A 144179-nucleotide genomic window follows, 5' to 3' on the forward strand; every position below is an offset into this window, starting at 1 on the left:
TTGTACTAACAGTAATAATAGCAGTTGTACTAACAGTTGCACTAACAGTTGTACTAACAGTTGTACTAACAGTTGTACTACAGTTGTACTAGCAGTTGTACTAACAGTTGTACTAGCAGTTGTACTAACAGTAATAATAGCAGTTGTAGTAACAGTTGTAGTGACTCATCTACGCTCTCTTTGGTCGACCAGGTGCTGACTCACCTGAGGATCTCCTCTCACATCGGGATCGGCGTCCTGATTGGTCTGTTGTACCTGGGCATCGGGAATGAGGCCAAGAAGGTTCTCAGTAACTCAGGGTTCCTCTTCTTCTCCATGTTGTTCCTCATGTTCGCTGCTCTGATGCCCACAGTGCTCACATGTAAGTCACAGCCTGAACGTCAGATCATATGAGTACATTTACTCAAGTACTGTGATTCTGTACAAGTTTGAGGTACTTGTAGCCTTCTTCACTTGAGCATTATCTTCTCATGATGTTTTTTACTTCACTGCTCTACCTTTATAGAAGTACAAGTTTAAATCTCTTTTCCTGTAAAATGTTTCTAATGTTGATGTTTTAATAATAATGTTAATAAAGTTAATGTGTCTGTAATAATGTTAATAATGTTAATGTTTTAATAATAATGTTCATGATGTGTATGTGTTAGTAATAATATTAATAATGTTCATGTTATAGTATTAATGTTGAATTACATTTCATTTTATTTGAAGTATTTAACGTTGAGTTGTGTGTTCTTTGTGTTTGTGCTTCAGTTCCTCTGGAGATGGGAGTTTTTCTGAGGGAACACCTGAACTACTGGTACAGTCTGAAGGCTTATTACCTGGCCAAAACTATGGCTGACGTCCCCTTCCAGGTAAGGTGGTATGATACACACACATATATATATGTGTGTGTGTACTTCACTGACCACTGTCTTGTACTATCGACCCTGTGCTGTCCAGGTAGTATTCCCGGTGGTGTACTGTAGTATTGTGTACTGGATGACGGCTCAGCCTTCGGACGCTGGTCGGTTCTTCCTCTTCCTGTCTCTGGGGGTCCTGACCTCTCTGGTGGCTCAGAGTCTGGGTCTACTGATCGGAGCCGCATCCACCTCTCTGCAGGTCGGTGTACCTGGACTCACCTGTGTGACCTCGCTGACGGCTGCTGACGTCACTCCTTTGTCTCCTGCAGGTGGCGACGTTCGTGGGTCCGGTCACAGCGATCCCCGTCCTCTTGTTCTCGGGGTTCTTCGTCAGCTTCGACACCATCCCCTGGTACCTGCAGTGGATGTCCTACATCTCCTACGTCAGGTGGGGGCGCCGTGGTGACACAACTACTGAGATCAGACAGAAGAAGAGTCTCATATTTACCCTTTACCTCATCACTACAGTGTCACTCATCACATTAATTAAGAGTGTTATATTTTACGATACGTGTATGAATATATCTATCTATCTATTATATATATATATTATATATTATCGCGTTAACGCATTCATTAATTAACGCCGACAATTATTTTATCGCACGTTAACGCAATTTTTTATTTATTATTAAGCAGACATTTTTAACACAAGAACCGGCAGCAAGCGGTGAACAGCTGTTTGTGTGGCGTCTCTTCCGTCTCTTCCTGTTTCCTTCACCTACATTCCCCTGGGTCCTAAGTCCCTCCATGTACAGCTTCTTATCACCCTCTATGTACCAACGTACATTTATAACAAATACCACACATATTACGGTAATCAGCGTTACATATGTGTCTGACCTAAATACCACAAAAAGTAAAAAATAAATGATTCATTTAAATTATTGTTTTAGAGTTTTTAAAGTGTTTTGTTTGTAATATGTATAATAAGCATCATTTAGTATCACTACTGAGAATTTAACAAACATAAAAACATGACGTAGATAGGTTTGCAGTTTTCAAGAAGTATATTTAAATATCATCTCTTACACACATGAAGATAAAGTTATGAACACCGGCTGAATATCTATGATCAGAATCATTATAACTGTGTTATAACTGCTGCTGTGTAAAGGGAATACTGCTGCTAACAAGAACCTGATGTGTTTAAAGTGTTTGCAAACCAAATGTTATTGACTTTTTGTTCATATAGCAGTACTTTAAAATAAAAGTGCACAATACACTACTTTTGAATTAATTATTGAACTTTGCCATAACAATGAGATTAATCGCAAAAAACTCATGCGATTAAAAATTGTAATCGTTGCCCAGCACTAATATATATATATATACATTTTCTAATTCCGGTGAAACTTCAGGAAAGAGTTTTTATTTCCTTCTAAAAACCTTCGATCCATGAAGTAAACTTACTTAATTGGAACAAAATAATTGATCATTAATTAACCTCGTGACCTTTAGCAGATCACAAAGATTCTAATCAGAACATAATAATCCTTAAAATCTTTACAAAACTTAAACATTCTTGAGCTTCCTGTTTGATCTCCATCACTGTGCCGCTCAAGTAAAAGTACACAAGTATTATACGTTTTAACTAAAGTATCAGAAGTACTCCGATGGTGGATTATATTATTATTAGCTGCTCCAGGAGACTCTTTACTTTATACTCAGTCAGCTGGTTTAGTCCAGTGGGTCCAACATAGGGGTCGGGCCCCTCCAGAGGGTCACCAGATCAAAGTGAGGGGCCCTGATATGATTAATGGCAGAGACACAAATCAATAATCTGTTTCTCTCATCTTAGTTATTGATGTTAAATATGTGTGAAGCTTCAGAGACGTCAAGAGATTCTAGCTCATGAACGTCTCCCATGTTGTGTTCAGGTACGGCTTCGAGGGCGTCATCCTGTCCATCTACAGTCTGGACCGGGACGATCTGCACTGCGACCCGGAAGAGACGTGTCACTTCCAGAAGTCCCAGGCCATCCTGAAGGAGCTGGACATGCTGGACGCCAAACTCTACCAGGACTTTATCGTCCTCGCCATCTTCTTCTTCTCTCTGAGGCTCCTCGCTTACTTCGTCCTCCGGTACAAGATCAGCGCTGAGAGGTAGACCAGGACCAGGAGGACCGGGAGGACCGGGAGCACCAGGAGGACCAGGTGGACATTTAGGACAAATCCTTTAGGCCAAAGTTAGCATGTAGCTGTGGGGTTTGTCTCCATGAGAAGGACAAAGTGGGGACACGTCCGGGCCTTCAGGACTCAGGAGCTGGTCTCCTGAGTCCTGAACTGTGGGACCACGACAAACTGGAGAAGACCTGGTTCTGACTGATTGGTGGTCCCAATAGAAGCAGATCAGGACTCTGGACTGATTTTGTTCTAACGTAGTTTTTTAATCACCGTTGATCAATAAAGTTTAGTCTGGATGAAAACTTTATCGACTCCGTCGTGACTGACAGATTCCATAACACCATTAGCCTGTTAGCATGTTGCTAATATCAGTAAAGTCCAGCTGATGGAGGATCAATAAAGTTATTATTATTATAATAGTTCCACCAAACAGCCAACACATTCTGTCTGTTGGTGTTTTAAACAAAATACTGCCGCTCAAGTACTTAAGTACAACGTAGAGGTACTTGTACTTTACAGAGTATTTCCATTTTACTACATCTCAGAGTAAATATTGTACTTTTACTGCTTTAATCTGACAGCTTTAGTCTCTTTACAGATTCATTCATGAAGTATTATTATATTATATAGTTTTATTATAGATTATATACATTTGTTTTTCAAAAAATTATGTTTTCTTATCTCCTTTAGAAAAAGGATACTTCCTTATCTCCTTTTCCCAAGGAAAGGATATATCGCCGTCCCACAATGCCTTGCGACAGCAACATTTAAAGCCGTTCATGAAAACAAACCAACCGTCATTAAACAAAGTCACATAAACAACATACGTAGTCAACATAAATAAATATAAATACGAGTATATATTAGTGCTGGGCAAGTTAACGCGTTATTATCGCGTTAACGCAGTTTTTTTGTTTACTATTAAGCGGACATTTTTAACACAAGAACCGGGCAGCGAGCGGTGAACAGCTGTTTATGTGGCGTCTCTTCCTGCTGCTGCTGCCCCCCCACCGGGTGACACGCCCGGTCTGGAACCCCCCTTCACTCCGTCACCGTCGGTCCCTCCTGTCTCACACACACACACACACGATCGTCTCGTTACAGGATCAAACGTGACAATATCAAAATATATATTGTGGTGTTTTTAAATGAACACATAAGCACGAGAGAACAAACTGCTCTTAACTCAACTCTTTATTAGCATAACTTCCTCATGCAGGTTACTGCCACGGTACAGACTACAGGTTCCATGCTCCACCTACATTCCCCTGGGTCCTAAGTCCCTCCAAGTACAGCTTCTTATCACCCTCTATGTACCAACGTACATTTATAACAAATACCACACATATTACGGTAATCAGCGTTGCATATGTGTCTGACCTAAATACCAAAAAAAGCAAAAAATAAATGATTCATTTAAATTATTTTTTTAGAGTTTTTAAAGTGTTTTGTTTGTAATATGTATAATAATCATCATTTAGTTATCACTACTGAGAATTTAACAAACACCGTCTGAATATCTATGATCAGAATCATTATAACTGTGTTATAACTGCTACTGTGTAAAGGGAATACTGCTGCTAACAAGAACCTGATGTGTTTAAAGTGTTTAAACCAAATGTTATTGACCTTTTGTTCATATAGCAGCACTTTCAAAATAAAAGTGCACAATACACTACTTTTAAATTCATTATTGAACTTTGCGCATAACAATGAGATTAATCGCGATTACAAATTTTTGTCGTTGCCCAGCACTAATATAAATATATAAACATATACTTATTCTCCATGAGTCAAACAATAAACTTGATCAAATACACCTTTGTGACTGATCATTTATTCCGTTTTTAATTTTAAATCCATCCTAAAGTTTTAATTAATGAGATAAAATAATCCTTCATTAAAGTATTAGTTAATTTACATAAGATCATCCTTTATTTAAAAGTGAATTAATTAAGAAAAATAATCCTTTATTTAAGTATTAATTTATTCAGATAATAAAGGACAAGTGGTTAGGAAAGGAGACCACACCCCTCTGTGTCACGTTCATGACGCGTGACGTCATATAAGCCCCGCCCCCTTCCCCTCAGATGAGCGCTGTCGATCATTTAAGTGGCTAACGTCGACACGATCAGTCACGGGATCAAGATGGCGGAGGTGTGCTGGAACACGTGGGTCTGGTTGTTTATCTTCTGAACTTCATCACATCTGATCAGCTGATCCATTATTGATCTGCTGGTCACACCTTTAGAGGTAAATATTCCTCATTAATATCGAAACGATGAGGCGATTGTGATTAATATCTACTTTTGTTTTGTGTCACCAATAAATCAAAGTAAAAAAAGTAGCAGCAGAAGTACGAATACCTCAGTACTGTTACAAGTAAAAGTATATTCTGCATAATAAAACACACTAGAAAATTTCGCAAGAAATTTTGACAGTGTGGCTTCTACTGCCCGAAGACGTCGCAATAAATAGCTACACACGCTGATGTTACCGGTGGTATCGTTCAGGTTCGATTGAGATATCGCTTCTCTATTTTCTGCATTTTAGATTCATACTCTTGGATTGAATCTTGTATTCGTGATGGACAGTCCACAGATGGCCCCCGTCATTTCTGTACTGGACATGTACATCTTTGTTTGAGAAGCCTTTGGAAATGATGGGAGCGTCAGCTCCCATCATTTCTGTACAAACCTCATTCTGAGCTTCATGTTAAGATACAGTTACTCTATGGGGCTTTTATTTTGAAAGGATGGGACTGGGTGGGTGAGAGGAGACATATTCATAATGTTTGACACACAAACACAGAGGTTATTAAATGACAGGCTTCAGCACAAGCATTCCAGTTAGAATTCACTCTCTGGAGCTTTTATTTTGAAATGGGAGGGGGGGGGGGGGGTTCTCTAAAAATATCTAAAACCTGAATGACTGTATGAGAGAGAGAGAGAGAGAGAGAGAGAGAGAGACTGCCTGCGTGCGTGCGTGCGTGTAACTGGTTGCCATGGTGAGGACGCACCTGGTGTTAGAGGCAGATTGATTAAGAAACATTACAGTAAACAGTGATTTTGAACAAAACCTCCTTTTAACAAATTAGCAGGAGTCTGAGTGCCAGAATATGGATACCGTGAGAAAGATAAGACTCTGTCGAACGCGCTGATGTGTTTTTTATGTTTGTGGTGTTAATAATGTGAGCTCCAGAGCAATAGACAAAACTGGTACCGTCTGCTTTCTTTGAGAAATGAGTGGTCAGATTTAACATGGAGTCTAATGGAGCAGTTGGTTGGAGTTCATGTCGCTCTGCGGCTCTTTGAGCCAAATGTGTAAATCTGTTGGATTCCATAGACACTTTACTGCAACCAGCACAACATTTCCAAGCTTTTGGGCCAAAAATGGTGTATAAAGAGTAAAAATTGTGGGAGCTTTCCTGCTCCGCTCCACTCTGACAGTTATGCTCTCACTCTAGCTCTAACTTTGGGCTCTCTCTCTCTCTCTCTCTCTCTCTCTCTCTCTCCCTCCTACAGTCATTCAGGTCTTTTATAGAACCCCCCCCCCCTCCCATTTCAAAATAAAAGCCCCAGAGAGTGAATTCTAACTGGAATGCTTGTGATGAAGCCTGTCATTTAATAACCTCTGTTTGTGTGTCAAACATTATGAATATGTCTCCTCTCCCCCTCTCTCACCCACCCAGTCCCACCCTTTCAAAATAAAAGCCCCATAGAGTAACTGTATCTTAACATGAAGCTCAGAATGAGGTTTGTACAGAAATGATGGGAGCGTTAGTGCCCATCATTTCCAAAGGCTTCTCAAACAAAGATGTACATGTCCAGTACAGAAATGACGGGAGCCATCTGTGGACTGTCCATCACGAATACAAGATTCAATCCAAGAGTATGAATCTAAAATGCAGAAAAGCGATATATCAATCGAACCTGAACGACACTACTGGTAACATTAGCGTGTGTATATATTGCGACGTCTTCGGGCAGTAGAAGCCACACTGTCAAAATTTTGTTGCGAAATTTTCTAGTTATTATTATGATTAAGCCTGATGGATAATATACAGTGTGCTTTGGCACAGGCAGTTTTACTGCCTTTGTGCTATAAAGCCACACTGAACTAAACATCAGAATCAGCTTTATTGGTCATGTATGTGAACATGGAATCTGACTCTGGTTTCTACTTTGCTCTCAATAAACACGAAAAAAAACATATAAAAAATAAAACAAGAGCAACAAAAAAAGTAGAATAGATGTAGGTATAAACATTTAACAACTATGTACAACAAGTATAAATATACAGTGGGTACGGAAAGTATTCAGACCCCTTTAAATTTTTCACTCTTTGTTTCATTGCAGCCATTTGCCAAAATCCAAAAAGTTAATTTTATTTTCAGCACCCCATCTTGACAGAAAACCAGAAATTTTTGCAAATTTATTAAAAAAGAAACTGAAATATCACATGGTCATAAGTATTCAGACCCTTTGCTCAGTATTGAGTAGAAGCACCCTTTTGAGCTAGTACAGCCATGAGTCTTCTTGGGAATGATGCAACAAGTTTTTCACACCTGGATTTGGGGATCCTCTGCCATTCTTCCTTGCAGATCCTCTCCAGTTCCGTCAGGTTGGATGGTGAACGTTGGTGGACAGCCATTTTCAGGTCTCTCCAGAGATGCTCAATTGGGTTTAGGTCAGGGCTCTGGCTGGGCCAGTCAAGAATGGTCACAGAGTTGTTCCGAAGCCACTCCTTTGTTATTTTAGCTGTGTGCTTAGGGTCATTGTCTTGTTGGAAGGTGAACCTTCGGCCCAGTCTGAGGTCCAGAGCACTCTGGAAGAGGTTTTCTTCCAGGATATCTCTGTACTTGGCCGCATTCATCTTTCCTTCAATTGCAACCAGTCGTCCTGTCCCTGCAGCTGAAAAACACCCCCATAGCATGATGCTGCCACCACCATGTTTCACTGTTGGGATTGTATTGGGCAGGTGATGAGCAGTGCCTGGTTTTCTCCACACATACCGCTTAGAATTAACGCCAAAAAGTTCAATCTTGGTCTCATCAGACCAGAGAATCTTATTTCTCATAGTCTGGGAGTCCTTCATGTGTTTTTTGGCAAACTCTATGCGGGCTTTCATATGTCTTGCACTGAGGAGAGGCTTCCGTCGGGCCACTCTGCCATAAAGCCCCGACTGGTGGAGGGCTGCAGTGATAGTTGACTTTGTGGAACTTTCTCCCATCTCCCTACTGCATCTCTGGAGCTCAGCCACAGTGATCTTTGGGTTCTTCTTTACCTCTCACCAAGGCTCTTCTTCCACGATTGCTCAGTTTGGCTGGACGGCCAGGTCTAGGAAGAGTTCTGGTCGTCCCAAACTTCTTCCATTTAAGGATTATGGAGGCCACTGTGCTCTTAGGAACCTTGAGTGCTGCAGAAATTCTTTTGTAACCTTGGCCAGATCTGTGCCTTGCCACAATTCTGTCTCTGAGCTCCTTGGGCAGTTTCAGCCCGTTTCCTGACTCTGGAGGTGAACAAGTCCAGGATGAAGGGAAGGCTGGAACCAATGATCCTCTCTGCAGACCTGACAGTCCGTTGTAGTCTGTTTCTGTCCTGTTTGGTGGTCGATCCAAACCACACAGTGATAGAGGAGCAGAGAACAGACTGGATGATGGCTGAGTAGAACAGGATCAGCAGCTCCTGAGGCAGGTTAAAGTACAACCTCTGCTGGGCCTTTTTCCTGATGGTGTTGATGTTGGGGGCCCACTTCAAGTCCTGGGAAATTGTGGATCCCAGAAACCTGAAGGTCTCCACAGCAGACAGTGTTGTTGAGTATGCTGAGGGGGGGCAGTGTTGGGGGGCTCCTCCTGAAGTCCACTGTCATCTCCACAGTGTTGAGCTTGTTCAGCTCCAGGCTGTTCTGACCACACCAGAGGACCAGCTGTTCAACCTCCCGTCTGTACGCGGACTCATCACCGTCCCTGATGAGGCCGATGACCGTTGTGTCGTCTGTGAACTTCAGGAGTTTAACAGACGGGTCCTCTGAGGTGCAGTCGTTGGTGTAGAGGGAGAAGAGCAGTGGGGAGAGCACACACCCCTGGGGGGTGCCAGTGCTGATAGTCCGGGTGCTAGACCACATCCCTGGGGGGGTCCAGTGCTGATAGTCAGGGTGCTGGACCACATCCCTGGGGGGGGTCCAGTGCTGATAGTCCGGGTGCTAGACCACATCCCTGGGGGGCGCCAGTGCTGATGGTCCGGGTGCTGGATGTAGTTTTTCCCAGCCTCCCCTGCTGCGTCCTGTCAGTCAGGAGGTTAGTGATCCACTGACAGGTGGAGGCTGCACAGTGAGCTGGGAGAGTTTGGGTTGGAGTATCTCCGGGATGATGGTGTTGAACACTAAGCTGAAGTCCACAAACAGAACCCTTCGTATGACCCTGGGGAGTCGAGGTGTTGCACCATGTAGTGCAGTCCCATGCTGACTGCATCATCCACCGACCTGTTTGCACGGTAGGCAAACTGCAGGGGGTCCAGCAGGGCCCCTGTGATGTTCTTCAGGTGGGTCAACACCAGTCTCTCAAAGGATTTCATGACCACAGAAGTCAGGGCGACGGGCCTGTAGTCATTTAATCCTGTGATGGAGGATTTCTTGGGGACTGGGATGATCGTGGAGTGTTTGAAGCAGGACTTCACACAGCTCCAGTGATCGGTTGAAGATCTGTGTGAAGATGGGGGATCTTCTGTCTGTGGAAGAGCCGACTCACATCCTCTTCACAGATCCTCAGTGCCGGTGGGGGGTCGGTTGGGAGAGGTGAGGAGGAGGCAGGGGGTGTAGGTGGTTGTTTGATGATGGGGCAGTTGGGGGTCGTTGAAGTGGGCTTATCAAACCTGCAGTAGAAGACATTCAGGTCGTCAGCCAGTTGGTGATTGGCCTCAGTGGGGGGGTCTCCTGTAGTTGTAGTGGTGAGGACTTCCAGGCCTCTCACACTGACGAGGGGTCGTTGGCTGAAAACGTTTTTCCAGTTTTTCAGTGTAGCTCCTCTTTGCTACCCTGATCTCCCTCGTCAGTGTGTTCCTGGTCTGGTTGTACAGGATCCTGTCCCCACTTCTGTAGGCCTCCTCCTTAGCCCGATGAAGCTGCCTGAGTGTTGCAGTAAACCAGGTTTATTGTTGTTATATGTGCAGATGGTTTTAGTCGGCAAACATGTTTATATATAATATATATATATATATATTCATGATTAGAGACTGAGCTCAGATCAGAATATTCTCTGCTGTTGATTGACTTAGATGTAAACAGGAACAGCTTCCTGTTTCAGGGTCAAGAGTTTCACAATAAAAGCCTCCTAGAACAAGCTGGAGTTAACTTGATCAAAGTAGAAACAGAAGGTTAGAGTTACTGTTGAACATTACATTACAGTCATTTAGCAGACGCTTTTATCCAAAGCGACTTACAATTCAGATTCTATCACACCGTAGGCTCAGCTACAGGAGCACTTTGGGGTTATGTGTCTTTGCTCATCGACATGCGACTAGTGGAGCCGGAGCCGGGCATCGAACCTCCGATCCCCTGACTGAAGGATGGCCCTGCTCGCCACTTAGCCACAGTCGCCCCCATTAGCTAATTTAATCAGTTTAAACCTCTTCTATCAATATTTACTGATCAATAATCAAACTCATTCTACATCCAGTTCAAAAGGATTCAGTCATGTGACTCTGTGAGGAAGTTTGAATCATTTCATTCAGATTGTTTTACATAAACAATAAAACATAATCATTTTGTTTTTATCAGTTATAAGGGTTATTATTGAAGATCAATATAAAAGTTGATTAATATCTTTTCAACAGTAGTGAACTCATCGATGTTGATCAATGTGTCTGAGACTTGATCAGTTTTTTATTTAAGTTATTAATTTGGTTTGATCAGTAAGAAAATGTTCAGTGATTTCAGAATCAGACTGAAATCATTGTCTGATAAAGTATTAACATGAAGCTTTTATGTGTCAATCTTCACATGAATCATTTTGTGTTCTGCATCATATTATCAGATAAACCAGTCGAATTGTCAACATGGAAGTGGAACCCAACAGAACCACACAGAACCAGACTGAACCAAACAGAACCCAACTGGACCAAGCAGAAACAAACAGACCAAGCAGAACCAAGCAAGACCAACATCAGGTGAGTTTATTTTCTGCTGCAGTTAAAATCCTCTTCAACAGTAAACGGCTGGTTGTTTAAATGGAGGAATTCCTCTATCCTGATTCCTCTATCTTCACTTTGTTTCTGAGGTGTGTTTGTTGTTCACGAGGTTCTGAAAGGTTCTAAAAGGTTCTAAAAGGACAGACCAGCAGGCTACTTATGGAAACTCGCTGACTCACTGAGGTTTTACATTAACGACTGAAACAATCGGTGACGTTAACGTTATGAAAACTCTTGTCGCAGTGCAGGAAAGCACTCGCTCAATGCACATTTTTTGTAACCAGTGTAGCATTAAAGCACAGTGTAATTAGCTAGCTAGCTAACTCAGAGTTTGTTTTCCTCTCGTGAGGTCTTTAAGATTGTGGTAGTTAATCTCATTTTAAAATCCCAGAGTCACAGATTTGTCCTTGAAACAGTCTTCAGGTCAGATTGGATTTCAGGTCTTATTGTAGCTGATTGTCCATGAGAAGCTCATCTCTTACTGATAAAATCCCACATTAGTTGAGAGCATATTAGCACGAGCATGTTGTCCAATATCTCTACAAACAGCGGCAGCTAAAGTTAAGTTATTTAATTGTGTGCCTTATGTGATTATTTCCCAGAAAAATCCCATTAAGGTATTTTCCACATTTCTGACAGCTTTGACGTCTCCAGCAGCTGTTTGATGAGACATGAGCCGACTGCTGATCAATAGAAATATTCAGTTAAACCAAAACAGGAGCTATAAGATCCTTAAAAGCTGCAGCATTGGTCAGAATTATCTCAGAGTTTTAAACATTTCATTAGTTAATATGAAAACATTTGCTTATTGGAGCTTTAAAGTTATTTCATCTGATGTAACCCTCACACAAGTGTTGAGGGAAGTTACATCATGATGCTCATTGATGAAGTCCCTCAGGTGAAAGGTCACTTCAGCCTGTCAACATGTTTGTCTCTGAGGCTTCTTCACAGTAGCCACAGTCTCCACTAATTCCCTCTGAAGCAAATTAGTCAGAGCTGTTAACCAGTAAGACCTCAGCACTGGCTTCACTGGTCCTCAGGGCTCCGATAATGACCTCCCCTCAGACCGCTGAGAAAACCTCAGGATGGACAGACAAACATTAGAAAATATTAGTTCTGCTGGTCAGAAAATGTTGGATATGAATTGTAGTATTCAGATTCTTTAAAGTGTAGAGTCTGAGGTCAATGCTGTGCTGGGGTCACCTATGGCTCAGTGGTAGAGTGGGTCGTCCTTCAATCGGAGGGTCGACGGTTTCCACCCCCGGCTTCGGTAGTCCATGTTGATGTCCTTGGACAAATTGCCCCACATTGCTCCTGTAAACTGTACCTGCGGTGTATGAATGGGTATGAATGAATAGTTAGAGTCCTAAAAGAGAAATGCAAGTACAGTCCATTTACCATTTGAAAACACAAAGACTTTCTAGAATCAGTGACTTTACGTTACGCTCTCAAGCTCCCTTCTCATCTACCTCATTTGGTCTCGACTTTCGGCCTTTACAGGTCAAAATTACAGGTTTGAAACTAGAGATGCACAAATCTGACTTTTATCAGTCCCGATACTGAAATCTGGGCTTTGGGTATCGTCCGATACCGAGTATTGTCATGCTATGTTCACACTACCAGAGACAAAAGGGGGGAAGTAAAGTAGGGGATAACGATGGAACTTATTTGACAATGACAAGATGTAAGTGACAATGAAGGGACAAAGGAGGTGACAACAACACGATGATGATGGAATGACACCTGGATGATGATGGGACGTAGGGGATGACGATGGGACAAAGGTTATGGCGACGACGGACATAGGTTACAACGCAAAGATGACAATGAGACGTAGTAGAGGAAAACAGGATGACAACCGGACGCATATGATGACAACATGACGATGGGACGTAGGTGACAAGTAGGAAGGTGACGAGGACGAGACGTAGGGGAAGAGGACGAGACGTAGGTGACAACGACAGGATGGTGAGGGGATGGCAATGAGGCGATGACGGGACGGTGATGAGACGATGACAATGACAATGACAATTGGATGTTCTTGACCATGACGATGGGACAAAGGTTATGGCGACGACGGGACGATGACGGGACGATGACGATAGGATGTTCTTGACCGTGACCATGGGACAAAGGTTACAACGACAAAATGACGATGGGACGTAGCAGAGGAAAACAGGATGACAGCCGGACGCAGATGATGACAACAACATGACGATGAGACATAGGTGACAAGTACATACATGACGACGGGACATTGTTGAAAACAACGGGACATGGGTGAGGACAATGTGACTTCAGTACGGCTGATGGGAAGTTGGGGATGACGGGATGTAGGTTACTACAGCAACAAGGACTGACGGTGACAAGTGACTAGGAATTACGTCAGGGTGTGGGTGACACCGTTGGACCTGAATGTGATCCGATAGGCTGGTGTGGGACCTGATAAAAAAGTGTTAGTGGCCTGTTAGAATCTTCACCTCTGAAAAGGTACAAAGGTGTCTGCAGCCGATGTTAGTGACTGCAGCAGTCTGCAGCACAACAGGTGAACCATGTGTGATGTGATCCTGTTTCATTTACAGATACTTGTACTTTTTGTGCCATAAAGAATGTTGAATTCAACTTTATCTTACTTTATTCTTGGAGCTTATGTGCATGTAGGAAATGTGAAGTACCTGTACTTTATGTTAACTGCAATGTTATACATTGTTATAGTTATTGTCAACATTTCTCTGATTGTGGTTATCTGTATGAACAGAAGCTTACATGAACCTATGTACCTTTTTCTCTGCAGCCTGTTTGTAAATGAACTGTATGGTAGTACAGGGTTGTTTCCATTCCTTCTGGTTCAGATCCTCTCTGACATTCACACTGTTTCTGCTCCACTTTGTTTCCTGCAGATCTTCTGTTTGCATTCGTATGTAAATATAGAGTTTTGTAATTTAGCCGTCATGTCTTATGACAGATATCTCGCTATCTGTTGTCCTCTACAATATAACACACGTATGACATTTAACAAGGCTGTTACCTTTATTGGTATACTTTGGTTGCAGTGCTGTGTGAAAGTCTTAATTACTTTATCCTTAAACATCCGTTTGACATTTTGTGGAAACATCATAAACAGTTTGTATTGCCGTAACTACCTTGTTGTTAAGTTGGCGTGTTCTGACACTGAAGTGAATAACATTTATGGATTGTTTATAACTGCTGTCTCCATGTTAGTCCCTCTGCTTCCAATCCTTTTCTCTTACGTGAGGATTCTTAGAGTTTGTTTCTCTGGGTGTAAACAGACCAGACAGAGAGCTGTCAGTACCTGCACACCTCACCTCGCTTCTCTGCTCAACTTCTCTTTTGGCTGCTGCTTTGAAATAGTTCAGAGTAGACTTGATATGACCAGTGTACCCAGAGTGCTGCGTATCTCCCTCTCACTCTATTTTCTCATCATACAACCTCTTTTGAATCCCATCATGTTTGGATTGCAAATGTCTAAGATACGGAATACATGTAAACGTTCCTTTTGTTTTAAAATGTTGACAAAGATACAATATAGATGAAATAACAAGTCAGTAAATATTTATTCAAAGTGGTAACACTTGTGGTCACTGATTAATGTGGGATTTGATGAACTGAAATAATGTTGAGTGGTTGATTTTATTTCTTATATTGTTGTATTGATAACACAAATCATGAGTCCAGTGTGTAATTCACAGGAGTTTTGCTTTTTTTTTTGCGGGCTTTGCTTTTGACCATCCGCTCATCAATGGACACATTCTGACGCGGCTGGAAATGGGCTTTGCAGGCGTTCACCATGTCTGTGTAGAGCGGCCGATCTTGAACAGTCTGTCATGCTCAGCAGTGTTCCTTTTTTTCTCGTTTTCCTCGTCCTCTTCTGGGTCGCTGAGGTGAAGGGAGCACATAATGGCCACAAAGCGGTCCCGTGTCATGTGGTCACCGGGGAACTGGAAGCTGTATGGCCATTTTCCTCCAGTAGTCAGACCTTTGGTGGACCGTCACAAGTCCAGTGAAAAGGATGACGGCGAGGAATGTCTAAAAGTCCTTCACCGTGAGCACGTCCCAGGTGAATTTCATCCCAGCTAGCTTTCTTTTGGCAGCGTTGGCATTTGTGTTGTCGATGACTTTTCGGACAACAGCTGTAGAAAAAAAAAGCTGGAAGAGGCTGATGGGAGACCATGGTATGGTGGTGTTGAATGTGGGGCCTGGGGTCCTGGCCGGCGTGAACCTGAGAGGGGCAGGTTTGATGCACTCCTCCTCTCTGTCATGCCACCTGTCCTCCTCACTCTCTGGAGACGCCAACCTACTCTTCCCACGCTTGGTAGCTGGAGCAGAAGTACTCAGAGAGGCGCGTCCTCTCTTCCGCTGAGTGGTGGGGAGAGGTGCTGCTGGGCTTGGCTGAGGAACTGCCTTTCGACGTGTTGAGGGACCTGGGACACTGGGAAGAGGTGGCTCATATTCTTTGTCACTGTAGAAGAAATATAAATAAATGCATTCAGTGGTCTGGTTCTGATATTGTAATACATGTAAACAGAAAAGCAATAAACTTGGTACACTCCCCCCCTTACTTAGAGCTGCTAGCTCTAGATAGATAAAAAATTTGACACTAATAAATATAAGACAATCCATACCTTTCCGACGGAAGACAGTAATCCGAGTCCGTGGGGGAGGAGTTGCTTGTCTTGGAGCCGATTGTCGAACTGCCGTTCGATGTGTTGGCAGTGGGGCAGTTGAAGGGGCAGTTGATGGACCAGGGACGCTGGCAAGGGCTGGGTCATATTCTTCGTCACTGTAGAAGAAAAATAAATAAATGCATTCAGTGGTCTGGTGTTGATATTGTATTACATGTAAACAGAAAAGCAATAAACTTTTTTTTTTTCTCGCCCCCCCCCCCCCCCCCCCCTCCGAGTGATGGGGGTCGCTCATCACCAGAAGTTAAAGGAAGTGTGAGAGGTTTCTATGAAACTGTCCCTGAGCCTGGTGCTGCGGTACTATCTGCCAGACGGCACCGGGTGATCGCCACACTTAACCACACTAGGAAAGTGAATCATGGGAGGGCCTTACATAGTCAGGGTGGAATTACTGTTCTCTTTTCCTTACTGTAAGCACCTCTAGATGACAGTGGTGTAAATCATTTACAAGCATTAAAAAGAGTCCATTAGAGCACTGATTCTAAGAAAGTTAGTAACTGTCAGTGCAGCACTTGGCCGAGTATAAATTGTAGTATTATTGTAGACCATAAGCCCTGAAACACTGAGCCGTAAAAGACTTGTGATTAGTGGTGTGAATCTCTAGTCACAGAGCAGTACGATGTGATTATAAAACCATCATCCATTCTTCTTGATGCATCAACATTTTTCCAGACATGATTCATTATTTAAATATGAGTAACAAATAGAAGAGATGAGTCAACTGGTGGGTTACATGTCAGCACCACAAAGAGAACCAACAGTAAACTGAATAAAATGTTTCCTGTGATAACAACACAGAACTTATCATGTTCTGAGTCATGTGACATAACAAGCTGCTGTTATTCACTAATAAATAATAAAGACGTCTCTTCTAACCAATGAGCATTCAGCTCTCATACAGAAATAACTCTTCATGGAACATGTGGTTAAACTCTACATGTTTCTACCATCCTCCCTCTTTCCTCACTGACTCCATGGCTTTAGCTTTAGTTTAGTTCTAGAGTCTCTCTGAGTCCATAAAACATAGAGATCAATGTTGTATCTCGGTTCAGAGAGTTCAACATATAAAACTCTGGTTCTCAATGACTGAGTCGGGGAGTAAATCCTTGACCCAAAAAGTGTGAATCTACTTCTTGGTTCACTTCACTCTTTCCCAGTTGGACGGAGGAAGAAGACGTTTTTAATAGTATTGCACCGGTCAGAGTGTTGATTCCCGTGATACGTGAACCCTAAAATTCCTCTGTGGCATTTTAACTTCAGCCATTTACCCTTCATTTGAAGTATAGAACATTTTCCATCCATCCATCCACCCACCCACCCACCCATCCATCCATCCATCCATCTACCCATCCATCCATCCATCTACCCATCCATCCATCCATCTACCCATTCATCCATCCATCCACAAATAACCTCTGGCCAGATCATCCTCCACATAACTACACACCACTGCACTGTTGTTGTTTGCTGGTGGTTGATCTTTGCACTACTGTTTAGTTCACCTAGTTAGTTAATTTAACACTATTCTATTTCATTGTATATACTGTGCATTTATGTTATTTTATCTTCTTATATTCTTATATGTAATATGTCCTACTCTGTTATTTTAGTGTATATATTGTGCATTTTTTAATACTTAATATTTGTATTTACTCTGTTACTTCGTTGGCAGAATTATATCCTTGCTGCTGTAACATACAAATGTCCCCATGGGGAAGAATAAAGTATCTATCTATCCATCGATTTACTATACGCTTATCCAGGGACGAGTAGCTGGGGCATTATTTCACAGAAAAATCACAGTAATGTATTTTCCACATTTCTGACAGCTTTGATGTCTCCAGCAGCTGTTTGATGAGACATCATGAGCCGACTGCTGATCAATAGAAATATTCAGTTAAACCAAAACAGGAGCTATAAGATCCTCAAAAGCTGCAGAATTGGTCTGAATTCTCTCAAAGTTTTAAACATTTCATTAGTTAATATGAAAACATTTGCTTATTGGAGCTTTAAAGTTATTTCATCTGATGTAACCCTCACACAAGTGTTGAGGGAAGTTACATCATGATGCTCATTGATGAAGTCCCTCAGGTGAAAGGTCACTTCAGCCCAGCATCAGAAATACATGAGGACAAAGGGCAAAACTGCCCCTGAGTTTGTTTACGTTGAAAGCATTTTTTGGGACATTATTATTTTGTAATTTATGTAATTTGCCCACATTTATGTACTTTCTTATGTTTTTTTCTCTCATCTCAAAAGGCTCAGGCATACACACACACACATGCACCGTTCTCCCATACACTGACTATAGGATGTTTGCTGGCTTGTATTTCACTGTTCTTGTCGTCCTCTTGTTATATCTATGTATTGTCTCTTGTGAAAAGATGACAATGAGACGTAGTAGAGGAAGACAGGATGACAACCGGACGCAGATGATGACAACTTGACGACGGTAGGTAGGTGACAAGTACATAGGTGACAAGTGAATAGGTGACAAGGAAGAGACGTAGGTGACGACGACAGGATGATGATGCGACTGACTGGATGATGACGGAACGAGGACGGGACAATGGCGGGGACGATGACGGGACGATGATGGGACGATGATGGGACAATGGGGATGAAGATGGGACAAAGGTTATGGCGGCGACGGCCAGAGGTTACAACAAAAAGATGACAATGAGACGTAGTAGAGGAAGACAGGATGACAACCGGACGCAGATGATGACAACAACATGATGAAGGGTACGTACCTGACAATGACGGAACATTGTTGAAACAACGGGACATGGGTGAGGACAATGTGACTTCAGTACGGCTGATGGGAAGCTGGGGACGACGGGATGTAGATAGATAGATAGATAGATATGTACTTTATTCATCCCCAGGGGGAAATTTGTACGTTACAGCAGCAAGACACACCAAGTAAGCAAAGTAACAGAGTAACCAAAAATATTAGGTATTAAAAAAAATGCACAATATATACATGTAGGTAGCTACAGCAACAAGAAGATGACCGGATTTAGGTGACAAGGACGGGATGTAGGGAATTACGTCAGGGTGTGGGTGACACCGTTGGACCTGAATGTGATCCGATAGGCTGGTATGAGACCTGATAAAAAAGTGTTAGTGGCCTGTTAGAATCTTCACCTCTGAAAAGGTACAAAGGTGTCTGCAGCCGATGTTAGTGACTGCAGCAGTCTGCAGCACAACAGGTGAACCATGTGTGATGTGATCCTGTTTCATTTACAGATACTTGTACTTTTTGTGCCATAAAGAATGTTGAATTCAACTTTATCTTACTTCATTCTTGGAGCTTATGTGCATGTAGGAAATGTGAAGTACTTGTACTTTATGTTAACTGCAATGTTATACATTGTTATAGTTATTGTCAACATTTCTCTGATTGTGGTTATCTGTATGAACAGAAGCTTACATGAACCTATGTACCTTTTTCTCTGCAGCCTGTTTGTAAATGAACTGTATGGTAGTACAGGGTTGTTTCCATTCCTTCTGGTTCAGATCCTCTCTGACATTCACACTGTTTCTGCTCCACTTTGTTTCCTGCAGATCTTCTGTTTGTATACGTATGTACATGTAGAGTTTTGTAATTTAGCCGTCATGTCTTATGACAGATATCTTGCTATCTGTTGTCCTCTAGAATACAACACACGTATGACATTTAATAAGGCTGTTATCTTTATCGCTGTATTATGGTTTTATTCTTTTGTGAAATTCTTAATTACTTTATCCTTAAACATCCGTTTGACATTTTGTGGAAACATCATAAACAGTTTGTATTGTCATAACTACCTTGTTGTTAAGTTGGCGTGTTCTGACACTGAAGTGAATAACGTTTATGGATTGTTTGGTACTGTTCTCACCATCTTAGTCCCTCTGCTACCAATCCTTTACTCTTACATGAAAATTCTTAAAGTTTGTTTCTCTGGTTGTAAACAGACCAGACAGAGAGCTGTCAGTACCTGCACACCTCACCTCACTTCTCTGCTCAACTTCTCTTTTGGCTGCTGCTTTGAAATAGTTCAGAGTAGATTTGATATGACCAGTGTACCCAGAGTGCTGCGTATCTCCCTCTCACTCTATTTTCTCATCATACAACCACTTTTGAATCCCATCATGTTTGGATTGCAAATGTCCAAAATACGGAATACATGTAAACATATCCTCTGTTATAAAATGTTGACCTCTCGCTAGATACTCTATGGATGAAATAACAAAAGTGTCAGTAAATGATTCATGATATCTTTATTTGAAATGCGCTGTTTAATGCATTCAACTGATTGGAACAATTGTAGCATTGTTCATGGTGGTGATTTTAATGTTTTCTACATCCAAATGCTTCCGAACATTTATGAATCCAGAGACAAAAAGACACGGAGCAATGCATATCTATTATATTGACAAAGGCAATCCCCTTTGAAAACAACTAAAGAAAATGCATTAAAGTGGCACAACCACTCTTCCTCCGCCCTCTTACAGGGGTAGATTTTATGTAGCTGGAGGTTACTTAGGGTTTTTATAATCATTTTCATTTTGCCTTGTTATGAATTCAATTAATTTGTGATTTGTGACAGTAAGCTGCTTAAATAAAATTGAATTGAATTGAAAGTTGGTGTGTAAGTTGATAGTATATTTGATATATTTATGACGTTAAATAAACAGACGGAAGATAACTTCTCTTAGTGCATAACGTTAGTCCTAAATGTTTAGATGTGTGAGCAGAGCCAGGTAGTAAGTTGATGACTTTGTACAGTTTCTATTGGATATAGTGCACAGCAGTGTGAGGCAATGAAAAACTTGAGTTATGGCATTTGGTGGAACAGAAGTGACCAAGGACAGGTTCATGATGTAACAGCTTCAGTATAGTTTACCGTTGCAATACTCCAGGGGTCGGGGGACTCGCAACGTATGAACTGTAGACTGGATGGGCCAGAATCAGAACCACCACCCATTCTGCCAGTCCACTGTCCCAGACCTCTCTGTCAGTGTTTTTCAACCTTTTCTGAGCCGCTGTACATTTTTTACATTAAAAATATCCCACGGAACACCAACAACCAAAAAAGTTACAAAATGACACATTGTAGCATAATACAACAAGTCTCTCAATTTGTTGATCCTTACTCAGTTTGAAACCTGGGCCTGTTTGGATGAAAGTGAAAGTAAATCCAAACGAAAGATAACTTTTGCTGTATTGCCTCGAGCTCACCGTCTTTTCTTTCTTTTGACCACCACTCATTCACTAACAAGGACCACACCAATAACAGTATGAGTTTCGAGAGGTGTATTGCATAGTGGAATGATTGTTAGATTCGAGAAGCGGAAGGGGTCGAGGGATGAATATATGTAGGGTAGAGGGATGAAGGGGAGTAGGGTAGAGGGATGATGGGATGTGGGGTAGGGATGAAGAGATGAAGGAATGAGGGGTCGAGGTAGAGGGATGTAGGGTAGGGGTTGAGGAATGAAGGGATGTAGGGTAGAGGGATGAAGGGATGTAGGGTAGGGATGAAGAGATGAAGGGATGTAAGGAAGAAGAAACGAGGAGGGTTAGTAGGAACGTGGTTAGGCAATCGAAGGGGGACCATTGATGTCCGGCGGCTGGCGGGAACAGAGACTGTAGGGTGGGGTTGTCTCTTCAGAAGCTCTGGCAGTGCAGAGTCCCCAAAGATAGCTCCATAAAGACTGGTGCCGATGGTGTTTCTGGTGTCGTTCGGGTTGGAATGAACTTGTGAGAGGTACGTGGGGGAAGGCCAACAATCACGTATCTTGAGGATGTGGTCGGAAATTCCTTGGCTTGAAGCGGTGGAGGCGGCGCTGAGTAAACTCGGGGGGTATTATGGATCGGCCCAAGATATGGCGAAAGTGGTGGTGAGCCCGAGACCGCAACAGGGGATCTTGCGGGGAGTTCGGCTGGCTGAACTTGAGTTTAAGTAGTCGCGGATGGGTTCGTACAGACTTGAGTACGAGTCTGGTCGGAAAAGATAGATGGGTTGAGGTGGACCGTATTGGTTGGTCTTGCGGCATTGAGGTAATAGACGACTGTGTCGGGAGGATGGATGTGATGTCTGACGCGGTGGCATCTCGGGACAGATGGAGTTCAAGGCGGTGAACTCGGAGTAGCGAAAGAATCTGGCAAGAACGTGGACTTTAATGCTTTCTCCATGAAGGGTGACGGATGACCTGAGCTGAGGGTGAGGATGCCGCAGGTGAGGAGGTCCGAAGTGAGGGGTAGCCGTTTAGGCGTAGTTTGGCTTTAGGGACCTTCGAGTAGCATGGCGACGTGTGAGTGGGTAGGCTGGGCACGGAGCCCTGAGGACAGTTTGTGTAAAAGTTAATTCCGCTTATGTAAACCTGTACGGTGGAGGGCTTGAACTTAAGGAGGGAAATGGATAAGTGACTGAAGGTCGTGGGGGTAAGGATCTCGAGTGAAGGAATGGAAGGCTGAAGGAGTTGCGAAAGCTTGGAAGCAGTTTCGTCCAGTGAGGTACGATGAGAGCTTGGGGGCGACGTTGTTGAGGATGCCATCTGCGCTATATTCTGAGTGGATGGCAATGGTCTTTAATGGACCGTTCATGCCCCAAAAGAATGGCTACTATGACTATGGGATGCGTTTCGTAGATCGCGGAGGAAGGTGTGGGGGATGAGAATTCACGCGGCCAAGGACTGATTGTCACTGTAGAGGCCGTCAAAGCTGATCGAGGTTGTGGCGTCTGTGAAAAGCTGGATGTCTTCCGGCTTGGTGATGTGTTCGTCGTGGAAGAAGGAGATGCCGTTCCGGGAGGAGAGGAACTGGTGTCAGTTTAGCTCGGTTTACGTGTCATGTAGGTCAACTGTGGTCATGTAGGTTTGTAACGGCGGCGGCGACTAACGGGATGTGTGGCAAGGAGGATTTTGTTTAATCTATTGATTCTATTTATTTATTTTATCTGGTGGAGGAAAGCCCAGTGTTTAGACCGTGTGCTGGGTTTGAAGAAGGTAGCGTGACAGTGAGGAAGTCGTCTAGGTCGGTGATTTTCACCCCTGAGCCGTAGACCGCCGGTGTGCTGTGAGAGATTGTCAGGTAGGACGTGGGAAAAATATCCGGATTTGCTTAAATCGGTCCAGAAATAATATATTTTAATTGGTTGCTTCGAATAATTTGCCATGGTTGAGCATCTAGCCCTGTAACATAGTAGCTGGCTACGTAATTAAATACTCTTCCGTGCCAGTGGGTGGCAGTAGGTAGCATGATAATGACCGTGGTGATTAAGACAGTAGAATTAAGTGATGCACCGAGAGGTTGCGGTGACAAGACGTTTGTCCGGATTCAGGTAAGCTAATTTTCCGGCTGCTCTTGGACGGACGCATGGCGGAGTAATACGCGTCCTTCCGAAGGAAAATGAAAAGGTACCGGTAGTCGGGATCAGTGGTAAGGACTTGGAGGTGCTGGTGATGTCTGCCTTAGATGACCGGCTTCTTCGCCTGCGAGGCGGATGGGGAACGTGGCGTGATCGATTCTTATGTACTTTGTGGAGTAGTCCAGGCTGGGAATTAGGTGGAGCCTGGTGATGTCTGCGCAGGTGGGGAGTGGCTGTTTGAGTGCAACGACTGAGCTTGGTTAGCAATTCCCAGGAGATGTGGGGATTGTGTGTGGATGGCTCGATAATTGGGCGACATGTGGTTACCAGTGATCGATAGCCCGATTGTGTTGAACGGAAAGGCAGGAGCGAGGGAAGAGGAAAAGATGCTGGGATGGAGGGATGCATGTGCGTGGGTTGGAAGTGCAGATTGGGGAAAAGAGGCTGCAGGGTGAGATATCCCTGATGCAGAGAGAGTAAGGAGGGGGTGCGATACGAACTGGCCCTCTAGAGGGGCTGGTGTGAGTGACTGGGCTTGTCTGGGCGTGTTGTGCGTTGTGACGTCGTCGACGTAGCGCCTGATGCTGGTGATTCAGCGATCGAGGGAGGTGTAGTGCTGAGCGTCCGTAACCAGTTTGAGGAGTTTGCTTTTCTGTCAGACTGGTGGAAATGGATGTTGAGCTGGGTGAGTGCATGCTTCAGTCGAGAGACTGTCCACTCGGAATTGCGGGATGTATGGGGCCATCGGAGCATTGGCGTTGGGGAGAAGGGTCGCTGTGGTTTTGGCCATTGTTCGAGCGGCTGGATCTCGAGGGGGTGGAAGAGCGGCGTTGTGGAGGGACGATGTCCCTCGGGGATCTCCTCCTGGGGTTGTTGGAAGGCAAAGGACCGACGACTTCGGAATTGTCCGAGGATGGGGTTAGCTGTGGCTAAAAGTGGAACTGGTGGGGGGGGGGGGAGAGTCAGAAGACACTGGAATTGTCTGCTGGCGGAGCTGTGGAAATGAGGAGGCGCGTTAAAGATGGGATGGCAATGCTAGTGGGGGTAGGGGTGGAGGAAGAGAAGGGGGGGGGGGGGGGGGGGCATGGGCAGGAAGAAACAACTGTTGCGTCCCTGGCAAGAAAACCAACCCCGAGCTGCTCCCTTAGCTATGCCATATACCTACCTGTTCTGTTGTTTGAGCGGTCTATGCAGCTGGGGTAGCCGGTAGACGTGGGAGGAGTTAACCGAAGTTGGCCGAGGTGGGTGGAACGTGGAAGGTAGAAGTAACAGAACATGAAAGGATGGCAGGATGGAGGGATGGATGTGCCTGGGTTAATCGTGAAGTTAGGGGGAAAAACATTGCGAGGAGATGTCTCTGGCACGGGGGGAGCTTGACGGCCAGAGTCAGTATGGCATGGGACAACTTAAGGCAGGACGCAGTCGACTGCCCTCCTCTAAACACATTTAGGTTAAAGATTCACGATCAGAGTATACGACCTGGCCCTCTGGAGGGACTGATGTCGATGGATGGGCTTCTTCCACCGTGTGATGCGTCATGACGTCATCGGCGCGCTCCTGACGTGGCGCCGGGAACCCGGAAGTGCTCTGAAGGCTCGGAGAGCGAGAGCGGTGTTGTGCCACGGGTGCTTGAATAGTTTGGAAAGTTGTGCTTTTAACAGACTGATGTAAAGGACTGTTGTTTGGAGCTACGCTACGCTAACCTGAGGACACCATAGCATGGCAGGACACAAGCTACGGTGCTTTTGAAAACTTTTGGAGAGAGTCAAGTGGATCTACAACTCAACGAACACGTTTGCAGGGAAACAGCTCCACAATCGCGGCCCGGCGTGTGGCCTGCGTCGGCCGGCGGGCGCCCCGGCGGAGGTGGGATCCCGGCCCCGCTGTGAACCGGCCGCAGCAGACCGGCGAAATACAACTGGGGAGACTCGACTGTCATCACTGGCGTCCATGAATCGAGAAGGACTTCTTACTGGAACTGAGACGATGCACTGGGATTAAATTCTTTAAGTTTCGGTAAGTGACAAACTCCGTTTGTTTTTTTACATAGTAACGTTACGACTGTTCATTTGTCTATCGTGTCGTTTTCATGAATAATATTTGAATGGCTCGTGCTCTTGTGTGGTGGAATGCGTGGATCCGCTGCAGGTTTGCTGGATTGATGCACTGAAGGCCCAGGTATAAAATCCACAGCCCGCCACTGATAAGACCTAATTTAAAAATTTTAAATATGCAATTTTACAATAAGATATAGTAAACAAACAGATAATAGTATATCAAAAAAGTATGTTATTAAAGTGTCATGTGTATATTAATTGAGAAAAGTTGTCTAAGAGTGTGTAACAGTAGGAAATTGTCCTGGGGATGTCAGAGTCAGTGGGGGCCCTGGGCTTATTTGCAAGGCAGTCCTTCTTCTCTGACATCATAACCAAAAACAATAACAATACACGCGCCTTATTTGCGACCGTCGACAGACTAACAAACCCTCCAGTGTCGGTAACTGCTGAGCTCCAATCCACCTGGCATGCAATCAAGCAGTCAGTGCCTCCACACCAACCACAGGATATGTGTTGTCCCCTTCTCTAAATAACATCCATTCAAATATCATGACACAATTTCATTCAATCGACCGTAGAAGCCTCGAAGACATTATACAACATCTGAAGTCATCCTCCTGCTGCTTGGATATTCTACCAACACACTTTTTATAAAATGTTTCAAACTAGATGACCACTGATCTTTTACACATTGTAAAGACATCCCTTCTCTCAGGTGTCTTCCCACAAGCCCTAAAAACTGCAGTTATTAAACCGCTCCTAAAGAAGGCTAGTTTAGACTCCGCAACAATGAACAATGATAGGCCAATATCACACCTCCCATTGTTAAGTAAAATAACTGAAAAAGCGTTTTTCCAACAGCTGAACAACTTCTTGGCCGTAAATAACTGCTTTGATGTCTTCCAGTCAGGCTTTCGACAGCACCACAGTACTGAAACTGCTCTTGTTAAGGTTTTCAACAACATCCACTTAAAACCTCTTTAGCCCTAACCCTATTTTTAGGCCTCTGCTCGAAAATTGCATACCCATACTAAAGAGAGTGTAGATCTCTAACTACAAGGTCTATTTTAATAATTTTGATGGTATAATACAGGTAAAACTTGTGATATACTTGTTCAGATGCGTACATATTGTGTATATGTTACTGGTTAATAGTGAATGAAGATGGAACGAAGCTCAAATTGAAAAGTTTCAGGTTCGCCTGAAAAAAAAGCACTTTTATTTAATTTGAAATAATGCAGATCCAAGCCTAAAAATACGCCACTGTCATAGCACAACATCTTTTACAGTCCCCACAAACAAATTTTACTTCGATTGAGTGAAGCAGGCCAACGTAATAGAGGTCTGAGTACGGACAGTCAAGCCAAATTCTCATTTTTGGAACCAGCTGTTGTTGTACCACTAATAATGTTCAATAGATCCTAATAAAGCAGTTTGGCATCATTTTGAGCCATTTTGAGCTCTCATATCTCTCCTCCATGGAATGTTCTCGTCTCTGTCTGAGTCGATGGAGACCTTTCTAAGCCTGTGATTGGCGGATTTCATCATGTGACACCTCGTTGGACCCGGATGAGTCTCAGGAAAGCAGTAGGTGGTTCTTGAGTAGATTGACAGATTTTTTAGCTACTAAAAATCCCAATCCCTGCCACGCAACCCCCATGCGTAAAATGATTCACTGAACAGGAAAATGCCGACCATTTCGTCATAGTTTCGCCCAGGACCTCCATTTTGTCACACACACACACACACACACACACAGAGACACGGAGAGAACACGTCTGAAACGGATTACCGTCAATTTCCGGCATTTTTCTTCACGGAAATCACCTCAAGGTACGATGCGTTTACATTTATTTTGCTGGGGGACGGTTTGTTGTTTGTTGGCTTTCTGGATGTAACTTTTGAATGGCTTCACGGAGAGGAATTTAGAAGCTACGGGTCGACTCGCGGTCGAATCCTCGTGCTTTCTCATGTATCCATCCGCCATGATAGCAAACAGCGTTGTGTTGGGAGATGCAAACGGAGTGCATAGGTCGCCGATTCGTGGCCAAAAATACGTGATATTGTGGTAAATCTTCTAGTTTATATTATTTTGTGTATAACTGTGTATAACTGTGTTTTGAGTGAGTAAAATGGCTCCCATGGTTATTTCGCCCAGAATCTCTTTGTTACATAGATATACGATATGTCATAAAATGTAATTTTATTCGTTTCGCAAAAGTGAATTTTCCACACGTGTGTACTCTGTCGCCCCCCATCTAGCCCCCTTTAAAGGGGACTCTCGGGACCAAGAGGTTTTAAACACAGTGACAATGACAGAATCTCAGTCTTAGTATTACTGGATCTCAGTGCTGCATTCAACATGGTCGACCATCACATACTACTAGAAAGACTAAAGATCTGGGTGGGACTCTCTGGCACAGCACTCAACTGGTTTGAATCCTACTTGAAGGACCGAGAATACTTGTAGTTAATTACACCTAGATTTCTGGCTTGTTTGTGGGTTTTAACATCAGATTGAAGCTGAGCGCTGACTTTCAATCGTTCGTCCTTGGTACCAAAAACAATTACTTCTGTTTTATCTTTGTTTAATTGAAGAACATTCTGGCACATCCAGTTGTTGATTAGTTCAATGCAGTTACCCAGCCCTTATATGGGATTATAGTCCCCTGGTGACATAGTTATGTAGAATTGTGTGTCGTCTGCATAATTATGATAACACACTTTGTTGTTTTCCATAATCTGAGCTAGTGGAAGCAAGTAGATGTTGAACAGAAGAGGCCCCAGTATTGAACCTTGGGGAACACCACATGTTCTTTTAGTCAGCTCTGATGTGTAGTTATGGATTCAGACCTCAACCTGAACAGCCTCATCAAGACAATCACATAATCAGCCTCCTATCACCTGAAGAATATATCAAGGATTAGAGGATTTATGTCTCAACAGGATTTGGAAAAACTTGTCCATGCATTTATCTTCAGTAGACTGGACTACTGTAACGGTGTGTTCACAGGTCTCTGTAAAAAGTAAATCAGAAAGCTGCAGCTGATTCAGAACGCTGCAGCTCGAGTCCTCACTAAGACCAGGAGGGTGGATCACATCACTCCAGTTCTGAGGTCTTTGCACTGGCTTCCTGTCAAACAAAGACTTGACTTTAAAGTCCTGCTGTTGGTTTATAAAGCACTGTGAACCATCCCGACCCCTTAGGTCGTCTGGGACCGGTCTACTTTCTGTTCCCAGAGTCAGAACTAAACATGGAGAAGCAGTGTTCAGTTGTTCTGCTCCACATATCTGGAACAAAGTCCCAGAAAGCTGCAGGTCTGCTGAGACCCTCAGCTCCTTTAAATCAGGACTGAATACTTTTCTGTTTGCTGCCTTTAATTGAACCACATTCAAGGATATTAATACATTTCTGCATTTCTGCATTTTACTAGTGTATTTTATTTCTCAAACTGCTTTTTGGTGTTTTAATGAATGTTTTTAATGTTTCAATGAATGTTTTGCCTTATGTTTTGATGCTTTTAATGGTTTTATGTGAAGCACTTTGAATTGCCTTGTTGTTGAAATGTGCTGTACAAATTGCCTTGCCTTGATTAGTCCTGGTATCAATGGGGATTTCCCACTTGCCCCAGTGACTGACAGGATGAGCATGTGTACAAATCCTTCCGTTCTTTTGCCACACTTGAATAGCACTTTTCATCTTTTTTGACTCCAGTCTGTCCCACACATTTATCTCCTCACAATACTTTTAGCACCTCAATCGAACAACATTTTTTTATTTTTTGTGTGTACTCTTATATGTAGAATTTTTAAACTTATCTATTGTGTCTTGTGACAGATATCTTGTTATCTGCTAATCTCTACAACAGTACACACATGTGACATATGAAGAGGTTTTTATTGCTTCCCACTGGTTAACACAAATCCACAAAGTGGCTTTGGACAAATTGTTTTAAATTAATTCAAATTGGCAAATTCTTGGCACAGGAAGATTTTTGTTTTCAAGCAAAACACGTCACACACAGTGTACACATAGCGGTGTCAGTGGGGATTTGTATGTTGGTGGTGATTGTGGCTTGTTTACATATTTGTGCTTTTTTCCCCTATTAAATAACAAAGACACTGTTTTCAGATGAACTCAAATGATTCATTGGCATTTGCAACTGACATACGCTGAGACACACTTGTGATTGTTGAATATCTGCCAATGATAGGGGCCATGCCAGTATATCGCTTTATAATAGCTTATAATAAGTCTTCATAATACATTTTTTATAATGTGAATAATTATGCGTATTGTTATAACGCATTATCAATATTTTTCAGTGCTTAAACTATAAGTATACAATGTTATAAGTATCTTTAATGCTTTTTAGACATGGGCATAATAAAAAGTGTTACCACAACAAGTTAATGTTTATTGGACTATTTGCACAACATCATTTAACAAGAAGGCAATTACAAATTGCTCGACATACTAGAGTAAGGGAATAAGAAAATACATAAAATAAACACAAATACAAAAGGTAATATAAGGCTTCAAAGGCTTCTTGGCATACGGACTGATGATGTCATTGTCCTACTGGTCCAGCTGTCTACAATGTGAGACACCTTTACATGTCAGTAACTGGAAGTTGTTCAGCACAAGACTTTAAATACTGTGTATTTCTACTACCACTACTACCACGGAGAAAGCAGCAACTGCATCATTTCTATAATTGTAAAAGTAAAAATACATTGCTGATTTTAATTTGCTGCCTTGTGTGAAAAACTTAATAAATAAATATAATGCACAATTCATCTTGCATCTCAAGATACATCCTTTTTGCAAACTCACCAAATTACAAACTTGACAAAGATTCAAGCTTTTGTTTAAATATTGCTACTGACAAGGCGTACACATGTTACTAGAGCTGAGGAGATAAACTACACGGCCTTCAACACTAACTTACATTTTACCAAAGACAAGACTTTTACATATGATGCGAATTTTTGTCAAATTCAGTCCGTACATTAAAGGGTTGAAGAGCGGTTGGCAAGTGAGAAAGTATAAAGATAAAAAGATGCGCAGCAGAATGGGTGCTCTGTTCATATCAAACCTGCTCTGCACTATTTCAAAGAAAACCCCAAAAGAGAAGTTGAGCAGAGAAGCGAGGTGAGGTGTGCAGGTACTGACAGCTTTCTGTCTGGTCTGTTTACAACCAGAGAAACAAACTCTAAAGATCCTCACGTACGAGTAAGAGATTAGTATTGCAAGACCAAATAATACAATGAAAGTGTACATGAGTCCATAGATGTTGTTGACTGTCGTGTCATAACAGGCCAGTTTTACAACAGAGTAGTTGTTACAGAATAATCTGTCAATGATGTTCCCACACAGCTGTAAAGATGCACTCAAAGATATCATGACTACGATATTAAGAAGAGGGATTAACCACGTTACAGCAATAAGCATGGTAACCTTGTTAAATACCATACGTGTGTTATATTGTAGAGGACAACAGATAGCAAGATATCGGTCATAAGACAGGACGGCTAAGTTATAAAACTGTACATTTCCATAAGTGTACAAACAGAAGATCTGCAGGAAACAAAGTGGAGCAGAAACAGTGTGAATGTCAGAGAGGATCTGAACCAGAAGGAATGGAAACAACCCTGTACTACCAAACAGTTCATTTACAAACAGGCTGCAGAGAAAAAGGTACATAGGTTCATGTAAGCTTCTGTTCATACAGATAACCACAATCAGCAGAAGGTTGGTGCAAACAATTACAACATAAATACACATAATAATCATGAACAATAAGTATTTAAAAAGCCCGAGATCAAAGTAAGCACTAAAAGTGAAATATGAAACCTGAGTGGAGTTCATCATCATCATCATCATCTGTTTGAACAACACTGTTACATGTTGTAGATTTACTGAATCTAGTTCAGATGTTAAATCGACGCTTTTTTCTGGACCCACAACATAAACACACACACACACACACATACACAGTATTCACTCTTCAAACAGTAAAGATGTCAATTCTGACAAAGACACATGTGACAGATTCTCCAAACATATCATTTAGCTCATTTATATTCCATCAAATGTTATTAATGACAGAACCGTTTGTGACATTGTGTGAATCCTAACATGACTGCTGCTGGAGCGCTGCCTCTTTAAGCTCTTCAGCTCAGATGATGTTGCATCATCATCATCACAGAAGACATCTCACCAGCTGATGTCACCAGCTATCATCAACGCATTGATTCTTTCTCTCCCGTTACATATAGCTGCAGTCATCGATCACTGAACTGATTAGTCAATCAATACAAAATAGATTTTGATAACCGAGTAAACATCATGCGTCTGTAGATGAAGTAATAGGTGTAGCAGGTGTGTTGTTTACCGGAACCCTCACACAGTCGTTGACCGTCAGGTGTATGATAAGCGATTGTTTGCATATGTAAGTTCTTCATTGATATAAGTTCATGTGGATCACAGTTAACAATGTGGACTGACTTCATTTGACTTCAGGTTACTTCACCTGAACTCCAGGAAGGAAGACGTCTACTTTTCTTTACTTTACCAGACTAGAGTTCAACCTTGCTTATCTTGACTTAATTTCCCTTCAGTTTAACTCTAAGACTGCTCGGTCCACTTCACTCCTCTTACTTTACTTACCTTCGCTTCATCTTACTTTGTTTTAGTTTACTTCACTTAAACCACAGGAATCTTAAATATGTCTACTTCACTTCAGTTTACTTCAATACACTACGCTACAATTTACTTTACTTCACTTTAGTTTAAAATTCCAGTTTAAGTCTGACTCCTAAAGATGCCCACTTTACTTTACTGCACTATACTTGAACTGACTTCATTAAACTTTACATAATGTTCCTTTAACTGCAGAACCCCTAAAGATGTACACTTTACTTTCTTTATTTTAGTTCATTTCAGTTTAATTCATTCGCGACTCGGAGCTAAATCGAAAGGTGGAGGAATCTGTTTCTACTCCAACAGTGGCTGGTGCAACTATGTGACAGTGGTTCTACAGCACTGTTCTCCTGATCTGGAATCTTTTATCATAAACTATAAACCCTTCTACTCCTGTGAGTTCGCTTCATTCCTACTGGTCGGTGTTTACATGCCGCCGCAGGGCAACGTGCAGGAGACACAGCGGACACTCACCGACCAGATACGGTGTGTGGAGCGGACCAACCCGGACTCTCTAGTTATTGTCCTTGGTGACTTTAACAAAGGAAACCTCAGCCATGAACTCCCCAAATACAGACAGTTCATTAAATGCTCAACCAGAGAGGAGAACATTCTAGATCACTGTTACACCACAATCAGCGGGGCCTATCACGCCGTCCCTCGTGCTGCACTGGGACTCTCTGAGCACGTCATGGTCCATCTGATTCCTGCTTACAGGCAGAAACTAAAGCTGTAAACCTGTGGTGAGGAAACTCAAGCAGTGGACCAGTGAAGCTCTGGAGGATCTTCAGGCGTGCTTGGACTGTACAGACTGGGATGTCTTCAGGACTGCTACCAACAGTCTGGATGAGTACACAGAGGCTGTGACGTCATACATCAGCTTCTGTGAGGACAGCTGTGTTCCATCAAGCACCAGGGTGAGTTACAACAACGACAAACCCTGGTTTACAGCAGAACTCAGACAGCTAAGGCTGCAGAAAGATCAGGCTTTTAGGAGTGGGGACAAGGACTTGTACAAAGAGTCAAAGTACAGGTTTAGTAAGGCGGTGAGAGATGCTAAACGACTGTACTCTGAGAAACTGCAACATCAGCTCTCAGCCAATGACTCTGCTTCTGTCTGGAGAGACCTCAGACAGATTACCAACTACAAGCCAAAAACCCCCCACTCCATGAACGACCTCCGCCTGGCAGACGAGCTGAATGAGTTCTACTGCACATTCGAAAGACAATGGGACAGTCCTGACTCCATCCCCCACAGCCCCATCAACCAGCCCCAGACCACCAGCCCCCCCCCCCCCCCCCCCCCCACCCCCCTCCCCAGTGACGACTCTCTCTATTCTGGAGAGTGACATCAACAGGCTTTTTAAAAAACAGAACCCCCGCAAAGCAGCCGGCCCAGACTTGGTCTCCCCCTCCACCCTGAAGCATTGTGCTGATCAGCTGTCTCCGGTGTTCACAGACATCTTTAACACCTCCCTAGAGACATGCCACGTACCAGCCTGCTTCAAGGCCTCCACCATCATCCTTGTCCCTAAAAAACCAAGGATCACAGGACTCAATGACTACAGGCCCGTCGCCCTGACCTCTGTGGTCATGAAGTCTTTTGAGCGCCTTGTCCTGTCCCATCTAAAAACCCTCACCGACCCACTCCTGGACCCCCTGCAGTTCGCCTACAGAGCCAACAGATCTGTAGATGACGCAGTCAACATGGCCCTTCATTTCATCCTCCAGCATCTGGACTCCCCAGGAACCTACGCCAGGATCCTGTTTGTGGACTTCAGCTCTGCTTTCAACACCATCATCCCGTCTCTGCTGCATAGCAAGCTCTCCCAGCTGCACGTGCCCGACTCCACCTGCAAGTGGATCACAGACTTCCTGTCTGACAGGAAGCAGCACGTGAAGCTGGGAAAGCACGTCTCAGCCTCCAGGACCATCAGCACCGGTTCCCCCCAAGGCTGCGTTCTTTCCCCTCTGCTCTTCTCCCTGTACACCAACAGCTGCACCTCCACTCACCAGTCCGTCAAGCTCCTGAAGTTCGCGGATGACACCACCCTCATTGGACTCATCTCTGGTGGGGATGAGTCCGCCTACAGGTGGGAGACTGACCATCTGGTGACCTGGTGCGGTCTGAACAACTTAGAGCTCAACGCTCTAAAGACAGTGGAGATGGTTGTGGATTTCAGGAAGAACGCAGCCCCACCAGCCCCTATCACTGTGTGTGACTCCCCCGTCAACGTGGTGGAGTCCTTCCTCTTCCTGGGCTCCATCATATCCCAGGACCTCAAGTGGGAGCTGAACATCAGCTCCATCACCAAGAAGGCTCAGCAGAGGATGTACTTCCTGAGGCAGCTGAAGACGTTCAACCTGCCAAAGTCAATGATGGTGCATTTCTACACAGCCATCATTGAGTCCATCCTCTGCTCCTCCATCACGGTCTGGTACGCTGCAGCCACAGCCAAGGACAAGGGCAGACTGCAGCGCATCATTCGCTCTGCTGAGAGGGTGATTGGTTGCAATCTGCCATCCCTCCAGGACCTGTTCGCTTCAAGGACCCTGAAGCGAGCACGAAAGATTGTAGCCGACCCCTCTCACCCTGGACATGATCTGTTTGTGCCCTTCCATCTGGCAGGAGGCTGCGGTCCATCAGAACCAAGACCTCACGCCATACAAACAGTTTCTTCCCGTCCGCAGTCGGGCTCATTAACAAAGCCCGGGTCCCCCACTGACTCTGTCATCCCTAGGACATTTCCTTCTGGGCTCTCCCCTGCACATCCCTGTTTCTTTATTTAAACACTCGTCACTTTTAACATTTCACTTACACTTCACTTGTTTTACAGTCCTGTTATCTGTTTTGTTGTGCACTTTATTTTATATTTTATATTTTATTGTAAATTTTAATATGTTTCTATTTCTCGAACTGTGTTGATTGCTGATAGTTTAATGTTGTTAAATGTTACGCACCAACCACCACGACAAATTCCTTGTAGGTGCAAACTTCCTTGGCAATAAATGGTTCTGATTCTGATTCTGATTGATGGACAATGGGACAGTCCTGACTCCATCCCCCACAGCTCCATCAACCAGCCCCAGACCACCAGGTCCCCCTCCCCCAGCCCAGCAGGGGCTCATGCCTCTGTACCACCCATCCCAGTGTCCCCCCCACCCCCCTCCCCAGTGACGACTCTCCCTATTCTGGAGATTGACGTCAACAGGCTTTTTAAAAAACAAAACCCCAGCAAAGCAGCCGGCCCAGACTCTGTCTCCCCCTCCACCCTGAAGCATTGTGCTGATCAGCTGTCTCCGGTGTTCACAGACATCTTCAACACCTCACTGGAGACATGCCACGTACCAGCCTGCTTCAAGGTCGCCACCATCATCCCCGTCCCCAAAAGAACAAGGATCACAGGACTCAATGACTACAGGCCCGTCGCCCTGACCTCTGTGGTCATGAAGTCCTTTGAATGCCTAGTCCTGTCCCAACTAAAAACCCCTCTAGGTTTCTTATTTAAATACACTTGACACTTTACACTACACTTCATCGTACTTGTTTATAGTACTGTTATCTGTTTGTTGTGCACTTTATTTTATATTCTATTGTAAATTTTAATATGTTTCTATTTCATGCACTGTGTTGATTGTTGTTGATTGTTTAATGTTATGCACCATGTATGTGCAACATACCTTGGCAATAAACGGATTCTGATTCTGATTGAGTGAATTGCTCAGCGTCAGAAAGGTCTGTAGAGACTCATAGAACCAGGGTTACAATCCTTAGTACTTAGTTGTTTTTTCTGGCAAAAAAAGAGATGTGAATGTTTTATTTAATTCACTAACAAATGTTTTACCAGCCTGTTTTCACCTTGTGATTCTGTGTGTTTGAGTCAAGACTAAATGTCCTGGAGACAAAACTTCACAATCCAGGACTGATTTGACGTTGTGGATGGTGTGATCCCATCGCAAGATGGTTTCTAATTTATCTTTGATAATCAATGCCACATAATTGTAGTGACTCTTAGAGACGATCAAAAGATTCAAACCAATGTTTTTATTTTTATTTATTTTCAGAACGAGTAATATTCACATTTAAGGCCTAATGTGCCAGAAGGTACAAACAACATAAGTAACAGGTAATATTCACATTTAATGAATGCATAGACATTGTTGTTGGAACTTCTATTGTCAAAATGTCAACCTTCATTCGTTTCTTTTCATGTTACAGAATTTGAGGAATTATGAGCTTTATAATGTCAGGAGCTTACAATTTACCAAAAACAAGACCTTTACACACAATGCGAATTTTGGTTAAATTCATTCCATACAATACGGGATTGAGGAGCGGTGGGCATGTCAGCCAGTACAACGATAAAAAGATGCGCACTATATTAGGTACATTTGTTATATTAAATCTGCTCTGTATTATTTCAAAGAAAATTCCAAAAGAGAAGTTGAGCAGAGAAGCGAGGTGAGGTGTGCAGGTACTGACAGCTTTCTGTCTGGTCTGTTTAGAACCAGAGAAACAAACTCTAAAGATCTTCATGTAAGAGTAAAGGATTAAAGTAACAATACAAATTAAAGGAGTTGTGTAAGTCAGTCCATAGACGTTATTGACCGTCGTGTCATAACAGGCCAGTTTGACAACATAATAGTTGTCACAGTAGACTTTGTTAATGATGTTCCCACACAGCTGTAAAGGGACGGATAATGATAACAAAACAGGGATTCCAATGAAAGGGTATAACCATGTTAGAGCAATAAGTATGGCTGTCTTTTTGTAGGTCATACATGTGTTATATTGTAGAGGACAACAGATAGCAAGATATCGGTCATAAGACATGACGGCTAAGTTAGTAAATTCTAAACTGCCATAAGTGTACACAAAGAAGATCTGCAGGAAACAAAGTGGAGCAGAAACAGTGTGAATGTCAGAGAGGATCTGAAGCAGAAGGAATGGAAACAACCCTGTACTACCATACACTTCATTTACAAACAGGCTGCAGAGAAAAAGGTACATAGGTTCATGTAAGCTTCTGTTCATACAGATCACCACAATCAGCAGAAGGTTGGAACCAACAATTAACATATATAAAAAACATAACAATCATGAAAAACAAGTATTTAAAATGCCCGGTGTCAAAGTAGGGTGACAGTATGAAATATGAATACTTTGAAGAGTTTATCATGATCCTCTTTTTGTCTTACAGAATAATTAAACTTTGCACAGGATGTACATGTGAAGGGCGAGGGGCAATAATATCAAGAAAGCATTGCGAGTGAATGTAGCAGTAACTCCAGGTCAGGTAAACAATGTGTAAATGTTACTTTAAAGTGTTATTATTCACTCAAACAGCTACAAGCTAAACTCAAACCTTTTGTCAAATTCAGTCCGTACATTAAAGGGTTGAAGAGCGGTTGGCAAGTGAGAAAGTATAAAGATAAAAAGATACGCAGCACAATGGGTGCTCTGTTCATATCAAACCTGCTCTGTAATATTTAAAACAGTCTTCGTTCTACGTTACAGAAAAAACAAAACTCATCATTCTATCGTTCTATCATTAAAATCAATATAAAGCTCGGGTTAGAAAATACAGACCACAGTTCATGACATTGTGTGATTTCCTCTGCTGCTCTGCTGTCGTCATTGAGTCCCTCCGAACTGAGCTGAAAGACTGCTTCAGGTTCTTTTTCTACTTTCCAAGATAAGAGACGCCCACAACAGCAGACTGACCTCATTATCAAAGAGAACTCTGATTATTACTGATCTGTGATTATCAGGGAAACATGTCATCGAGAAAATATACAACATCTCAACAAATAAAACCTAAATTCAATTTCTAGACGCAAGAAGTGATACTTTAACAAATACAGTACAACTGAAACATTAAAGGCCTTAAAGGTGGATTTGACTTGACAAGGCCCCTTTACAAGACGTGACCTCATGACCCCTATCATTTCAGTTGATAGTAGTCTTATTGGTACCAACCGTACTACCCCAAAAATGACAATTTAACAAATAATGACATACTAATTGTCGCCTAGTGGACCTGGATTCTTGGAGTCCTCTGATGGGTATGGCAGACTGGTACTTAAAGAAATGAAATACTTTAATTCTACTGTGGGATTACGATCAGATAACTATGTGTATAAAACAGGAGACAACCTCCGGCTTTAAAAAGTGAAGCCAAAGCTTCATGTGTTAAAGCTGCATTCTCTCTAGTGACCACCAGGGGGCGACTCCTCTGGTTGTATAGAAGTCTATGAGAAAATGACTCTACTTCTCTCTTGATTTATTGCCTCAGTAAACATTGTAAACATGAGTTTATGGTCTCAATCTCTAGTTTCAAGTCTTCTTCAATACAGCATGATGTTCCTGTTCAAAATCCTACCGGAAGAAAACACATAGTGATAACAGAGAAAACTGTTGTTTAGTGATGTTACTGTTTCAAAGCCAGAGTTTCCTTAATGTGAACTACTTTGTACTTTGTAAGTGTTTGGATTTGTGACCACACTGAAGGGATGCTGTCTAAGAGAATATCAATTAAATTAAGAAGGCGTTTCTAGCGGATGCAGTGGCCATCTGGGTCCGGTAAACAAGGTGTTAAATGTTACTTTAAATCTTAGTCCTTGTCCGTTTTTGGAAACAAAACCCAGCGCACATGTCCTCGGCTAAGTCTTTGACGATCTGACATTACTGCACATTAGGAATCGGCCTCCATACAATATTGAGTCCCAGTGGCGGGCCGTGCATGTTGTACCTGGGCCTTCTGAGCGGTCCTACTACACTTGAGCCATCTCCTAATAACCTCATTATGATGCCACAGCTACGGTTATTTGTTTCTAGGGGTGTAACAATACACGTATTCGTTTTAAACCGTTCGGTACGAGGCTTACGAACTGAACAATACGTTTGAATAATACTAGTGCATTTGGAAAATGCAGAAGCTTAAATTGTGGGAAATAAACATCGAACAAAAAGTTCGGAAATTAGTGTTTGGTAGATTATTTCTCTGTTGTAACAATGCTTCTTAGCAATAAATGTTATACCGTTGGAAAGCCTGTTTAGTTACCTTTCAAACGGTGACACATTTGTAAGGAACATGCATTTGTGGGATGTGCAGCACAGCTGAGTATGTGGGTTGTGCCCATGAAAAATTTGCCAAATCTTCTCTGCCAATGCCAAACAGCTTATTCTGCTGTTGCTATCGACCATCAGGCCCGTTTGCGCTGGTGTCGGCAACACCTGCACTGGAACCTGAACATGTGGAGGAACGTTATGTTCAGCGATGAGTCCAGATTCTGTCTAAGGAAGTTGGATCGTAGGGTCAAAGTGTGGAGAAGACGGGGAGAACACTATGCTGATTGCTGCACTGATAGAGTAACACCTTTTGGTGGAGGCAGTGTGATGGTGTGGGGCAGCATCTCCATCACTGGAAAAACGAGGCTTGTCTTCATTGGAGGCAATCTCAATGCAGAGAGATATCGAGATGAGGTTCTGCAACCAGTGGCAATCCCATTTCTCCACAGTCTGGGACCGAACTCCATCCTCCAAGATAAAGACGCTCGCCCCCACAGAGCGGTTCATCAGAGACTACCTCCAGAATGTGGGAGTAGAGGATGGAATGGCCTGCCAGCAGTCCTGACCTCAACCCAAGTGAACACTTGTGGGACCAGCTGTTTGTGCCAGAGTGACCAACACAACCACGTTGGCTGACTTGCGACAAATCCTGCTTGAGGAGTGGAATGCCATCCCACAGCAGTGTGTGAGCAGGCTGATGACCAGCATGAGGAGGAGGTGCCAGGCTGGTGACCAGCATGAGGAGGAGGAGCCAGGCTGGTGACCAGCATGAGGAGGAGGAGCCAGGCTGTTGTGGCTGTGTATGGTTCTTCCACACGCTACTGAGGCTCCTGTTTGTTAAATGAATGAATTATAAAATTGCCAATATGTCTTGTTTCTTCCTTGTCACTGATAGACTTGAATCATCCAATCCACCAAACAACACCAAACAAGAGTCAATAGCAACAGCAGAATAAGCTGTTTGCCATTGGCAGAGAAGATTTGGCAAATTTTTCATGGGCGCAACCCACATACTCAGCTGTGCTGCTCATCCCACAAATGCATGTTCCTTACAAATGGGGCACCGTTTGAAAGGTAAATAAACAGGCTTTCCAACGGTATAACATTTATTGCCAAGAAGCATTGTTACAACAGAGAAATAATCTACCAAACACTAATTTCTGAACTTTTTGTTCGATGTTTACAGTAGTGTATTTGTGATTAATTATAAAATAGCTATAACTTTGTGATTCTGTTTAGGCCAGCAGAGAAGGCCTTGCTGGCCCTGACGGCCCACCACTGTTGAGTCCACATTTGCAGAGAAGCTGCATAGCGATAGCCTGCCACGAGGACCAGGGCCCGAAGCCACAGCACCACCTACTACTGCCGTCCAAACGGGGGCATTTCCCCAAATGTCTTACTACAGAGACCAGAGGGACGCTGTTAAGGGTCATAGTCAATGCGATAATGATTTTCGAGTTAAAGTTAGACTAACAGGCTATGGTTAGAGTTTATCATTATCCTTTGTTTTGCTCACAACACAATTTCAATTAGCAAAGGATGATCCGCTTGTAATAAATACTTTACATTTTGATCAAACCTCTCGAGGCCTACAGATTCACGGGTTGTACAAACAAAATAGACTTGTTCTGCAGATAAATTCCCCCAATGTACCATTTGGTCATTCAAATCTAACCATTTGGTCACATTTATCTGCATTTATCGACTGTTTTGCTGCAGTCGGACTAACTCCATCCAAACTTGCCTGGAATACCTCCACAGCCTGGTCCAATGCAGCGTCCACATAGCATACATAGCACCGATCTGTCTGTTGATCTCACTTTCCATATGACCTTCATTTGTGAATACAAACCCAACATTTTTTAACTTAATTTCTTGGGTAAGGTACTCTCATACCCACTGCTTCACACACTGATTCAAACTGCCCCTACATGTACTGGAGGGTATGATCTGATAAGGCCAGCAGAGATGCAAATCAAAGGTCACCATACTGGACAGTCAAGGCAAGAAAAAACCCATCACCCAATGTGAACACGCTTTTTCTAGTCCCAGTATTTCATAATCTTCAAGCATTACCCACAGGATACCCATGGAAACAGTCCACAAAACAAATGTAGACTGGATGGGCAAACTTCTATGACCTTTCCAGTATCCTTGCAAGAGTAAACAGCTGGTGGACCAGGACGGAATCCACAATGCTCTCCTTACACCTCCATGTGACATGGAAGAGGCCCCTCAACATTAATGTTAATGATAAGATTCTAACTATTAGAGAGAAGATTAATAATAACCTGCCCTCGACCAGTACTGATCTATCCTCAAATAGAGTAACCTTAGAAACAGCTGTATATATATTTAGTGGTATATCCACCAGTGAAGGCTTTGAATTCTTCCCATTCCTCCAAATTCCTCCAGAGGTGGTAATTGAAGACCTTGTGCACAGAGGCCTTAACCAGGTGTTCCCAATTAACCCTCGATTAATTTGGATTCATCAGGTCTGTCCAACAGCCTCCATTATTGTCTGATCCAACTCACCACCAGGTGGTGATCAGCTGTTCTCCTTTTACCTGAGTATCTAAGATATACATCTGCACATCTGATGGCAGGATTACAAATGGCAGTGCCACCTGGATTTATTACCCTCTCTATACATCGAAATGATGAAGGCCCAAAATTGCTTTGCCAATGACTATTCTATAAGAAAATACAACATTTGCCTGATTTTAATTTGACTTCCTGTATAAACCATGCCCAATTCTGGTATTCTATCTGAATACAGATACAGAGCCAGTGGCAACTTCCGGCATTTCTTCAAATGGCCATTTTTTGAGCTTATAGAGCTGAGTCGTAACTGCCAAGAAGGCGACGGCCATAGCCGCCCGCCTTGAAATTAATTTTAGAAACCTCTGAGTGACGTCACAGAGGTTTTTCTGAGTTATGTTTTTAAACTTGTAAACAGTAGGTCAGTAGTTTGTTTCCCCCCTGACGTTAGAGTCTGCATTGGTCCTTAATGAGCTCAGTCTTCCTGCTAGGGGCGTTCTCTGACTTGACGAGGTTAAAAGAAGCAGAAGCAGAAGTTTCAGCTTAGTTCGGAGGGACTCTGACTAAAGCAGGTGAATGTTAGGATTCACACAATGTTGTGAATTAATTGTTGTTTATTATTTATGATCTCAACATTCTATTGGCTTTAACGGAGGGAATGATATTATATCTGTTCTGTGTCGTTACACTGAATTCTGTTCGTGTGAGGAGGATCATGATCAACTCCACGCAGGTTTCATATTTCATACTTAGTGCCTACTTTGACACCGGGTTGTTTAAATACTTGATTTTCATGATTGTTATGTTTTTATATATGTTAATTGTTGGTTCCAACCTTCTGCTGATTGTGGTGATCTGTATGAACAGAAGCTTACATGAACCTATGTACCTTTTTCTCTGCAGCCTGTTTGTAAATGAAGTGTTTGGTAGTACAGGGTTGTTTCCATTCCTTCTGGTTCAGATCCTCTCTGACAATCACACTGTTTCTGCTCCACTTTGTTTCCTGCAGATTTATTGTTTGTTCCTTTATGCTACTGTGGAATTTTTCAATTTAGCCGTCATGTCTTATGACCGATATCTTGCTATTTGTTATGCTCTACAATATAAGACACGTATGACATTTAACAAGATTACTGTACTTCTTGCTGTTATATGGTCCTATGCCTCTGTTCTATGTGTTGTTCCAGTCATATTGAGTGTCCCTTTACAGCTGTGTGGGAACATCATTAACAAAGTCTACTGTGACAACTACCCCATTGTCAAACTGGCCTGCTCTGATACAACAGCCAGCAACATCTATGGACTCATTGCTACTTTCCTCACAGTCTTTGTCCCGGTATCTCTAATCTTTTACTCTTACACGAGGATCTTTAGAGTTTGTTTCTCTGGTTCTAAACAGACCAGACAGAAAGCTGTCAGTACCTGCACACCTCACCTCGCTTCTCTGCTCAACTTCTCCTTTGGTGTTTTCTTTGAAATATTACAGAGCAGATTTAATATGAATGGTGTTCCCAACATGTTAAGAGTGTTTTTATCATTATACTGGCTGACATGCCAACCGCTCTTCAACCCTTTTCTTTATGGTCTGAATTTGTCAAAAATCAGAATCCTAACCAGAAATTTGATTTTTCTTTGAATGCACATCTCTTACGATCATCCCGCAGATTTTCAGCTTTGATTTAAATTTGTTGTGCTTTACTAATACTAACTTGCCATTGGATGGATTATAACAGAAAATGACTTATTGTGTATTGTTGAAACTGTTTTGCTTGTAGAAATAAAGGGAACGTTTTGATTCAACATGAGTGATAATCATGATTTACAGTCTTTTAAATTACTTCATTATATTTCATAGAAGAGGGGAAAACGTGTGAAGTGCAGTTTGTGTGAATCTTTATCAACTTTGAAAGAAACAATTTCCACTCAATAAACAGTTCAATAATGCTTTTAGTTTTAATGTGTTTCTTCTTGGACATTTTGGTACAACTACAACAGGAGGGCAAACCAGAAGACCTGAACGTATTACCCTTTGTAATGTGTTTCTGAGGACAGGTTGTCCTCTAACACCACATTATCGGTCATTTGATATCCATGCACGCTAGTTAGCCTGCTCGAAAGCTGCTGAGTGGAAAGTTTGATATATTGGTGCGTCATGGTTGCAAGACAAGATTTCAGTTGTACATTTTTTATTTTTTTAAGGCTCCGCAAGCCTGAAAGGTGATCAGTAGGTCGTTCCGTAACAGGTCATTAGCTTATTGTTCCCTAATTCCTGAGGAGGTAATTAAGCCCCCAAGCTCCCTTCAACCACCAACCCGCTCCACCCCCACCCTTGAGACGATGAACCAAGAGAAGAGAAAAAAAAGTCCATTCATTAATAAAATAAAATAATACCAACAAATACAGCAAGGTCTACCCATGACTCTCAGCACCCCCGCTACCCAGGATAATTCTGGACACTAGCTCAGGGCTATTCAATTAAAGTTCAGCGAGGTCCATTTAAAGAGAATTTCCTCATCAAAGATCCAGGACATCACAATAATGCCTCACTTACACTATGATTTAGTTTCATATATATTTAATTATCAACAGTTGTATTAACGTCTGTATGTCGTCAACAACTGACTGTCAAATCGAATATATATATTGTCAGATTTCAAATCGAACTGGATGAATTATAAATAATTTATTGTCTAATAATAAATAAATAATTTATTTTCAAGTAAAATAAGGGCTGCATTTGAGAATAGATTAAATAACACAAAGTTTTTGAAAAATGTGACTCTTATAATAAAGTACTTCATTTTTGGATAAGTTGGTATAGATGATGGGAAGATTAATTGGTGATAACAAGAAAGAACTGGGTATTGATGGAACCCATTTCTTGCTGATGGTCCTGGAGGCTGAGACGTGTTTTCCCAGCTTGACGTGCTGCTTCCTGTCAGACAGGAAGTCTGTGATCCACTTGCACGTGGAGTCGGGTGGATCACAGACTTTCTGTCTGACAGGAAGCAGCACGTCAAGCTGGGAAAACACATCTCAGCCTCCCGGACCATCAGCACCAGTTCCCCCAAGGCTGCGTTCTTTCCCCTCTGCTCTTCTCCCTGTACACCAAGAGCTGCACCTCCAGTCACCAGTCCGTCAAGCTCCTGAAGTTTGCGGATGACACCACCTTCATTGGACTCATCTCTAGCGGGGATGAGTCTGCCTACAGGTGGGAGACTGACCATCTGGTGACCTGGTGTGGTCTGAACAACCTAGAGCTCAACGCTCTAAAGACAGTGGAGATGGTTGTGGATTTCAGGAAGAACATAGCCCCACCTGCCCCATCACCCTGTGTGACTCCTCTGTCGACGCGGTGGAGTCCTTCCTCTTCCTGGCCTCCATCATAACCCAGGACCTCAAGTGGGAGCTGAACATCAGCTCCATCACAAAGAAGGCTCAGCAGAGGATGTACTTCCTGAGGCAGCTGAAGAAATGTAACCTGCCAAAGACAATGATGGTGCACTTCTACACAGCCATCATTGAGTCCATCCTCTGCTCCTCCATCACGGTATGGTACGCTGCAGCCACAGCCAAGGACAAGGGCAGACTGCAGCGCATCATTCGCTCTGCCGAGAGGGTGATTGGCTGCAATCTGCCGTATCTCCAGGACTTGTTCACTTCAAGGACCCTGAAGCGAGCAAGAAAGATTGTAGCCGACCCCTCTCACCCTGGACACAAACTGTTCATGCCCCTTCCATCTGGTAGGAGGCTGAGGTCCATCAGGACCAAGACACCTCACACCACATGAACAGTTTCTTCCTGTCGGTAGTTAGGCTCATTAACAGAGCCCGGGACCCCCACTGACTCTGTCATCCCCAGGACAATTTCCTACCATTCTGTAACGGGTTTGGTAAGAACTCCTCCGAGGCCGCAGAGTCAGAGTCCACAGCCGGGTGGGTTGGGGGGTTCTGGTGGTAGGGTTCCTTGGGCCCGGAGGAAGGGCCCTCATTGTCCACACTGCTGGGTGTTCCTGGCAGTCGTCTTGGTCCTAGACGGTTGTTCTGGGTGCTGCCGATGAAACCCGGCCATGAGTCGGGGGTTGCAGATGTTCCGAGCGCATCCATTCTAGGTTCTTATTTAATTACACTCGACACTTTTACATTACACTTACATCTCACATGTTTATGGTCCTGTTATCTGTTCGTTTGTGCACTTTATTTTATATTTTACTTTATTTTGTATTTCACTTTATTTTATATTTCGCTTTATTTTATATTTCACTTTATTTTATATTTTACTTTATTTTATATCTTTCTGTACATTTGAATATGTTTCTACTTTGCACTGTGTTGATTGTTAAATGTTTTGCACCTCCCGTCATGTCAAATTCCTCGTATATTCAACATACCATGGCAATAAACGGTTCTGATTCTGATTGTCTTTCTAAAATGTCTTAAAATGTTCTAAATGCATTCTGCAAAGTTGTCATTTGTTTGCTGACAATCAGTCGCTCTCAATAGGACCTTTTACAATGACGTCATCCTGCTGCTGTGGATGTCCTCTGTCTTGAAAAGTATAAAAGACATCAATGAGTTTCGACTCAGTGAGGAGTAAGACTGCAGCAGGATCATAGGTGAATGCACACATTTCCAGATCCTAGATGTTTTATTAGTAATTTGTAACCTGAGCATGATATTGAACGAAATGGTAGATTTGTGGGTGTTTGTTAAAACTGTTTTCATGACAATTAATCTTTTCAGGATTACCACACTGACCTATGGTCATGTGTGTTTGGTGTTTAAGTTGCACATTGTGACAACAGAGTCTAAACTTAAACTAGTGACGTTTTAACAAACGAGTAACAAACCTTAACATCATTATTTGTTGGTGAACTCAGTAATATTGTCATAAACCAAAGTGAGGATCATGATAAACTCCACTCAGGTTTCATATTTCATACTTAGTGCCTACTTTGACACCGGGGTTTTTAAATACGTGTTTTTCATGATTGTTATGTTTTTATATATGTTAATTGTTGGTTCCAACCTTCTGCTGATTGTGGTTATCTGTATGAACAGAAGCTTACATGAACCTATGTACCTTTTTCTCTGCAGCCTGTTTGTAAATGAACTGTTTGGTAGTACAGGGTTGTTTCCATTCCTTCTGGTTCAGATCCTCTCTGACATTCACACTGTTTCTGCTCCACTTTGTTTCCTGCAGATTTATTGTGTTCGCTGTTATGCAGGTGTTGAGTATTTTAACTTAGCCGTCATGTCTTATGATCGATATCTTGCCATCTGTTATCCTCTGCAATACAACACACGTATGACTAATAATAAGATTGCCACTCTTATTGCTCTAACGTGGTTATTTCCTTGTTTTGCAATGGTTGTTCTGCTGTCTTTGACTTATCCTTTGCAGCTCTGTGGGAACACCATTTACAAAGTTTACTGTGTTACCCACTCTGTTGTGAAGCTGTTTTGCTCTGACATCAAAGCGATTAACGTATATGGACTTATTGTCACTTTTACCACAATCTTTGGCGCTTTACTTTTAATCCTTTACTCTTACGTGAAGATCTTTAGAGTTTGTTTCTCTGGTTGTAAACAGACCAGACAGAAAGCTGTCAGTACCTGCACACCTCATCTCGCTTCTCTCTTGAACTTTTCTGTTGGTGGTAGCTTTGAAATATTACAGAGCAGGTTTAATATGAACACTTTACCCAATGTGTTAAGAATCTTTCTATCGTTGTATTTTCTTACATGCCCGCCGCTCTTTAACCCTGTACTGTATGGCCTGAATCTGTCCAAAATACGTGTCATATTTAAAAGTCTGATATCAAATGCAGACTAATAATATAACATTTTTCATCAGATTTTCATAGATTAGTTATTTTAATCAGACCGTTTACTGTAATGTAGATCTGTGCTTCTTACAATGACACAAATAAAGTACATCTTCTGTCTGTGAACAGAGGAGCATCCACGACACTCAAATCTAACAGTATTTATAGAGATAGTGGTGCACAAAGCCATGTCAGAGAAAGTTAAGCTTCAAATCTAATTTACAATTACACCCATATACATATATTTAGATTGATATTATATTACATTATAGTACATAAACGACAGATTCATATCTCTTCTTCATTATCTTATGCAGTTAACAATTCACTTTACTACTTTAATAAACACTAGCCCTATTTTTAGGCCTCCGCTCGAAAATGGCATACCCATACTAAAGAGACTTAAATTCTGTAACTACAAGGTCTATTTTAATCATTTTTGATGCTATAATCAGATAACACTTGTGAGATTGTTCAGATGGGTAAATATTGTATATACAGTATGTTGCTGGTTAATATAGTGCATGAAGATATTACACAGCTCAAATTGAAAATATTCAGGTTCGCCTGAAAAAAAAACCCTTTTATTAATATTATTTTTTTGAAATAATGCCGCTGAGAGCCTAAAAACTCTCCCAAATCATAGCACAACTGATCAGTAGTCGTAGAATAACGTTTGGCTGGAATAAAGTGAAGAATAAGAGGCTTTTAGTACAGAGAGGTCACGCGAGGTCGTCATTTTGGAACCAGCTGTTGCAGCTCTTACATTGTACTTTTATATACTATATAACTATATATTTCACTTTTTCTATCACTCATATTATTCAATACATCCAAATACAGCCGTTTGGCATCATTTTGAGAGCCAGGGTCCTCTCAGAGCCTGTTTCTGGCTCTCGTCCATAGGATGTTCTCAGTTCCTGTGTGTGTATGGGGCTGTAGCTCAGCCTATCATCGGTCGATTTCAGTCAATGAGCCCGCCTTCGACGCATCAGAGTCTTGGGAAGGCGGTAGTGGAAGGCGGGTGTTGATTGACAGAACTTTCAGCGAGTAAAAATGCAAAGAGTGCCGCGCATCCCCAAACGTAAAATTCCATTCGCCAAAAGTCTGACCACCCACCCACGGGTCCAGCAAGTTAGATTGACCCCCCTTCTACAGGAAACAGACGAGAAACAGACAGAATGTACTTAGCAACAATGTTTGTAGCTTTGAACAGGATAATTATGCCATTCCTTTCGTGATTCTTCATAAAGGTGAGCTGCTGGCTATGATTTTTTCCGGTGAAGTGATGTATTGTACTGGCGTTGTTGGCTCACAGCTTTGTACTGGTTTCACGGAGAGAAAATCCGAAGGTATTTATGGGTTCTGCGTCCAATTCTCATGCTCGGCGATGTATTGATCGGCCGTGTAGCCGTTAGCTTGTTGTTGGAATATCGAAGCGCAGTAAATAGAACGCCGATTCGTGGCCAGAAATATGTGGTATTATGGTACATTTTCTAGTTGCTTATATTAGTAGTGTATAGTTGTGTTTGGAGTGTATAAAAAGTGACTTATATGACAGTGTTCCCCATACGTTGCTGTTTAATCCGGTATATAAAATGTATACATGCACAATATTCGCTCTCAATATGAGCATTTTTTGGACGATATTTGCTACCCCCCCTAAGCCCGAGAACCCCCACATTTGGGGGCGTCGTGTACAAGAGGTTTTAACAAGTCTGATGAATTTGCACAACTATCATATTTGTAATGTTCACGATCATGTGGCCTCAGCTGTTATAGTTGTGGATGTCATTCTAAAACAATGTATTCTGTTATTTATTTCATTTTAAACACGTTTGGACCTTTTTCTTCCCTCTGCAGTCTGGTCCTTGTACTGCTTTAACATTTGAATTCCCTTCTGGGGGTCAATGAAGATCTTATCTTTTCTTTTCTGTAACAACCAGACAGCATGTGAAACATGAGCACAGAGAGGCAGCCGCTGGCAGTAACATGTTAGACACCAGGCTCACTCCAGCAACGCTCATTAGATAAATGAAAGATTGTAGATCCGCTCCATTAACTGCATCGATTAAATACATCTTTGATCATGTGTTTCTTTATTTTCTGAATATCTTGCTAAAGCTTGAGACAGGAGGAGAAGAGTCTGTCTGCAGAGTATTGGTTCATGAACTGGATCACATATACGCTGTTTTGGCACTAAGAGATGTAGATTTGGTCTTGTTTGGATGTGTGCTGAGCAGGCTGTGTTTCTGTAGTTTTTCCATTGTGGGATATCTCCTGTTGATATTTGGATGTTTATGATTATGTTTGTTAAATGTGCTGTTAGGTGATGGTGGGCTTACATGCCAGGATGTTTGCTTTGTTGTTAGTCAATGTAAAGACACCAGACACAAACATGAAATATTCATTCAGTCATTATGCTGCTATGGGCCTAGACAGCCAGGAGACTTCCCATGATGCACTCAGCTCCCCTCTCCATCTGTGTGCATCTATGTCCCATTAATGTTCGTCTGGATCTATGATTGCAAGTCACCGACTGCCATTATGTTCCTGTGTAACAGTTAAAAATGTACTTTATTATTATTTCCTATTTTAGATTTGTAATATTTAAATTTTGTTTGTCATCTAACGATTCTGTTGAGTTATGTGTGAATTTTATCTTAATGAGTTATTTTTATTTAGCGTTTTATTTTGTTAATGCTTCCTGATCTCACCATTTCCATGTCCGTTCCCTGGATGTTCACTGGTACCGGAGGAGAGTGAAGTCCACCACCAGATGATGGTTAAAGTCAAGACAACTGGTAGAAACTATCATGATTCACTTTGGATGCTACTCCAACGCCATCCATCCATCCATTTTCCTCCGCTTATCCGGGGTCGGGTCGCGGTGGCAGCAGGCGAAGCAGGCTGACCCAGACCTCCCTCTCACCGGCAACATGTTCCAGCTCGTTCTGGGGGATCCCGAGGCGTTCCCAGGCCAGCTGGGAGATGTAATCCCTCCAGCGTGTTCTGGGTCTTCCCCGGGGTCTCTTCCCAGTTGGACGTGCCTGGAAAACCTCCAGTGGGAGGCGTCCAGGAGGCATCCTAATTAGATGCCCGAACCACCTCAGCTGACTCCTTTCGACGCGAAGGAGTAGCGGCTCGACTCCAAGCTCCCTCCTGATGACCGAGCTCCTTACCCTATCTCTAAGGCTGAGCCCGGCCACCCTATGGAGGAAGCTCATTTCGGCCGCTTGTAGCCGCGACCTTGTCCTTTCGGTCACGACCCAGAGTTCGTGACCATAGGTGAGGGTAGGAACGTAGACCGAGTGGTAAATTGAGAGCTTTGCCTTCCGGCTCAGCTCCCTCTTCACCAAGACGGTCCGGTGCAGCGCCTGCTTTACTGCTGCAGCCGGACCGATCCGCCTGTCGATCTCCCGCTCCATCTTACCCTCACTCGTGAACAAGACCCCGAGATACTTAAACTCCTTCGCTTGAGGTAGGCACTCCGTCCCCACCTGGAGGGAGCAATCCACCGGTTTCCGGCAGAGAACCATGGCCTCAGATTTGGAGGTGCTAACTCTCATCCCCGCCGCTTCACACTCGGCTGCAAACCGCCCCAGTGAATGGTGGAGGTCATGATCCGAGGAGGCTAACAGGACCACATCATCTGCAAACAGCAGAGAGGCGATCCCGAGACCCCTGAACCTGACGTTCTCCGCCCCGAGGCTGCGCCTAGATATCCTGTCCATGAAAGTCACGAACAGGACCGGTGACAAAGGGCAGCCCTGGCGGAGGCCAACACCCACCGGGAACGTGTCTGACTTATTACCGAGAATGCGGACACAGCTCCTACTGCAGTCGTACAGAGACCAGATCGCCCGTTGTAACGGGTCCAGCACCCCATACTCCCGCAGCACCGCCCACAAGAACCCCCGAGGGACCTGGTCGAAAGCCTTCTCCAAGTCCACAAAGCACATGTAGACTGGTTGAGCAAACTCCCAGAACCCCTCCAGTAGTCTTGCGAGGGTAAAGAGCTGGTCCACTGTTCCACGGCCGGGACGGAATCTGCACTGCTCCTCTTGAATCCGAGGTTCGACAAGCGGTCGGAGCCTCCTTTCCAGCACCCTGGCATAAGCCTTCCCCGGGAGGCTGAGTAGTGCGATACCCCGGTAATTCGAGCACACTCTCCGGTCCCTCTTTTTGAAGATGGGAACCACCACCCCGGTCTGCCATTCCATGGCCACTGATCCCGACCCCCATGCGACATTGAAGAGGCGTGTCAGCCAGGACAGCCCAACTATGTCCAGCGCTTTCAGCATCTCAGGGCGGATCTCATCCACCCCAGGCGCCTTGCCACCAAAGAGCTTTTTAACTACCTCAGCGACCTCTGCCAGGGATATGGGTGAGCCTCCCCCTAGGTCCTCAGGCGCTGCCTCCTCTGCAGAGGACATGTTGGTCGGGTTTAGGAGTTCCTCAAAGTGCTCTTTCCACCGCCCGATGATGTCCCCCGTCCGGGTTAGCAGTTCCCCCCCCCTGCTGAGAACAGCCTGGGGTAAGCCCTGCTTTCCCTTCCTGAGCCGTCGGATGGTTTGCCAGAACCTCCTTGAGGCCAACCGAAAGTCCTTCTCCATGGCCTCCCCGAACTCCTCCCATGCCCGAGTTTTAGCATTCTGTCTTAGTAAACATGATATTTTTTGTTTACATAGTACTTTTGATTTCCCCTTTGCTATTAAATACATTTTGTCTCATTTCTCAAATCTGACACAACATGATGCAACTGTTTCTAAAACTGAGGACATCACGTCTCTGTGTTTACAAAAGCAAAACAAGTCTGAGTAAATGTGTTTTAAACACAAAGGTCCGTATCATTAATGAGAATAGGCTGCTGATGCTAATGCTAATGCTAATGCTGAGAGCCTACGTTTGAAATCTGATTTTGACATGAAACACGTATTTTAGACAGATTCAGTCCGTACATTAAAGGGTTGAAGAGCGGCGGGCATGTGAGGAAGTACATCGATAAAAAAATACGCAATATGTTGGGAACACCGTTCATATCAAATCTGCTCTGTAATATTTCAAAACAAGCTCCAAAGGAGAAGTTGAGCAGAGAAGCAAGGTGAGGTGTGCAGGTACTGACAGCTTCCTGTCTGGTCTGTTTACAACCAGAGAAACAAACTCTAAAGATCCTCACGTAAGAGTAAAGGATTAAAGTTAGAGGCCCAAAGACTGAGAAGACGCTACCAACGAGTCCATAGACGTTATTGACCGTCGTGTCATAACAGACCAGTTTAACAATAGAGTAGTTGTCACAGTAGACTTTGTTAATGGTGTTCCCACACAGCTGGAGAGGAATGATCAAAGTCAGAGTGAAACCATTCTCAATGAATATGAGCAACCATGTCACAGCAATAAGAGTGGCAACTTTCTTATTACTCATACGTGTGTTATATTGTAGAGGACAACAGATAGCAAGATATTGGTCATAAGACATGACGGCTAAGTTATAAAACTGTACATTGCCATAAGTGTACAAACAGAAGATGTGCAGGAAACAAAGTGGAGCAGAAACAGTGTGAATGTCAGAGAGGATCTGAAGCAGAAGGAATGGAAACAACCCTGTACTACCAAACACTTCATTTACAAACAGGCTGCAGAGAAAAAGGTACATAGGTTCATGTAAGCTTCTGTTCATACAGATAACCACAATCAGCAAAAGGTTGGAACCAACAATTAACATATATAAAAACTAGTGCTGGGCAAGTTAACGCGTTAATTTCGCGTTAACGCATTCATTAATTAAAGCCGACAATTATTTTATCTCGCGTTAACGCATTGTTTAATTTATTATTATTATTTTATTTTATTTATTTATTTATTTTTTATTTTTTAATTGAAAGACAAGAGACAATACATATACATAACAACAAGAGGATGACAAGAACAGTGGGATAAAAGCCAGCAAATATCCTATAGTCAGTTGTGTGTGTGTGTGTGTGTGTGTGTGTGTGTGTGTGTGTGTGTGTGTGTGTATGTCCTTGAGCCTTTTGAGATGGGAAAAAAATAAATAATAATAATAATTAAAAAACAACAACAAAAAAACAAAAAAAAACAGGTAAGTATTTTAAATGTATTATTATTGTAACAGACTGTCTCATGTTTATCGTTTTGTATTGTAGATATGATGTCCGCTTCTGGTCGAGGGGGGGGGGGGGGGGCAGAAATAAAGAGAGAAGCTGCACCAGCTGTTGCTCTCCCTGGAGACTACTGGACATCGCTGCGGTAAAGTCAGCAGACACTCACATGTTAGTGCACCTATATGCTGACATTCACTGTAAACGCATTTAAACGGCACAGATCGGGAGCGAGCGAAGGACTTTGAAAGTTAGCGGAAAGATTAACGTGAGACAACATCCGGTTTCTTCAGACGAACATCCGGTTTTCAGAATAAGATGCCAACAAAGTATGAATTATATTCACATTAAGTATAAAACATGCTACCTGCATCTCGTGAACCAAATGTTATTGCCCTTTAGTTCATATAGCAGTACTTTTAAAATAAAAGTGCGCAATACACTACTTTTGAATTTATTATTGGACTTTGCCATAACAATGAGATTAATCGCGATTAATCGCAAAAAATCCATGCGATTAATCGCGATTAAATATTTTAATCGTTGCCCAGCACAAATAAAAACATAACAATCATGAAAAACAAGTATTTAAAAAGCCCCGTGTCAATGTAGGCAGCAAGTGTGAAATAAGAAACATATGTTGAGTTGATCATCATCACTCTACTGAACACAGAACAGCAGTGGTGGGCCGTGCATTTTATACCTGGGCCTTCACTGTTGTCCTGCAGCTGAAATACCTCCTTATAACCACATGATGGCACCACAGATATTAGTTTCTAAGGCTGTAACTATGTACGTATTAAATGTACGTAACGTTCGGTACAAGACTTGCAATACGTTTGAATAGTACTAGAGCATCTGGAAAATGCAGAAGCTTATATTCAGGAAAATATAATGTTTTCTGCATTCATGGAGGACAGTGGTTCTCAGCTGGTCTGGCTGTGGGACCCACCATCACTCCTTAATGACAAGTCGTGGCCCAAAGAGATCGTCTTATGATTTTACTTTCACAACTTGAGCCTTGTACGTACTGCTCTGCAATCTCTTTCCTCGTCTCAGTCTCCTGTGTCATGGTGCATCTCACTCAGTCAGAATGCCCATATTTGATTGGCTGAGCTGCATCACATGATGTGATTCACTACCCGACATGCGCTTGCTGTTAAGCTTCGTTTCACGATAGTCACGTGCTCGCCCACTGACCAATCACAGCACACTCTGCACCTCGCGGCAGACACTGAGCTGCACGTAATGCTGACGTCATTATAGGCCGGCTAGCAGGCGCTGACATGTCAAAGAATACGCCCAACATGTCAAACTAAAGATCTGATTGGTTGAAGAATATGACAATCAACAATATCGTCCCCATTGACTTAAACTGCACATGGATGCACTTGTGAGTCTGCAGGCCTCTGCCTCTGTTCTTACCTAGAGACACAGAGGTGAGATCTGATTGGATAAAAGCTCTACTTAAAACAAGCTGCACTGGAAGCAGAGCAACTGAGGAAGACAGTAGCTGTGCAATGAGAACATAAGATAATGGGGAAAATATGTTTATAAATTATAATACATGTAGTGTATTTAAGAACAATTATTAAATTATAAAATAGATATAACTTTGTGATTCTGTTTAGACCAGCAGAGAAGACCTTGCAGGCCCTGACGGCCCACCACTGGTGTACAGTAGTGTCTGTATTATACGTTTTAAACATCTGCTTGTCTGGAACAATGTGAAGCTGAAACATGAAGCACACATGAACAGAGCTCGGCATAACGGCACTGAACAGCTTCATTAAAGTGATTTTCAAACAACCCCAAATGAACAGTTTCAAAGTCAATAGAACGCTCAGCTCAGAAATGACTAAACACCTTCGTGACATTGTGTGTGAATGAGATTTTACCGTCTGCAGTCCGACTGTGAATCTCTCCAGCTGAACTCTGCTTTGACTTCTTTCAAACTTCCAGACACCTGCAGCAGCAGAGTGGCCTCATTATGATATTATATATATCATAAGATATTATAAATTGCTCCCGTAGCTGAGCCTACGGTGTAGAAATGTGATAGACTCTGAATTATAAGTCGCTTTGGATAAAAGCGTCTGCTAAATGACTGTAATGTAATGGAATGGAATGTAATTATGAAATGTGTAGTTCATGTAATGTAGCAGGAGGAGGATGGTCCCACGATGCTGAACATACAACCCACAGTGTTGTTGGGTATTATTAGTTACGCTTGTGACGTGTTTTCTTGTTACATTGTTGACGTACGTATTTTAAGGCCAAAGATGATGATTTCCTGAACCTCAGCGGTTTGAACACATCTGCCCATCGGAGCCGTCAGGTGAAAACAACACAATATCCAGATGTGAATGAGTTTGATGTTCCTAAAACAAACTAATTTAAGTCACATAATAAAATAATCTTAGACAGAAATATCTTAGACCTAATGATCTAAATTACATTTATTTATATTTATATTATATTTCACAATTAATATGAAGGTGCTTCCCAATCTATTAGCTGCTGAACGCTGCATAAATAATTTGAGCTAATTTAAGGTAAAAGCGTCGAATTAAATTTATAGACATTAATCAATGATATGAGTCACTGATTCTACCTCCTTTGTACTCTTCATCATATTCTTCATTCATTTGGTTATTTTATTGTTTATTCATTTTTTTCCTGTGAAGTAGTTCAGTTATGTATTTAGTCTAATAAATATTTCATTAATAAAGAAGTTGATCATTTGATCTGTGTGTATGAAATAATAGATCCCTGTACACCATGACAAGAACTCCGCATCAACCCTCAGATTAACATTGAATTGATTAATATCATATTTGGAAGTTTTCTCTATTTTTCCAAAATGAGGTGGCATCCTAAATGTAATCTTGTGTTAAATTCTAATGGTGTCGCATCGCGGAAGCTGAGTACCATCATTATTTTTAGACAAATTCATGGGTTTATAATTCATAATTGAGTTATTAATAATCGTTACATAATTTGATGTTAATTAATTTGTTATTTATTAAAACTGCTACCAGCAATAACACTACAACAGGTAGGTAGACAGGTAGGTTGATAGACAGGTAGGTAGGTAGTTGCCTCATTCCAGGGAACCAAGCAGGCTTTGGAGTTGTGGGTGATATTGAAGCACATTTTAAAGATTGTATTGTGAGATGAGACGCCTGCTGTGTGTCCTCTGGCCCTGTCGATGTCCCAAAGACAGCTGAGGACCATGAGAGCAGGATCAGCTGTTACCTGGTTCTGGATCAGAGTCCGAGTAACATTTCTCTGTGTGATCACCGTCACAGTTATTTTACATTTTTACTGCAGTAGCAAATTAATGACAATAAAGTTCAAACGTCCTACTTTCTAACTACTTTTATTGAGGGACCTAATCAGGACAACAGCTGGACAGAGTGGATGAGTGAGGCTAAGAGACAAGTCTCCAGAGAGAGCTGCTCTGATCAACTCCTTTGACCTTCAGAAGTTCTCAGCCTTAATCTATTCACAAACTAGTCACAAACTGAAGGAGACAGATCTTTTGACACAATTTTCCCGTATTTATTTTGGCAGTTGTATAAGATTGTCCAGGAACCATTTTGAATCCTTCTGACAGCCGCAGACCTTTACAGGCTCTGAAGACCAGATGTCTTCGGTGGACATATTTCCAACCATCCCTGGTTTTAACCACTTCACCGCTACGATATCACAGTGTTGACAGAACGTAAAGGTGTTTAAGTGTTTAATGTGATGGATTATTTATTGGAAAGATTTTTTTTATAGAAATTAATTGAAACTAGTTCTTTTGAATTAATCTATCTAAAATGATGATGATTTGGAAAATGATGGGTGGGGATAAACCAGCTTTGTTTCCTGAGCCGTCCTCTTGAGTTTCTAATCTCTCAGTAATACGTTTGTCTGGTGGCTGCCAGAGAAACAGGAACACGTGATCGTTCCTGTGCTCACTACACAGGAGCCCAAACACTGCTGTGTTTCCTGTAGTACCCACGGCGACAGCAGAGCGTCCTCCCATGATGCAGTGCGTGAGTGCTGATTGGCTGTTGGTGAAGCTGGTTGGAGCCCCAGAGTGTCCAAGTGTCCACAGTCTCCTCTGGGTTTGGCCTTGTGTTGGTTACTGATGGAAATAGCTGCTGTTGATGAAGCTGCTACAGAGAGGAGCTCCTCCGGGACTCATTAGTGTCAAAGATACAGTAAACACGATGAGTCCTCCATGTCCTTATGTCCACAACAAGGACAACTAACAGAGCTTTGACCTGCAGAGCTTAGGTCCAGGTGGTCTTCACCTCCTTTAGTTCTGGAAGCAGTTCAGAGATTTATACAGAAAATACAACTCTGCATTCATTTTCTGATAAACACAGGGAAATCAAGAGATGTGGGTTTACATCAAGTACTATGGCAAAAAGGCTTCAACAACCAGAAACAAGGTTGTTTAGTGACACAGAACACATGTAAATACATCTCGTATATAAACCTGTATAAGTATAAAAATAGCAAAGTCATGGGAAGTTTGGAAAAAGACCTTGTTTCTATCCAGGTGGACTTAAAACCTCCATGACACAAAGTTAGAGCCCAACTGATTCTGGATATAATTTGAGAGTTTAAAACGTTTATATAACACATAACATAGTGTAAAAATAAAATTGTAATGGACACATTGTTTCTAAATGACCTCCAATATATCTTTGACATTTGCCGACGATACCGCTGTATATACTGCGATAATACATTATACATATGTATATATTAACTAGTGTAGATAATTAAAATCAACCTGTTTATTTTCTGTGTAAATCAACGTAACGTATTCTCTGCTCTTTTCAACAGTAATACTGAACCAGGCCCCCTGGGGCCCCAGAGCTTTAGAGGCCCTGAAGGGCCCAGTTTGTTTGTATGACAATCACACAGAGATCTGATAACTTGTAAATGTGTTTGACAATATGCAGAAACACTGAACTTCTAATGGTGCTGTGTCTTTGATACAGACAATGTCTTAAAAACAATTGTAATATTTCATGAATGTACAATACTTCATGTAACATTTCAGTTCATATTGTGCTAACATGGCACAATATGAACTGAAATGTTAACTTGTAACCTGAGGCAGACTAGTATTCCTGTGTGGTTACACAGGGTCCCATCCATCCATTTTCTTCTGCTTATCAGGGGGCAGCAGAGTATTCCAGACGTCCCTCTCCCCAGCAATGTTTTCCAGCTCATCTTGAGCAACCCTGAGGCGTTCCCAGACCAGACCAGATATATAATCCTTCCAGCGTGTTCTGGGACTACCCCGGGGCCTCTTACCAGTTGGATGTGCCCTGGAAACCTCTAAAAGGTAGGCGTCCAGGAGGATCCCGATCAGATGTTAAACTGTCTCAGCTGGTCTCTTTCGACATGAAGGAGCAGCATCTCTACTCAGAGTTCATTTTGGATGTCTGAGCTCCTCACCCTGTCTTTAGGGCTGAGCCCAGACTCCCTATGAAGGAAGAATCACATTTTTTTGGTCACTACCCAAAGCCCATAGGCGAGGGTCTGAATGTAGATGGTCTAGTAAATCGAGAGCTTTAACAGTCGGGTACAACACTTGCATCACTGCTGATGCCGCACTGAGCTGCCCATCCATCTCACGCTTCATTTTACCCTCAATGGCGAACAAGAGCAAGAGATACTTTAACTCCCTCTCTTTGGGCAGTGACTCGGAGGATGCTATCCACCGTTTTCCAGCAGAGAACCATGAACTCAGACTTGGAGGTACTGAATCTCATCCGCCCTAGTGCACACGGAAGGTCACATTCTACCCACACGGGGTCCCCCAGCAGGTTAACCTGGTTAGTACTATGTTAATGATTCATTAGGAATAATACAAGAAATCACTGCTCAAATGCTCACGGAAAGGTTTGGTTTATGTTAAATTTGCCAACTGAATTTTGACTTTTATACTTTGTGTGTCACTTACATGTTAATACGGAGGAGAGCTGAGGGCAGAGTATACCTTAAAAGGACATCTCCAGGGGGACGAGCCCCGGATCAGGATGCATGGAGCTAGAATATTGTGGCAGCCCCTCTACTCGTGGTGATTCAGGTCCCTCAGGTAGTTACAACTAATTTCTGATTAAAAACAGACTTCACTACAGTCCTCAGAATTGGAGACCTAGGTATTGGTGGGTGCCTTCTTCTTGACCCCATAGATCCCCTCCGGCCAACCTTTAGATCCTACAGAGTAACCACTCATGACTTGGTTGTGTAAAAATAACACTGAATATTTCTGCGCACCGCTCAAAGACGTCCTTCCTTTCCTTCAGGCCGGATCAGATACGTGGACCTGACAACCAAAAACAAGGGGTTCCGGTCCCCAGTGAGGAGGTGATCCTATGGTTCAGGATCAGCAGACTACCACACCAGCACATGGGTCCTTTGGGAGCAGGGCAAGTCTGTGAAAAAGGACCAAATAGTTGGTCAGTCTGGTTTTCTGGAATATGTTGTCGTATACTTGGACCAGTGCAGGTAGTGTTGTAACTCGCTGTGGAGGGCAGTGCCAGGTGAGTTGAGTAACACAGCTGCTGCACGTTGGATAATTCAGCTCTCCCTTTAACGCGGAAGCGTACCGAAACGAAGGAGACGTCCATGCCAGCCGTCGGGTTTGGTGGATCAAAGGACTGACAAATTGTTTGCTGAACTGTAACTTGCAGAGGCAATTTGGTTTCTGTTTGTTGTATGAGTAGATTTTGGTTGAATGCAGGTAAAACGTCTGTGTGGAGAGCAAAAAAGGTGGAACGCATTTGTGAAAATGCAACCTGGGAACCCACCGGCCCGTCTGAGGATAATTTATCCTTTCTTCCTTATCAGACAGCCATGCTTCCCCTTCCCCGTCTATGACCTCCAACCCCCAAACTCCTGCTTATTAAAAGAGCTCTTTGTGGGTTCCTGGATCAACTTCATCATCAGGCCCTCCAGCGGTTCCAGCCGTCCCCACTTCTTTGCAGACAAGTGTAACCCTCAGATCAAGATACTGTTTTAATATAGCTTATTGTAACGCAAATTACGTAGCCAATCGCGGACTGCGCGCTGCAATAAATATGCGGGTTAGACAGGTTACTTCCTGTTTACGTTTGGTTCTGCCGGACAGCAAGTGAACGTTCTGCATCGTAACTAGACCGCGTGGTTTCTCAACTAATTCTGCAGTCAGGGGTGAGTTGTAACAAGACTGAATTTAATTTCCAGCTGGCCTAGCATTTAGCTAGCTCCTGCTAGCTTAGCGGTTAGCATAGCTCGTTTGAATAAATTGTTATTGGATTTGTGTAAGGCTTTTCATTTTAGCCCTGTAATTATTTTGGGTTGTTTCTTTTTGTTTGAGTGATTAACTCTGTGCAGTTGTTAAAACTAAAAACACTGTGAATAATTCAAAGTGACATATATCTTAATATGATGTACAACATGAGAAATATTTATATTTATCCTTTAAAGGTTCATGTTCATTCATTATTCCTTGTGACCTTTTTTTAGGTCAGGTTTTTTGTGAGTCAGGGTTCCGGATCGTCCGGATCACCTGTAAAGTTTGGATGGCGAGCTACAGGATGCAGTCGTTCTTGGACCCCAATTCCCCAAATATTAAAAAGCACCAGTGATGTCGGTGCTACCTTCAGATAACCTAAAACTCAAAAGTCTTTGTGTTCAGTTTGTCCATTGAGGGCTTCTGTAGAAACATGGCGGGGCAAGATGGCCGACTCCAGGGAAGTAGACATTAATGATTTTTTCTAAGGTAATGAAAACATAACGATTCTTAATTTTGGGTGATTATACACTGATTATAACATAGTTATGAATATTATATTCAATATCTGCCCAAAGAAACCCCCGTAATGGTTGCACGCTTACTTTGTTATTCAGCTTTGTGTGATCCTGATGCTTTCTGGGACTTTGGTGTGACGGAGGGTATTAAAGCGCTGAGTCAGCGGTACGTCGGGGACAGCTTTCCTGAGCGACTCCCAAACACCACGAGCTACCTGAAGCTTCATGGTCCGTCCAGTGCTGAAGGTTACCTCACATTGTTCTACATCGGTTTGTATATTTGACTGTACTTACTAATATATCTCACTCTAGATATGACGTGTCAGGTTAGATGATCTTTATGATTAATGCCTTTTATGTTCAGTGTGTTTACAGTTCTTTGGTGTGTGTGTGTGTGTGTGTGTGTGTGTGTGTGTGTGTGTGTGTGTGTGTGTGTGTGTGTGTCGTGGTGTTTTGACCGTGAAACCAGACGACGTTCTTCTGTTGACTGTTTATTCCCTCAGAGGTCCGAGCGTCTAATCCTCACACTCTGGATTAAGATGTTAAAGGGTAGAAGTGACCAGAGGAGGGTCACACATGCAGTAGATTAATAGCACAATATTTTGTAAACAATAACAATAATAGTAATTGTGTGTTGAGTGTTTGTGGTAAATAATGTGGATCAGAGAAGACACAGGATGAGACGTCGTCATCACGTCCTGGGTGTGTAGAAGTGTGAGCCTTGTGTTCACGCTCAATCATGATCGGACGATTCACTGGATTTGAGAAATATTAGTTGTGGGTTGAATCCAAAAATTGGGCGTGTTTATGAAGTACATGTATACTCTATGTGTAGCAGTAGTACTACTGTTAGTAGCAGCAGTACATGTACGTGTATACTCTATGTGTAGCAGTAGTACTGCTGTTAGTAGCAGCAGTACATGTACGTGTATACTCTATGTGTAGCAGTAGTACTACTGTTAGTAGCAGCAGTACATGTATACTCTATGTGTAGCAGCAGTACTACTGTTAGTTGCAGCAGTACATGTACGTGTATACTCTATGTGTAGCAGTAGTACTACTGTTAGTTGCAGCAGTACATGTACGTGTATACTCTATGTGTAGCAGTAGTACTACTGTTAGTAGCAGCAGTACATGTACGTGTATACTCTATGTGTAGCAGTAGTACTACTGTTAGTAGCAGCAGTACATGTACGTGTATACTCTATGTGTAGCAGTAGTACTACTGTTAGTAGCAGCAGTACATGTACGTGTATACTCTATGTGGAGCAGTAGTACTACTGTTAGTAGCAGCAGTACATGTACGTGTATACTCTATGTGTAGCAGTAGTACTACTGTTAGTAGCAGCAGTACATGTACGTGTATACTCTATGTGTAGCAGTAGTACTACTGTTAGTAGCAGCAGTACATGTACGTGTATACTCTATGTGTAGCAGTAGTACTACTGTTAGTAGCAGCAGTACATGTACGTGTATACTCTATGTGGAGCTGTAGTACTACTGTTAGTAGCAGCAGTACATGTACGTGTATACTCTATGTGTAGCAGTAGTACTACTGTTAGTAGCAGCAGTACATGTACGTGTATACTCTATGTGTAGCAGTAGTACTACTGTTAGTAGCAGCAGTACATGTACGTGTATACTCTATGTGGAGCAGTAGTACTACTGTTAGTAGCAGCAGTACATGTACGTGTATACTCTATGTGGAGCTGTAGTACTACTGTTAGTAGCAGCAGTACATGTACGTGTATACTCTATGTGGAGCAGTAGTACTACTGTTAGTAGCAGCAGTACATGTACGTGTATACTCTATGTGGAGCAGTAGTACTACTGTTAGTAGCAGCAGTACATGTACGTGTATACTCTATGTGTAGCAGTAGTACTACTGTTAGTAGCAGCAGTACATGTACGTGTATACTCTATGTGGAGCAGTAGTACTACTGTTAGTAGCAGCAGTACATGTACGTGTATACTCTATGTGGAGCAGTAGTACTACTGTTAGTAGCAGCAGTACATGTACGTGTATACTCTATGTGGAGCAGTAGTACTACTGTTAGTAGCAGCAGTACATGTACGTGTATACTCTATGTGTAGCAGTAGTACTACTGTTAGTAGCAGCAGTACATGTACGTGTATACTCTATGTGGAGCAGTAGTACTACTGTTAGTAGCAGCAGTACATGTACGTGTATACTCTATGTGGAGCTGTAGTACTACTGTTAGTAGCAGCAGTACATGTACGTGTATACTCTATGTGGAGCAGTAGTACTACTGTTAGTAGCAGCAGTACATGTACGTGTATACTCTATGTGGAGCAGTAGTACTACTGTTAGTAGCAGCAGTACATGTACGTGTATACTCTATGTGTAGCAGTAGTACTACTGTTAGTAGCAGCAGTACATGTACGTGTATACTCTATGTGTAGCAGTAGTACTACTGTTAGTAGCAGCAGTACATGTACGTGTATACTCTATGTGTAGCAGTAGTACTACTGTTAGTAGCAGCAGTACATGTACGTGTATACTCTATGTGTAGCAGTAGTACTACTGTTAGTAGCAGCAGTACATGTACGTGTATACTCTATGTGTAGCAGTAGTACTACTGTTAGTAGCAGCAGTACATGTACGTGTATACTCTATGTGTAGCAGTAGTACTACTGTTAGTAGCAGCAGTACATGTACGTGTATACTCTATGTGTAGCAGTAGTACTACTGTTAGTAGCAGCAGTACATGTACGTGTATACTCTATGTGTAGCAGTAGTACTACTGTTAGTAGCAGCAGTACATGTACGTGTATACTCTATGTGTAGCAGTAGTACTACTGTTAGTAGCAGCAGTACATGTACGTGTATACTCTATGTGTAGCAGTAGTACTACTGTTAGTAGCAGCAGTACATGTACGTGTATACTCTATGTGTAGCAGTAGTACTACTGTTAGTAGCAGCAGTACATGTACGTGTATACTCTATGTGGAGCAGTAGTACTACTGTTAGTAGCAGCAGTACATGTACGTGTATACTCTATGTGGAGCAGTAGTACTACTGTTAGTAGCAGCAGTACATGTACGTGTATACTCTATGTGTAGCAGTAGTACTACTGTTAGTAGCAGCAGTACATGTACGTGTATACTCTATGTGTAGCAGTAGTACTACTGTTAGTAGCAGCAGTACATGTACGTGTATACTCTATGTGTAGCAGTAGTACTACTGTTAGTAGCAGCAGTACATGTACGTGTATACTCTATGTGTAGCAGTAGTACTACTGTTAGTAGCAGCAGTACATGTACGTGTATACTCTATGTGTAGCAGTAGTACTACTGTTAGTAGCAGCAGTACATGTACGTGTATACTCTATGTGTAGCAGTAGTACTACTGTTAGTAGCAGCAGTACATGTACGTGTATACTCTATGTGTAGCAGTAGTACTACTGTTAGTAGCAGCAGTACATGTACGTGTATACTCTATGTGTAGCAGTAGTACTACTGTTAGTAGCAGCAGTACATGTACGTGTATACTCTATGTGTAGCAGTAGTACTACTGTTAGTAGCAGCAGTACATGTACGTGTATACTCTATGTGTAGCAGTAGTACTACTGTTAGTAGCAGCAGTACATGTACGTGTATACTCTATGTGTAGCAGTAGTACTACTGTTAGTAGCAGCAGTACATGTACGTGTATACTCTATGTGTAGCAGTAGTACTACTGTTAGTAGCAGCAGTACATGTACGTGTATACTCTATGTGTAGCAGTAGTACTACTGTTAGTAGCAGCAGTACATGTACGTGTATACTCTATGTGGAGCAGTAGTACTACTGTTAGTAGCAGCAGTACATGTACGTGTATACTCTATGTGGAGCAGTAGTACTACTGTTAGTAGCAGCAGTACATGTACGTGTATACTCTATGTGGAGCAGTAGTACTACTGTTAGTAGCAGCAGTACATGTACGTGTATACTCTATGTGTAGCAGTAGTACTACTGTTAGTAGCAGCAGTACATGTACGTGTATACTCTATGTGTAGCAGTAGTACTACTGTTAGTAGCAGCAGTACATGTACGTGTATACTCTATGTGTAGCAGTAGTACTACTGTTAGTAGCAGCAGTACATGTACGTGTATACTCTATGTGTAGCAGTAGTACTACTGTTAGTAGCAGCAGTACATGTACGTGTATACTCTATGTGTAGCAGTAGTACTACTGTTAGTAGCAGCAGTACATGTACGTGTATACTCTGTGTGTAGCAGTAGTACTACTGTTAGTAGCAGCAGTACATGTACGTGTATACTCTGTGTGTAGCAGTAGTACTACTGTTAGTAGCAGCAGTACATGTACGTGTATACTCTGTGTGGAGCAGTAGTACTACTGTTAGTAGCAGCAGTACATGTACGTGTATACTCTATGTGTAGCAGTAGTACTACTGTTAGTAACAGCAGTACATGTACGTGTATACTCTATGTGTAGCAGTAGTACTACTGTTATTAACAGCAGTACATGTACGTGTATACTCTATGTGTAGCAGTAGTACTACTGTTAGTAACAGCAGTACATGTACGTGTATACTCTATGTGTAGCAGTAGTACTACTGTTAGTAGCAGCAGTACATGTACGTGTATACTCTATGTGTAGCAGTAGTACTACTGTTAGTAGCAGCAGTACATGTACGTGTATACTCTATGTGTAGCAGTAGTACTACTGTTAGTAGCAGCAGTACATGTACGTGTATACTCTATGTGTAGCAGTAGTACTACTGTTAGTAGCAGCAGTACATGTACGTGTATACTCTATGTGTAGCAGTAGTACTACTGTTAGTAGCAGCAGTACATGTACGTGTATACTCTGTGTGTAGCAGTAGTACTACTGTTAGTAGCAGCAGTACATGTACGTGTATACTCTGTGTGTAGCAGTAGTACTACTGTTAGTAGCAGCAGTACATGTACGTGTATACTCTGTGTGGAGCAGTAGTACTACTGTTAGTAGCAGCAGTACATGTACGTGTATACTCTATGTGTAGCAGTAGTACTACTGTTAGTAACAGCAGTACATGTACGTGTATACTCTATGTGTAGCAGTAGTACTACTGTTATTAACAGCAGTACATGTACGTGTATACTCTATGTGTAGCAGTAGTACTACTGTTAGTAACAGCAGTACATGTACGTGTATACTCTATGTGGAGCAGTAGTACTACTGTTAGTAGCAGCAGTACATGTACGTGTATACTCTATGTGTAGCAGTAGTACTACTGTTAGTAGCAGCAGTACATGTACGTGTATACTCTATGTGTAGCAGTAGTACTACTGTTAGTAGCAGCAGTACAGAGGCTTCCACCTCATTTAGATGCGTGTTGTGTGTTTGTTTATGAGGGTTACAGATTGTGTCTTTGAAGAAGTGATTGAACTCTTAAAAGTGTTTCTCTGTTTTCAGGTGATCCAACCAGAACCCAGAACGAAGAGGCTTTTCTGATTAGGATGGCGATGAAGAACGTCACCTCTCACAAACACTTCATCCTCGACGGCTTCGGTGAGCTGGGAGCGTTGCGGCCCGTCCTCTTCCTCCCTTTCTCCGTTATGTTCGTGGTGTCGCTGTCGGCCAATTCCCTGCTGCTGTACGTGGTCGTTTCACGGAGAAGCCTCCACTCGCCGATGTGCGTCCTCATCGCCGGCATGGCCCTCGTGGACCTGAGCCTCCCGGTGTTCTTCGTCCCCCACATGCTGCTGAGCTTCCTATTCGACTGGAGGGGAATCTCTCTGACCGGCTGTCTGGTTCAGATGTACCTCATTCACTTCGTCGCAGCGTTTCAGTCCACATTGCTGGTGTGGATGGCGCTGGACCGCTACTTCGCCATCTGCATGCCCCTCACCTACCATGAACAAATGGCTTTGCCAAAATTTCTCAGGTTCATCGTCCCACTCGTGGTTAGAAACATCCTCATGATCTCCCTGTTTGTGAGTCTGGCAGGAACGTTGTCGTTCTGTGCTTCCAATGTGGTGAACCACTGTTTCTGCGAGCACATGGCGTTAGTGCAACTGGCCTGTGGAAGCACCGCCATCAACAACCTGGTCGGGTTAATGACTATATTCCTCAACCCCGTGGCCGACTTCATCTTCATCGCTGCTTCCTACGTCGTCATATTCAGTTCGGTGCTGAAGTCCGGCAATTCGGGCGCCAAAGCTCTCCACACCTGCGTCACCCACATCCTGGTCATCATGGCCAGTCTGACCATCTCACTCGTTGCCTTCCTGTCGTATCGGATCACAAACGGTCTTCCTGCCGCCGTTCGGGTTTTCTTCAGCACCATGTACCTGCTGTTCCCGAGCTGTTTCAACCCAATCATCTACGGCATGAGAACGGCAGGGATTAAAAAGCACATCCTGAGAACACTGACGTGCTGAACTGGGCACCGTTTTTTAAGATGTTTCCATCATGTGGAAGCCCACTTCGCTGGTGTGTCAGAGGTGTTTCCAGTATTTAGCCCCTATAGAACACGTACAGATAATGGTGGAGTAAAGTCACATGGTCTGGTGATAAGGAGCCAGTGGACAGAAGGCCTCTTGTTCTGGGTCTACAAACACAGCATCACTGGCTGAAGGTGTGTTTGTACCCACATTAATTGATTTCAATTAAATTTATCTGTATAGCACAAAATCCCAAATTGCCTCAGAGGGCTTTACAATCTGTACAGTATAAAACATCCTCACATTGGAATAGAAAAACTCTCCCAATAAACTTTAACAGGTAAAAAAAGGAAGAAACCTCAGAGATCAACAGATGGACAGAAGTGTGATAGACGTCATGTGCACAGAATGAACAACATAAGAGAAATACAACACATTCAATGCATGTTAGAAATGATTCATAATGAGAGTGGTAAGCAGAATAATAACTACTGATAATAACAGCAGCAGTGGATATAATAGATTAATAATAATAATTAAAGCTGCAAGCAGCGATGTACGGGCCCTCGCACCTTCCCACATCTCGGGGGTACTGGCGGGACGCCGGCAGACGTGGGCGCGAATGTCTTCGACCATCAGACAACGCGTCCCGGAGTTTTACGTATTTTTCCCGCGTGGACTGTGTCGCTGGAAATTTGGTAGTGCAAATATTCCACCAGTTCCTGTATCTACTATTTGGCGCTAGAGAATACGCGCAAACATGCATTATGTTGCTCTACATCAAGTATAGACCACATCATGTAAATATCATGTAAATCGGATGCCGTTTGTCACATAACGCTGTCTTCCTGTTGCTAGTAGGTGGCGCTATGACTTTGAGTGAAAATTGGCTTGTAGACATCCTCAGGCCATGACTGTTATCAAGTATGGCAAGTTTGGGACAGATTTGAGCAAGTCCAGTGGAGTTACATCAACTTGTTGTTTAATGGCGAATCACCTACAATATTTGTAGGGGGCGCTATCGAGGCAATTTGAAAGGGTCAAGCCAAAAAGCCATATGAAATATTTATTTCCATCACCTATGACACCTGTGCAAAGTTCCAAGGCCTGTTGAGCATCCTAAGTCACAGAAAAATAAGCTTCCTTTTTCATGGTGAATGACGCATTGCCATGGCAACAGCGTTTAACGACAACTCACAATATTCACGATGAAGCATTGTCAATGTCTTACGCCTTAGCTTACCAAATTTGAGACTGATCTGGGCAACGTCCTAGTCGGAGTACATCAAAGTATAAAACTTGTCATTTCCTTTTGCCAGTAGGTGGCGCTATGACTTTGTGAAAATGTTGGCATGGAAATGTGCTCAGGCCTGGACCAGCATCGTGCAGAACAAGTTTGGGGCAGATTGAATAAAGTACCTTGGAGTTACAACAACTTCCTCTTTCATGGCGACATGGGCGCCACATAAAACGAAGGTCGTTCAATGTCAGTAGACCATTTTTTTTAAATGTGAGGGTATGTTACAGGACACAATGTGAACATATGTTACAGATTTTGTGATGATAGGCCATATGGTTTTGAAGTTATATATATTGCTGTAGAAGGCCACGTCCTATGAAGTTCATTGGGCCATATATTCTTAATGCAATAAGATTTCAACAAACGTTTCATACGTTTTGATGATATAGATCTAATAATGATTCACAGCAAATTTGGTACCAATCAGACCCAGTGTCTAGGAGAAGTGAATTTTTATTTATTTTTACAAAATTCAAAATTGCGGAAAATGTTGGGAGGCAGAGCTTAGGGTCCCAAGAGGATTTTTTGTAGAACTCATTCAGTTGCTCATGTCTGTAAAAGTTGAAGTCATTTGGACATACGGGCTGTCGGGGCTTGCCTTTCCAACTTCTAGGGGGCGCTAGCGAGCAATTTTGTCATCGAGCCAACTTCTCACTCTGAAGCAATAAAACCATAATATGTAACTAGATTTTGGGCTTTAAATGTGTGTGCCAAGTCTGCTTATGTTTTGAGCATTTGTAGCCTCTCAAAAGCACCTTCGTTTTTCATGGCGAAGACTGTGTCGCCACGGCAACGGCGTTTGACGAAACATCAAAAGCTTCATGAACTGGCATTATGAACTTCTTACATTTGTTATTTATTATTAAGCAGACATTTTTAACACAAAAACCCGGCAGCGAGCGGTGAACAGCTGTTTGTGTGGCGTCACTTCCTTCTGCTGCCGCTCCCCCCTCCCGGGTGTCTCTCTCTCTCTCTCTCTCTCTCTCTCTCTCTCTCTCTCTCTCTCTCTCTCACACACACACGCGTGCGATCGTTTCGGTCCAGGATCGTGACAATATCAAAATACATATTGTACAGCTTCTTATCACCCTCTATGTACCAACGTACATTTATAACAAATACCACGCATATTACGGTAATCAGCGTTGCATACGTGTCTGACCAAAATACCAAAAAAATAAATGATTCATTTAAATCATTGTTTTAGAGTTTTTAAAGTGTTTTGTGTGTAATATGTATAATAAGCATCATTTAGTATCACTACTGAGAATTTAACAAACATAAAAAAACACCGGCTGAATATCTATGATCAGAATCATTATAACTGTGTTATAACTGCTGCTGTGTAAAGGGAATACTGCTGCTAACAAGAACCTGATGTGTTTAAAGTGTTTAAACCAAATGTTATTGACCTTTTGTTCATATAGCAGCACTTTAAAATAAAAGTGCACAATACACTACTTTTGAATTAATTATTGAACTTTGCACATAACAATGCGATTAATCACGATTAAGAATTTGAATCGTTGCCCAGCACTTATATATACATACATATACATAAATAAAGAAATAAGAGAAACAAATCTAAGTAATATACACATATACATGCCCTACTCTGTAACCCCCCCCCCCCCCCACAATCAGCCATTATACATCTCTATATAACATACTAGGGAATATATTATAACATAATTAATTACATGCATTTTTGAATTTTATTGAAGATTCTAGTCCAGGATGAGATTGTATTATTATACACATCTTTATTAAATCATGTACGGGCATATTTCTATTATATTACATTTGATTGTATGTTTGTATTTATACACATGGTATGTACACGTTAGATTACGTGTAAAGTGCATCCATGCTTTCAGAAATATAATTATAAATATGTACAAAACTAATATTTCTGCTATATATTAGCACATATATTCATATTTGACTAAAATGTTTCTGTGTAGATATTTGTCCATATATGAAAGAACATAAATGAAGTCCACTTGATGTTCATTCATGGTCCGATAGACGTCTGACGAGGACACGGATCCGTCTTCAGAGACAACACCTGGACCAGAACTTCAGCTGGAACACGGAGACACAGAACCAGAAGAGGTCAGTGAATGTTTCATCACATCACTTCCACCTCATGATAATGTCATTCTCACAAGTTATTTCATTTTCAGATATTTTGAAAGCACAACTGCAGTTTTATTAATAAATAATCAACAAGAAACTTGCAAGCTCGTCTTCTTTACACAAAATAAACCTAAATGTCAACAAAACAACAACATAACAAAATCAACGTTAAAGACAAATTTAACAAATGTTTTTCACCAACAATAAAACAAACAATTATTCCAAATGATTGTAATTAAAAAAAGATATTCCTCTAACAGATAAGCTATCATAATGAATTCATTGATTAAACATCAGACGTCATGTGATCATCACTGATTAAACATTAGACATCATGTGATCATCAGTGAGTAAACATCAGACATCATGTGATCATCACTGATTAAACATTAGACATCATGTGATCATCAGTGAGTAAACATTAGACATCATGTGATCATCAGTGAGTAAACATCAGACATCATGTGATCATCACTGATTAAACATCAGACATCATGTGATCATCAGTGAGTAAACATTAGACATCATGTGATCATCAGTGAGTAAACATCAGACATCATGTGATCATCACTGATTAAACATTAGACATCATGTGATCATCAGTGAGTAAACATCAGACATCATGTGATCATCACTGATTAAACATCAGACATCATGTGATCATCAGTGAGTAAACATCAGACATCATGTGATCATCACTGATTAAACATCAGACATCATGTGATCATCACTGATTAAACATCAGACATCATGTGATCATCACTGATTAAACATCAGACATCATGTGATCATCACTGATTAAACATTAGACATCATGTGATCATCACTGATTAAACATTAGACATCATGTGATCATCACTGATTAAACATTAGACATCATGTGATCATCAGTGAGTAAACATCAGACATCATGTGATCATCACTGATTAAACATCAGACATCATGTGATCATCACTGATTAAACATTAGACATCATGTGATCATCACTGATTAAACATCAGACATCATGTGATCATCACTGATTAAACATCAGACATCATGTGATCATCACTGATTAAACATTAGACATCATGTGATCATCACTGATTAAACATCAGACATCATGTGATCATCACTGATTAAACATCAGACATCATGTGATCATCACTGATTAAACATCAGACATCATGTGATCATCACTGATTAAACATTAGACATCATGTGATCATCACTGATTAAACATTAGACATCATGTGATCATCACTGATTAAACATCAGACATCATGTGATCATCACTGATTAAACATTAGACATCATGTGATCATCACTGATTAAACATCAGACATCATGTGATCATCACTGAGTAAACATCAGACATCATGTGATCATCACTGATTAAACATTAGACATCATGTGATCATCACTGATTAAACATCAGACATCATGTGATCATCACTGATTAAACATTAGACATCATGTGATCATCACTGATTAAACATCAGACATCATGTGATCATCACTGATTAAACATTAGACATCATGTGATCATCAGTGAGTAAACATCAGACATCATGTGATCATCACTGATTAAACATTAGACATCATGTGATCATCACTGATTAAACATTAGACATCATGTGATCATCACTGAGTAAACATTAGACATCATGTGATCATCACTGATTAAACATTAGACATCATGTGATCATCATTGAGTAAACATTAGACATCATGTGATCATCACTGATTAAACATTAGACATGTGATCATCATTGAGTAAACATTAGACATCATGTGATCATCACTGAGTAAACATCAGACATCATGTGATCATCACTGATTAAACATTAGACATCATGTGATCATCACTGAGTAAACATCAGACATCATGTGATCATCACTGATTAAACATCAGACATCATGTGATCATCACTGATTAAACATTAGACATCATGTGATCATCACTGATTAAACAGACATCATGTGATCATCACTGATTAAACAGACATCATGTGATCATCACTGATTAAACATTAGACATCATGTGATCATCACTGATTAAACATTAGACATCATGTGATCATCATTGAGTAAACATTAGACATCATGTGATCATCACTGATTAAACATTAGACATCATGTGATCATCAGTGAGTAAACATCAGACATCATGTGATCATCACTGATTAAACATTAGACATCATGTGATCATCACTGATTAAACATTAGACATCATGTGATCATCATTGAGTAAACATTAGACATCATGTGATCATCACTGATTAAACATTAGACATCATGTGATCATCATTGAGTAAACATTAGACATCATGTGATCATCACTGATTAAACATTAGACATGTGATCATCATTGAGTAAACATTAGACATCATGTGATCATCACTGAGTAAACATCAGACATCATGTGATCATCACTGATTAAACATTAGACATCATGTGATCATCACTGAGTAAACATCAGACATCATGTGATCATCACTGATTAAACATCAGACATCATGTGATCATCACTGATTAAACATTAGACATCATGTGATCATCACTGATTAAACAGACATCATGTGATCATCACTGATTAAACAGACATCATGTGATCATCACTGATTAAACATTAGACATCATGTGATCATCACTGATTAAACATTAGACATCATGTGATCATCATTGAGTAAACATTAGACATCATGTGATCATCACTGATTAAACATTAGACATCATGTGATCATCACTGAGTAAACATCAGACATCATGTGATCATCACTGATTAAACATTAGACATCATGTGATCATCACTGATTAAACATTAGACATCATGTGATCATCACTGATTAAACATTAGACATCATGTGATCATCACTGATTAAACATTAGACATCATGTGATCATCATTGAGTAAACATTAGACATCATGTGATCATCACTGATTAAACATTAGACATCATGTGATCATCATTGAGTAAACATTAGACATCATGTGATCATCACTGAGTAAACATTAGACATCATGTGATCATCACTGATTAAACATTAGACATCATGTGATCATCACTGATTAAACATTAGACATCATGTGATCATCACTGAGTAAACATCAGACATCATGTGATCATCACTGATTAAACATTAGACATCATGTGATCATCACTGATTAAACATTAGACATCATGTGATCATCACTGATTAAACATTAGACATCATGTGATCATCACTGAGTAAACATTAGACATCATGTGATCATCACTGATTAAACATTAGACATCATGTGATCATCATTGAGTAAACATTAGACATCATGTGATCATCATTGATTAAACATTAGACATCATGTGATCATCATTGAGTAAACATTAGACATCATGTGATCATCACTGATTAAACATTAGACATCATGTGATCATCATTGAGTAAACATTAGACATCATGTGATCATCACTGATTAAACATTAGACATCATGTGATCATCACTGATTAAACATTAGACATCATGTGATCATCAGTGAGTAAACATTAGACATCATGTGATCATCATTGAGTAAACATTAGACATCATGTGATCATCACTGATTAAACATTAGACATCATGTGATCATCACTGATTAAACATTAGACATCATGTGATCATCACTGATTAAACATTAGACATCATGTGATCATCACTGAGTAAACATTAGACATCATGTGATCATCATTGAGTAAACATTAGACATCATGTGATCATCACTGATTAAACATTAGACATCATGTGATCATCACTGAGTAAACATTAGACATCATGTGATCATCATTGAGTAAACATTAGACATCATGTGATCATCATTGAGTAAACATTAGACATCATGTGATCATCACTGATTAAACATTAGACATCATGTGATCATCATTGAGTAAACATTAGACATCATGTGATCATCACTGATTAAACATTAGACATGTGATCATCATTGAGTAAACATTAGACATCATGTGATCATCACTGATTAAACATTAGACATCATGTGATCATCATTGAGTAAACATTAGACATCATGTGATCATCACTGAGTAAACATCAGACATCATGTGATCATCACTGATTAAACATTAGACATCATGTGATCATCATTGAGTAAACATTAGACATCATGTGATCATCACTGATTAAACATTAGACATCATGTGATCATCATTGAGTAACCATTAGACATCATGTGATCATCACTGATTAAACATTAGACATCATGTGATCATCATTGAGTAAACATTAGACATCATGTGATCATCATTGAGTAAACATTAGACATCATGTGATCATCACTGAGTAAACATTAGACATCATGTGATCATCATTGAGTAAACATTAGACATCATGTGATCATCATTGAGTAAACATTAGACATCATGTGATCATCACTGATTAAACATTAGACATCATGTGATCATCATTGAGTAAACATTAGACATCATGTGATCATCACTGATTAAACATTAGACATCATGTGATCATCATTGAGTAAACATTAGACATCATGTGATCATCACTGATTAAACATTAGACATCATGTGATCATCATTGAGTAAACATTAGACATCATGTGATCATCACTGAGTAAACATCAGACATCATGTGATCATCACTGATTAAACATTAGACATCATGTGATCATCACTGAGTAAACATCAGACATCATGTGATCATCACTGATTAAACATTAGACATCATGTGATCATCACTGATTAAACATTAGACATCATGTGATCATCACTGATTAAACATTAGACATCATGTGATCATCACTGATTAAACATTAGACATCATGTGATCATCATTGAGTAAACATTAGACATCATGTGATCATCACTGATTAAACATTAGACATCATGTGATCATCACTGAGTAAACATCAGACATCATGTGATCATCACTGAGTAAACATCAGACATCATGTGATCATCACTGATTAAACATTAGACATCATGTGATCATCACTGATTAAACATTAGACATCATGTGATCATCACTGATTAAACATTAGACATCATGTGATCATCACTGATTAAACATTAGACATCATGTGATCATCATTGAGTAAACATTAGACATCATGTGATCATCACTGATTAAACATTAGACATCATGTGATCATCACTGATTAAACATTAGACATCATGTGATCATCATTGAGTAAACATTAGACATCATGTGATCATCACTGAGTAAACATTAGACATCATGTGATCATCACTGAGTAAACATTAGACATCATGTGATCATCACTGAGTAAACATTAGACATCATGTGATCATCACTGATTAAACATTAGACATCATGTGATCATCACTGATTAAACATTAGACATCATGTGATCATCATTGAGTAAACATTAGACATCATGTGATCATCACTGAGTAAACATTAGACATCATGTGATCATCACTGATTAAACATTGGACATCATGTGATCATCATTGAGTAAACATTAGACATCATGTGATCATCACTAAGTAAACATTAGACATCATGTGATCATCACTGATTAAACATTAGACATCATGTGATCATCACTGATTAAACATTAGACATCATGTGATCATCACTGATTAAACATTAGACATCATGTGATCATCATTGAGTAAACATTAGACATCATGTGATCATCACTGAGTAAACATTAGACATCATGTGATCATCACTGATTAAACATTAGACATCATGTGATCATCACTGAGTAAACATTAGACATCATGTGATCATCACTGAGTAAACATTAGACATCATGTGATCATCACTGAGTAAACATTAGACATCATGTGATCATCACTGATTAAACATTGGACATCATGTGATCATCACTGATTAAACATTAGACATCATGTGATCATCACTGAGTAAACATCAATCATGTGATCATCACTGATTAAACATTAGACATCATGTGATCATCACTGATTAAACATTAGACATCATGTGATCATCACTGATTAAACATTAGACATCATGTGATCATCATTGAGTAAACATTAGACATCATGTGATCATCACTGATTAAACATTAGACATCATGTGATCATCATTGAGTAAACATTAGACATGTGATCATCACTGATTAAACATTAGACATCATGTGATCATCACTGATTAAACATTAGACATCATGTGATCATCATTGAGTAAACATTAGACATCATGTGATCATCACTGATTAAACATTAGACATCATGTGATCATCATTGAGTAAACATTAGACATCATGTGATCATCACTGATTAAACATTAGACATCATGTGATCATCACTGATTAAACATTAGACATCATGTGATCATCACTGATTAAACATTAGACATCATGTGATCATCACTGATTAAACATTAGACATCATGTGATCATCACTGATTAAACATTAGACATCATGTGATCATCACTGATTAAACATTAGACATGTGATCATCACTGAGTAAACATCAGACATCATGTGATCATCATTGATTAAACATTAGACATCATGTGATCATCACTGATTAAACATTAGACATCATGTGATCATCACTGATTAAACATCAGACATCATGTGATCATCACTGATTAAACATTAGACATCATGTCATCATCATTGATTAAACATTAGACATCATGTGATCATCACTGATTAAACATTAGACATCATGTGATCATCACTGATTAAACATTAGACATCATGTCATCATCATTGATTAAACATTAGACATCATGTGATCATCATTGATTAAACATCAGACATCATGTGATCATCACTGATTAAACATTAGACATCATGTCATCATCATTGATTAAACATTAGACATCATGTGATCATCATTGAGTAAACATTAGACATCATGTGATCATCACTGATTAAACATTAGACATCATGTGATCATCACTGATTAAACATTAGACATCATGTGATCATCACTGATTAAACATTAGACATCATGTGATCATCACTGATTAAACATTAGACATCATGTGATCATCACTGATTAAACATTAGACATGTGATCATCACTGAGTAAACATCAGACATCATGTGATCATCATTGATTAAACATTAGACATCATGTGATCATCACTGATTAAACATTAGACATGTGATCATCACTGAGTAAACATCAGACATCATGTGATCATCACTGATTAAACATTAGACATCATGTGATCATCACTGAGTAAACATCAGACATCATGTGATCATCACTGATTAAACATTAGACATCATGTGATCATCACTGATTAAACATTAGACATGTGATCATCATTGAGTAAACATCAGACATCATGTGATCATCACTGATTAAACATCAGACATCATGTGATCATCACTGATTAAACATCAGACGGTACCAGGTGTCAGTGTGACGCTGTGAACACAGTGAACACTTCCTGCTTCCCTCAAAGCTTTTCTAACTGATGTCAGAGCATCAATAAGTACGGAAGCCCTGAGGGCCAAATGAATAAAACACCGTGGAGACACATCTCCTAAGTTTGATCTCCTGTGATTATGAATTCAGATCAGCTGATAAAACGATCAGCCGGACAATCTTATCTTTTCATCTTGTTTTTTTAACCGTGAGGATCATCAATAACACCGTGAACACCAGGTACAGATATATCGTGTCACCTGGAAGAAGACTTCTGTTTAGAACATTTAGAACAAAGAACATGAGGTCGTGAGTATTAAAACAATAAACCTTGAATAACGTGAAAAAAAGTGTTTTTACAGACAAAAACAATTGAAGGAACTCAGAAGAATGGATTTGTATTACCCGCTTCTGAAAGTGTCAACAGAACCTCATCTCGTGCATTTACATCTAAAAGGATCCGGTGTGTTGAGTTGCCTCTCAGCGATATGCTCTCATGTCTTGGGGCTTTTATTGTGAAAGGTAAGGAAGCTGTAATGCATTGACAATGTGGGTGCAGTAAAGACTTTTCCGTCTTAATTCTAACCAGGAGATGACCTCCAGAGCTTCAAGTGTTAAAGCTGCATTCTCTCTAGTGTCCACCAGGGGGCGACTCCTCTGGTTGTATAGAAGTCTATGAGAAAATGACTCTACTTCTCTCTTGATTTATTACCTCAGTAAACATTGTAAACATGAGTTTATGGTCTCAATCTCTAGTTTCAAGTCTTCTTCAATACAGCATGATGTTCATTTAGTACATTATGGTCCATTTAGAGTCAAACAGACCATAAAGCAGGGGATGCTTTAGGGCGGGGCTACACGGTGATTGACAGGTCTGTACCAGAGACGTATACGGCGTCTCTACGTCACTCCTCCTCAGTCCAGATATGGTCACTTCCTGTTCACTCATTGCAAAAAAACAAGATGGCGACGGACAAAACGTCGAACTAGAGACTTCAAAATGTCTATAAATGAATGAAACGTCACGATGGCTCCACTTGTTCTATACAGTCTATGTTGTTCCTTTATTGCCTTCAGCTAAACTCGACTTTGCTGTAAATGGAGCCGTTAAAGTGAAGCTCACAGGGAACCAATCCAAACTGGTGTCGTTATTCTACAGACATTATATTGTGCAATCAGTATTTACTACATAATGAGAATCACTTAAAGTCATGAACTCAGCATAGAAAACTATCTACATCAGACTTTTCCTCTCAGGGCTTCCGTAAATAATAAAAGTCCTCCTAACACGAAAAGAACAAAGCATAACGATGTTTTAGGACAACACTGTGTCTGCCGTCTGTGACGGTGGACTGTTCATCAACTGAAATATGAAGCAGGGAAATGTCGTTTCAGCTCCGAGTCCCAGCAGTCTGACTGAAAAGTCCAATTAAGCAGAGCAGATAATGAATCCCAGCGTCCTCACAGGAAACTGAACTCTGATGTTTTGACCTCGGGGGCCAATCGGCTTTGAGGAACAACAACAACAAACCCTGAAGGGATAAAACTAATTCGATTTTACAGTTTAAACCTCAAAGGAAACATGTTTTCCTTCCTCTAAATGTACTGTTTGGTTATTGTAGCAGGAAGATTTAATATCAATATTTGTTTGACTTCACGGCTGCATTTATAAGCAGCTGTGGACTTAACCCACATGACCTGATGACAGGATACTTTGACTTCACAAAGAGGATCTCATCCGCGTACAAACACTCAAAACTCAAGGTTTAGGACTTGCCTGTCTTGACTTGGGACTTGACTCGGACTTGCTTGTCTTGACTTGGGACTTGACTCGGACTTGCTTGTCTTCACTCCAGACTTGGGACTTGACTCTGGTCTTGGGACTTGACTCTGGACTTGACCCTGGACTTGACTCTGGGCTTGACTCGGACTTGGGGCTTGACTCTTGTCTTGGGACTTGACTCTGGTCTTGACTCCAGACTTGGGACTTGACTCTGGTCTTGGAACTTGACTCGGACTTGCTTGTCTTCACTCCAGACTTGGGGCTTTACTCAGGACTTGAGTCTTGACTCGCTTGTCTTCACTCCAGACTTGGGACTTGACTCCAGACTTGACTCTGGACTTGCTTGTCTTGACTCTGGTCTTGACTATTTTATGGCACATGGGGTATTTTTGCTTAATGAATGATTTGAACGATAAATTATAATTATTTTATTATAATTGATTGTTAATTGACTAACAGTTTTAGCTCTAGAACATTTGGAAGGTAATAATAATAATGCCGGTGGTCATAATAATGTGAAGATAAATAAGACATAACAAGGCGTTGACTGAGGATATTGAAGGATATTTATCAGCTGGCTGATTAAACTCTGGAGTATCTCCTCTGACGGGCTCAGGGACGTTCTAATTGGTTCAAACTGGTTTTAGCCAATCAGAGTGCTGCTGCGTTTGGGATCAGTCTTCTCGTGGGACGTTTGGACTTCGGGTATAAAATGAAGCGACACAGTTTTTACACTGTAAAGAGTTTTTCCTGACGACCATCTGATGAACTTCAGCAGGTACAAATATTCAATAATCGATTGGTTTGGTGTTATTCTTCTGATGAGAACAGTTTTTAATGCTAGTCCAAAGCTGGAGTACGTTATTACGAGGGTATTGAAGTAGTCGGAGTTCTAATTGTTCCAACATGATGCTCATGTTTACAACTTAATTACAAATCTAAAAGGTCTGCACAGTCAAATATTATAGATTATAATTACTTACTCAACTGCAGAGACACTGTTTACTTCTACCGCACAACATTTCAGAGAGACGTGTTTTATATACATTTGTTTTACGGCTGTAGAAACGGGTTTCTGTGCAGATTAAGATTTTACAAACAAACCTGCAATCAACGTAAAAAATCAATTTAGGACTCAAATGAATTCCTGTTGTTTTACGTTGTCGCTCTTCAGCTTCTGTTAAATACATTTTAAACTGTCTGCGAAGATGTTTCACATTAAAAGCCTTTCCCTTTCCTGTCATGCTTTTAATGTGAAATATCTAACTTAGAACAATTTATACATAAAATTAAATGAAATTGACATTATACTGAATTAAATGTAATGTTTTTTTAAGGGCTTTTCTGTATTTAGACTACTTTTTATAAAGTAATACTCACTCGTGACTTCGTTTCCATAAAAGCTTTTTCAGAAAATACATCGTTATACGACAGTTGTTACAATCAGTACTTTGAGTACTAATACGTGTTACAGCCGTCATCCCAGGTGGTTAAATTCAGGCTGATGTTTTCATACGTGTACATGTACACACGGAAATATTAACTGTATGTATTTGTATCTGTTTAAGAGGTAGTTAAGAGTATAAATAGTAAAATTTGGTCTTATTCATAGAATAGTTTATGTAATATAAACATGTGTAATTGTAAGTCTGAGGACTATATTCTTTCATTCAATACACATTTTAATATAAAAATGTACAGTGTGTATATATATATATATATATACATATATATACATATACATACATATACATATATATATATATATATATACATATATATATACGTATATATATATATATACATATATATATACGTATATATATATATATACATATATATATACATATATATATATATATATTAGTGCTGGGCAACGATTACAATGTTTAATCGCGATTAATCTCATTGTTATGCACAAAGTTCAATAATGAATTATAAAGTAGTGTATTGCTCACTTTTATTTTAAAGTGCTGCTCTATGAACTAAAGGTGAATAACATTGTGTGTAAACACTTTAAACACATCAGGTTGTTGTTAGCAGCAGTGTTCTCTTCACACAGCAGCAGTTCTATCTCTTCACTATCTGTGCTCAGTGTGTGTGTGTGTGAAACGTTCCACTGCTGTGCAACAGGAACAACATGTTTCACACCTTTCATCTACATGTGTGTGTTGTGTCTTCATGACAGTCAGAGCATGTGATGCAGCTCTACTCTTCATCACTATGATGCTGTAACTCAGAGGTGATGAAGGTGACCCAGCTCTACTCTTCATCACTATGATGCTGTAACTCAGAGGTGATGAAGGTGACCCAGCTCTACTCTTCATCACTATGATGCTGTAACTCAGAGGTGATGAAGGTGACCCAGCTCTACTCTTCATCACTATGATGCTGTAACTCAGAGGTGATGAAGGTGACCCAGCTCTACTCTTCATCACTATGATGCTGTAACTCAGAGGTGATGATGGTGACCCAGCTCTACTCTTCATCACTATGATGCTGTAACTCAGAGGTGATGAAGGTGACCCAGCTCTACTCTTCATCACTATGATGCTGTAACTCAGAGGTGATGAAGGTGACCCAGCTCTACTCTTCATCACTATGATGCTGTAACTCAGAGGTGATGAAGGTGACCCAGCTCTACTCTTCATCACTATGATGCTGTAACTCAGAGGTGATGAAGGTGACCCAGCTCTACTCTTCATCACTATGATGCTGTAACTCAGAGGTGATGAAGGTGACCCAGCTCTACTCTTCATCACTATGATGCTGTAACTCAGAGGTGATGATGGTGACCCAGCTCTACTCTTCATCACTATGATGCTGTAACTCAGAGGTGATGAAGGTGACCCAGCTCTACTCTTCATCACTATGATGCTGTAACTCAGAGGTGATGAAGGTGACCCAGCTCTACTCTTCATCACTATGATGCTGTAACTCAGAGGTGATGAAGGTGACCCAGCTCTACTCTTCATCACTATGATGCTGTAACTCAGAGGTGATGAAGGTGACCCAGCTCTACTCTTCATCACTATGATGCTGTAACTCAGAGGTGATGAAGGTGACCCAGCTCTACTCTTCATCACTATGATGCTGTAACTCAGAGGTGATGAAGGTGACCCAGCTCTACTCTTCATCACTATGATGCTGTAACTCAGAGGTGATGAAGGTGACCCAGCTCTACTCTTCATCACTATGATGCTGTAACTCAGAGGTGATGAAGGTGACCCAGCTCTACTCTTCATCACTATGATGCTGTAACTCAGAGGTGATGAAGGTGACCCAGCTCTACTCTTCATCACTATGATGCTGTAACTCAGAGGTGATGAAGGTGACCCAGCTCTACTCTTCATCACTATGATGCTGTAACTCAGAGGCGATGAAGGTGACCCAGCTCTACTCTTCATCACTATGATGCTGTAACTCAGAGGTGATGAAGGTGACCCAGCTCTACTCTTCATCACTATGATGCTGTAACTCAGAGGTGATGAAGGTGACCCAGCTCTACTCTTCATCACTATGATGCTGTAACTCAGAGGTGATGAAGGTGACCCAGTGATGTCCAGTAGTCTCCAGTGAGAGCAGCAGCTGCTGCACATTGTAACACCGTCGCTTTAGTCGTCCTCTCCTTTAACACAACTCGTGTGTTCTTCTGGTGACGGTGCGTCTTGAGGCTCATACGTGACGTCATTCGTTGAGATCCTAAAGCTGCGTTCACACCAAACGCGATGTGAGCGCACCTTGAGAACGTTCCTCAGACCGACATCTTCCACAACACTAACCTGCAGTTTGTCTCCACTTCTCTGTAGCATGTGTTAGCTTGTGTTGCTTTAGTTTATCTCTACTTCTCCCACACGCTGCATCAACGTAGTCTGAAGACTTCCTCCACCGCTGCCAGTGAGCAAAGCACTTTCAAAATAAAGTAACAGACTGTCTCACCCAGCCGAGGAAACTCTGGACACGGAGCAGGCAGGTCCACATGGTCCCCTGCTGGCCGACCGTCTGCTGAACAGCCCTGAGCTGGGCTTCATGGGTCTTCATCTCCAACCCACATCCTGTACTTGAACCAGCGGCGCTTTTCTCTTTGAAGTGCCGCGGAGTTAGCCTGCTAGCTAAACTGAGACAGCTAAGCTAAGCTAAGAAAGTGCACACTCACAGTCGCCAAAGCGTAAACTAGTCGAAGCGTAAAATAGTCGTAGTGGTCGGTGCATAAGAAACACCGCTGCCACCGATGTGACCGAGCGTCCTGGGTTCGTGTATGAGGGGCACTTATAAGACGGTAATAAGCGGAGTCGGGAGACCAGACATCTCGTTCGGCTTCTCTCTGTATTTCTGCCCCCCCCCCCTCGACCAGAAGCGGGAGTCGCCTTTTCTCTACAGCAACCCTGAAGGGACATATCATCTCCAATACAGAACGATAAACATGAGACAGTCTGTTACAATAATAATACATTTTAAAAATGCGTTAACGCGCGATAAAATAATTGTCGGCGTTAATTAATTAATGCGTTAAGTGCCCAGCACTAATATAATATATATATATATATATATATAGACTGTAAATTTCTATATTAGTATTTGTATTGAATATAGTCCTTGACACATTAACATCCTGCTAAAGAAGGAAAGAGGCTTACACATTCACGTTTATATTAATATAATAAGACAAACATTTTCATACTCTTAACTACCTCTTAAACAGGTTCAAATACATATATATATATATATATATATATATATATATATATATATATATATATATATATGTGTGTGTGTGTTTTCTCAGAAAAATGTGTTGACCTCAACACCAGCAACGTGAAACCCAAACTATCTGCACGGCGGCGTAGAAGAAGTAAGTAACGAAAAATATATTTGGTTTGTGATTTTAGTAAAAATCTATAATATATCAGAATTTAGTAATGAACCATTAAATCTCATCAAAGTATTTCCTGAAGGAAGGAAGTTCCTGATGTTTTAGCTACAGATGTAGATGGAAATGAGACTAATAAATAAATCATAAAATACATTGTAACTGAATGGAGAGCCATTAACTTTAAAAACATTTTAAACTATTAATAACTAATGAATGTGAATGTCGTTATAATGACCTTCTTCACAGTTGATCAGTTTGTAATTATTGGAACTTAATGACTCATAAAGATTAAAACAATTTAATATGAATTGTCAGCAGTCATCTGCAAAGAAATTCACATGATTTGACTGATGAATATTCTTGTGTTGATTAAACTCAAATGTTTTGGCGTCTGACCGTCTCAACGCTGTCGGTGAAGCCGGCCGCCATGTTGGAGGCGTGGAACTCCTCCCACAGCACCTTCGTGTTCAGAGGTTTCGCTGCGCTGCAGAAGCACCGCCGGCTGCTGGCACTGCCATTCTCCGCCTCCTACCTGACAGCACTGCTGGGAAACAGCCTGCTGGTGTACGTGATCCGCCACACAGAAAGTCTGCACAGCCCCATGTACCTCCTCATCTGCACGCTGTGCGTGGTAGACGTCCTGGTGGTGACCGCCATCATACCCAACATGCTCCTTGGCCTCCTCTTCGACTTGGACCGGATCTCATTGGCCGGCTGCTTGACCCAGATGTTCTTCACCCACTTCCTGTCGTCTCTGGAGTCGACGCTGCTGCTGGCGATGGCGCTGGACCGCTACACGGCCATCTGCCGGCCGCTGCGCTACGCCAAACTCATGGACTCGTCCGTGTTCGTGAAGCTGATGCTCTTCACGCTGGTCCGCAGCGGCTCCATCATGGTGACACTAGTCGCGTTGGCGGGTTCGCTGCGGTTCTGTGGCTCCGACGTCATCCGGCATTGCTACTGTGACCACATGGCACTGGTCAGCCTGGCGTGCGACGGCACAGAGAAAAACGTGGCGGCGGGCCTCGCCGTGATCGTCTGCTTCGTGGGCGTGGACATACCGCTCATCTTCTTCTCCTACATGAAGATCCTGAGCGCCGTCTTGAGAGCGGCGACCGCCGGTGAGGAACGCAGGAAGGCGTTTCACACCTGCGGCACTCACCTGATCGTCGTGATGTGCTTCTACCTGGTGGGGAGCATCACGTTCCTCTCCCACAACCTGAACATCCCCATACCGACGGACGTCAACACCTTCATGGGACTCATGTACATTCTGTTCCCAGCGACGGTCAACCCCATCATCTACGGCGTTCGGACGAAAGAAATCCGAAGCGCCATTTTTAGGCTCTTTAAAGTCCGAGTAAAGAAAATAATGATGGTGAAAGTTTCTCCTGCTGGAAAAACACAAACGTGACGACGTGTTTCTGCTTCAAGCACCTCTCACAGATCCTCTAACATTTAAATGTTAGAGGAGAACTAGTTAGTAAAGAACTGACTAAATTAGTGCTGCAACTAACGATTCATTCAAGTGTTAGCTTTGCAATAGCTTTGTACGGGGCGTTAGCATGTCAACGGTTGAATTACTTCCTTGTCTGTTGTCACACAGACTATTCCCATAGACTTTAATTGGGAAAGAAACGTCTGTAACTCAGAGGATATTTCATTTTGAGGTGAATCTACTTCCCATTCAGAGCATATGAATATCCCTTATTTAAAATAATCAGGTTCTAAAAGTTGTAAAATGTACTAATATTTATTTTCAAAACATTGAAACTTTAAGAACAATCTGCATATTAACGTTATTGAATTCTAACTACAAGCTGCAGAAAAGAAGATAAATACTGTCGTCCAATTTAATTTGATCATGTTAATCTGAAGAGTCATTACAGAGTGTGTCCACCAGAGAGCGCAGAATGATTTTTACAGTGTAAAATGTCCTTTAAGTCAATATATATTGGTTTGTGTTTAATAATAATATTAAAAATGATATTGGCTGATGTCTCATCGAGCTCTCGATCGTTTCAACCAAGTCTTTCTGTTTTGTCCCGTTTACGTGAGAAACACACACAGTTGGCCACAAACGTCCTTTTATTAGCGATGTAGTGGAATAACATACAGGTTTCCTCCTGGCCCTGTCAAAATAAAAGTCCATCCAAATAATGTTAGAAACAATAAAGACGTTTTGGCTGTTTTTGATCTTTGTTTTGTTCAATAAAAGTTGGCTCCTGATTCTTCACATGGTTTTAAAGTCCATTAAAGGACCATTCTGGTGTTTTTTTACATTAATATTTCCTGTTTACAAACTGATCGTTTTATGAATCGGTTTTAAATAGATTTGCTTCTTTCAGCCTTCAGAGTAGCTCTGCTGGTACGTTCAAGGACGCTCGCACATCACAGACTTGAGAGTATGAAACTATAGATTCTTATATTTTAAAGTACTAGGGAAGGTCTTCCATCACACCCCCCCCCCCCCTTTTTGATCATAATCATTGATCAATCATAAATGTAAAGTAATGTGGAGGATTAAATTCAGATGTTTGAATAATGTTGAAGATACAAATACTTTTCTTTCATAAGAAATCACAGTTAAGTTGTTGAATGTTAAAAGGTCGTCAAACACAAAGTGACGACAAACGGCGAGAACTTTGTGAAAATAAAAAACAAAATCAACAACAGTCTGAATCTGAGACATTTGTTCTTCATCAGAAAAGTATTGAGGCTGAACTTCATCGTCTAGACGACGTATTCTTTACCTGAACTAGTGAGATCACTTTGCTCGCCGTCGCTACTTTTATCATCCTTTACCGACAAAAAACGACATTTTATTTTATTTTATCTGTTATTAGGTTTGAATTCTTTTTCCAGGTGTGGAAGTTTAGATTTCCAACATGTGATCAGTTTATCCACAAACAGGACATGTGAGCGTGTTTTATAATTAATCTCACTGTCAGAAGACACATTCATGTTTAAACATATTGATACATTTATTAAAACAGCCACCAATGTGACCAAGCTAGCTAGCCGCTACTAGCTGCTAGTAGCGGCTAGCTAGTAGCTTTCTAAAGCGTAGGAAGTGTTTTTACGAGGATTAAAGGATGATGGAACTGGTGATGCAAAGTTAAGTAATCCCACTACTTTATTTGCGACACAAGGAGGAAGCGCTCTAGTTTAGGTAAAGAATGAGGTGATAGAAGTGAAAGATTGAAGAACGATGACCATCTGAATACGATCCACATGAAAACCTCTAAAACCAGGGCCATCCTCTATAAAGGTCCATTACCGTGATATTAATAAACCGTAGAAAGTATCGGTGTATTTCATGCACACTCGGCCACCGAGTCCTGTCAGCTGATCGGTGTCTCTCTCTGACAGTCTCAGGTTGTCTCGGCGGGTCGATGACTTCTTCTGGTGTTTCCGTCAGACCTCTGTCGGCTGAACTGTTCCAGATCTACCGAAGGTTGGCAGCGTTGTTTTACGAAGACCCTCTTGATACGACACATCAAACTAATCTCAACACGACGTTACTCCTGTTCGCTCCCTAATGGAAACACGTAGAACAAATTGACATTAGAGGCATGCTACCAGCCGCGGGGTTTACGACAACTGTCGCGGTCGCCGATTCAAGTCTCCGGCCGGCCGGGGCAAAAAGGAGCTAAGAGAGCGCTCCGTCTGAAAACACGACTAGGCTGCATTATTCTAGCTTTTTTTACACCTCCGGCAGGACGCAGAGAGGACGAACATGAACGAAGAACACAAACACGGCACCACCGAGTGTTTTGAAGGGCGTCCAGAATTTGGACGACATCCGTCAGCTCCACGCTACCAACAGCAGGGAGACGACGACGGCAGCGGCGCTTCGAGCCTTTATCTGTTGTCCAGTTTGGGCGAGTCTACCGGCTCCTCGTCTTCATCCTTGTCTTCCTTCGCACCACCAATCAGCCGCTGGCGGGCGAAGTCTTCAAAGATGATGTCATCGTCGCTGAGGGGGGGGGGGCAGAGGGTTGTGGAGGTTAATTTATAAGAAAACAATGAAAGAAACATAAAGAGACCAGAAGCGAGTAGAACCAAGAGATCAACGTCTGAAGAAGACGTCTTCCTCTTCATCATGAGACTGAATCCTCTTTGAACAGGACGGACCATCTTACACTGCAAAACATTTTCTTCTTCAGGTGTCAGAGCTCCACTCCGTCATGAACACACACTGTACTTTATTACACTTTATCTTATCTGATTAATTACACTTTTATCACAACATGAAGTGCATCGATATTTATTAGTTTAAAGACACACATCACTGAAGTTTGTCCCCTGGACCGGAAATACGTAAAAGATCTTGAAATACTTTGTTAGCTTTATAGAAAACATGGTAGTTTGCGTCAAAATAACGACTAACGTCTGACAGTAACGTGAGAAATAAATCCACGTTGACCTGTTGTTTCACATGATGAACAAACAGCTGTTTGTCCTCTTTGAGCTTCTTCATTCTTCCTCGTTCATCGTTACTTGAATAACTTGCAAAATAGTTTCATCTGATATCTACGAATTACAGCGTTTTATTTCTCGTCTTCATGATTGGAGCACTGGACGAGACAAACAACCAGTATTGTGTTCACACAGATCATTCACATAAATAGAGTTGTGTTCACTATGAGCATTACTACCAGGAATACTCCTTTCACTGCAGAGTCTCCTCTTATTTATATACCTGTTTGTCTCATTAGCGTAAAGAGACTTGAAAAGAGCTATACAGATGGAATGTATTATTAATAATATTATCATGGATTATAGATACATTTTTTTGAATCTGTGTTATTCTGGATTGTATGAACTCTTCTTTGTTGTGTCTTTGGGGTTCAATGAGCTGAACTGTCTGTCTCTCTGCTGACAGCAGGATGAGTTTCCACTTGAAGCTCATTTCCTGCCTCCTCACACAGCAGCAAGCATTAAGACGCATTAAGGCCGAGACTCCGGAGACGAGTCCGTCTCAGTTAGAGAGGAAACTCCTCTCTGCTGTCAGGGTTATTGACGAGGACGTTAACCACAGCTCAGCCAATCAGATCACAGAACAGCTGATGAGGTAATGAGGACGGTGAGACAGTAAGACAGAGAGACAGACAGAGAGAGAGAGAGAGACAGGAAGACAGAGAGAGAGAGAGAGAGAGACAGACAGAGAGAGAGAGAGAGAGAGAGAGAGGAAGACAGAGAGACAGACAGACAGAGAGAGAGAGAGACAGGAAGACAGAGAGAGAGAGAGAGAGAGAGAGAGAGACAGGAAGACAGAGAGAGAGAGAGAGAGAGAGAGAGAGACAGGAAGACAGAGAGAGAGAGAGAGAGAGAGAGAGACAGACAGACAGAGAGAGACAGAGAGAGAGAGAGACAGACAGACAGAGAGAGAGAGAGAGAGAGAGAGAGAGACGGCTGCTTACTTTGTGTCAAACTCAATCAGGTTTGTGTCGATCGGAGCTTCATCTGGAGCTGCAGAGAGGTTAGAAAACATGACGTGTGATTCAAGAGGAAGTGCACATTTGAACCTGCTTTTAAATACAGTGTGATGAATAACACTAATACTAACATACTGACTGAAATACTGACATTTCTTAACAAATGTATAAAAAAATCATCATTTCACTGTCCGCTGTTTTAAAACAGTCTGAGACTGAATCTATAAAACTGTAGAGCTCTTTCATCATAGAATAGATATACTGTACATATTTTCATAAACTCTTTCATATGTTAATTATATTTATATATATGTTTCTTGACTTTTGCAGAACTTGTTTTTATTTCCATGTTTATTGTTATGCAGAAAAGATAAAGCTGAATTTATTGTTTTGTCTCAAACTGATCTGAAACATCAACGACGTCTGGTGATTATTTTTCCAATCATCGTCTGGTTTCACTTTATTGCTTTGAAGATCAAGTTGCAGAGACACGACCCACCAGATGATCTGATCCTATCAGCAGACAGGAAGCTGATATCCTTCAATGCTGCAAAGCCATTGAACGTTTTTAAGATTCCTCCTTTATACAACATCAGTGCATGCAGCAGCGGCCACAGACAAAATCCAAAACACAGCAGGACATCAATATCTGGAATGTTATCGTACTGAACATCAGATATTAAACATGTTGTAAACATGACTCACCGTCTCTGTAGATGGATTCTTCTAAAGGCTTCGGGTGCATTAATGTGAAAGGCAGCTCAACAGAGACGTCACTGAAAAACAAATCATTTGCTGTACAACCGGTCATAAAAACACCAATAATCCACAGCAGCTTTATTAAAGACATTTGTGGGACCATTATCAGTGAGAGATTCAGGTGATCTTTGTAAATGTCAGTGTGCAGTTTGTATCAGAGTGTTCATCGATGATCTCAGTGAGGTTACCTCGCCGCCAGATCTCCCAGGATCCTGAAATCAATAAACATTTAACACCTTCAGCTTCACAGCAGCAGCACAGTGTTTCTACGCATTTCTATCGATGTGCTAATTAACTGTCATTGTGGTATAGAGCTGTTCAACTTTGAAGTTCTATTCATCCTGTTAACACACAGGGTAACGTACAAAGTCACGGTGTAACGTACAAAGTCACGGTGTAACGTTCAAAGTCACGGTGTAACATTCAAAGTCACGGTGTAACATTCAAAGTCACGGTGTAACGTTCAAAGTCACGGTGTAACGTACAAAGTCACGGTGTAACGTACAAAGTCACGGTGTAACGTTCAAAGTCACAGTGTAACGTACAAAAGTCACGGTGTAACGTACAAAGTCACGGTGTAACGTTCAAAGTCACAGTGTAACGTACAAAAGTCACGGTGTAACGTACAAAGTCACGGTGTAACGTACAAAAGTCACAGGGTAACGTTCAAAGTCACGGTGTAATGTACAAAGTCACAGGGTAACATTCAAAGTCACGGTGTAACGCACAAAGTCACGGTGTAACGCTCAAAGTCACGGTGTAACGTTCAAAGTCACGGTGTAACGTACAAAGTCACAGGGTAACATTCAAAGTCACGGTGTAACATACAAAGTCACGGTGTAACGCTCAAAGTCACGGTGTAACATTCAAAGTCACGGTGTAACGTACAAAGTCACAGGGTAACATTCAAAGTCACGGTGTAACGCACAAAGTCACGGTGTAACGCTCAAAGTCACGGTGTAACGTACAAAGTCATTGACTAACATATATCACTTGTTCACCTAACAAGTACTGGATTAACATACAAAGTCACAGAGCAATGTGATATAATAAACTATTTTAAGTGGCAGCCCACACAGATTAGTTTAGTTAATTTGTTAATCACAAAAGATGATATGTGATGCATGTTGTAATAAGTTAAACACACTGACCCGCCTCGAGACACCACCAGCTTCACTTTGACTTTGTACGACACAATGATGCCGAGAATCTCCTTATTGGCTCCTTCTCTTAACCTGATCAAGACAGAAAACACTCAGTCACACCAATCCTATTCGTCTGAAGTCCTTCTTCACCACTGAATCGACTGGGAAGAGTCCCACCTTCTCTCTACAAATGTACTCAACACGCTGTAGAGGCTGAAGCTACAGCTTATCTCTTTACACAAAATATTAGTCTGGACTATGTCCCATTGGATGACAACAAACAGAAGCACATGGCTCTCACAACACCCCACCCCCCAGGTATGCCGTCTGAATTTCCCACCCTCCAACAGGCCTGGAAGGCATCATGATTGCTGCTGGACTCACAGTGTGCTGGAGGCCAGGTTGGTGTCCTCGTGCTTCAGTTTCCCGTCCAGAGCGAGGCCTCGTTTCTCTCGGTTGTTGGCCAGAAACGGAGTGAGAGTGAAAACTTTGCAGAAAGTCGAACTGGGAGCGACGACGTCACTGAAGACAGAATCACACGAACATGAAGCCGGATATCAACGTCTTACTGGATTCAATTCAAACTATTCAAACTGGGCTAGAAATGTTAAAGAAGTCCTGAATGTGCTCAGAAAAAGGGAAATTTGAACATCCATCACAACATCTGGATAGACTGAGGTAAACCAGGTGACACAACTGAAAGCTCCAGAACAAGTACTCAGTGGACCTTGGGTGAGTTTAGTCTAAATCAAAGCAGAGAGAAATGAGACTGACTCGGACTCCTCGGTGGCCACCGGACATTTGTACTGAGCCGTGTTGAACAGGCAGATGTCTGCATACTGTCGCACTGTGGAAACACAAATTAATTGATCGATCAATAACACAAACCTCACAGATCAATAGAGAGAGAGGACGGGTGCATTCACGTACCTGAGATCTTCATCTTCTTCACAGTCTTGTTGGTGTTGTTGGTGACGTGGACATTGACGCTGATTGGCTCTCCGTGGTAATAAATCTGAGAGAGACATATTATTATTATTATTATATCATTGTTTTTATTATTATTGTGGCAAACCAGGGGGAAAAGCCGAGCCAACACAGCACAGGAGGCGGATCGCCAAGCTCAGGTTGGGGGAGGTGATAGAGGGAGTATACTATCCGGTGCAGGTGCTGCAGCCACTAGGCACATGGCAGTGGTCACACCTGCAGCCCATGAGCTAATTGGAAGGAGCATATATTCCCAGGGCTATGAAGCAGGAGCGGGAGACAGACTGGGCAGAGGATACAAGGATCCCCTGAACCTCTGGAGAGGAGCTTCAGCAGACCGGAGGTAATTCAGCGGACTCACCTCTCTCCTCTGCTCTGCCCAAACAGGACAGAGGAATCATCTCACGCTGGGTGTAGACCGAAGGCCAAAGACCCCGACCGGGAGGAATCTTTTGTTGAGTTTGACCCTATCCCGCTTTACCCTACCCTGTTTATTAAAGGACACTTTTTGTTACATGGCTACTGTCTCTGAGTCACCTGTTTTATCGCTGCATCTTGCCTCCACGTCCCCCGGGTTGCCACATTATTCAATTTCAATTAATTTTGTATAGCCCAAAATCACAAATCACAAATTCTCCTCAGAGGGCTTCACATCCTCTGTCCCGGAACCCTCACACCAGAACAGGAAAAACTCCCCAAAAGAAAACTTTAACGAGGGTGTTATGACTCTGAGTCATAATACAGGATCATATATGCTGTGTGCCTCCCTGCCTGAGGGTGGTGCTGTGTATTGTGACGTTTTCTTTGTATCCTGTAAATGGCAGGTGATTGGACTGGGGACTCATGAGGCGGGACATAAGAAGGCACCTGTGGAGGCCGGCCGGCTCTCTCTCTTCTCCCCGGCTCCCGACCGGACCGTGCTGCACAGCAACAGGGATCTCTGTAATACGGATCGGGGTGACCGCTGATCACATACTATAGCTAACAGTCCATGTAGTAGTAGTAGGGGTCAGCCGCTCTTTTTTTTTCTTTGTTTTCTCCTGTTTTGGGTAGGGAGCTAGGTAAGCTGCCTGTCTATTGTTTTGTTCAGTTTGGGAGTAGGTCAGGTAGTTGATTAATGAAGATTGTTTTGGGCCAGGATCACCCTGACGTATATTACTACCAATGGTGTAAAATAATAAATATGATGGACTGTATTACAGCATAAATGGTCGTTCTTGGGAGTGGGAGAGAGGGGGGAGACCTTATGTTATGCTGCGTCCAGGTTTCCCTAGACCGGCGTAACAGGGGAGAAAAGAGGAAGAGACCTGTGAGAGAGCAACAGAGGAGGATCCTCTATCAGGATGGACAGAAGTGTGATAGATGTCATGTGTACAGAATGAACATAACAGAGTTACAACACATTCAATGCATATGACAGAACCATGACTGGAGGCAAGACCAGGGTCCAGGTATAACCAGGATCCATGATTATTAGTATCAGTGGTCGTAGTATTGTTGTTAAAATAACATCCATTCCATCCATTCCATCCATCCATCCATTTCCTCCTCTTACGTCACGGTGGCAGCAGGCTGACCCAGACCTCCCTCTCACCGGCAACATGTTCCAGCTCATTCTGGGGGATCCGAGGCGTTCCCAGGCCAGCTGGGAGATGTAATATCTCCAGCGTGTTCTGGGTCTTCCCCGGGGTCTCTTCCCAGTTGGACGTGCCTGGAAAACCTCCAGTGGGAGGCGTCCAGGAGGCATCCTAATTAGATGCCCGAACCACCTCAGCTGACTCCTTTCGACGCGAAGGAGTAGCGGCTCGACTCCAAGCTCCCTCCTGATGACCGAGCTCCTTACCCTATCTCTAAGGCTGAGCCCGGCCACCCTACGGAGGAAGCTCATGTCGGCCACTTGTAGCCGCGACCTCGTTCTGTCGGTCACGACCCAGAGTTCGTGACCATAGGTGAGGGTAGGAACGTAGACCAACCGGTAAATTGAGAGCTTTGCCTTCCGGCTCAGCTCCCTCTTCACCAAGACGGTCCGGTGCAGCGCCTGCTTTACTGCTGCAGCCGCAACGATCCGTCTGTCGATCTCCCGCTCCATCTTACCCTCACTCGTGAACAAGACCCCGAGAAACTTGAACTCCTTCGCCTGCAGTAGGCACTCCGTCCCCACCTGGAGGGAGCAATCCACCGGTTTCCGGCAGAGAACCATGGCCTCAGATTTGGAGGTGCTAACTGTCATCCCCGCCGCTTCACACTCGGCTGCAAACCGCCCCAGTGAATGCTGGAGGTCACGATCCGAGGAGTCTAACAGGACCACATCATCTGCAAACAGCAGAGAGGCGATCCCGACGTTCTCTGCCCCCAGGCTGCGCCTAGATATCCTGTCCATGAAAGTCACGAACAGGACCAGTGACAAAGGGCAGCCCTGGCGGAGGCCAACACCCACCGGGAACGTGTCTGACTTATTGCCGAGAATGCGGACACAGCTCCTACTGCAGTCGTACAGAGCCCGGATCGCCCGTTGTAACGGGTCCGGCACCCCATACTCCCGCAGCACCCCCCACAAGAACCCCCGAGGGACCCGGTCGAAAGCCTTCTCCAAGTCCACAAAGCACATGTAGACTGGTTGGGCAAACTCCCAGAACCCCTCCAGTAGTCTTGCGAGGGTAAAGAGCTGGTCCACTGTTCCACGGCCAGGACGGAATCCGCACTGCTCCTCTTGAATCTGAGGTTCGACAAACGGTCGGAGCCTCCTTTCCAGCACCCTGGCATAAGCCTTCCCCGGGAGGCTAAGTAGTGTGATATAACAATAATAATAATAATAATTATTATTATTATTATTATATCATTATTCGTAGTAGTAGTAGTAGTAGTATTGTCGTTATAATAATAATAATTATTATTTATTATTATTATTATTATTAATTATAATTAATTTAAGATTACAACCTAATGATCTTTATCTTTTCTGTAAACTCTGAGATCAAGATTTAATCAGTTGGAATGTAACTAAGTACATTTACACAAGAATATTCAAGTTAATTTCCTCATAAATGTGTGAGTGTTTTCTTGAAACTCATTCTTTAATCCCAGATTTCCAAAATGAGAAACGATGCTGACACTTTCGTTGACACTGATTGGATATTTTAGGTTTTAAAGGGCTCTTCTGTCTCTTTTCTTCTTTATTCTTCCTTCTACATATAGTATATATATATATATATATATATATATATATATATATATATATATATATATATATATATATATATATATATATATATATATATATCCATACACACATACACTTAGGCGTTACCTCTTTGTCCAGAGAGGCTTCCAAGTGCAGAGGTTTGTCCGACATCAGAAACTGTCTTGTGGTCTCTGCTGTGGGCTGAGGACCAGGTTTCTCTGGAGCGTACTGAACCTTCCGGATCACCAGACGCACCGAGTTCCTGCAACAAGACACAACGCTGATGATCGTACTTCTACCAGCAGAGAGAGTGAAGGGACAGGATATGTTGGTCTAGTCCAGGCATGGGCAAACTACGGCCCGCGGGCCATATGCGGCCCGTTGGGCATTTTAATCCGGCCGTCAAATGTTGGTATAAAATTGTCCAAACTATAATAAAGACTAGGGCTGGGCAGTATACAGGTTTACATTTCCCGTATAATATGAATTATTCACACACCATTATACCGGTACATAGCCGAAACAACTGCTGTCTGTCTTCAACAGGCAGCTAAATGTATCGTTTGCCGCCATTGGTCTGCGGTCAGCGCTAGTTGTCTTATATGTATTGAGAGGGAACCCTAGTCATGGTCATAACTTTATAACAACAACAATTAATAACCCACAACTAACGCTCTTTAACAGAGAAGAACACCACAGCACACAACAGTCTGTGACACATAAACAATTTGTAACACTAATAATTGTACATTTATATAATTTCACCGCCGAACTACATGCTGGGTACAAAGACAGACCGGAGATGCACCGATAGAGTTTGACACATATGCAACGCTGATTACCGTGTAATATGTGTGGTATTTGTTATAAATGTACATTGGTGCAAAGAGGGTGATAATAAGCTGTACTTGGAGGGGCTTAGGACCCAGGGGAATGTAGGTGAAGGAAACAGGAAGAGACGTAAGACACGCCACACAAACAGCTGTTCACCGCTCGTCACGATCCTGTAGACCAGTGATTCTCAACTGGTGGTTCGTCGCGGACCCGTTTTTAGTGGGTCGCGGGCCTTTGCTTTATGCAGCGGAGTTATTCACGCTCCTTTCCAGCATTTACGGCACTTGTTCAGCGGTGCAGGAAAAACACCGACCAATGCGTTGTAAATCACGTCACGTGATGCAGTTTAGCCAATAAAATAAGGGTATTCTGATACGTTTCCTGACGTCAGTGAGATGTACCCACACCGTGACACAGGGGGGAGAGACAAGGAAAGACATGACAAAGCAGAACTCTGATAATGTTAGATGTAAAAGTCAAACTATCTGTATGATCCCTTTGAAGAATCAAATTGCTCTAAAGACCACAGTCTTTAACTGACAAAAACATTAGATCTGTTCTGAGAATTGCCAAAACCAAACTGACATCAAACGTTGATGCACTGGCAAAAGAAGGTGACCAACAACACTGTACCCACTGAGATTAATTGTAAGTTTTCTTTACTTTTTAGGTCATGGCTTACTTGTAATTTATATTAGTTCACACAAACACTCCATTCATCTGCTACTGGCCCGGCCCGTCTGTCAAATTTCAAAACTCAATGTGGCCCCCGAGCCAAAAAGTTTGCCCACCCCTGGTCTAGTCTGTAGTCTAGACTCATCGACCCTTTACCTGACGGAGGTTTGTAACGGTTAGAATCTAACTGGCCTTGACTCTGACATTTCATTATTTTATGGACTCTAGAATGACTCTGGTCTGATGAACCTCGTGATGCTGGTAGGTTTACTGGCTCCTGATTATGAGCATGAATATATATTTAGATCTGGTTCTGGTTCTGGTTCTGGTCGGTGATGCAGCAGTGATCCTCTCTCTCTGCAGGGAGCTGCTGATGCATGACTGATTTCACTTTCATTCATAATTCATCTCTTGATTCTGTCAAACTGCAGCGGACTCACTTTTACCTTTTGTGGATCTTTTCTTCGACATTTTCTGCACAGAAAGCTTTCACCTCGAAGTCGACTCCGCAGGCCTGAAGACACACAAGAACATTTAGAACATCTAGAACATTCCATTTCTTTTTTTCAGCTGAGCAGGACGAATGTTTGCTGACGAGGTGGCGGGTCTTTTACCTTCCCCGTGTCCTCGGGGCCCGGCTGCAGGGTGACGGAGCACGGCAGGTTCAGAGGAATCTGAAAACACATCGACTTTATCAGAAGATACCAACTAGTAACAGTCACACTTCTTCTTCAGCCCCTTTACAGAGACAATCAGTCAGATTAAACCAGTTATAGCTGAAACTCTGTTGGTCATTTGAGGTTGTATTCATCTCTCACACCCACTAGTTTAAAACATGCTCTCTCTCTTTGAAACACCAGGGTCTGTTTAGGGAACTAAACCTAGAATCTGGTTCCTGCAGGGTTCTGGATTCGTTAAAAGTTCCCGTTGTGGAAAAGAGCTCTTTGATCTTCAGACCGATGAAGCATTTATCCTGAGACAATGACACAATGCTACACTACGACTATTATGAATCAATACTGGAGAATAATGAGGTCATAAATTCATTCATGAGTGTCGGTGATGCTTTGAATCTGTGACGATATTTAAACATCCAATGATGATGAATAGACAGACTTTAAAAGACAGAAAGACGATCACAGAAGAAGAATGTTTGAGCTCCTTTTCCCGCCGTTCAGACTAAAAACAATCAGACCTAAAACTAGAATCAGAACCTCGACCCCACCAACCGCTCAAGTTCTTCTGGTGTTTCTCTCTTCGTGTTTACGTTCAGCGAGAGAAAAGGAAACAAACAAGTCTTCCAATATGAAAGTTACTTCAAAGAAATTGACAAATTCTAAAAGGAGGAAGCTTCAGACACCTTCGACCCGCCGGCACATGAAGATGTACACAAGTTTTAAGAGTTCACAGTTATGGACTTAAATACTGTTTTTTGATCTTTGACCTTTTGTTTGAAATGTTGTCATAATTAGCATATGAATTCAGTTCAGGTCAAAAACGTGTTTTGTGAGGTCACATTGTCCGAGTGGACGTTTGTGTCAAATTTGAGGAAATTCCATCGAGGCGTCCCTGAAATATCACGCCTCCATCAAAACCCAGAAAACCTTTAAAGACTTTGATCTGAGACCCGAACCTTCAACCCGACCATCTGATGTGGCAGAGCTGAGGGCTTCACCAATGAATGAATGAGGAAACAGGTCAACTGGGCTCAGTACCTCAAAGGTGAACGGGTGGGCGTGTTCTCCCAGTTTTTTAATCAGCCGTTCCTGAAGACGAGTCAGACTCTTCTTCTCTTCGGGCGGCGGAGGAAACGCCTGGACGTTCGCCACAAACAGGTCTTTACGGAACGTCAACCCGAGGACGTCTAAGTCCTCACGGCCATAACGGAACGCACAGGTCAGAGTCACGAACACTGAAGGGAACGAGAAACACAGAACTTACATCCTGATATATGATCATATAATATGATCATATATATGAACAATAACTAACACTATATTAACTACTGATACTGGAGCTAGGCGAACAGTCTCCAGTCTTTGTGCTGAAGCTCAACACATCCTGGACCTTTTTCTTACTCTGTGCAGAAATGAAAACTGAAAATAAGGCGATTTAATAAAATGTTCCATTTAATCAAATAATATGAAGAACAGAGGCTCCAGGACGCTTCCCTGAGAAAGTTGAACTGTTGCTGAGCCCAAACAAAGCTGTGAGGATCAGGATCCACTGAGCGGCCTGAACAACGTGAAGTAGAGACACCACTACCTGGTAGAACCTGTGTGCAACCAAACACCGTTTATTATTTATTATCATTTATACATTTTGATTGATGTGATATGAAATAAGCTCCTCCTACATCTCTGCTCATTCTAAGATTTGATATAGATATTTGATATTTGTTCATTTATTTTACAGATACAGTGAATTAAAAAAATAGGAGTTGTTGGTATTTTAAAGGGCCAATTCTAATATTTTACATATTTTATTGAGCTAAATCTGTTTAGAGATTATTTCACCGGCGTTGCTTTGAATGTCTCACCTTTCCTCTCCTTCAGGTACTCCGGGTCGATCAGGACGACGCCATCTGCAGGAAGAAAAGTCAGAAAGTGAACAAGATGGGCGACTGAGGCTAAATGGAGAGCAGGGCCGTCCTTCAATCAGAGGGTCGGAGGTTCAATCCCCGGCTCCGGCTTCGCTAGTCGCATGTCGATGTGTCCTTAAGCAAGACACTTAATCCCAAAATAGCTCCCGTAGCTGAGCCTACGGTTTAGAAATGTGATAGGATCTGAATTGTAAATCGCTTTGGATGAAAGCTGCTAAATGACTATAATGCAGGGGCGTTTCTAGCATTCAAAGAAAGGGGGGGCTTAGCCCCAAGGGGAGTGGCATGTTCGCTCTTTTTTTGGGGCCCATTTGGGGCCGCGGATATCCATTGTTTCAGACAGTTCATAGATTGGTTCAATCAGAAAGAGTGTGATTTTGCTCTGTAGTTTTGCTTGCATTCAGTATATGATAACACAAGAGACAGAATTTCAGGGTCATAGTGAAATTTGACAACACAAATATGAACTTTTCTCAAATAAAGAGAGAAATAATTTTCCTGCTTGTAAAGGAAAGACGGATAAACTAGCTTTCATATCCGCGTCACTCCCAAATCACACAATGGATGGAGAGTGGACCTGACAGTGGCAACTTTATATCGTTCAGTATGATGATGGCTGTTGGATTGTAATTTGAAGGGGGAGAAAACATACAAACTAGAACGCATGCACATATGTAGCATGTTAGAGTTATAAATAACTTGTCCATGTGAGAAACAATAGTTTAATTTAATGACATCACCAAAATAAAAAAAATTTTTTTTTTTTTTTTTTTTATCCAATAATGCCAAATTATTTGGGGGGGCTGAAGAACATTTTAGGGGGGCTTCAGCACCCCCTAAAATAGGCCTAACGACGCCCCTGCTGTAATGTAATGTAACAATAAACCCCTAACAGCTGCTATCAGAGATGAAACAACAAACTAAAGAAATGAAGATCAGTAAAAAGTGATCTCACCAACAGGCTCCACCAGGTCCACGTGATCCACGAAGTCTCTCTTCCCCAGATAGACAGTGAGCTGAGGGAGGAACACAGCGGTCCGATCAGCCAATCAGAATCACTGTCGGGAGAGCTAACCGCCAATCAGAATCACTGTCGGGAGAGCTAACGGCCAATACATTTTGTCATGTGACTCGATAGTTAGTCAAGTTAACATAAACCAGCTCTTTCTCTAAACCTCACTAAATGGTTTTGTTGCATAAAGTTAACTTCCTGTGAAGACAGAAGTTTTAATTTGAAAAGACACTATATCAACATGCCGTCCTGACGCGTTGAATAGTGAGGCTGGAGGGGAACTTGGAGCATCACAGTTTTGGAAAACTTTATTATATTTGAAATCTCTATTTAATCTTGTTTTTGGGATGTGATTGAAGACCTGATTCTGTCTCTCAATGTCTGTTTAGTTATATCATTTTATTCCAATTGTTTGCTAATTGTTTGTTATTTTGAGTTGTTTATTGTTGTCTCGTTGACTTTATGCTGATTCATCATTTAATGTGACATCAGTCACTGTGTTTGTCCTCAATAAAGTATTCCAGGGTTGTGAGAAAGCGTCTTTATATATATTTTATTCACATATCATTTCGATGTCTAAACTTTTTTCAGGCGTCCACAGACTTTTTAAAAATGATTTACATGATTTATTTTTGGTGGTAAAGAAGCGGAAGAAGAGGACTCACCTTTCCATTGGGACTGGCTTTCTTAAACACTCTGGAGACAAACAGAGAGAGAAGAGCAGGTCAATGAAACAGATTTTAAGGGTTCATCTTATTTGTTATATTCTATACATATATATGTATATGTATATGTGTATATATATATATATATATATATATATATATATATATATATATATATATATATATGTATAAATATTAAATATTATAAACGAAAAGATGTTTCCTGTTGGAAGTTTGAAAATTCTACTGTGTTTTATTGCTTCATCATAAAATATCTATTCCCGTTTTAAAACCTGTTGACTCATCATTTATCTTTATTGCTCTTATGTTATTGTGTGACAGTTTAAGAAATCCTGATTTCTGATTGGCTGGCAGGAGGTGATGCTGATGGAGCTGCAGAGTTTATGTCCATGAGTTCCTGTTAGAACATTCAAGTTCTCCATGTTTATAAAATGTCTTCATTTTGTAGATTTCCATAATTGTTTATAATTGAAAAAAAAATGTGAATGTTGAAAACATCTTTTTCTCCGATGTTCAAAGATTCTACCTCTTTTTCAAAATGTCCTCACTTTTTAGAAAAATCATAATTTTTCCAAAAGATTCCTCATTAATGTCTCGGGGGAGTCCTGCTGTCAATCATCATCATCTTCATCATCTTCTTCACCATCAGCAGTAGCTTCCTGTCTCTAATGTCTTACATTACCCCCGCCCCCATCAATGAGCTGCTGGGCTCCATTAGCTCTCAGCTTCCTCCTGAGAGGACCTTCATCAGTCAGCAGCATCACAACGCCATTTATTTTACTGGAAACCGCCGGGACTCCTGGGAAAACGCTCAGCGCGCCACGAGTCTCTGCTGTTCGTCCAATTAAAGTTTACATCGAGCCGCTCGGAAATCAAACATCCACTCGATGACGTGCAATCACCTATTTCTTAATAATAGTAATATTAATCATAATAATCATAATAATGACAGTAATAATCTTAATAATAAAGTGTGCAGTGGACAATAAACACTCTTTAAACAGGCTCATAATTTAAACTCAATTATTAGACAAATTATCATTTCTTTATTCATTAGTCGTTGTTGTTATTAATGTTATTAATGTTATTGATCATTAACAGTATTGTTTGAAAAGGTTTTATTGATCTTTTCTCTCACGTTTGATATTTAATATTTGACCTGAAGAGGTTCAAACAGCAGAAGGTGAAGTTTATCTGAATATTAAACATTATTTTCACATTTAAAGCTGAAGGAACTTTTTTTTAGTGAGTGAAGCTTCTGATCGATAGAAACACAGACTGACTGATCGATATGTGATGGTTGTGTCAGCTCACTGCCTGAAGACTCCCTCGACACCATGACATCATCATCCTCATCCTCATCATCCTCATATCCTCATCATCATCCTCACCTCCTCATCATCATCACCTCCTGATCATCATCATCCTCATCATCGTCCTCACCTCCTCATCATCCTCATCACCATCCTCCTCATCCTCACCTCCTCCTCACCTCCTCATCATCCTCATCATCCTCATCATCATCCTCATTATCCTCATCCTCATTATCCTCATCATCATCATCCTCAGCATCCTCATCATCATCCTCATCCTCACCTCCTCATCATCATCCTCATCATCATCCTCACCTCCTCATCATCATCATCCTCATCCTCATCCCCTCCTCATCATCATCATCCTCCTCATCTCCTCATCATCATCCTCACCTCCTCATCATCATCACCTCCTGATCATCATCATCCTCATCATCGTCCTCACCTCCTCATCATCCTCATCATCATCCTCCTCATCCTCACCTCCTCCTCACCTCCTCATCATCCTCATCATCCTCATCCTCACCTCATCAACCTCATCATCATCCTCATTATCCTCATCCTCATTATCCTCATCCTCATCATCATCATCCTCAGCATCCTCATCATCATCCTCATCCTCACCTCCTCATCATCATCCTCATCATCATCCTCACCTCCTCATCATCATCATCCTCATCCTCATCCCCTCCTCATCATCATCATCCTCCTCATCTCCTCATCATCATCCTCACCTCCTCATCCTCACCTCCTCACCATCATCATCATCATCCTCATCATCCTCATCCTCATCCTCACCTCAGAATATTTACAATGTGATGTAAGTAGAATAATTACTCTGAGATTCACTGGTGGCTCGTCAATAGAGGGTGCCGCCCCCTTGAGCCACAACAAATAAAATAAAATAAATAACAACTTGAAAATTTCGCAGGAAATTTTGACAGTGTGGCTTCTACTGCCCGTCATAATCATCATCATCCCCACATCATCATCCTCAGCATCATCATCCTCACCTCCTCATCATCATCCTCATCATCCTCATCATCCTCACCTCCTCATCCTCATCCTCACCAACCTCATCATCATCCTCATCCTCATCATCCTCCTCACCTCATCCTCACCTCATCATCATCATCCTCACCTCCTCATCCTCATCCTCATCATCCTCATCATCCTCATCCTCCTCATCCTTACCTCCTCATCATCATCCTCACCTCCTCATCATCCTCCTCACCTCCTCATCATCCTCACCATCCTCATCATCCTCCTCACCTCCTCATCATCTCCTCATCATCCTCATCATCATCATCCTAACCTCCTCATCATCATCATCCTCATCCTCACCTCCTCATCCTCATCCTCATCCTCATCCTCACCTCATCATCATCATCCTCATCATCCTCATCATCCTCATCCTCACCTCCTCATCATCATCATCATCATCCTCACCTCATCATCATCCTCACCTCCTCATCATCATCCTCACCTCCTCATCATCATCCTCATCATCCTCATCCTCACCTCCTCATCATCATCCTCACCTCCTCATCCTCATCATCATCCTCACCATCATCATCCTCATTATCATCCTCACCTCATCATCATCCTCACCTCCTCATCATCATCCTCATCCTCACCTCCTCATCATCATCATCCTCACCTCATCATCATCCTCACCTCCTCATCATCATCCTCATCATCCTCATCCTCACCTCCTCATCATCATCATCCTCACCTCCTCATCATCATCATCATCATCCTCACCTCATCATCATCCTCACCTCCTCATCCTCATCCTCACCTCCTCATCCTCACCTCCTCCTCCTCATCATCATCATCCTCATCCTCACCTCCATCCTCACCTCCTCATCATCATCATCATCATCACCTCAGAATATTTCTTAATTTTCTTAAACTTCACTGAGAGAAGAAATGATTTTGAGTTTTTATTCTGCGATGAAATAAATGAAATATGATGCTTTTTATCATTCAAGTGGTTCTCTCAACATTTCACCTTTTTATCTACAACTTACGATTTAACTTATTGTCTGTTTTATATTGTTTTGTCTTCATGTTTATTGTGTTCTCTTTGATTTGTAAAATGAGAGAAACTGCAAATAAAATATGAGAGAAAAAATAAGAGAATGTAGTTTCTGTGCAGATAGAAACACAAAGTTCATATTCATGGAGGCTTCAGGTCACACTGGACAAATCAAAGGTTGAAGTTTCTCAATGAATCAGGATGAAGCGTGAGCTGCTCTGTATGTCTGACTGATCTCACTCAACTCATTAATATTCTCCTCATTCAGCCTGCAAACACACAAACACTGAGATGTTCTGCGGTCTGAACCAGCTTCTGTGTGGAAGAAATATACTTTCTATTAACATTTCTAAGACAAACGCTCTGTCTTTAGTAACCTCGGGTCAAACTGGGCGCTAAAAGTCCCGTAACAAGAGCCAGATGGGGAAATGTTTCATTCGCTCACATAAAGTGGAAGCGCTGTTGATTTATCGCCCGTGTGACCGAGACCTGGTTCAAGTATCCAGGACCAGTACGTCCAACATGTTTTTTAGCCAAAGTTAGTTTCCCAATGTTATAGTTACTGAGTGTTACCAATGCACCTCTCTAACCAAGCTAGCTAGCTAGCGCTAGATTGCCGTCTATCAGATTACGCGTCACTAAACGCAACAGAAATATAATTGAATCATAAACCGTGACTTTTACCGGCCTTTTATGCTCCGTTCAGTTTTTAAACCAACATTCTCAAAGTTTCCATTTTGTTTTCCATCAGTTAGAAATGTCGATGTGTACTTTGACCGTGTGGACCCTCGTTGATGTTAAAACACATGTATCAATACATAAATAAACTGAAGCAGGAGGATGAACCGGAACACGTTTTTATTTTATTAGGTACAAATGACACTTGAAATTCTATTAATATGATTATCTACAAGAGAAAACGTCATATTTTGAAGGATGTTTGGCTGCTACAAGTCTTTTGATTTTACTTGTGGCATTTTCTTAAAATATATAAATTTGGAATAAAAATGCAGGTTTCTTAAACTTCATCATTAAACCTAAACACTATGAAATCATCCTCAAACCTGAACACCACGACATCATCCTCAAACCTCAACACTACGACATCATCACTAAACCTGAAAACTACGACATCATCCTCAAACCTGAACACTATGACATCATCACTAAACCTGAAAACTACGACATCATCCTCAAACGTGAACACTACGACATCATCACTAAACCTGAAAACTACGACATCATCATTAAACCTGAACACTACAATATCATCCTCAACCCTCAACACTACGACATCATCACCAAACCTGAACACCACGACATCATCATTAAACCTTAACACTACGACATCATCACTAAACCTGAAAACTACGACATCATCATTAAACCTGAACACTACAACATCATCCTCAACCCTCAACACTACGACATCATCACCAAACCTGAACACCACGACATCATCATTAAACCTTAACACTACGACATCATCACTAAACCTGAAAACTACGACATCATCATTAAACCTGAACACTACAACATCATCCTCAACCCTCAACACTACGACATCATCACCAAACCTGAACACCACGACATCATCATTAAACCTTAACACTACGACATCATCCTCAAACCTGAACACTACGACATCATCATCGGTAGATAACGGTAGATAACTGCTTTTGAGGAGGTTTGTACTTGGGGTTGGAGATATCAAGTGACCTGAGCTAGCATTCCTTGTGTGATGGTTATGTCTGTCGCATGTGTTTTGTAATTGGTTGAAGAAATATTCAGGTGTCTGATTAATTAAATACTACATTTCTTAAAAACATGAGAAGTCTGTAGTGGAGTTTAATTTCAACTGAGAACCATGACAGATGAGAGTGCATGTATGCTCTATTTGTTCTTATTGAGCTGAACTGGAGTGCTCATCTGGCAGCTCAGCTTTGAACCAGTTGTAGTTTATTCATGTCTTTCTTTGCAGCTGCTGACCGTATGAATGGACAGTTTTGCAGATGACAAAAGACCAAGGACTGTAACACCTGACAAATAATATTCCTAGAGCCAAACACAATACTTTTAGTTTTTGTGAATGTTTGTTCACTTTCACCCAATTAAACTCTCTCTCTCTCTATACTGATTCAGGATGGTTACTGGTTCATCTTTGTTTAAAGCAGTGCTACGATACAGTGTTGTGTCATCTGCATACATTACCATGTTGGCATTCTCAATTGACAAAGTGAGATCATTTGTGAAAATAGAGAAGAGTTAAGCTGCGTTCACACCAAACGCGGCGCAAATCATTTGCCCGAGTATATTACATACAAAGTCTATGCACAGACGCGATGAGACTGGAGTGACGCAAATTCGTGATGGTGCGGCGCAAATGACACGAATGGCGCAAATTCGCCTCATTCGCAGCAGTTGATAGGCGCGATAGCCTATCAGCGTTGAAATGCTCCTCCTGTCATCACTGACGCTGAATCAGGAAACAAATACTGTAGCTCTCTGTGTTCAGCCAGAGCTCTACGATACCTCATATTAGCAGAGACCGGACCAAACTATGTGTATAAATGTGTGTGTGTAAACCAGACGGTACAAATAATGAAAAAGACGCTGCTGTATTTACGCCGAGATGTTATGTTGAGTGTTGATGGAGCTGCTACAATGTTAGCATAGCCTAGCACCGATCGATCCGAGCTACATTCAGAAAACAAGTATTTTAAAAGTTATTTGCTTGTCGTCTTGAGGAAAGAACTAACTAAACATGAATTCAGACTGACTTTTTACAAATCGGCATCATTATGTCGTTATTTCAGCATCTTTTTTATCCGTTTATTGCTGTTAAATCACAGCAAAATGTGTTTATTTAGTGTTGATACAGCTGTAGTAAACCAGCTAGACACAGTGAATACAGCTCGATAAAATCCACGGAGCTCCTCTGGATGATGTTATGAACCAGACAAGAAGGCGTTTCGTTTCCAGGATATCTGGAACTTACACAAGTACTAAGCAGAAATAGAGGTTATTTCTTCCATAGTTGATGACTGAAATAAATTGCTTAAGTTGATAACGGCTTCCATAGTGATAAGCCACGCCCCATCTCTGGCACGTCTAGCGCGAATGAAGCGAATGACCACAAATGGTTCCCCGCGAGTAAACTGATGCAATGAATTTTTCGCACCACGTTTCGTGAGACCGCACCTCAAGGGGTCTAAACAGCTTCCTTGTGGAACCCGCACAGCTAACGTATCTTCAGTTTGATATCTCTCACAAACATAACTGACCATCCAAGAGAGTCATAATGCTAAATCCATATTTCTTAAATTTAGTAACCATAATATTGTCGTCTATTACATCAAACGTCAAGCAAGACTGTGCCGACTATTGTCTTATTGTCCTTACTATCTGACTAGGGCAGTAAAGGGACTCTGTCTGTATGCATGCTGGGATTATATTCATCAGTTTATTCAGAATAAAATAATCTTTGATTTGTTTGAAAACAATTTTCTCTAATAATTTGCTCAAAATATGAAGTATACTAATTGTTTGTACTCGTGAAGGTTCATTTATTATCCTTTGGTATTGGAATCACCTTTATACATAAACCGTACTTTAAGCATATATTAAAGATATGACGAATTAGAATAAATATACGTGATGAGAAGCAAACATATCAGTTTGCCAATCGCACCTGAACACCACGACATCATCATCACATAGAAATTATTCTGACTTGTTCTATGAAAAGTGTTTCTGTTCTTTGGGAATCGGCCGTAAGTTTGAAATAAAAGTTAATTTAGGAAAAGTAGAAGTTAAATTTCACCGCTAGCTGATTGTTCACAGCACGAAATGTAAAATCTGCCACTGAAACTCATCAGAGTCCTGATGAGTCAAATGAAGTCGCAGACACACGATTCTGAGTGTGAACCAGTTAAACATCTCAGAATCACAGATAATCGCTTCTAACAGAAAGAAAAACAACAGCTAACAACGTTCACATTTCATTTCAGAAAGCGTGAAAAACAGAGTTTTACCACCTTTGTGTTTCTTTAAACTCAGAGTTCAGCAAAGACCAGGATCAGGATTGTAAGTTGTATTTTCAGGCCATCTTTAAACTTCTGTACAGAACTCATAATAAAAAAACAAATAATAAAAACAGAAGATGATGTGATGAACCAAAGTGAAGCAACTTGTTACTTTCACTGATTAATAATTAGTAATGTGATTACTTTCTCACAGAGTAATAACAGTAATTGATTACCCTCTCCTGTCTGTCTGTTTCCTGTCTGTCTGCACTATCAAAATAAAAGGCCAAACAAAGGAACCTTTAAAAAAAGAGAACAGCATCAGTGTGCTGCTCACACAGACGTCGCACCGCTGGAGGTTCTGACAGAACGTTATGTAATGTTGTACCAGAACACACACACACACACACTTTGAGGAACCAACAGCAGCAGAACCACGTGAAGGAACCACAAACACAATAAATCTCACCTTGTTCCTTTATCTCCCATCCTGACGAGCCGACAGACGGAGAGATGATGGAGGAGGAGGGATGCTGTCACCGTGGAAACTGAGATCTATCTCTCTCTCTCTCTCTCTCTCTCTCTCTCTCTCTCTCTCTCTCTCTCTCTCTCTCTCTCTCTCTCTCTCTCTCTCTCTCTCTCTCGAAGTCGTCATCATGCCGTCAGATTCTCCTCAGCGGGAGGAAAAACCTCCATCTGAGCTCCAACTGAACAAACGACTGAATCCACCACTCTCCTCCTCCTCCTCCTCCTCCTCCTCCTCCTCCTCCTCTCTCTGTCTCTCTCTCCCCCTCCCCCGCTCTCTCCATTCACACTCATTACCAGTAGAAATGTGCTAAAACATGAAAACAGCCCGAGGACACGTTTTAATTCAGTCGGTGACATTAAGGTGTTGCTGACAGCTGGATTCTGACCTTCAGCGGAAGAAATATAAACATGAACTTCACATAAACACGAGTTAAACTGCGTCACAGAGACAAACAGACATTCTTTACGGAGGCTGAAATGTGGCAAATCGTCTGTGTATAATTAAGAGTCTATTTCATCAATGGATCCACAACACAAACACTCGAATCCAACACCCTGAAATGTTAAAAGACGTAAAATGGGAAATTGAACAATAGAATCCTAAAAACCAAAAACAGGAAGTTGGTGTGGAATTAATTTGTGTTGCGTCGATAATAAATAAAAAAACACATAAAAGAATAAATGCTTCAAAACCTATTTATTTGCTTATTTTAAATGTATTAATTTATTAATTACTACATTAACGCAGCAACATTTACACTCAGCTGTCCAAAATATTAATGTTTACTTAATAATAAATAAATAAAAACTCTGCAGAAAGGTTCAGTCTCTAGGAGCTCACTACAACCCTACTAACCCTAACCCACTACACTCTGTAGTGAGGGTCCAAATTTTTTTAAACTTTTATTTTGAAAAACACCCGTAAAGAGACTGTGAAAATAAAAGGAGTGAACTCAGCGTTGCTACTAACAGCCATAGTTACGGTCGGTCGGGTCAAAGGCAGCAGCTGCTTCCTGTTTCCTAATTAATGACCTCAGTGTGAAACCGCCTGAAGCTTCATCATCATCATGATCGCTGTCACGTCGCATTTTTTAAATATCGCAGATGAGAATTCAACAAATAATTAATTAATAAAGACGACGGGATGAAGGTCAGACAGCCGATTATTAGAACTACAGACTGTTCATCGGTTGTGTAAACATTAGAACATCAAAGAATAATAATATGTTAGAGGAACATCAGCTGACAGTGAAGTCAAACTGCTTATTTTCTCATTATCGTTAGTCTTTATCATAATTTTTTTTTAATGTTAATAAATTGTAATATTTTTTACGTGATACAGCTAACGTTTGATAAAACTAACGTCCCTGATAATGCTTTTTTACTGTACTCTGTGTTTCTTTACTGTACTCTACTGTTTCTTTACTGTACTCGGTGTTTCTTTACTGTACTCTGTTGTTTCTTTACTGTACTCTACTGTTTCTTTACAGTACTCGGTGTTTCTTTACTGTACTATACTGTGTTTCTTTACTGTACTCTGTTTCTTTACTGTACTCTACTGTGTTTCTTTACTGTACTCTACTGTGTTTCTTTCCTGACCTTAAATTGAACAAGTATCTATAAAAACAGTGTTGGCCTGTAGATGAACTGTAAATGTGTGTTAATAATCAGTCAGTTGTTGGTTCAGGTCTTGCACAAACAGAGGATCACAGTCGCCTTTTAAATGTAAATCCACCTTCTATTCTCCTGGTGTCCACTAGAGGCATCACTGCTGTATTATGGAGATAATACATGTTATTCTCCTGGTGTCCACTAGGGGCATCACTGCTGTATTATAGAGATAATACATGTTATTCTCCTGGTGTCCACTAGGGGCATCACTGCTGTATTATAGAGATAATACATGTTATTCTCCTGGTGTCCACTAGAGGCATCACTGCTGTATTATAGAGATAATACATGTTATTCTCTTAGTGTCCACTAGAGGCATCACTGCTGTATTATAGAGATAATACATGTTATTCTCTTAGTGTCCACTAGAGGCATCACTGCTGTATTATAGAGATAATACATGTTATTCTCCTGGTGTCCACTAGGGGCATCACTGCTGTATTATAGAGATAATACATGTTATTCTCTTAGTGTCCACTAGAGGCATCACTGCTGTATTATAGAGATAATACATGTTATTCTCCTGGTGTCCACTAGAGGCATCACTGCTGTATTATAGAGATAATACATGTTATTCTCTTAGTGTCTACTAGAGGCATCACTGCTGTATTATAGAGATAATACATGTTATTCTCCTGGTGTCCACTAGGGGCATCACTGCTGTATTATAGAGATAATACATGTTATTCTCCTGGTGTCCACTAGGGGCATCACTGCTGTATTATAGAGATAATACATGTTATTCTCCTGGTGTCCACTAGGGGCATCACTGCTGTATTATAGAGATAATACATGTTATTCTCTTAGTGTCCACTAGAGGCATCACTGCTGTATTATAGAGATAATACATGTTATTCTCCTGGTGTCCACTAGAGGCATCACTGCTGTATTATAGAGATAATACATGTTATTCTCTTAGTGTCCACTAGAGGCATCACTGCTGTATTATAGAGATAATACATGTTATTCTCCTGGTGTCCACTAGAGGCATCACTGCTGTATTATAGAGATAATACATGTTATTCTCTTAGTGTCCACTAGAGGCATCACTACTGTATTATAGAGATAATACATGTTATTCTCCTGGTGTCCACTAGAGGCATCACTACTGTATTATAGAGATAATACATGCTATTCTCTTCGTGTCCACTAGAGGCATCACTGCTGTATTATGGAGATAATACATGTTATTCTCCTGGTGTCCACTAGAGGCATCACTACTGTATTATGGAGATAATACATGTTATTCTCTTCGTGTCCACTAGAGGCATCACTACTGTATTATGGAGCACTAGTGTTTGATGCAATGATGCATCAATAATCAATGTTGTTGCTCAGTATTTAGTATAAACAAAATATATAGTTGTATTTTTTTAATTAAAAAAAAAATAAAAATCAACAAGAGGTTCATTATGTATACAAAATGGCAGTTAGTTAAAATCCTGAAAATGAATATATATTTCGTAGTTATGATCAGGACTGATGTTTTTTAAAAAACATTACACAGTGGAAATGGAAATAATATCAACATACAATTTTATGGCAGTTTTGTTACGTGGAAAAAGGACATCAGAACAGTTTCGTTAAGTAATGCACAACGGTTAAATGTTCTCCGTCTCCGGTTCCCTTTGTTTGGTTTTACAGTTAAAATATTTCCTGTGTTGTTGTATTAAAGCTTCCCAGTTTTGTTATAAATCACTCTCACATCCCTTTTGTCCAATCAACAAATAGCTTAAAAAAACACAGAAATTTAAATTAAAACACATTTGTTCCCTTTAACAGCTCTCGGATCAGTTAGTTTTTTAAGGCGAGGTGTGTTTCCCGGGGCTCTCTTCACAGATCGGCTCAGATGTCACTCCAGAGGACGGCTCGCCTACTTTTATCCACACTGACGACATATTCACCGGACATAGACCAGGCCACAGCGCTGATGGATGAGCTAAAGACAGAGAGACGTTTAAATAAATGTCCACTTAGTCACAATCTATTAAAGGAACAGTACAACAATTACTAAAAGGTAAATCAGGTGGAGTCCCTCAGGGCAGTATCCTGGGGCCCATGTTTCTATTAAACCACATATGAATAACATGATTTACTCTGGAGTGTCTGTTGATTATCGAACACACTGAGCATGTCTATAGTCAAATAACTTTATACATCATGAGGAGACAAACTGAGACAACCAGTTGAAAATGTTGATGTGGGGCTTTCACACTAAATGTCCTTTACGTCTGTGGACCATGAAACATAAAAAAAAAGAAAAATGTAAAACTTTGAATGATTAACATTTTCACTCATTTACAGGCATACATTGACTTTCAATGAAAAAAAGCTTTAGCAGTATTGCTTAATGCAACATTTGTGTGTATAAATAGTGAAATAATATTTGTTCATTTCAAATATTTTCAGTGATTATATTTTAATTTTTTCGAGTAGTTTTTGCTTCCTGTCAGCTTTTTACTTGTTAGATTGACAGAATGAGAGTTTGTGCAGGAAAAAAAAGAAACCATGCATGTTGTGTAAAGTTTAAAAGATGCTAAAGAGGCAAAATAAAAGTATTAAAGTTTACAAAACAATAAGCAAAATGTACTTTGACTCCATTCAATAGATCAGTAAAAGTAAATGTTGTGAATCTTGTTTTTTTTAATAACAGGAGTCCCACAAAGAAGCATCCTGGAGCCTCTTACCTTTAGATCTAAACACAAGAAGTGAATAAAACATTTATTAAATCTGTTTGTCTGTCTTTAATAACACAGAGAGTCATGAAGCATCCTGGGGTTTCTAAAGTCGTACTAATTAGTTTGTGACTGATTGGTTGGTGTATTGATCAGCTGACCTGTGCCTGTCGGGGAGGCGGGTCTCCAGGTTGCCGGTGGAAACATTCCAGATGTAAACGGCTCCGTCAGCTGATCCGGCAGCCAGGAAACAACCATCTGGACTGAAGAGAGAGAGAGCAAGATTTAAAACATGTACTTTAATAATCACACAACTGCTTAAAAAAATGTTAAAAACAGCAACGAGTCCCATCTCACAACTCTGTCTCTGTTTATCCTTTAATGCTTTCTGGGAAATTGAGAAATTGTAGAACCCATAAAATCAAGCGTCAAACAAACAGTTCAGGTTTCGTGTAAATAATTCTCACGTTCATTTTGTTTTTGTCTTGATTACATAATCAATACGTATATGAGGGTTATGAGTTAGACCTATATTGATTATACGGACTATAAAACTACAACACAGAGGCTTCATAGTCCGAACCAAGACGGAAAGCTTCATCTTTCAACCCTGACCAAAGCAGACCACATCCACGCCTTCTGTTCTGACCTTTCACAATAAAAGCGCTAAACATAGTTGGTCCTCTGAGTGAAGGAATCTATTCAAACCTTTTATCGACAAAGTGTTGCAACTGTCGAAAATCTACATCCCTGCCGCAAAAATATTTCCGTGCTGTTTATTCGTCGTATTAAGATATTAAGACTAAACTGTGAATTCATTAATGAGGATCGACTCAGCTAGCTAGCGGACTCACCTGATCACATAGTGACCTGATGACTCACTATGTGATCAAGTGTGGACTCACCTGATCACTGCTTTGGTGCTGTCGCTGCCACATTTAAAGCCGTCGGCTCTGAAACACAAACAAACAGAGTCAGTGAATCTGCTTCATCACACACACACACACACACACACACACACACACACACACACACACACACACACACACACACACACACACACACACACACACACACACACACACACACACACACACACACACACACACACACACACACACACACACACACACACACAACTTTATTAAAGCGGGATGTTTGTTGACACCTGAAGCACACGCGCTCGTTGCTCCGCCCCCTCAAATCGACCAGCTGGAGGCAGTCGTCACGGCAACAGCTGAGCAGCTGCCGATGGTCTGAGCTGATGTCCAGCGAGGTGACTTTACCATGAACGAGCAGCTCCTGAACGCAGCGCAGCGCCCTGAGGCAACATCAAATAAAGAACGTTAAACTCTCACTTTGATCATGTTTTAGTCTTGTTCTGGTTTTTTACTTTGCTAACTTGTTCTGTTAAAATAGGTGAAGTGCTATAAATAAATAATGTAAAACAAACATTCATTAAGATAAACTCAGTAAAGAGATGAGATCATTCATGAGCAGTACGACAGCTCAGGGAATGATGGAATAGTCCAATCAGGAGCAGGGAGGGGAGATGCTGGTGTGTGATTGGAGGACAGAGCTGTCAATCATCAGCTGGTTCAGACTCTGCAGGCAGCAGGAGGAGGAGGGGGGGGGGGGGGGGGGTCCCGTTGGCTGAGTTGTTGCTAGGTAACAGAGGGTGACGGTGAGTCACCTTGGCAACGGCCGGGAAGATGAACGAGGTTTAAATCAGAGAGAAGATTCTACTGTTTCACTGTTTCTGTTTCCACTGTTTCTACTGTTCCTGTTTCCACTGTTCCTGTTTCCACTGTTTCTACTGATTCCACTGTTTCTACTGATTCCACTGTTTCCACTGTTTCTACTGATTCCACTGTTTCTACTGTTCCTGTTTCTACTGATTCCACTGTTTCTACTGTTCCTGTTTCCACTGATTCCACTGTTCCTACTGTTTCTACTGTTTCACTGTTCCTGTTTCTACTGATTTCACTGTTTCTACTGTTCCACTGTTTCCACTGTTTCTACTGATTCCACTGTTTCTACTGATTCCACTGTTTCTACTGTTCCTGTTTCCACTGATTCCACTGTTCCTACTGTTTCTACTGTTTCACTGTTCCTGTTTCTACTGATTTCACTGTTTCTACTGCTCCACTGTTCCAACTGTTCCACTGTTTCCACTGTTCCTACTGATTCCACTGTTTCTACTGATTCCACTGTTCCTGTTTCTACTGATTCCACTGTTCCTACTGTTTTCACTATTTCTACTGTTTCTACTGCTTCTACTGTTTCAACTGTTTCACAGTTTCAACTGTTTCCACTGTTTCTACCGATTCACTGATTCTACACCAACACACAGCTCAATGTAACACCTCATGATAAAGTGAAGTGATGAAGCGGTGAAGTGGGTGAGGAATACGACATGAGGAAGAGTTTAAGTGATGAAGATGGAGAAGAGGAGAAGAGGAGGAGGTGATGAAGAGCAGCTCACCTGGAGTCCCAGACTCTGATCTTAGAGTCAAAGTGTCCACTGATCACTGAGTTCTCACAACAAACCAGATCACTGCAGTAAGACGACACTTCAACTACCTTCACACCTGGAGAGAGTTATTGATCAGATATCAGCTATTGATCAGATATCAGCTATTGATCAGATATTAGTTATTGATCAGATATTAGTTATTGATCAGATATTAGTTATTGATCAGATATTAGTTCTTCATCAGATATTAGTTCTTCATCAGATATCAGTTATTGATCAGATATCAGTTATTGATCAGATATTAGTTATTGATCAGATATTAGTTATTGATCAGATATTAGTTCTTCATCAGATATCAGTTATTGATCAGATATCAGTTATTGATCAGATATTAGTTATTGATCAGATATCAGTTATTGATCAGATATCAGTTATTGATCAGTTATAATTTATTGATCAGATATTAGTTATGATCAGTGTTCAGGTATTGATCAGTGATCAGGTATTGATCAGTGTTCAGTTATTGATCAGTGTTCAGGTATTGATCAGTGATCAGTTATTGATCAGTGATCAGTTATTGATCAGTGATCAGTTATTGATCAGTGATCAGTTATTGATCAGTGTTCAGTTATTGATCAGTGTTCAGTTATTGATCAGTGATCAGGTATTGATCAGTTATTGATCAGTGTTCAGTTATTGATCAGTGATCAGTTATTGATCAGTGTTCAGTTATTGATCAGTGATCAGTTATTGATTAGTGTTCAGTTATTGATCAGTGATCAGTTATTGATCAGTTATTGATTAGTGTTCAGTTATTGATTAGTGTTCAGTTATCAGGTATTGATCAGTGATCAGTTATTGATCAGTGATCAGTTATTGATCAGTGATCAGTTATTGATCAGTGATCAGTTATTGATCAGTGATCAGTTATTGATCAGTTATTGATTAGTGTTCAGTTATTGATCAGTGATTGATCAGTGTTCAGTTATTGATCAGTGATCAGTTATTGATCAGTGATCAGGTATTGATCAGTTATTGATCAGTGATCAGGTATTGATCAGTTATTGATCAGTGTTCAGTTATTGATCAGACTCACAGGCGGCTCTCTGAAGGTCCCACAGTCTGATGGTTCTGTCTGCGCTGCCCGTCACCACCTGATGAAGACAACCACTGAACCTCGCTGCTGTCACCTTCCTACTGTGACCTGTTAGGGTCAACTGAGACAGGTGAGTCAGGTAGGGAGACAGACAGGCAGGTGAGACAGAGACAGACACATGTGAAGGTCTTCAAAGACTAAACCTCTCATTGGTGGTTACCTTGGGAACGGAGTCATCCAGACGCCACAACAAGGCAGACTTATCGTAGGACGCAGCCAAGATCCTGAAACCCTGAAGACATGTCCACAGATATCAGAGACAGAGAGAGAGACAGACAGCGACAGACAGACAGAAAGACAGACAGACAGAGACAGAGACAGCGACAGACAGACAGAGACAGACAGAGAGACAGACAGAGAGAGACAGAGACAGACAGACAGCGACAGACAGACAGAGAGACAGACAGACAGACAGATCTGCATCATCCTGTTGATCTGTTACTGTAATAAATCAAAGCTAAATGTGTTTATTGATGAGTCTACATGAAGCTAAGCCCCTCCCCCTCTCACCGCGGGGTCGAATTCGATGCAGGTGATCCCCTCTGTGCTGCCGTCCAGAGTGGACCGGTGAGTCAGCGAGCCTGGTGACATCATCGGTGATCAGTGAGGTCATCACTATGACATCACGATGACATGATGATGACAGAGACACTCACCTGATCTGACCTCCCATAGTTTGACCTCTCTGTCTGTCCCTCCGGTCGCCAACAGCTGAGAGCTGGAGCTGAACCGCACAGCATTAATGCCCTGCTCATGGGCCTCCTGACAGACAGGTAGGGAGAGGGAGACAGGTAGAGAGAGACAGACAGACAGGGACAGGGAGACAGAGAGAGAGAGAGAGGAATCAGTCATATTGAGCTTCTTGTTTACTCGATCAGTACTTTATCTCAAGTACAAATCTGAGGTACTTGTACTTACTACACTTGATGTACTGTTACTTGATGTTTTACTGCACGGTTACATATTCATATATTTATATATTATAGATATATTTATATATTATTTATATATTATATATCTATACACAGTTCAGGTTCTACGTGTTGGTGTAGTTTGTATTTAGACCACATGGGGGAGACAGACTTCACGTACTCAGGTTATGTATACATATCACAGTTCAATTCCAGTAAACAATATAAAATATGTTCTTTATGTATTTTGGTCTGAAATCACGAAGAGACAAAGAATAAAGAAACAAAATGAGTTTCATGTTTTCTTTCTTTTTATGATTTAAACAGTGTATACTGCGTGTGTACTGCGTGTGTTCTGCGTGTGTACTGCGTGTGTACTGAGTGTGTACTGCGCGTGTACTGAGTGTGTACTGCGCATGTACTGAGCGTGTACTGAGCGTGTACTGCGCGTGTACTGAGCGTGTACTGAGTGTGTACTGAGCGTGTACTGAGCGTGTACTGCGTGTGTACTGCGTGTGTACTGAGCGTGTACTGAGCGTGTACTGAGCGTGTCCTGAGTGTGTACTGCGTGTGTACTGAGTGTGTACTGAGAGTGTACTGAGAGTGTACTGAGGGTGTAGTGTATGTGTACTGAGGGTGTACTGTGTGTGTACTGAGTGTGTACTGAGGGTGTGTACTGAGGGTGTACTGCGTGTGTACTGCGGGTGTGTACTGAGGGTGTGTACTGAGGGTGTGTACTGAGGGTGTGTACTGCGTGTGTACTGAGTGTGTACTGAGCGTGTACTGCGCGTGTACTGAGCGTGTACTGCGCGTGTACTGAGCGTGTACTGAGCGTGTACTGAGCGTGTCCTGAGTGTGTACTGTGTGTGTACTGAGTGTGTACTGAGAGTGTACTGAGAGTGTACTGAGGGTGTAGTGTATGTGTACTGAGGGTGTACTGTGTGTGTACTGAGGGTGTACTGAGGGTGTGTACTGAGGGTGTACTGCGTGTGTACTGCGTGTGTACTGAGGGTGTGTACTGCGTGTGTACCGAGTGTGTACCGGGGGTGTACCGTGTGTGTGTACTGAGTGTGTACTGAGGGTGTACTGTGTGTGTACTGAGGGTGTACTGAGGGTGTACTGAGGGTGTACTGAGGGTGTACTGAGGGTGTACTGAGGGTGTACTGAGGGTGTACTGTGTGTGTACTGAGGGTGTACTGTGTGTGTACTGAGGGTGTACTGTGTGTGTACTGAGGGTGTACTGTGTGTGTACTGAGGGTGTACTGTGTGTGTACTGAGGGTGTACTGAGTGTGTACTGAGGGTGTACTGTGTGTGTACTGAGGGTGTACTGAGGGTGTACTGAGGGTGTACTGTGTGTGTACTGAGGGTGTACTGAGGGTGTACTGAGGGTGTACTGTGTGTGTACTGAGGGTGTACTGTGTGTGTACTGAGGGTGTACTGAGTGTGTACTGAGGGTGTACTGAGGGTGTACTGAGGGTGTACTGAGGGTGTACTGAGGGTGTACTGTGTGTGTACTGAGGGTGTACTGAGGGTGTACTGAGGGTGTACTGTGTGTGTACTGAGGGTGTACTGTGTGTGTACTGAGGGTGTACTGTGTGTGTACTGAGGGTGTACTGAGGGTGTACCGAGTGTGTACCGAGGGTGTACTGTGTGTGTACTGTGTGTGTACTGAGGGTGTACTGAGGGTGTACTGTGTGTGTCCTGAGTGTGTACTGTGTGTGTACTGTGTGTGTACTGTGTGTGTACTGTGTGTGTACTGTGTGTGTACTGAGGGTGTACTGAGGGTGTACCGAGTGTGTACTGAGGGTGTACTGTGTGTGTACCGAGGGTGTACTGTGTGTGTACTGAGTGTGCACTGAGTGTGTACTGAGGGTGTACTGAGGGTGTACAGAGGGTGTACTGAGGGTGTACTGAGGGTGTACTGTGTGTGTGTACTGAGGGTGTACCGAGGGTGTACTGAGGGTGTACTGTGTGTGTCCTGAGTGTGTACCGAGTGTGTACCGAGTGTGTACCGCATGTGTACTGAGGGTGTCTTGAGTGTGTACTGAGTGTGTACTGAGTGTGTACTGAGAGTATTACCAGTACTTGCAGCGCTCTAACTGGGACTCGGGCTGATGAACTGAACCGTACAGGAAACACCAGATCCTCCTCCAGACTGCAGACCGAGTGGCCCCGCCTCTTCCTGCTGACATCACACAGTCACATGACTCACTTTGGTTCAATGAAAACAGAGAGGATGAACATGAGAGGAGGACTCACTCAAACAGGTCTCTGAAGGAGGACAGGATCCTCGGGGACGAGGCCGACAAAGACCTGAGATACAAAGGAACCGAGTCACTGAAACTCATGAAGGTGATAATAATAAAATATGAATAATGTTGGTTCTTAAATCTGTGTTCTAACAGGCGAGATAAATGGAGGTCTGAACCTGAACCGTCTGACATGGCCTCCGTCAGTCGAGTCCTGCTGGTGGTCAGACTTTGGAGACGTGGATCTGGAGGTCGGAGTGCTGGAACAACTACAATACAAAATCATCACTATCACTATCATCATCTTCATCACCATCATCACCAGGTGGATCTTACCTGTCCACAGTGACCTTTGACCTTGCAGCAGTCTGCAACTCCTTCTGCAGGTTTGCTTCTCGAGCTCTGATGAAAACAAACACACAGGAGAGGTGTGTGAGGTGTCTGAGGTGTGTGAGGTGTCTGAGGTGTGTGAGGTGGTTGAGGTGTGTGAGGTGGTTGAGGTGTGTGAGGTGGTTGAGGTGTGTGAGGTGGTTGAGGTGTGTGAGGTGGTTGAGGTGTGTGAGGTGGTTGAGGTGTGTGAGGTGGTTGAGGTGTGTGAGGTGTGTGAGGTGTGTGAGGTGTGTGAGGTGTGTGAGGTGTGTGAGGTGGTTGAGGTGTGTGAGGTGTGTGAGGTGGTTGAGGTGTGTGAGGTGGTTGAGGTGTGTGAGGTGTGTGAGGTGGTTGAGGTGTGTGAGGTGGTTGAGGTGTGTGAGGTGGTTGAGGTGTGTGAGGTGTGTGAGGTGTGTTGAGGTGTGTGAGGTGCGTTGAGGTGCGTTGAGGTGCGTTAAGGTGGTTGAGGTGCGTTAAGGTGGTTGAGGTGTGTTCAGGTGTGTGAGGTGCGTTGAGGTGCGTTAAGGTGGTTGAGGTGCGTTGAGGTGGTTGAGGTGTGTGAGGTGTGTGAGGTGGTTGAGGTGTGTGAGGTGGTTGAGGTGTGTGAGGTGGTTGAGGTGTGTGAGGTGTGTTCAGGTGTGTGAGGTGTGTGAGGTGTGTGAGGTGTGTGAGGTGCGTTGAGGTGCGTTAAGGTGGTTGAGGTGCGTTGAGGTGGTTGAGGTGTGTGAGGTGTGTGAGGTGGTTGAGGTGTGTGAGGTGGTTGAGGTGTGTGAGGTGGTTGAGGTGTGTGAGGTGTGTTCAGGTGTGTGAGGTGTGTGAGGTGTGTGAGGTGTGTGAGGTGGTTGAGGTGTGTGAGGTGGTTGAGGTGTGTGAGGTGTGTTCAGGTGTGTGAGGTGTCTGAGGTGGTTGAGGTGTGTGAGGTGGTTGAGGTGTGTGAGGTGGTTGAGGTGTGTGAGGTGGTTGAGGTGTGTGAGGTGGTTGAGGTGTGTGAGGTGTGTTCAGGTGTGTGAGGTGTGTGAGGTGTGTGAGGTGTGTGAGGTGTGTGAGGTGGTTGAGGTGTGTGAGGTGTGTTCAGGTGTGTGAGGTGTGTGAGGTGGTTGAGGTGTGTGAGGTGTGTGAGGTGTGTGAGGTGTGTGAGGTGTGTGAGGTGTGTGAGGTGCGTTGAGGTGCGTTGAGGTGGTTGAGGTGCGTTAAGGTGGTTCAGGTGTGTGAGGTGTGTTGAGGTGTGCGAGGTGGTTCAGGTGCGTTAAGGTTCAGGTACCTCGACCTGCGTTGGTTGTGGCTGTTCATGTGGGCGGCGGCCTGTGTCTTCAGGTGGATCAGGTCCTCCAGCAGGTGTTCTCCTCTCACCGTCTCCTCTCTGAGCTTCGTCTCCTCTCGTCTCTGAAGCTCCAGCAGCTCGTCGTACTTCCTCTTCAACGCCCCGTTCTCCTCCTGAACCGTTTCCACCCGCCGCTGCAGCGCCCGACGAGCATCAAGCGCACCCTCCAGCCGGGACCCGTCCTCCACCAGTCTGATCACACAGAGCAGATCAATACGGATCAACGCTGATCGACACGGATCGACACGGATCAACACGGATCAACACGGATCAACACGGAGAGAAACTGTCTGAATAGAATAGGTTGGAATGTTGCAAATATCTATATTCTATATAGATTCTATCGTCTATATTCCAACTAAAAATGGAAATATTTGGTAAAAAGAGAAAAGTTTGGAGACTTTAAGAAAACAAGAAGTTTGAATATTACGAGGAAAAAGATCATAAAAAAGATCTCAATCCTTGAAGAAAAATGTTGCTGATGTGGAGGAACATCTGACCAGATCCGACCAATGAGCTGAGAGGATCCACAGGTGACCTCACAGGTGGTCTAACAAGTCCAGGTGTGACTCACCTGGCATGTTGCTCCTCCAGAACACATTCTTTGATTTGAATCTGCTGCTGCAGCTCCAGCACCTGATAGGCCAGCTGAGAACAGACACCACAGAAGAAGAGTGAGTTCATGTTATTATCATCAGAGCTGTGCTTTAATGTTCCGGTTGGTCAGAGAGAGAACGCTGTTTTATACGCTGATACCAAGTCCAGTATCCAGAAACCTGGATCAGGTGTTCACAGACCAGAGTCCTGGTTCATATCAGTGAAACAAGAACACACATGGGGGGTGGGGGTGTGTGTGTGTGTGTGTGTGTGAGAGACCTCTCCTGTAGTTTTCTTCAGATTGTTGTTCTGGTGAAGCAGAGAGGAAACAGAGCTTCTGTCAGAGGACAGACATCTGGAGGAACAAAACAAACACACCCTCCTTCATCATCATCATCATCATCTTCTTCATCTTCATCATCATCAGAGGCCAGGTGTCTCCAGGTGATCTACCTGACGGAGCAGCTCAGGATTCCTTTGGTCAAACTGGTTTTCTCCAGAAGACGAATGTCTGAAAACACAAGAGACCAGAATCAGTGGGTCCTGGTCTCTCCTGGATCAGGACTCTGTGTCTCTACTGGATCAGGAACCTGTGTCTCTCCTGGATCAGAACTCTGTGTCTCTACTGGATCCAGTAGAGACACAGAGTCCTGATCTAGTTCTGATCCATCAGAACTGGATCAGGACTCTCTTTTTCTCCTGGATCAGGGCTCTGGGTCTCTCCTGGATCAGGGCTCCCCTGTAGAACCCTACCTGGAGGTCTCCATGTAAACATCAGCTGCTGAAGGACAATAACAGAAACATTGGCGTGGTTTCTCTTCTGACTCCATTCACAATATGAGAGTTTAAGATCAAAGGTTTCACTAGAACATGATGCACTTGGTCTTCATCCTCGTGTTCATCGCCTCCAGCTAACAGTGTGGTGATGAAGATGAAGCACACTGATACTGAGTCACTGTGCAGAGGAAGTGGAACATGTGGTTCAGTGGTGTGACTACTTCCTGTCCCATGAACACAGCAGACAGTGATAGAGGAACAGAGGCCTATATCTATGCATACATAGAATAGTTGATTTATTTCTTTGAATAGAGTTTGGTTGAACTTCACAGGAGTCGTTTGTGACCTTTTGTGGAATCAACCAGACTCGAGTTCTGACCCGGGTTACCCGACACGAGCAGACACATCCGGGTTATATCCGGCTCGGTTTCTACACCCGGACCTCCTCTCATTATTGTCTCAGAACAGATTTAAAAAAAAAAAAAAAAAAAGAGTACTGGACCATCGTACAGAAGCGGATCAGGTCCTGGAACCGGTGGTGCTGGTTCAGGTCTCGGTGCTTCAGCTGACCGACGATGTGTCTCCTCCAGGTCTCCGTCACAGCGGCCATGAGGCCCGCAGCATGCCGCAGACAGACGCTCCCAGAGCGGCCCGGAGCTACAGGCGGCTCCGTGGCGAGACTCTGGTTCTTCTCACCGCCGCCATGTTGGTCACTCCTTTTTAGGTTTTATTCTCTTTCTTCTTCTTCTCTGGTATTTGTTTGTGTTGTTTTTCCTTAGAAATTCGTCACTTTGGCGGGGGGGGGGGGGGGGGGGGCTAAGGCTGCCAGCTGCCGGGTCTCTCAGCCAATCACAGCCCGCTTCCGGTTTTGACTCGGAAGAAACAAAAAGAAAAGAATAGGACACGCCCCCTGATGTCTCACCTGTTTATATAGATAAATATATACAGTATATTTAAAAATATATAAAGATAAATATATACAGTATATTTTAAAAAAAAAAATATATATATACAGTATATTTAAAAAATAAAAATTTAAAAATATATAAATATATATACAGTATATTTAAAAATATATACAGTATATTTAAACATATATAAATGTATTTAAAATATACACAGTATATTTACAATTTATATATATGATATATTTAAAAATATGATATATTTAAAATATATATTTAACTGCAGAACAGTTGTTGATCTTCTGTTATTTTTAGTTTCTCATTTCAATAATTTATTTAGTTATTAAATATTTTCTTGTTTAAAATATAAAATTAAACAAACAAGTGTTTCCGTTTCTATGAGAAATATTCCTGTTATTAAAAACACTAAATGTTTTTTTTTATGATGAAATTTTGCTTTAAAAAAATTAAATATAAATACTCGTAGTTAGTCAAAACTACGGTGGTGTTTTAGGGTCAATGTAGGTAAATCAAATAATAGAGTATTATTATGAGAGAAAACTCAAATCAGAAAGTTGATTTCTTCTGACGTCTTCTCTAAAGCTGAAATAAAACAAATAAACTGAGACAAATTGAAGATTTATCAAGAAACATATAAAACAGTTTATGTACAAACAGTGATCGGGATTTAAAACAAGTTAAAAACAAACATAAGGTGCTTTAAGAATACTGATAAAAACCAGCTGAGTCACTCAGCCGACCGGTAAAGTGACTTTTGGCCTCTCTGAGCCTCCATACAGGATCAGACCCGGTTCAGTATCAGACCCGGTTCAGCTTGTTCTGGGTCATCTGGACCAGCAGCTCAGAGTATTTCTCCAGCAGAGACGTCGTCCCGTCGTCCTCCAGCCGAGCGGAGGAGACTCCGCCCCCCCGCAGCAGCACCGCCTGCAGCTCAGAGTGAACGACAGCAAACGCACCCTGAAGGACGGACGACATCTGGAGACACCGATCGGACCCGCCGACCTGGAGGACATTTATTATACATTTGTTATACATTTAAAAAAGGCAGAGAGAAAGAAATGAGAAAAAAACCCTCAATATATAAAACTATGAATACTTGATACTGTTCATGAGTACTCAGCAGCTTTAATTTGACTTTTAATAATCTTATAAATTATATAAATATAACTAGTTATTGCTATATATTTTAGTTTTTCTAAGTTATTGTTGTAAATATTCTGCTGTGACTCTAGAGAGAATTATTAAAGTTTATTTTACCAGCTTCTCAAAATATTTAAACTTTTTCTCTAAATGTTACTTAATATTTTCCTCAAATATTTAGACTTTTTTCTTGAAATCACTTTTCAAAACATTACGACATCTTTCCCGCAACTTTTTTTCTTGAGTCTAAATTGACCCTTCTCTAAGACCCGCCCCTCGAACACAGACTGACCAATCACAGCATCTTTAGTTCCTGGTTTAGTGGAACATTGTGTAACAATAAGTAGAGCTAGCGTTAGCGTAGCGTAGCAGAGAACGTTAGCTCAGCATTAAGTAGCAGGTTAGCACGTCTATGCTAAGCTAGCTACTGAAGGTACTGATGAGTTTGTTCACTTTTCACTCTTTTTACATAAAATGAGATAATTCAGTGATGTCAGTTAGTGAGTGTGGTCTCCACGATAACGTAGCTCTGACAGGGCAGCAGCGGAGGGGGGCGGGGCTTAGCCATGATTCAGACTGAAACGACACACAGGAAGTTCACCTGTCGGTACAGGTGGACGGCTCGTCTCGCCGTCTGTCTCAGCTCGTTGGCGACCTGCTGACACTGCTGAAGACTGACCGACTCTTCATCATCTTCATCGTCATCTTCGTCACCACCTGGACCTGCAACAAGAGAAACAAACGATGATCCTGAACACATGTACAGGGTACATCCTCTGAGGAGCAGGAACGACCATCTAGAACGATGTTGAGATATCAGTCTATGAATGTTTTGACAGGAAGTTACCTGTCTGAGGGGGGCGGGGCTTCTCTGACAGAGGAGAGGAGGAGGAGGTGGGCGGGTCAGAGGACAACAAATCAGCTGCCACAGACGGGTCTGATACAAAAAGACAATCAGAAACTCATTTAATAAACATTATTAGACAATAGTTTAAATATTTAAAAATAATCATCATAATGTTGTTACCTGGATCAGTCCGGATTCTGGTCTCGGGTCCTCCTGAGCCCTCTTCTTCCTGCCTGGAGGCAGAGCAGCTGATGATGTCAGAGGTGATGATGTCACAGGCAGTGGGCGTGGCTGTGAGGGTGACGGAGGAGGCGGGTGTTAGGGTGAGGTTCTGATCCGTCGTCAGAGTCTCCTCAACGCTGCTGAACCTCCTGACTCCGCCCTGTGACATCACCCTGGTGGGCGTGGCCAACACCAGAGACGACAGAGTGACACTGACGAGAGACACATTCAAATGAAGTTAGTTATTTATAAAAATACAACTTATTCTACAAATATTTTGACCTCATTTTAAAACTATAGCAACTTTATCCTCTTTCCAGTGGGACCAGGATGTTACCTGCTGGTCTGGTCCTGATGGGGGTCAGGTTTGGTGCTGTGGAGGTCCAGACCAGCAGGCAGCAGGGGGGCAGGAGGCTGGAGGCCTGAGGAGGAGAGGTTCTCCTTCTTCTCCTCCTCCTCCTCTTCCTGGGCTGTGGTGGGGGGGTCCTGGCTCAGTTTGGCCCTGGAGCTGGCGGTGGTTCCCAGGTATCCGAGTCGAGGCGCCGCCTGCTGGACCGCTGTCACCACGCAGCTGTTGTGGGCCGCCAGAGTCCTGGAGGTGACATCTGATGAGGTTGAAGGAGAAGAAGGTCAGAGAGTGAAAATGGATTAAATGTAGAATATAGAAGGTAAAGGTGAACAGGTGGAGACCCTTTAGTTAACCTTAACCCACGAGAAACAGTTTGACCTCCAACCTCGTGAGTTTTACAGCAGAAAGAGAACACACACACACACACACACACACACACACACACACACACACACACACACACACACACACACACACACACACACACACACACACACACACACACACACACACACACACACACACACACACACACACACACACACACACACACACACCTCGCAGCGGTTCTCTGCATTGGACAACCACCACAGTGTGTCGGCGGCGGCGTGTTGGGCGGCGAAGGGGCTGATGGGAAATCATGCAGGAAGCTCTACGACGAATGATTGACTGGCTGCATCTCACTGTGATCACACACACACACCTGTCTTCAACAACATGTGGCGTCCCTCAGGGCAGCGTCCTGGAGCTTCTGTTCTTTCTATAAAACCTGATATAGACGCTTTCAACACGCACACTTCCCGTTTACAGTTTTAAATTACGGAAAACAAAAGTGATGACTCACCACCACTGTTTTCTTTCGACTCAGTTGAGACGACATCACTGCTCAACTCAGAGCTCACCTGAAAACAAACAAATCCTGCATGAAACTATTCACTAACTGTCAAGGTGAAAAATGTAAAAGTGCAGGTGATCAGGTACATGTGTTTCAGCTGCGTGTCGCTCAGGTGCGTTTAGTGTCGCTCAGGTGTGCTTAGTGTCGCTCAGGTGTGTTTCAGCTGCGTTTCGTGTCGCTCAGGTGTGTTTCAGCTGCGTTTCGTGTCGCTCAGGTGTGTTTCAGCTGCGTTTCGTGTCGCTCAGGTGTGTTTCAGCTGCGTTTAGTGTCGCTCAGGTGTGTTTCAGGTGCGTTTTGTGTCGCTCAGGTGTGTTTCAGCTGCGTTTCAGGTGCGTTTCGTGTCGCTCAGGTGTGTTTCAGCTGCGTTTCGTGTCGCTCAGGTGTGTTTCAGGTGCGTTTAGTGTCGCTCAGGTGCGTTTAGTGTCGCTCAGGTGTGTTTCAGGTGTGTTTCGTGTCGCTCAGGTGTGTTTCAGGTGCGTTTAGTGTCGCTCAGGTGCGTTTAGTGTCGCTCAGGTGTGTTTCAGCTGTGTTTAGTGTCGCTCAGGTGTGTTTCAGCTGTGTTTAGTGTCGCTCAGGTGTATTTCAGCTGTGTTTAGTGTCGCTCAGGTGTATTTCAGCTGTGTTTAGTGTCGCTCAGGTGTATTTCAGCTGTGTTTAGTGTCGCTCAGGTGTATTTCAGCTGTGTTTAGTGTCGCTCAGGTGTGTTTCAGGTGCGTTTAGTGTCGCTCAGGTGTATTTCAGCTGTGTTTAGTGTCGCTCAGGTGTGTTTCAGGTGCGTTTAGTGTCGCTCAGGTGTATTTCAGCTGTGTTTAGTGTCGCTCAGGTGTGTTTCAGCTGTGTTTAGTGTCGCTCAGGTGTGTTTCAGGTGCGTTTAGTGTCGCTCAGGTGCGTTTAGTGTCGCTCAGGTGTGTTTCAGGTGCGTTTAGTGTCGCTCAGGTGCGTTTAGTGTCTCTCAGGTGTGTTTCAGGTGCGTTTAGTGTCGCTCAGGTGTGTTTCAGGTGCGTTTAGTGTCGCTCAGGTGTGTTTCAGCTGTGTTTCATGTCGCTCAGGTGTGTTTCAGCTGTGTTTAGTGTCGCTCAGGTGTATTTCAGTTTAGTACCGATGTGTTGCTGACGTTGCTGACGTTGCTCTCCTCTGAGATTCTGGTCTGGATTGAGACAGGGGGCGGTGCTCGGCTCGGCCACGACCTGAAAACACAGCAGAAAAAGTCTCGTTATCACCATGACGATGGTCACACCTGTCCCTCAAGAGTCCCAGAGGATTGTGGGTACACTCACCTGATGCGGTCCTGGAACCGGGACAGGAAGCGGGTGGAGATGCTGAGTCGAGGGTTCAGGTAGTGCTTCTCCTCCGGAGGCTGCAGAGACTTCAGGTCGGTGTCAAACTTCTCTGAAAAGGTCAAAGTTCACAAAAACACATCAGCATACGTGTGAGTGGACCGATGAAGAAGATGATGAAGAGGGTTCGGTACCGTCGCTCAGACTGGAGCTCAAAGTATCAAAGTGGTTCTTCAGAGAGTTCCCGTCCTCGTCGTCCTCCAGAACCAAACTGCTCACAGAGCTGCCCTGACTGAGGGAGTCGGTGTCTGAGGAGAGAAACTAGTGTCAATAATAATCACCATTAATAATAAAATCATGATTTGTTCTCCGGCTCTCTGACCCGCTTCCTGCTGCTGCTCCACGCTTCCCGCTGAGCCCTCGGAGGAGGCGGAGTCTGGACTCAGCTGTGCGAGGGAGCGGCGAGGGTCGGTCACAGCCTCCACGTCGAACTCCCTGAGAACAGACGGGTGTTAAGTTCATGTGACTGTGAGCGTCTGCAGGTGAACAGGAACCTCACCTGTTGGAGGAGGCGGTGGTGGGGTAGAGGATGTAGCCGCTGCTGTTGTCACCTGGATTCTGGAGCACCTGAACATCACACACAGACACAATCAGGTACCTGCTCACACAGGTGTTGATGCTTCTAGATTATTGTTGTTAAATGAAAGATGTGTACTTTAATAAGACCTTCATCATCGTTTAGTTTAACTCTCTGAACCCCAGACGCCACCGGCGGGATTGAAAAGCATGTTTCCTTTAAACAATCTCCTAAACGTCACCGTTTATCAGCCAGAGGAGAGGAGAGAGGAGAGAGGAGAGAGGAGAGAGGAGAGAGGAAAGGAGAGAGGAGAAAGAGGAGAGGAGAGAGGTTTGGTTTTTGGTTTTTAAAGTCCCTTTATTTCACTATTGCAGTGAAAAACAGAAACACTAAATCATCACTTAATAATCAGAAAATCAATCAAATAAAACAAATAACCAAAAATAAAGCACCAAAGAACAAATAAACAATCAATTTCAATGATCAATATGTTCAGAAGTTCACCACCAGCTCTCCACCAGCACCCACTGAGCATAAAATGCTCCCAGTAGTCCATCTGTCCCTGAAGGCCTGTAAATCGTCCACTGTCTGGTAGTAGGTGTGTTCCACCCTGAGTCAGGCTTTCAACAGTCCCTCCGTAACTTTCACCGGATCTTCACTACCGGCACCCCGAGCCCGATTCTTCCGTGTCAACCAGATGGCCAACTTGGCAGAACCAGATAAAAAGTTCACCATTGTGTGGACAGCCTTCTGTTTTGAGCAGTATTCTGGACCGAAGATGAACAACATGAAAGAAAACACCTGTCCAAGACCCTGAAACCATCTTTTTAACCGTTCAAAGAGTGCTGAGAGCCGAGGACACTGAACAAACAAGTGTTCCAGGGTCTCAGTCTGACCGCAGAAATAACACTCCTCCCCAATTTGTGGATCCAGGTGTGCCCGGTATCTGTTGGTGGCTATAGCTCCATGTACAACCCTCCACTGGAGGTCTGCTGTCCGTTTCAACGGGCAGCTTGTACATGCACCTCCAGCTGCCTCTCGGGGAAGAACCTGGGCCAAAGAACTCGGTCCACCTCGACTCTGTCAACCCTGCCAGAGAGCGGAGGTTCACAACCATTACACAGATTTCATAGATAGCTTTTTTCTCTGCTGCCTGAAACTTGTCCAGGTGAGGGGTTGTGAACGTCAGCAGCTTGTTTCCTCCCCCCTGCCAGTCCCCCACCGCTGGGGCAATGAGCAGAGTGGGGGGGGTGTACTCACTCTCTTCATCCCATTGGTCAGACAGAGTACAGTTTCCTGCAACTGCTCTCAGGCGTTGTGGCAGGGCGGCACAGACCTCCTCCACTATTCTATTGGTCAACCTGACAGACGTGATGTTAGTGTTCTGTCTGAAGGTGACCATAGATGCTGCTGTTAATGACATCTTCACCAAATGTCCCAGTTTAGTGCAGCCGGCTTCTCTCAGACGCGTTCTCAGGCTGGCAGACTGCAGCGTTTGTGTTCTAATGAAGCTGTTGAAGAACAAAGGTTCCTCCAGCAGCCACACACCCGGAGTCTCATCAGCTTTACGTGAAATGTTAAAAATCTGCCACGCCTGCAGAACAGAGCCGTAGAACGGCGTCAGCCCGGCCAAGTCCACTTCCTCAGGTTGTAGGAGAAAGAGCTGCTTATCATATCCCAACCGCCCAGCTCTCCTCAGCAGCAGTCGAGCCGTGTCCATCCAGCTGGGGCCACAGCCATAGAGCAGCTTCTGTGCAGTCCGGAGTCTGAAAGAGGCGATCCTGGACTGGATATCGATGAGACCCTGCCCCCCCCCTGCCACAGGCAGATAGAGAGCTGCTGCACGAACCCAGTGCCGGCCGGACCAGAAGAAGTCCACGACAGACCTCTGTATCTCTGCTATGAGGCCTCCAGGTGGCGTCAGAGCGATGAGTCTGTGCCACAGAGTCGAGGCAACCAAGTTATTAGCAACCAGAACTCTTCCCCTATATGACAACTGGGGTAGTAACCATCTCCACCTAGAGAACCGAGCACACACCTTCTCCTTAACTCCCTCCCAGTTCTTTTTCTCAAAAACCTCAGAGCCCAAAAACACACCCAGCACTTTTAGACCTTCTTTTCCCCACTGAAGACCTCCAGGCAGATGAGGCACCGTCTGATGTCTCCACTGTCCCACCAATAAAGCTTCAGATTTTTCCCAGTTCACCCGTGCAGATGAAGCCCTCTCATAAAGAGACAAAACATCCTGCAGACATAGAACATCTCCCTGGTCCCTAATGAAGATGTTTACATCATCAGCATATGCAGACACAGCGAGGGGACTACAAAGACTGGAGGACCCAGGCAGTGACAGACCACTGAGCCGACTTCTCAGCCTGCACAACAGAGGCTCAAAAGCGAGGCTGTATAGTTGTCCTGAGATAGGACAACCCTGCCTTATCCCTCGCTGTACAGGGATCGGTCGACTCAGGCCAGCTCCCATTTTTACCATACATTCAGCACCCCTGTACAGCAAACCCACCCAAGCCAAGAACCCATCACCAAGCCCAAAAGCCCTGAGTGCAGAAAACAGATATGCGTGACCCACCCTGTCGAAAGCCTTCTCCTGGTCTAGTGAGACAATACCAACATCTACATCGTGGAATTTACATACATCAAGCACATCACGGATGAGAAAGATATTGTCCATAACTGTTCTATCTGGGATACAGTACGTTTGGTCGCTATTTACAACCACTTCCAGGTAGTCTCTTAGTCTGTTAGATAAGGCTCTGGAAAGCACCTTATAGTCTGTGCAAAGCAGGGCCACTGGTCTCCAGTTCTTAAGAAGGGCCAAGTCGCCCTTCTTGGGCAGCAGAGAGAGTACTGCCCGCTGGCATGAAACAGGAAGTGATCCTGTTTTAAAACATTCCATCAAAACAGAGTGTAAGTCAGAACCGATAATGTTCCAGAATTTCTTAAAGAAATCCGAGGAGAGACCGTCGATTCCCGGAGTCTTTCCTGAAGCCATCTGGTTCACTGCAACCGTCAGCTCCTCCAGCGTCAGCTCTCCGTCCAGCATATCCCTCTCTGCTGGACTGAGCTGGGGAAGACCCTCCAGGAGCTCCCTACTGCTCTCCGTACAGGATTGCTCTTCCCCAAAAAGAGCAGCGTAGAAGCCCACGGCATGGGTCCTCATCTCCCTCTGGTCAGTGGTTATCCTGCCTCCTGGGAGCTTCAGACAGGTCATCCGCTTCCTCTGCGCCACCGATCTCTCCAGGTTGAAGAAAAACGAGCTTGGGGCATCCATGTCCTTCAACGTGAGGAAACGGGACCTGACCAGAGCTCCTTTCACTCTCTCTTGCAGGAAGGAGCTCAACTCCAACCTCCTCTCCTTCAGCAGTTGGCCCACACCGGGATCTGGGTCTCTCTGGAAGCCCTCCTCAATGATCTTTATGTTGGCTTCAAGGTCTTTAACAGCAGACTTGATTATAGCGGTGGCGTTTGAGGTGTACTGCTGGCAGAACACACGGATCTGTGCTTTTCCGACCTCCCACCACTGTTTCAGAGAACTGAAATGAACTTTTTCAGTTTTCCACTGCTGCCAAAGAACCCCAAAGCTCTGACAAAAAGTGCTGTCCTGTAGAAGTTTATTATTAAAATGCCAGTAGGAGCTAACCCTTTCACCTGGTGAGGTTATCAAGCCTAAACTGACGAGGTGGTGATCAGAGAACCCAACTGGACTGATTGTGCTGTTCTTCAGTCTGGAACTGAGACTGCGAGAGATGTAAATTCTGTCCAGCCTGGCTGCACTAATCCTGTCGTTGCTGACTCTAACCCATGTGTACTGTCTGTTTAGTGGGTGTTTTATTCTCCACGTGTCCAACAGATCTAAGTGTGTGATGACGTTGTGGAGACTCTGAGCTGACTGCGGGTGTGGTTCCTCACTATTCCGGTCTATGGTGAAGTCTAGAGTACAGTTAAAATCCCCTCCGATGATCAGTTGCTCCTGATGGCAGCTCTGCAGTTCGTTTTGCAGCATAGTAAAGAAGCGTGCTCTTTCTGACCCCTGATTCGGTGCATATATGTTCACGAAGCAGTAAAGCGAGCTCTCTATCTCTGCCCTCACCATCAGCAAACGACCCTCCACCACCTCAGTGACAGACAGGACGGTTGCATTAGCTGCTGTTCTAAACAGCACGGCTACCCCGGCACTAAGATTGGTGCCGTGGCTCAGGGTGCATGAGCCCTCCCACCATAAACCCCAGTCTACTTCATCTGATGGAATGGTGTGAGTTTCTTGCAAAAAGAGGATGTCCAACCTTTTTTGATTTACAACCTCCTGTATTAATGCTCTTTCATGCCCGTCCCGCCCACCATTGATGTTTAAAGACCCTAAATTGAAGCTCTGCATAGAAAGGTCAGAGGATGGAAGGAGGTAAGACAAGATAAGAAGTAAGCAGTGGAAAGTGGAAAACCCCGTGTGACACATGATCATGTTAAACTGTCTTAGTTTTTTGAACTCTTCCACTTTTCCTTACTTTCCTCAAGGTTGTGATGTGTTTCTTTAGGCGGAAGCGCTTTTTTCCATCTAGAAGGTCCAAACCCACCTTTCTCTGCGCCACGCCAACAGATCGTATGAACTTCTCAATGTCAGGGAAATAATCACTCACTTTTGCAGATCTATTGTAAGTTACATCCAAAAACGAGTTTATTTCCTCTAGTGAATACAGATCAGTGCCTTTAATGCACGTTTCAGAATTAGATGCAACATCTGATTCACTCTCATACTCCATGTCCTCTCCCTCACAAGACAGCTGGCTGTTGGACACAGACCCTACACTCTGTCCTTCATCTAAGGGTATGATGAGATCTCCACCTGCAGAACCTGTAGCTGCCTCTTCACACACTTCTACCGACTGTGGTGGTGCTTCGGTTCCAGATGTAGTGAGGTTCTGCGCCACCACAGAAACCTGCTGGTTGTAAGACTGGCCCTGATCCTCCTTATCAACATTATTGTTATCATCAGAAGACGAAGAAGCTCCGCCGACCGCACCGGCGGGAGCCTCCGCGGCCGGAGGCTCCGCCTCCGCGCTTCTCTGCTGCTTGTGCGGACACGCGAAGCGTTTGTGTCCTACATCTCCACACTCAAAGCATTTGATCTGTCCCGAGCTAGCGTACACCATGTATGAACCCTCCCCGTGTTTAACCCTGAAGGACACCTCCAGTGTTTGTGTAGGTGACTCCAGGAACATGAAGACCTGCCGCCTAAGAGACAGCACGTGCTTCAGTTTGGGATCCTTACACCCCAAACTGACTGTTTTAAATCCGCTGGCAAACTTTCCAAACCTGCGCAGCTCATTTTCTAACAGCTCGTTCGGTATAAACGGCGGAACACCGGACACGGTGATCCGCGTAGAGGGCACTGAGAGCGGAGAGACCTGCACGAAGCTGTCCCTGATCAACACGCCGCTCTCTATCAGGTTGTGGACATAAGCTTCGCTCGCCACGAACACAACCACAGCTTTATTCATCCGAGATGCAAAGGAGAGTTTGTCATGTCCCACCTGCTCTCCGACAGCCAGCAGCACCTCCTCTACTGACACGCTGCTATCCGGTGGAACTACCCGGACTCCCTGCCGGATTGACGGGCGTGGCGTCTCGGAGGACGCCATCCTCCCGAACAACACCAAACACCACTAATCACACGTTCTACCGATAAATACACTGCTCAGTATCTCACCTGATCACGTGCAGAGACAGAAGAGCAGAGGAACAAATCCCAAAGCAGTGAAAATACAATCAAACCTCCGCGACACTCTCACGTCCACCACTCACACACAACCGGAAACGGAAACAGAGGAGAGGAGGAGAGGAGAGAGGAAAGGAGAGGAGAGGAAAGGAGAGGAGAGAGAGGAAAGGAGAGAGGAGAGAGAGGAGAGAAGAGAGGAGAGAGGAAAGGAGAGGAGAGAGGGGAGAGGAAAGGAGAGAGGAGAGAGGAGGAGAAAGGAGAGGAGAGGAGAGAGGAAAGGAGAGGAGAGAGGAAAGGAGAGGAGAGAGAGAGAGAGGAGAGAGAGGAGAGGAGAGAGGAGAGAGGAGAGGAGAGAGGAGAGAGAGGAGAGGCTGAAACATGTGAATAGTTTAATATTTATAACACGTAGAGACTCATTTTATTTTCAATCTCTGGAAACACTTGTGGACACATGGAGCATGTTGGATGAATAGGTGTGTGTGTGTGTGTGTGTGTGTGTGTGTGTGTGTGTGTGTGTGTGTGTGTGTGTGTGTGTATATCAGTGCTGTATATCAGTGCTGTCCTGCAGCTGAGCCATCTCCTAATAACCTCACTATGAGCCACAGCTACAGTAATAACACACGCATTCATGTTAAAGCGTTCGGTACGAGGCTTACGAACCCAACAATACGTTTGAATAATACTCGTGCATTTGGAAAATGCAGAAGCTTAAATTGTGGGAAACATAATGTTTTCTGTGCTCACGTAGGAGACAACGGGCTGTGACCTCTGACCCTGGAACAAAAAGAACCAAAGACAGCTGAGGCCCCGCATGTGTTCTGGGAGGCTACGCTAACTAGCTTAACAAACAATAACTTCGCACATGACGGGATGTTTCGTCATTAACGGACAATGCATAAAGTCCAAATCTATATAACACAATGACAAGAACAAACTCACAAGAACCAGTCACATATGTTCATATGACAACAGAGCAACAAATCCATCCAGCAGAGCTGCAGCAACACGCATCCTGCTGCACACTGGAGGGCCATTCAGATACTAGATGTAAAAACACACCAGTTCACTTAAAGACAAACTCCATCCTCCTTTCTTTGTTGACTAAGAGTTTAATCCTTTTAAATCCCAACTCACAAATCCGTTTCTCCTCCTTCAGCCATTGAGTGTTAAAAAAACAAAACTAGTAAAATAATAATAATCTACACCAAGCACAATGTCATAATTTGTTCCATATCTTTCAATTTTAACTCTTACTCCTCCAACTAAGCTCTGCTGTTAAGTTTCGTTTCACGATAGTCACGTGCTCGCCCACTGACCAATCACAGCACACTCTGCACCTCACTGCAGAGCTGCTCCTGCTGAGCGGCACGTAATGATGACGTAGCTACAGGCCAGCTAGCAGCTCTGACACGTCAAAGAATACGCCCAACATGTCAAACTAAAGATCTGATTGGTTGAACACTATGACAATCAACAATATCGTCCCCATTCACTTAAACTGCACATGGATTCACTTGTGAGTCTGCAGGCCTCTGCCTCTGTTCTTACCTAGAGACACAGAGGTGAGATCTGATTGGATAAAAGCTCTACTTAAAACAAGCTGCACTGGAAGCAGAGCAACTGAGGAAGACAGGAGCTGTGCAATGAGAAAATAAGTTAATGGGAAAAATATGTTTATAAATTATAATACATGTAGTGTATTTAAGAACAATTATTAAATTATAAAATAGATATAACTTTGTGATTCTGTTTAGACCAGCAGAGAAGGCCTTGCAGGCCCTGACGGCCCACCACTGGTGGACAGATAGTTTCCATAGAGGAGCAGGACTTTAATATTACAGTAATAAGCAAGGTTATATTAAAATGTGACGGGAGCAGAAAAGGTCCCAAAACCTCCAGAGGTTCAGAGGTTCAGAGGTTCAGAGGGTCAGAGGGTCAGAGGGTCAGAGGTTCAGAGGGTCAGAGGTTCAGAGGTTCAACTCCCTAAAAATACTTTCTATATATTCAATCAATCAGCTTGTAATCAGATGATCAGTGAGCTCACCTCCTTCTCCTCCTCCTCCTCTCCATTATCTTCCTCTTCTTTCTCTCCTCCCAGCAGACTCTCTAGACTCTGAGGATGGAAGTCGCCCTCCTCCTCCTCCTCCTCCTCCTCCTCCTCCTCTATAGGCTCCTCCTCCTCCTCCTGACTCCTGGTGGGACTTGGGGACGAGTTGGAGCAGATGGTGAGAGGGTTCAGCTGCTCCGCCCACCGGCTCCTCACCTGACGAGGCTCAGCGGCCGATTGGACGTTAGAGGAGGCTCCGCCTTCACCCTGCTGAACACACAAACACACAATGTGCACACCGATGATCTGTAACCTGAGCAGAGACAGAGACTTCAGCAGTAAACTCTATTTACCAGCCTTCTGAACCACATGGGCAGCTTCCCGTTGGTCTGAAGCAGCGGAGCGTCTGAAACAACAACAACAACAACGTGGTGATTCAAGCACCAGCTGCTCTCTAATAAACACATCACGCTCTGAGCACAGGACAAACTACAGTTATTAGTCCGCTGCTACGGAGGAACAGGAAGGAGTCTGCACATCCAGGTACGGCATAGCGTCTCTGGAGGTCAGGAAGACTTCCCCAGACCTCATCCTCACCCTGAGCAGAGCCCAGTCTGGCTGGAGTCCCGAGGTCGGCCTCTTCCTCCTCCTCTTCCTCCATCTGAGGCAGCTGAGAGGAGGCTCCAGTGATGAAGGTGTCCCTCCTGAAACAACAACAACACAAGACTGAACAGCTGAAGACTCACATCGGCCCACTTCACTCCTCCAGGTCCTCAGCGTCTCACGCACCTGATGTTTTGCCGTTTGTTTCTGCAGGTTTCAGGTGCGGCGGACAGTTTGAGGCCCCGCCTCTTCCTCATGGTGCTGGTCATCTGAGAGTCCAGCCTCCACACAAACACACAACTACACAACAACGACATAGTTCATCGTTATTAAAGAAATAAAGCGTCTCCTACCAAAGTACAGGTCAGAAGAGAGGTAATCATAGTGCTACCTGTCTCCAGACACAGTGATCAGGTGTCTGCAGTCCTGACTGAACCTCATACAGGTGACGATCTCTGAGGAAACAAACACCATCGCACTCTCAGTTCACTACAACCCATCAGCGAACACGACGACACACTGTGTGTAGAGACTTAACAAACCAAACAACTGGATTTACTCACCAGAGTGTCCGAACAGGGTGGCGACACACTCTCCCGACTCGTAGTCAAAGATGTTGATGTTTTTATCGGAGCAGCTGGTGGCGAAGAACGACCCGGACGGATCCACCTGAACCTGCCGACGACACAAAGTGCGAGCCAATCACATCGCAGAATAAGTCGTCATCATCCGCTTCCTGCTCACGTCAATTCATTGATTGTCAAGATAGTTGACAGACATGTGCAGATGCTAATGGGTAGTTGTAGTCCTACCAACAGCAGAGACACAAACTCCTGCTGGGAGTCTGCTGGAGATGGATCCATTAAGTCAGTGTTTTTCAACCTTTTCTGAGCCGCGGCACATTTTTTACATTAAAAAGATCCCGCAGCACACAAACAACCAAAAACGTTACAAAATGACATCTTTTAGCATAATACAGCAGATATGCAGGGGTGTGGAACTCAATCCCAGAGAGGGACACAACAAGAAATTGAGACTACGTTGAGGGCCAAATAGAGTCACCATGTAATAAACAGGATAGAAGGGATATTGGACAAAGTGCAAGAAGAATACATGTTGAGGTAGGCTGCATTATTTTATGCATACGTAGCCTACCAGAGCCAGATGTTTGGCATCTTTTCTTGGCTGCCAGTTCATTAATATCTGGAGTTAGGTTCTGTGGAAACCCTCAAGATGGAGTGAAGGTGCATCAGTGAGACTCCTGTGTGGGTTTGTGTTCATCTTCATCACAGAGAACAGCTGCTCACACAGGTATGTGCTCCCAAACATGCAGAGCGTTTGAGCAGCATGGAGGCGGAGTTAAGGCATCGTTTCAGGGTGAAGCTTGTAAACTGTGCAGCGTCCTCAGAGTCACACTTTGCCTTGAGTGTCATCACACTGGAGCTCTATCAGCTCCACAGGTGCTCTTTACACCTCAACTGCAAACAGATCGCTGAGCAGTTCAGATTTAAATGTCTGAGCTGCAAAGTCGGCAAATCGCAGAGTGAACTCTGTGCCGAGTGCGCCCCGTTTATCAGCAACATGCTGTCAGGAACACAGCGGTGGACTTTCACTGCATCACACGTCTGTGATCACAGACAGACGTCCCTGAAGCTGCAGGTTTAGAGCAGTGAGATGCTTCGTTATGTCGCACATAAAGTCAGCTCACATCACCACTTCTCGTCCCGGAGCTCTGTGGTGTGGCGGGCCGGTTATGATAAACATATATTTCCTGGCGGGCCGTTGTACCGAGGGCCGGATACATGATGACAATTTAATGACAAGTCTCTCAATGTGTTGATCCTTATAGGCTTTTCATCTGGGTTATGTTGTCCAGGGCCCAGTTCAGAGTCTGCATTTTTCCTTTTCAAATATTTCTCCATCGCTGTTCGTCTCGTCACCTCTCCCGCTCATCATTTCATTCTACTGTCTTACATGAACACGTCATTACTGCGCTACCTACTGCCCCCCACTGGCATGGAAGAGCATGCATTACTTAGCCAGACACTATATTGCAGCTCACAAGCTCAACAATGGCAACAAAGTATTTGCAACAACTAAATAATATTTTATTGGAGTGAAATTGGACATTTTCCCGCGGCACAGCTGACGATCTCTCACAGCACACCGGTGTGCTGTGAGAGATCGTCAGCTGTGCCACAGCACACCAGTGTGCTGTGGCACAGCTGTTGAAAATCACTGCGTTAGCTGACAGCAGATCCTCACCTTCAGCAGAGCTCCTTCATCACTGCTCGAGCCCTTCACACACTTCTTCAGCTTCCCAGTTTCCACGTTGTAAACCCTGAGAAAGAAACTCACTAAGTCAGCTTCAGTGTTCTTTACTGATCGTTATAAATCCTTCTCTTCTTCTACTCTCTCTCTCTCTCTCATCGTTATAAATCCTTCTCTTCTTCTACTCTCTCTCTCTCTCATCGTTATAAATCCTTCTCTTCTTCTACTCTCTCTCTCTCTCTCATCGTTATAAATCCTTCTCTTCTTCTACTCTCTCACTCATCGTTATAAATCCTTCTCTTCTTCTACTCTCTCTCTCTCTCTCTCATCGTTATAAATCCTTCTCTTCTTCTACTCTCTCTCTCTCTCTCTCATCGTTATAAATCCTTCTCTTCTTCTACTCTCTCTCTCTCTCTCTCATCGTTATAAATCCTTCTCTTCTTCTACTCTCTCTCTCTCTCATCGTTATAAATCCTTCTCTTCTTCTACTCTCTCTCTCTCTCTCATCATTATAAATCCTTCTCTTCTTCTACTCTCTCTCTCTCTCTCTCATCGTTATAAATCCTTCTCTTCTTCTACTCTCTCTCTCATCGTTATAAATCCTTCTCTTCTTCTACTCTCTCTCTCTCTCTCTCATCATTATAAATCCTTCTCTTCTTCTACTCTCTCTCTCTCTCTCATCATTATAAATCCTTCTCTTCTACTCTCTCTCTCTCTCTCATCATTATAAATCCTTCTCTTCTTCTACTCTCATCATTATAAATCCTTCTCTTCTTCTACTCTCTCTCTCATCGTTATAAATCCTTCTCTTCTTCTACTCTCTCTCTCATCGTTATAAATCCTTCTCTTCTTCTACTCTCTCTCTCTCTCTCTCATCATTATAAATCCTTCTCTTCTTCTACTCTCTCTCTCTCTCTCATCATTATAAATCCTTCTCTTCTTCTACTCTCTCTCTCATCGTTATAAATCCTTCTCTTCTTCTACTCTCTCTCTCATCGTTATAAATCCTTCTCTTCTTCTACTCTCTCTCTCATCGTTATAAATCCTTCTCTTCTTCTACTCTCTCTCTCATCGTTATAAATCCTTCTCTTCTTCTACTCTCTCTCTCATCATTATAAATCCTTCTCTTCTTCTACTCTCTCTCTCATCATTATAAATCCTTCTCTTCTTCTACTCTCATCATTATAAATCCTTCTCTTCTTCTACTCTCTCTCTCATCATTATAAATCCTTCTCTTCTTCTACTCTCTCTCTCATCATTATAAATCCTTCTCTTCTTCTACTCTCTCTCTCATCATTATAAATCCTTCTCTTCTTCTACTCTCTCTCTCTCTCTCATCATTATAAATCCTTCTCTTCTTCTACTCTCTCTCTCTCTCTCATCATTATAAATCCTTCTCTTCTTCTACTCTCTCTCTCTCTCTCATCATTATAAATCCTTCTCTTCTTCTACTCTCTCTCTCATCATTATAAATCCTTCTCTTCTTCTACTCTCTCTCTCATCATTATAAATCCTTCTCTTCTTCTACTCTCATCATTATAAATCCTTCTCTTCTTCTACTCTCTCTCTCATCATTATAAATCCTTCTCTTCTTCTACTCTCTCTCTCTCTCTCATCATTATAAATCCTTCTCTTCTTCTACTCTCTCTCTCTCATCATTATAAATCCTTCTCTTCTTCTACTCTCTCTCTCTCTCTCATCATTATAAATCCTTCTCTTCTTCTACTCTCTCTCTCTCTCTCATCATTATAAATCCTTCTCTTCTTCTACTCTCTCTCTCATCATTATAAATCCTTCTCTTCTTCTACTCTCATCATTATAAATCCTTCTCTTCTTCTACTCTCTCTCTCATCATTATAAATCCTTCTCTTCTTCTACTCTCTCTCTCATCATTATAAATCCTTCTCTTCTTCTACTCTCATCATTATAAATCCTTCTCTTCTTCTACTCTCTCTCTCATCATTATAAATCCTTCTCTTCTTCTACTCTCATCATTATAAATCCTTCTCTTCTTCTACTCTCTCTCTCTCTCTCATCATTATAAATCCTTCTCTTCTTCTACTCTCTCTCTCTCTCTCATCATTATAAATCCTTCTCTTCTTCTACTCTCTCTCTCATCGTTATAAATCCTTCTCTTCTTCTACTCTCTCTCTCATCATTATAAATCCTTCTCTTCTTCTACTCTCATCATTATAAATCCTTCTCTTCTTCTACTCTCTCTCTCTCATCGTTATAAATCCTTCTCTTCTTCTACTCTCATCATTATAAATCCTTCTCTTCTTCTACTCTCATCATTATAAATCCTTCTCTTCTTCTACTCTCTCTCTCTCATCGTTATAAATCCTTCTCTTCTTCTACTCTCTCTCTCTCATCATTATAAATCCTTCTCTTCTTCTACTCTCTCTCTCTCATCGTTATAAATCCTTCTCTTCTTCTACTCTCTCTCTCTCATCATTATAAATCCTTCTCTTCTTCTACTCTCTCTCTCTCATCATTATAAATCCTTCTCTTCTTCTACTCTCTCTCTCTCATCGTTATAAATCCTTCTCTTCTTCTACTCTCTCTCTCTCATCATTATAAATCCTTCTCTTCTTCTACTCTCTCTCTCTCATCGTTA

The 144179-nt window shown here is 42.5% G+C and overlaps 11 protein-coding genes and 2 pseudogenes across 16 annotated transcripts in view; 7 read left to right on the plus strand and 6 right to left on the minus strand.

Annotated features, from left to right (window-relative positions):
- abcg1 (ATP-binding cassette, sub-family G (WHITE), member 1) overlaps window positions 1-3333 on the plus strand; it is an 18825-nt gene extending 15492 nt beyond the window's left edge. Inside the window, exons 11-15 of the mRNA XM_076076427.1 lie at window positions 193-361; window positions 754-854; window positions 943-1101; window positions 1172-1290; window positions 2783-3333. Of these exons, the coding sequence (XP_075932542.1) occupies window positions 193-361; window positions 754-854; window positions 943-1101; window positions 1172-1290; window positions 2783-3011 (777 nt within the window). The 3' untranslated portion in view covers window positions 3012-3333. The remainder of the gene's footprint in view (window positions 1-192; window positions 362-753; window positions 855-942; window positions 1102-1171; window positions 1291-2782) is intronic.
- A 10490-nt stretch (window positions 3334-13823) lies between these two features.
- LOC142932538 (olfactory receptor 11A1-like) lies at window positions 13824-15595 on the plus strand. Its single transcript, XM_076076437.1, has 2 exons — window positions 13824-14718; window positions 15366-15595. Exons 1-2 carry the CDS (start codon window positions 13824-13826, stop codon window positions 15593-15595), a joined length of 1125 nt encoding a protein of 374 aa, XP_075932552.1.
- Window positions 15596-19190: 3595 nt separating this feature from the next.
- Window positions 19191-20132, plus strand: LOC142932539 (olfactory receptor 11A1-like). The gene has a single exon (XM_076076438.1). The coding sequence runs from the start codon at window positions 19197-19199 to the stop codon at window positions 20130-20132; it is 936 nt and encodes a 311-aa protein (XP_075932553.1). The 5' UTR covers window positions 19191-19196.
- Window positions 20133-30277: 10145 nt separating this feature from the next.
- Window positions 30278-31216, minus strand: LOC142932569 (olfactory receptor OR9H1-like). The gene has a single exon (XM_076076485.1). It carries the CDS (start codon window positions 31214-31216, stop codon window positions 30278-30280), a length of 939 nt encoding a protein of 312 aa, XP_075932600.1.
- Window positions 31217-36290: 5074 nt separating this feature from the next.
- LOC142932540 (olfactory receptor 52E4-like) lies at window positions 36291-37215 on the minus strand (annotated as a pseudogene).
- Window positions 37216-42306: 5091 nt separating this feature from the next.
- Window positions 42307-43284, plus strand: LOC142932564 (olfactory receptor 6E1-like). Its single transcript, XM_076076479.1, has one exon. The coding sequence runs from the start codon at window positions 42307-42309 to the stop codon at window positions 43282-43284; it is 978 nt and encodes a 325-aa protein (XP_075932594.1).
- A 3272-nt stretch (window positions 43285-46556) lies between these two features.
- LOC142932541 (olfactory receptor 5M5-like) lies at window positions 46557-47483 on the plus strand. The gene has a single exon (XM_076076439.1). The coding sequence runs from the start codon at window positions 46557-46559 to the stop codon at window positions 47481-47483; it is 927 nt and encodes a 308-aa protein (XP_075932554.1).
- A 4880-nt stretch (window positions 47484-52363) lies between these two features.
- Window positions 52364-54250, minus strand: LOC142932542 (olfactory receptor 11A1-like; annotated as a pseudogene).
- Window positions 54251-59260: 5010 nt separating this feature from the next.
- On the plus strand, window positions 59261-67793 carry LOC142932543 (olfactory receptor 52E4-like). The gene is made up of 3 exons (XM_076076440.1): window positions 59261-59366; window positions 61503-61673; window positions 66826-67793. The coding sequence occupies exons 1-3, from the start codon at window positions 59261-59263 to the stop codon at window positions 67791-67793; spliced, it is 1245 nt and encodes a 414-aa protein (XP_075932555.1).
- Window positions 67794-85173: 17380 nt separating this feature from the next.
- On the plus strand, window positions 85174-87481 carry LOC142932523 (olfactory receptor 51E2-like). Its single transcript, XM_076076421.1, has one exon. The coding sequence runs from the start codon at window positions 85625-85627 to the stop codon at window positions 86657-86659; it is 1035 nt and encodes a 344-aa protein (XP_075932536.1). The 5' UTR covers window positions 85174-85624; the 3' UTR covers window positions 86660-87481.
- Window positions 87482-89109: 1628 nt separating this feature from the next.
- arrb1 (arrestin, beta 1) lies at window positions 89110-110435 on the minus strand. 3 transcript variants are annotated; one of them, XM_076076419.1, is made up of 16 exons: window positions 110416-110435; window positions 102547-102577; window positions 101825-101885; window positions 100807-100851; window positions 99983-100179; window positions 98882-98941; window positions 98714-98781; window positions 96885-97020; window positions 93521-93605; window positions 93365-93437; window positions 92975-93112; window positions 92597-92680; window positions 91634-91657; window positions 91392-91462; window positions 90672-90720; window positions 89110-89224 (listed from the first exon to the last, which is right to left on the minus strand). In XM_076076419.1, the coding sequence occupies exons 1-16, from the start codon at window positions 110433-110435 to the stop codon at window positions 89110-89112; spliced, it is 1257 nt and encodes a 418-aa protein (XP_075932534.1). The 3 variants fall into 3 exon arrangements, with proteins under 3 accessions (XP_075932534.1, XP_075932533.1, XP_075932535.1); XM_076076418.1 differs by having other exon boundaries at window positions 90672-90714; window positions 91383-91462; XM_076076420.1 differs by lacking the exon at window positions 91634-91657.
- A 3068-nt stretch (window positions 110436-113503) lies between these two features.
- On the minus strand, window positions 113504-125482 carry atg16l2 (ATG16 autophagy related 16-like 2 (S. cerevisiae)). 4 transcript variants are annotated; one of them, XM_076076444.1, is made up of 18 exons: window positions 125188-125482; window positions 124354-124411; window positions 124180-124255; window positions 123878-123951; window positions 123244-123495; window positions 121950-122015; window positions 121793-121882; window positions 121624-121677; window positions 121444-121546; window positions 119109-119214; window positions 118963-119033; window positions 118613-118684; window positions 118393-118513; window positions 117306-117411; window positions 115989-116141; window positions 115726-115773; window positions 114982-115083; window positions 113504-114084 (listed from the first exon to the last, which is right to left on the minus strand). In XM_076076444.1, the coding sequence occupies exons 1-18, from the start codon at window positions 125285-125287 to the stop codon at window positions 113991-113993; spliced, it is 1746 nt and encodes a 581-aa protein (XP_075932559.1). In that variant the 5' UTR covers window positions 125288-125482; the 3' UTR covers window positions 113504-113990. The 4 variants fall into 4 exon arrangements, with proteins under 4 accessions (XP_075932559.1, XP_075932560.1, XP_075932558.1 ...); XM_076076445.1 differs by having other exon boundaries at window positions 118393-118450; window positions 121444-121549; XM_076076443.1 differs by having other exon boundaries at window positions 121444-121549.
- A 727-nt stretch (window positions 125483-126209) lies between these two features.
- Window positions 126210-141632, minus strand: LOC142932544 (WD repeat-containing protein 62-like; the record flags this gene model as incomplete). The annotated part of the gene is made up of 19 exons (XM_076076442.1): window positions 126210-126605; window positions 127345-127466; window positions 127591-127680; window positions 127771-128024; window positions 128150-128417; window positions 128719-128844; window positions 129006-129063; window positions 130156-130243; window positions 130334-130445; window positions 130528-130641; window positions 130716-130828; window positions 130893-130960; window positions 138686-138958; window positions 139042-139094; window positions 139286-139392; window positions 139478-139591; window positions 139683-139746; window positions 139855-139966; window positions 141557-141632. Coding segments are annotated over 19 exons (2416 nt in total), but the record flags the coding sequence as incomplete, so codon positions are not given.
- Window positions 141633-144179: the final 2547 nt, after the last annotated feature.

The sequence above is a fragment of the Anarhichas minor genome, unplaced genomic scaffold (genome assembly GCF_050575085.1).
Source record: "Anarhichas minor isolate MPS153535 unplaced genomic scaffold, ASM5057508v1 ptg000057l, whole genome shotgun sequence".
NCBI lineage: Eukaryota > Metazoa > Chordata > Actinopteri > Perciformes > Anarhichadidae > Anarhichas > Anarhichas minor.

Coding starts and splice junctions, on each gene's coding strand:
- LOC142932564 (XM_076076479.1), top strand. CDS start 42,307: ATGATATTATATCTGTTCTGTGTCGTTACACTGAATTCTGTTCGTGTG.
- LOC142932541 (XM_076076439.1), top strand. CDS start 46,557: ATGATAAACTCCACTCAGGTTTCATATTTCATACTTAGTGCCTACTTT.
- atg16l2 (XM_076076443.1), bottom strand. CDS start 125,287: ATGGCCGCTGTGACGGAGACCTGGAGGAGACACATCGTCGGTCAGCTG. Junction 115,084..115,725: donor AGCACCAAAGCAGTGATCAG/GTGAGTCCACAC, acceptor CTCTCTCTTCAG/TCCAGATGGTTGTTTCCTGG. Junction 114,085..114,981: donor CGCCTCCCCGACAGGCACAG/GTCAGCTGATCA, acceptor CTCTGTCTTTAG/CTCATCCATCAGCGCTGTGG.
- arrb1 (XM_076076418.1), bottom strand. CDS start 110,435: ATGGGAGATAAAGGAACAAG. Junction 93,606..96,884: donor AAGCCTCTCTGGACAAAGAG/GTAACGCCTAAG, acceptor TGTCTCTCTCAG/ATTTATTACCACGGAGAGCC. Junction 92,681..92,974: donor AACCTGGCCTCCAGCACACT/GTGAGTCCAGCA, acceptor TGTCTTGATCAG/GTTAAGAGAAGGAGCCAATA.
- LOC142932539 (XM_076076438.1), top strand. CDS start 19,197: ATGTTGAATTCAACTTTATCTTACTTCATTCTTGGAGCTTATGTGCAT.
- LOC142932538 (XM_076076437.1), top strand. CDS start 13,824: ATGTTGAATTCAACTTTATCTTACTTTATTCTTGGAGCTTATGTGCAT. Junction 14,719..15,365: donor GTCTAAGATACGGAATACAT/GTAAACGTTCCT, acceptor TTCGGACAACAG/CTGTAGAAAAAAAAAGCTGG.
- LOC142932523 (XM_076076421.1), top strand. CDS start 85,625: ATGTTTTGGCGTCTGACCGTCTCAACGCTGTCGGTGAAGCCGGCCGCC.
- LOC142932543 (XM_076076440.1), top strand. CDS start 59,261: ATGGCGAACAAGAGCAAGAGATACTTTAACTCCCTCTCTTTGGGCAGT. Junction 59,367..61,502: donor CCATGAACTCAGACTTGGAG/GTACTGAATCTC, acceptor TTTGTTATTCAG/CTTTGTGTGATCCTGATGCT. Junction 61,674..66,825: donor CCTCACATTGTTCTACATCG/GTTTGTATATTT, acceptor CTCTGTTTTCAG/GTGATCCAACCAGAACCCAG.
- LOC142932569 (XM_076076485.1), bottom strand. CDS start 31,216: ATGATGATGATGATGATGAACTCCACTCAGGTTTCATATTTCACTTTT.